Here is a 144,179-nt window from a genome sequence, read left to right on the forward strand (position 1 = left end):
GATCTGAGCTTCCTTAAGAAAAAGAGGCGGCTCTGCCCCTTTTTGTAGAAAGCGTCAGTGTTTAGGGACCAGTCCAACTTATTATCCAGGTATACATCTAGATACAGGTATTCACTGGCTGAAGAGGGGGCTTGAGCCATGAGAGGATGTTTCTTAATGAGAAACAAGATTTGAGGTCTTCAATTTAACTGCTTAATTTAGAGATTTAATAACAACTGGTCATTTTTTTGCCCTTTGGACAAGTAGAGTATAAAGAATGTTAAGACTACACAAGGGTTGGTGTTATTGGTGGAGGTTGTATGGCTTATTGAAACTAACGAATGCATGTTTTCATATCCTGATGTTCGTCATTGATGTACATAATTACATAGCCAGACTCTTCTCGCTGGTTGTGCTGCCCCCAAGTGGCCAAAAAATCGAATTAATTTATGCATATTCAGTAGTATGTATAAGATCTCAAGTTTCCACCTCTTGAGAAAGTGCCCACTTTGTTTCTGTCCGTACTTACTATGGATGAGTAAACAAGCAAACTCAAGCGGACAGACTCATAAGTCACCGACATATTACTGACAGCTCACTCCATCTGAAAATGAATGATGGAGGGCGTCTTTCCCAACATCTCTGAGAAAACTGTGCCTCTCAGGTGGTGCTCCCTCCAGCTGAAGAGGAGGCTGTGTCACTCTGTTAGCCGATTAGCAGCAACACTAAAAAGTACAAACCAATCTTGAGCCTTTGATGTCCTTTGCATAGCAACTCTCTCTCGCCGCAGACTGAGACCATATTTTCCCTCCCGCCCATTTCTCCCCCTCCCACTCTCACTTTGCTTTCCAACTTTCTTCTCTCCCCCGCTCTCTCATCTCCCTCTGCTGAGCCAGATCTCCTCCATATTCCTTTTGCTCAGGTCCGCGGGCTGAGACAGACTTATTTAACAAGTGCCTGGCAGGCTGGGCGGTGGATGTGGCAGCTGTGGAAAAGAGGTTGATGTGGCCCTCTCTACCACAGGAGAGTGAATCCCACGGAGGGAGCCTCCAGATGGGCTCGGTTTGAAGCAGTTCACCCCTGGTTTCCTCTAGATGAGCCCCATACGGAATAACAGTGCATATCTGAATACTAAATCCAGATTGTGAAAGTGAAATTAATTACCTGGATGCATTTAGGTCTTTATTTACATACCGCACCTGATTATTTTTTCTACACACTTTGCAGTATTAAAACACACATTTCTCATCTACATTAAAGTGGATGGCACGAGTATGTTTTTTTTTTTGTAATGCCCACAAGAAACTGACCTTTGTCACCGTGCATTCACAATGTGTGACAGATACTTTGATCTATTCCTGCTTCAATGCTCCTCTCTCCTCTGACTTGTACAGGCTGCTGGTATTCTCCCTGCGTGCTTCTGTGCTGACATTGCTTTCCTCTGCATCTCATTGATTCAGGAGCCCTGAGTGATAGATGGGTTTAATAAAGCAAGGTGCAGTTCCCCCCAAATAAATGAGCAAACGCGGGATTTATTACCAACATCTGCATTTTAAGGGGAGTAAACAGGGCCTAAGCTGGGAAACACAGTTTCACGATACTCCCACAACCCAAAAGTCTGGGCCAAAAAACATTTGGGCATGCACACATCTGTGCCCATAGACACACATAGATACACTAACATGCCTGTTACACACATCGATGCACACACTTCCAATCACAGCCTTTTCTCGTCCTCTGTCCTTCATTCTCTCTGTCACTTAATTCTGACATCTTTTGCTATTCATCTTTCTCCTTCAATAAAAGGAGACCTTGGCTTGCTGAAGATCTTTCTGACATCTTTCTTCTTCTCACTTACTTGTTCTTCAGTCTTTTTTTCCCTCTATTGTCTTTCTGTTATTCTGACAGACATTCACTCCGTTTGAAGCAGCAGAGCGGTTTCTCTTTGAACCAAAGTGCTCATCACCAGTTTGTCATCATATATAATGGTCTTTTTTGTCATAAACAGCAGCACATTTTATTTGCCCTCGCCTTTTTTTTTTTTCCTTTGCCATGGCAGTGCTACAGGCTGCTTAGTGGTGGTGATTTATCCATGCGCGGTGCCAGTGGAGCTAAATCTCTACTCCCCTTGGCACTGAAACAGTAGTGTGCATGGTTTAATTTCAGCTCTGAAAGACTGTCGTGCTGCAGTGATAACGCGGGCCTGTTTGCCAGTGATTGGACTAATTAATAGGCTCACAGATGATTCGCGGCTGTCTTACCCAGTCACTGTGGAAGGGGGCGAGAAAGGAAAGAGTAAAAAGGGAAGAGGGCAAAAATAAAGTAGCCTGACCCGTGAACTTCAGAGCCTCTTAAGAAACCTTAGGTTCACTCATTAACTTTCATGTGCACGAAAAAGAGATTAAGCTATAAAATGCCACAAAATTGCACCCAGAGATGACTGCAGTTTTTCCAACCATGTTTGTTTATTAATGACAGCATTTTGACCACTCAGTCGGTAATTACAAACACATTTAGCCGCTCTTCCGCTTTTTATTTTCCCCTGTGTTCACCCCGCTGCTGCTTGCAAATCTGATACCCTGGAAGGTTTAAACAGGACTTTGTCCCTCCCTCTCTCTTCCTTTCTGTCTCGTTGCAGATGACCCACTAAAGCTTTACACAACGAGTGTTACCCTGATAGCTATCCCTCTGTGTAATTACAGACTGAGCTGTGACTAAATGAAAGAAATGGTGTGTTTACCGCACATGCATTAGTCAACAATATGTTTCGCGAGGGAAGAGTGCTATTTGTGCACAGACTTGACTGCTGACAATGATAAATGAGTATATTGTTCGGCAGTTGGGCAATTTGTCCCTAAACCTTAAATCTGGAATTTAAGTGTCAGCCTAAATTGTCAGCACACACACACACACACACACACACACACACACACACACACACACACACTTTGCAACTCAATAGACTTGTGCCTGTTTGTCACACACATGCTCCTTGTCTGTTCTCATGTGTGAAGCTCTGTACATCAAGTGCATAATAAAAAAGGAATGTATTCACTTCAAAGAATTACCGTTTAAACAAAGCCAGCAGCGGGGTGACACTGTTTTAACAGAGGGCGCCATACAGCAGCGTGAGACCCTTCAATGTGTGGTGCAAAGTGCTTCACACTCATTTGATTAACCCAGTTTATCCAGTGCAAAGGCACAGCATGGGCGCATAGTGTGCAACAATGCGAGTACAGATGTCTTCGATTTAACCTCACTTGTGAGACACGTGTATCTCTGCAGCCGCTGGTGATGTGATAGTAGCAAGTTTGTGTAGGTGTTTGTAGATTATTCTGGTGTTTTTTTTTTAGCATAGCTGGACTCAACTGACACACTGCACTCATTTAAAAAAGAGCCTGGCCCATATCTTCACGTGTACAGCCACTGGGCTATTAATGAAGCTGATTGCATAAATCATCAGTCGCCCTGCTGCTTCATGTTTTACTGCTATCTGTATTACACAGAGATATCAATGTTTTAAATGAAATCCTCTTCATCCTGTCAGAAACAAAACCTTTCTCTATGTTAACAACCTCCATAAATGTCTGCCTCAAATTGAATCATTTAATTTTTTTGTGGGGGTGGGTGATTACATTTTTTTTAGGCCAAAAATTTTAATATGGATAAAACAATGGTCTGTACACTAAGGTTCAGTTCACAGCATTTAATAGTGCCTTTCAGACATGCACCACATTATGCAAATGTGATAGCAGTTTAACACGTCTGGCTCATGTCTGAGTAAAAAGCCCACACGACATTTTAAACATAAAAATCTAAACAGTTATTTTAGGAGGTTGAAACAAATAAGCAGGTTTATGAGACAATGAATCCCTGTGTCTCTTTGTAATTTATTTTTGTCTCTTTGTATTCATTTTCTGCTTCTTTGTGGTTGTTTTGCCACTTTGATAACCTTTTGAGTCTCTTTGAGGCTGTTGTGCATCTCTGTAATAATTTTGTGTCTGTTTGTTGCAGTTGTATGTTTCATAGCAGCTACTGTCTCTTATTATTGGCCCTGACCCTATGGGCCCCTAGGCTTGTCCCTGCTGGTTTACGAGACTATGAATCCCTGGGTTGTTGTTGTTTTGTGTCTCTTTGTGATTATTTTTTGGTCTTTCTCTAGTTATTTTTGTCTGGAGTTGTTTGATACTTTTTGTAGTCTTTTTGCATCCGTCTGTATTCATTTTGTGTCTGTTTGTAGTCATTTTGTAATTTATTTTCGTCTCTTTGTAGTCATATTGTGCTTCATTGTGTTTTTTTGTAATTTATTTTTGTCTCTTTGTAGTGATTTTGTGCTTCTTTGTGGGTTTTTTCTCCTCTTTTTATAATCTGTGTGTTTATTTTGAGTCTCTTTGTAGTATGTTTTTGTCTCTTTGTAGTCATTTTGTGCCTCTTTGGGGTTGTTTTGCGCCTTTTTATAATCTTTGGACTCTTGTGTCTCTTTGCAACTGTTTTGCATCTCTCTGTATTCACTTTGTGTCTCTTTATAGTTATTTTGTAATTTCTTTTTGTCTCATTTTGTGCTGCTTTGTGTTTTACCACTTTTTAAACCTTTTGAGTCTCTTTGAGGCTGTTGTGCATCTTTGTAATCATTTCATGTCTGTTTGTTGCAGTTGTATGTTTCATTGCAGCTATTGTCTCTTACTTGGGCCCTGACCCTAAGGGCCCCTAGGCTAGTCCCTGGGATGCCTGTTCGGTAATCTATCCATGCTTGTAAGCAACCGGCCACAAGTGTAAACTGAATGCAGTTCCATGAAGTTGTTCAAGCTGTTGACCATACTTGACTTGAATACTCCTGTCTCTGCAGCTTACACATCTTTTTTTGGTTTCATGCACAACACACATAGCCACTGAAGCTTTAAGCTACATGCGTTTCAATGCATCCAGTCATCTGCTTTAGCTCAGACGTCTTTGTATGTTGCTACGCTCACTAAAAACATTTTGGATGTCTTAAATTACAACAAATACAGAGACAATGTCACCCAACCACATTACAAACTCTGTTATGTCTGTCATGTTGCAGTAAACAAACACAGGCCTTACATATTGCACGAGTACTGCAGCTTTTTCCGTAACAATCCTGTAACAATGTCTGAATGAATCATGGGGAACTTTAACGTAAATGTCACCTATGCTTGAATGAGAATAAGCCTTTACTTTAACATAGAGATTATGCAGAAATGTCATGTATTCATGCCTGAAAAGGGCCAATGACAGAGCAGCTTTCAGTCACTGCACCTTCATCAAGACAAAAGGGAATCTCAGAGATTATAATGCAATCTAGGGTTGGGCGTTTGGAAGAAACCTGCCAACTCAATTATCTATAACATTAACGATCAATTAATCGCTGCATGCATACATGGGCAAAATAAAAGATATATATATAAACAGTACTATGCAAAAGCCTGTATTGATAACGGATGCTTTTATTTTGAAAGGACGAAGAGACTTGATGCTGTCAATCGTAAAACTAAATCAACTGAGATTATATTGTACCGATAACTTCAAGGAGTTTAGTGTTTTATGTTTTAGCCCCGAAGAGGTAGGTTAGTTTTCGCCGTAATTTTGCATATTTAAGTGTTTATTTGTGTTTTAATAAGTTTTGGATAAAATTAAACCTAGTAATTCATGCTGGCAAGGTTTGATACAGTAAGCCAGTTTTTGCTCAAATAAATACTCTTGTATTTCTGTGTGTTTTCTAATTGTTATTGCAACTTTCTGTTTGCCAACTATAGCTTTATCCAACTTAATTCTCAGCTCATTGGCTTATTCATGTACGGCAGTCTCAGCTGAACTGAGCGGCTGTTTCAATTCAGTGAGTATACTGCAGTTATAAATAAAATTTAAAAATACACAGATCGATTAAAAATTCCAAATTCTTAAAAAACATTAATTGATCATTGATTAATTATTCCCATCCCTAATGCAATCCATTCTCCAGACCCTGTGCTGTGCCATGCAAGTACACAAGGGAAGGGCAGTTCACAATTATAAGGTCCAAACACATAACAAACTGGATTTCTACAAATAGAAAACAATTTGCAGGAATATTAAGATTAGGGTGTTGTTGTTTTTTTTTACCTTGAGCTTTCAAAAGGTCTATTTCCTTGGATCACAAAGCACATGACAAGACCACCGCAGTACTTTGCCGTTCTGAGACTAAACCAGGACCAAAGCACCATGAGGATACGGGTGCAGATAGCCCCAACCTAACACCAAGTCCTCCCACTGGAATGAACAGTGTGCAATGCTGCCTTAACTACAAAACATCACTTCTCTACATGGACCTCTGGGGTCAAAATCATTGTGTATTCCTGAGCTGCTGGTTCAGGGTTGCTCGAGGGAGTCCCAGAGCATAGCAGCATGTTAGCAAGCAGTCGGGTGCGGCTGTAAATGATTCATATTGTACAGGCAGGCACGTTCATGCTAGTGCTGATTTTCAAGCAGCAGCTGAATGATGTCCTCTAACTCAAGGTCTGGGGTCCCTGAGCAGATATTATGCCTCGGGTTAGTCCTATTAATGAGGAAGAGGTGTTCCCCCCACCCCACCTCACCGACTCTCTATAACGTTGTTCACATATGTTTCAGGAGACTTTTGATGAAATGTGGCATTGGAGGGCCATTAGTCCAGGCATGCTCAAGTCACTGCAAAACTGATGGTAATCTGTTCTGGGACAATCTGTGCTGGAACCATTCTCCCAGTGGGAATGTGTCAATCTACCGGCAGTGAAATGAACACCTCTCATACTCTCTCTCCCTTCTCTGGGGGCTCATTCTCTCATCTGCCCCTAATCTCAATCTCTCTCTCTTTTTCCTTCTCTTTTTCCTCACCTCCCTTCCCCTCCTGGAGCTTGTATTTTACCTCAGTCAATCCCCAAGAAGATGAAGTGGCAGGATAAGGTCGCGGCATCTGTAAAGGCTCTCATTGGGGCTTAATGAATACCATTAATTCAATCGGGGGACTTGTTTGGATGGCCATGGCCTTTGTCCAGTCATGATTAAGCGATGCTATCAGTTATCAATCGTAATGAGCTTTTGTGGTCGTGGGAGACGGGCGCCGGCCGGTGAAATAATAACATCTCAGTCTGATGATAGCGGGTATAAGGCCAGACAACTATCTCATCCCAACCTAATGATATGATGTGTGGGAGGTAGTATTGGCATACAGTATCTCATAGCTTAGTACTGGTCCAAGGGCAGCACACTGATGCCTTTCAAATTGAGATAGTGATTATGATATTTCATTTGACAGTCTTTTGTGTTTAAAATCATGTGGGTTCATTTCCTTAAAGCGGCTATAATCAATATTTTTTTTTTGAACAATGGATGCAATTACTATGTGTCATGAAAAAGAGGACGCTCACAATGACAAACCCACAGAGATTTATCACCCAACACTGAACTTCCTCTCAGCTTTACTGAGCAAGAGCTCTACTCAGCTCATTGTGCTCCTTTTACATTGTTACAACACGTTTACATGAATGGTTAATTCAGTTTTAATGCTAAGCTAGGCTAACAGGCTGCTGGCGGTGGCTTCATATTTACCACACAGGCAGGACAGTGGTAGTTATCTTGTCATCTCTTGAGTTGAAGAAGCAGTAATATGAAATTGTTCAGAAAAGGGCAGGCAATTAAAAAAAACAACCTTGCAGGTGATTGGATGAGCCATATATCTATCATCTTCTATCATGGGCTGCAGAAGCCAGGTGGGAGGAGAGTAAAAACATTTTCTTTTAAAATCAAGATAAGCCTTCATTTCCGTTCTTTGCTTGCCAGTTCTGATACAACTGCTATTGCATCATCTACGCTAGAGCAGTACAAATAATCGAAACTTGATCAGAATCACAATATAGTGCAATATCCAAACTGCAGGAGGCCCAATAGTTGTGTGAAATTCTGTTCATTATTTGTTTTAAATTACCATTCTGAATTAAGTGCTGTGATCCTGCAGAGATGTTTCGACCTTATTTGGTACAAATCATTAAAAAACATCACACCACTATAAATTAAATATTTCTTTCAACTAAAATAAGAACGTTGATGCAAAATCGATCACTCTCTCCAATATTGTGAATCATATCGCAAGTGCAATATCAGCCAAAAATAATGGCAGTTGGATTTCCCCCCAAAATTTAACAGCTTTAATGTAGGCTTACCTCTTCAGGAGCCGCCATTGTTGTTTTCAATGAAAAGTCACCTCTCCATGTCGTCATACACACCTCCAGTATCAGTAGAAATTAAGTCCCTAATATACAGTTTTGACCTAGATATCTAAACATCTTTTTCTCTTAAATAACCAAATCCTGGGTTTCTACTAATAATGTCGGAAGCTGCTGGTTTCTTGTCATGTCAGCAATGATGTTCATGCCCACATGTCCTCATTGAGAATTCATCATCTGCATGCTCTTTGCCCTACGGATTTTAATAATTCATACAAAGCGCAGTCTCCATTCAGTTTTTATGAGCCCCCAGTGGCAGTTCAAGGCAGTTTCAGCCTGTTTATATCACAATCTCCCTTATGTGCCCCCATCCCAGCCTTTCTTAATTTTGCATTTGGTTGCAGCCTGTGAAGCTTATAACCTCTATGTTCTCTTCCAGTTTTAATAACAAGCCCCAAAACTATCACAGGAGCTGTGTAGCCTTTACAAAGAACTACTGTCTCTGTATACACTCTACACCACTATGATTCATGGCACAGGTTATTTAAGTGCACGTATGACTTTTAAGATAAACCCAAGGGCAAATTCTTGGAAGGCTTAGAAGCCTACCAACAAACAAAAACAAACAACCCATCATGCAGAGGCACCGACGGCTACGGGAAGAGCCTATTGTACAGGACGGCTGAGCAGAGCCGCGCCAGGCCTGGAGTGATGCACTATTCTCATCTCTCTCATAACGTTATTAAAAGTTTCAGCCTGGAGGCCATGAAGGTTTAGCAGAGGATTATTATTTCAAGCTCCCTGCAAAATAAATCAATCCTTTATCAAAGTCCGCAGTCCCCATGAACTGCGTAATCAAATTGAACAGTGTTCTAGGCTAGTATCCCGTTACTGTTCTATTAAATTGAGCTATTGCTGTGGGAGATAGCTCAAATATAGCCTTTCATATAAGACATGGGTGTTATGCGCAGACAATTGAAAAATCCCATAAATTTATCACTCTAAAACATTTTTCCTAAAGGATTCTTTCTTTGAAGTTTTTTTCTCTCTTTTTCTTCATTACCTTCTGAGTGAAGAAAATGTTTTGTGTTAAGGGAAGAGATTGTCAGTCCACAGTAAGGAAAGTTACCTATAGTGGTCGCCATGCAGATTTTTACCCCTAACTACCAGCTAAATCCACATTTCTCCAAAACACCTTTAAATTTGCACGATTTAACCAAGAATGCGTCCCTGACATTTAGAGAGAATACATCAGCCAGACCTATTCCCATTGTTATATCACATATTCCTGTAATGCAATTTCTGAACAACAGTATCTCTCTCCCGCTGCTCCAGCTCTCTCTTTTCTCGGGCTGGTGCGCCTGTCCGCGCCCCGTGATTGGACGAGGCCTTCTTGCAGGCTCGGCGCTTCTATTCAGCCGGTCCCTGTTGAATAGCGGCCGTCAAGCGGCAGAGCACATGAAGTGTTTTTGCTGTTACGGTCAATGAAGGAAATGACAGTGAATTTGAAAATATGCTGATGACTCCACTTGAAACAGCAATTCCTATGAATTTAGAAGAGGCAGTGTTTCCATCATACACACACACACACACACACACACACACACACACACACACACACACTGAGAGGCTCTTTCACAGGGTTTCCCATGATGTTGGCAGGGATTTTACCTCAGAGATGATGGGAAATTATATTGTCCAGGGCAACGAGTACAATGCGTGTCGGAGACCACACTACTTTTTTTGTTTGTTTCCTGTCGGTCCTTGGCAGAACATTGGGATACATAAACGTCTGGATGTAAACATCATATAGAACAACATAATGTTCCTGTGTCAGCAACATGAAATAAACAGACTGAACCAATTCTAAGGCTGAGAGAAAGTCAAGTCATGCACATCTTCTGGTGAACACTGTGAACTTGACCTTGTGGCTCTTTTCGGATATGAAACGGAAAAGCTGCTATTTAGGGTTAAGAGCCACTTAACACATTTCACTTGCAAAAAAATGTGAGAATAAAACAGCACCTCATTATTTTCTGCTCAAAACCAAAGGTATTTTAACATTTAGCAACAGTCCCACAGAGGCTAAAATACCTCATTAAAACACAACTAGTATCCCTGCGTAACCACATAAAGCAAAACAGACTTGTAAAATACATATATGTAGAGATTCTTTGTAATAGATCCCTTATTCATGTGTGCTTGCAGTGAGATTCATTAGCATCCGTGCTGTATGCAAAACACAGAGATGGCATTTGCACTCATCCAGTGTAACCCAGTGCGTGTCATTAAAAGGGAGCGTAGAAAAGCAATTTAAATTGAAGCTTTGATTGAACTTTTTGATGATTGCTCAAAGGTGCGTTGAGGTACATCCACACTACATACCTGGACGACAAGAAAGAACCGCTCTGCCTTTAGAGCTCTAATTAGGTTCTAGAGGAGCGGCGCTGACAGGAACATCACTTCCTGTTCAAAGACACGGACCATGTCGCTCATCTACTGTACACACATTTTTTTTGTCTGACAGTAATGAGCCGGGCACATCCTTTCTGTTTGCCTCATGCAGGTTTTGTTTATTACATCCTCACCTTGAGACGCTACATCTTATTTATTTGCTCAAGGGCTTGTCAAATTTAAAAAGCACTGCTATTATCTTGTAACTGCTGTCAATTATGAATAGAAACATCAAACAGCCAGAGTATTACCACATCCTTTCCTCTACCTGTCACACTCACACGCAGACACACTCTGCTTTTCTCTTCTGAAGCTTCAGTGAATGAATGAAATTACTTCTCTGTCTCTGCTCATCCTTGTTATTAAAGTAATGGCTCGGCCTGCACCTCGTTCGACTTTGTAGAAGGAGTTGTAGTGGAAGCCTGGAATTTTAAAACAATGATGGGACTTCATGCACTGTCAGGTACTGACAGAACCTTTTGCTTTTGATACACTGAGCTTCTAATGGACTGGCACAACTCTCATGGTAAGGAGAAGAGTTTATATTCAATAAGTGTAAGTGTGTGAAAATGTAATCACAACACTGTATCTATAAAGGAACCACATCGTGACCAGCTGCTTCACTGTGCTGTATGGGAACTCCAACAACTCCCTATAGTCCCCAGCACAGTCTATGATTGGGACCTCGCTCCTTCCATCCATGACTTCCACTGCACAAACAGGGCCTCCATGATCATTAAGACCCCTCCCATGGACTCCTCACTCTGCTGCTATCTGGAAAACGGCTTCGGAGCATCCAGGCAAGAGCCTTCAGACTCAGCAACAGCTTCTTCCCCCGAGCTGTCAGAATCCTCAACACCCTGCTGCCCTCAAGCTCAACATAATAAGCAAAAAAACACACACCCATGCACACACAACACCTTATTTCATACCCCATATATATACATATCCCCAGGGAACTGCTTTTACTATTCTTTATTGCACTTCACATTTATTTACACAATCTATTTATACTTACACAACTTGCATTCTAGTATTGCACTACATGTCTGCCATTGCACTTTATGTTTGTTCTTTGTCTTGTATCTTATACCTGATTTTGTATCTTGTCGTGTTGTTATATATAGAATATATTAATTCTTTAGTTTTTCACCGGGCCCAGAGAAACACAATTCCGTTTATGTACGTCTGTGTACTGTGCTGTACTTTCTCCTCCAGGAATGCTATTGCAATATTTAAAAAGGGCTCTCATTATCAAAAAAATCTCCAGAAATACACTGTAAATTATAAAAGTATAATTTAATTAATGTTATCTAGTTTAAACATAAAACAAAGCAACAGCAGTTGCATAAAGCGCATAGAGACCAAGGCACTGGCAAACCCATAGCTGTTCTAGTTTTGAATAATGTAGATAGTTAAACTACTTGCATGTAAACTACATGTATGTTCCCTCAGTCCTACATGTATGTTCCCTCAGTCCTACATTTATGTTCCCTCAGTCCTACATGTATGTTCCCTCAGTCCTACATTTATGTTCCCTCAGTCCTACATGTATATTCCCTCACTCCTACATTTATGTTCCCTGAGTCCTACATGTATGTTCCCTCAGTCCTACATGTATGTTCCCTCAGTCCTACATTTATGTTCCCTCAGTCCTACATGTATGTTCCCTCAGTCCTACATTTATGTTCCCTCAGCCCTACATTTATGTTCAATCAGTCCTACATGTATGTTCCCTCAGCCCTACATGCATGTTCCCTCAGTCCTACATTTATGTTCCCTCGGCCCTGTGTTCCCTTGGTCCCATGCTCCCTCAGTCCCATTTTCCCTCAGTCCTACATGTATGTTATCTCAGCCCTATGTTCCCTCAGTCCTACATTTATGTTCCCTCAGTCCTACATGTATGTTCCCTTAGTTCTACATTTATGTTCCCTCAGTCCTACATGTATGTTCCCTCAGTTCTACATTTATGTTCCCTCAGTCCTACATTTATGTTCCCTCAGCCCTACATGCATGTTCCCTCAGTTCTACATTTATGTTCCCTCAGTCCTACATTTATGTTCCCTCAGCCCTACATGCATGTTCCCTCAGTTCTACATTTATGTTCCCTCAGCCCTATGTTACCTTAGCCCTATGTTACCTTAGCCCTATGTTTCCTCAGTTCTACATTTATGTTCCCTCAGTCCTACATGTATGTTCCCTCAGTCCTACATTTATGTTCCCTCAGCCCTACATTTATGTTCAATCAGTCCTACATGTATGTTCCCTCAGCCCTACATGCATGTTCCCTCAGTCCTACATTTATGTTCCCTCGGCCCTGTGTTCCCTTGGTCCCATGCTCCCTCAGTCCCATTTTCCCTCAGTCCTACATGTATGTTATCTCAGCCCTATGTTCCCTCAGTCCTACATTTATGTTCCCTCAGTCCTACATGTATGTTCCCTTAGTTCTACATTTATGTTCCCTCAGTCCTACATGTATGTTCCCTCAGTTCTACATTTATGTTCACTCAGTCCTACATTTATGTTCCCTCAGCCCTACATGCATGTTCCCTCAGTTCTACATTTATGTTCCCTCAGCCCTATGTTACCTTAGCCCTATGTTACCTTAGCCCTATGTTTCCTCAGTTCTACATTTATGTTCCCTCAGTCCTACATGTATGTTCCCTCAGCCCTATGTTACCTTGGCCCTATCTTTCCTCAGTTCTATGTTCCCCCAACCCTATGTTTCCTCAATCAGATGTTCCCTCAACCCTATGTTCCCTCATATCCATGTTCCCTCAACACTACATTCCCTCATCCCTATTTTCCCTCAGTTCTATGTTTCCTCAGTCCTATGTTCCTTTTACACCTATGATTTTTTATAGTTTTTTTTATGTTCCCTCATTACCTCTTTTCCATCTCAACCTATGCCCTTTTTTCCCTCCAGCTCTGATGCGGAGTAGAGTTGGATGATAATCATTTGCTGAGGGCACATCGGGCTGACTCTGCCATGTATAGTAGCAGTTGCCACGTGTAACATCAATCGATTGGCTGAACTTGCCGTATTGCAGGCGGGAAAAACTCAATGCTGGAGTGAATTAATATGTTTTAAAATATTGTGAATTATTCACCCCAATTTGCTCCATGTAAAAGGGTGTTAACTGTCGAAATGAAACCAAATAAGTGTTTTTTTTCCAAATGTCAAACTATTCCTTCAAGGCTAAGATTATCTATGATTGTAAGTCATGTGCTGCAATAATCTGAGCTTCAAGATGCTTTTGGGAAACATGGCCCAGATCAGTCTGAGGCATTATTTCATGACTCACGAATGAGTCAACAAATTATGTAGTGACCTTTCTATGCGCTGATCTGTTTATTTAGAATGTGAGAACACATCATTCCCCACAGTAAAAATCCATTTCGTAGCACCCCGCTTCCACCCTTCACCCACCACCCTCCCAAGGACAAAAAGATTTAGAAAACAGTGCAGTTGAGTAACAACATACAACTGAACTTTCATCAAAAGCCAATCAGTGGTTTCTAGAGGGATGGACCACAGCTGACTCATATTCCCTTTTGTTATTGTGGAGAGCAATTATCACGGCATAGAAAATCTGTTATGATGTTTGGATTACACATTAGACTGTAAAAGCCAGAGCTGAAGACCAGTGACCAGCACAACCCAAACAAACAGTTACAAAAGCAATTTCCTTTTGTGAGAAATAAAACAACTCACAGCGCTGTGGCAGCTGATGACTGATGATCAGTTCACTTCTTAAATGTAGACTGAACTCTGCAATATATTTGGGTCAACATGAATTCCATTTCAAAGGAGATATTTTTTCAGTCAGCCGTATGCCAGATCTATTACTGCATAAAAGCCTGCTGCCCTGAGCTATAACGAAGATGTGCAATGTCCAGATGTGAAGTCACACTGAGCTACTTGTCACTTTTAATGGGGCGTGTTAATGAAGCTCTGCAGGACTCCAACTCCTGCTACTTTTTGTTCATTTCTTTCTTATCCAACACTGTGAGTCCCTTCGGTATGGTCCTCTGTCCACCACATGTTTAGTGAAAGTACCAAACAACATGCATGAACAATCAAAGCTGTCATAAATCAATGCACTCAATAGCTCACTTACACTTTGCTCATACTTCATTTCACTTCCTGAGCAGCTGAAATCATCAAAGCATTGATTCAACAAGATGCTGGCGATGCTCCGTAGGGATGTTAATCCATGCTGACTTGCGGCTGTTTTGCAGTACCTGCAGATTTTTCATCCATGTTGTGAACATCATAGTTTTTTATCTCATCCCAAAGGTGCTCCATTTGAAAAATATCTCCTCGCTAACACCTCTAAAGCTCACTATTTAAAGGCAGAATGAGAAGGATTTGTCTGTTGTAGTCTGTCAACACATCAAAATTGGTCTCTCCTCCTCCTCGAACTCTGGGACACCACACGTGCTCACCAGCACATGGAAGACAACCTCTTTCGTTGTGCTCACTTTTTGCTAGAGGTGTAACGATACATCGATATAGATCAAATATCGATATATTGGTGAGCGATCCAACTTTTACTTTTCCAAACATTTACGCTAATATACACTTATTTTTACAATCTCCCTGTTTTGTTTTTGAGAAGTGGAACCTATCTTGGGAATGGTCTATGTTTATAATTAAGTCATATACACAATCGAAACACGTTTCTTTGCACAATGAAAATCGTACTTTGCTTTCTGACAGAACGCCAGTGACAGAGAAGACCGAAGTAAGAAAAAAATTATTGAAAAAATAGGATAAAAAAATAAATTGTACAAATATACAAAGAAAAATTACACCTGTATGTAAATATACGGTTTTGCAAGAGAGAGGCATGTACAGGTATAAATAATCTTTAAAATGTAAGTTTGTGCAGTATGCTGTGCAATAGTGCAAGTCAAACATAAGGTAACAGTAAGTTGTTGACCAAGAGGTAGTGCAAATATACTCATGAGTGCATGAGTCATAATAACTGGGTGTTATGAATGCATAGCACAGGATCACAGGCTCTTTAAGTTAACCCATCGAAAAACATTTGCGCTTAAATGCAATGAGGCACTTTATAGTGAACAGAAGGTCAGTTTTTATTCTTTGTATTAAAAAAGAATGGATTGTTTTTCATTAAATATCTGGAAGAACTCAGAAATAAAATGGTTTTATTTTAGTTGTTTTTTGTTAGTTACAAGATAGAAATGTAACAGGTTGGTAAATGTGGATATGATATGGTCTCATATCGATAGCTGGCCCCTGACGTGAACCAAATCAAAGTCTTACCATGGCAGTCTTTGTGATATTTGCAAATTTCGTATCATTGTCCAATGAATCGATCCAACATCGTATTGTGATGAAACCTGTGATTTATACCCCTTCTTTTCACCTCACTATATTTGCATTATTTCGGGTCTGTGTTTGCCATTTTTATAGCTTCTTCTTGGACGTATTCTTAGGATCTGGCACCGGGTTATACTGCATATACTTCTAGTGGGTCATTAGTGTTGATTGGATTACTCTTGTATAAGCCTATTTTTTTCCAAGGAAAATCCTATTAATTCTGCCATTGAAATGCTATATATCATTTGTTTAACATCTCATACATTCATGAATACCTTTAAAGAACATAAACACTTCAGAATGCCCTCAGAACTGAATAATAGTATATTCTAACCCATATAGTGTTACTGTATGTACTGCTTCTTTTAATGTTTGAAGTTAAGGATTAGATGAAATGTAGATGACCACACAGCACAGCCACAAGGCCTTTAACCATCATGTTTCACTGTTTATGCCTCAGACTCAAAGAGCAAAGGCTTCCGACACTCAGCATTGTGCAGCAGTGTTAATATTGAGAGAAATCACTGCTGCAGAGGAAGACATACCAATTTCTCCACAGAGCCCCAACAATCAATAATGTAATGCAGCCGCAAGATATTTTGTGTTTTGAGCAAGAGGTTCAACATCTTCTATAATGCCTTCCTGAGCACAACTTTTTTTTTTGAGGGGGATGGAAATGAGAGAAATGTAGGAAATGATGACCCGGGGTATCAGTGAGGCAGGTGAAAGGGAACTGAAAACAACTCTTACAATATTTTACAGAGTCTCTCAAAGAGGATTTTTTCTTCATTTGTGAAATGCAACCTAACCCTGGCTGAGCTGTCTATCTGACTAGCGGAAATGTAAAGTAGTGCATCTACTCAGGTACTGTACACAACTTCTACTACAATGTATGCATTTATTTTTGCACATAAAACATACAAGAAGCTTCTAAAATATTATTTGTAATAAATGTTACTCGCTAGCACTACATACAAGTACAGATAAGATGACATATCAATTTACCAATTGGTGATGATTGACAGAAAATTTAGTGGCAACTATTTTGATGATAATTTAAGACATAATTTTATTTATCTCAGAAATAAGAAGCTGGGACCATGAAATATTTCATGGTCCAAGCTTCTCAAATATGATAATTTGCTGGAATTGTTTTAATTGATTTTGGGGGAAAACTGGACTGTTGTTTGAACAAAAGAAACATTGTAAAGGTGTCACTTTGGGTTCTGGGGAATTGTGATGAGCATTTCTCACTATTTTCAGAAAAATTACAAACTAAACAAGCAATCGATTAATGAGAAAATAATCAGCAGATTAATCCATGATGGAAATAATCATTATTTACAGTCCTCTATAAAAAAATAAATAAACCTCAACCAGCTACATCAGTAAAATGCTGAGTTATAATAATCTAATGATATCATATATAGGCTGTGCAGAAAACTTGAGGGGTAGGTCCTTAAAGTCTGATATACTGAGCCTAAAAACCTGAAGTATTCAGATCCTTTACTTCAGTAAAATTACTCATACCACACTGCGAAATGTGTAAAAGTCCTGCATTCAAAACTTACTGTCGTAAAAGTACAAAAGTATCAGCATCAAAATTTACTCAAAGTATCAAAAGTAACAGTACTAGCTATGCAGAATGGACCCACTCAGATTGTTTTATATATTCCAAATATATTTTTGGATTATTATTATTGATGCAGTCATGTAAGCAGTGTTTTAATTTTGTAAAGATAGGGTTCATTTTAGATACTAAATATACTGATATGAGGTTTAGTTAGATGTCTAATCACTTAAAATGTATCATGTTTTTATGTTAAATATCGACCTGAAAAGTAACTAAAGCTGTCAGCTAAATGTAGTGGAGTGAAAAGTACAATATTTACCTCTAACATGTAGCAGAGTAGAAATTTAAAGTTACATAAAATGAAAGTAAAGTACAAGTAGCTGAATATTGTACTTAAGTACAATACTTGCGTAAATGTCCTTAGTTACATTCCACCACTGGATCTAAGATATAGTTCAGTGGTACAGATCAGTACTGAACACTTAAATGATTGAATACAAAATGCAGATTTAAAACTTCGTTCCACATCAAAAAGTTCAATACATGTAGGAAACAAGTGGTTTAATTACAGATGATGACTCCTTATACAGCACAACTTCACTTATATCCATAATGACTAAAGCTTCTAGCAGACCGGCACAGGCTCGTTCAACTGACACAAATCAACAGGTGACAAACACGACATGCAAAAAGGAAGAAAGTGCAAATGACTTAGAGTTCTGTCCTGCTCACTGTAACATCAGCATCAACAGCTTTAGTGAACAGACGAACCAAGCGCAGCACATAATGTGACCTCAACCACTGCACAGCAAGCAGTTAATACTCACAGACAACCACAGGTGAGCGTCACTGTGAGTCCAGACTATTTATGGGAAGAGGCTGCAGTCAGGACCTATATTATGTGGCGCAATGCACGACTTGAATGTGACGCTGCACAGCGCTAGGGCTATAAATAAAACCTGATAATCAATCAAACTCATGAAACTCACTATAGATGTGATGTTTGTGTCCGGGGTTACGGTTGCACACATTCGTATAACTGAGGTTACGTCACGTGATGACCTTTCACCTGCCACAGGTCATGATGTGACATAAACAAGCTGAGAGCAGCCAGGTCATTTTTATTTATAGTGAAATTTTCAAAAATTGGTATATGTTGTTCTTGATAAGTCCAACTGGCAGGCCTTCACACAAAAATAAAAATAGTAATAAAAAAAATAAATGATGGGCACTTTGGATATCAAGCATCCTCAGCCGCTCCCTCTGCACGTGCTTGTTACAAGGGCCATTTTTCTGCATATTGTATTTTCTTGATCCCCCTTACATACTATTATTTAAGTAACATTTTCAGTGCATGGCATTTACTTACAGTTTGGTAGTTGTAGTTTAACTTACTCCACTACTGCGTCTGATGAAGACAGACCCAGGCCATCTAGAGGTTCACCTGTTCACAAGTGTTGAAGAGCACACAGGCTTACTGTTTTGTCAACATGTAGCAGCAGAAAGCAGGATTTGTTGGACAAGGTACTGCTTAATGTTCAGAGCTGCTACTTCCATACCATACATAAAGTCTGCCTAACAGCTTGAGCCACCATTGCCGTTCTAATCCGACGTCTTGTCTTTCGGTGTCAGAACTGCAGTTGACTGTGTTTGTTTTGTGTATTGCAGCATTCATTCTCTATTAACTCTAGGCCCTGAATCTGTGGTGCACCAAACTCCCACAAGGACATCTGTCTCTGCAGATGCTGGATCTGGTACATCTAACGCCAGTCATCACGCTGTGTTCAAAGGCGAATCATGAATCTTGCCCATTCAGGTTTTAGTCAAACAGTAACAGGATCTCCTTTTGCTATCTGCACGGTTTCTGAGTCACACCTGCATTAGTCACAGTCTGGAGAAGTGGGGTTTTACATAAATCGGAGACATGGCTACAAAACATGGCAAATGTACATTATTTTATGTAACACTTATAATGTTAAAGAATGGGTTATGTATATCATTATGTCTTATTCATTGCAGAATGCTAATTGTGTTTCTGTGCTAATATTTGTTTTTTTCATATCTTGCGTTTCAGTCATGCCCCAAAGGCTTCACACATGGATGGATTACTGCACAGGCCTCAGGGGATCCTTGGCCTCCACCTAAAGTGTCACCCAAAGAGACATGTGCCATAAAGAGACACAAAAAGGTCATATTGAAACATAAAAACACCGTAAATAAACATAAAAAACTTCAAATAGACAAAAAAGACCAAAACAACTACAAAGAGATACAGAACAGCTACCTAGAGACACACAGACACTCACAAGGACTATGAAAAGTGAGACACAAAATGTACACGAAGATCTACAAAATTACAACAGAGACAAAAGAAATACTAAGAAGAAATGTAAAATGATCACAAAGACACACACAACAACTATAGGCTACAAAGAGATGCATAATAGTTGCAAAAAGGGGCAAAAACAGCCACAAACCAAAAACAAAAAAAACTACTTAAAAAAGACCAAAACAATTCAATAGAGGCACAAAATGTACATAAAGATACCCCAAACCAAAGAGAAATGCATAACAACTACAAAGAGACACAAAACAACAGCAAAAAGAGGATACACAACTATAATGTCTGTGTTTTGCTCAGAAGTGATGGGGCCTTTTGTACTTTTGTGCCCAGGGGCCCGTTGTGTCATAATCCATCCATGGCTTCACTCCATATGTCACCTCTCTACATCTCTGTTGTCTTTGGAGCCATTAAAATGTGCTTTAAAGAGCAAAAGATTTTGGAAATGTTCAAAATGAGGGAAGAATATGACATCAGCTATAGTGTAAAAAAACGAAGAAGCCCTTATGTCAAAAGTCAGTCCATAAAACGCCCTCTTTATGATAATGCCTTTGAACTATCATTTTACACTCTATAGAGGAGAGTACATACTGAGGAAAATGATCAGTGTCAACTGAACTTGAATGTCAATTGCAGGTCTCTTCAGGTGCACTTGAAGATAGCTGAAGAGTTAAAGTGGAGAAAAGAGGAAAATGGAACAACTGAGTTAGAATCTGATTTATTCATTGTGTCCTTGGAGAGAGAGATAGGGTGAAAGACTGCAGTACACTGCAAAGTGAGGGAGCCACTGAACCAGAAAGCTTTTTTTTTCTCTTTTTTTTCTATGGCGGTAATCAAAGTATCCTCCCCATGACATGTCCTCCTTCAGCCTTTTCAGTTTTCTGTCTTTCTGCCTCTCTCTCGTGCACACTCTTTCTCTCTCTCATGCACACACACACACACACACACACACACACACACACACACACATAAGCACCCTCCCTAAATGACAGTGTCCATGTTAGATCAGTTTAGCTTTCACAGCCACAGGCCTGAAGAGGCAGCGAGCACTAGAAGCCAGACTATAGTCGCACAGTTGATGCAAGAAGTGTGCGGCGACACAGCGGGGGATTATTAGTTGTCCTCTGGTGGAAAGAAGAGCGCTCTCTTGCTCGTGTGATTAGATTAACACGTCCTTTCCCTGTGTCACTTTCTGAATGAAAGGCCTCATCCTAATTGCTTGTTGCCTCTTATTTTTCTCCTATTCTTGCAGGACAAGCACTGCCACTGTGTTACCCTCTTTGATAGGTGAGTAAACTAATTCCAGAGAATAGTCTCATGAGCATCATGTACTGCAGTGCAGTGCCATCCTCACGCACCACTCCCCCACGTTGTCTTGTTCCTGTTTGAAAGCAGTCCAGGCATAACAAAGGGGGAAAAAACACAAAAGGAGAGGCAGTGAAGCAAAGGAAGAACAAAAAAGCAATATCCTTTCATGCTTTGTCAGAAATGGGTTGTTTGGATCATACAGTAGCGGTTCATACAGCCTGAGTCTGTTCCACAGGACTGGTGCAGTGAATAAATCCTGAATCATAGTGTCTGCATCCAAAAATGAAAGGGAAAAAAAATACTGGTGTTTTGCCATGTTTGTTGGATTTGTTATTTGAGCTGTGGCAGGCTGGATCTCTGGAAGAAGGAATTCATTTTACCACACAATGCAGACCCAGAGACCAGTGAAATGACACAGACTGTCTGGGCAATCTACTGAGCACTGTGCTGATTTACTGTATATGTGAGAATTTACACAGTGCGAATAAGCAGGGTTTAAATGATTAACTTTCACCCTTTTGCTGTATTTACTTAAAGTAAATCCTGATGAGAATGTCCTCTAAAAATTACTGCACTCATATACACACATATTGCTTTCTCATACACTATATCAACATCTTAACTTTATAGATTCAACTTATAATGATTATAAATTTAAGTGTTGGATGAATGATCCAACTGCATGGATGCAAAGCCCAAACATCGATGCATATCATAGGCTCTTTAAGTTAATCCATAAAAACATTTGAATGCAATGAGGCACTGAAAAGTGAACAGAAGGTTTATTTTTATCCTTTGTTTTAAAAAGAATGGACTGTTTTTCATTTAAATATCTGGAACAGTTCAGATTGCTGGCCCATGAATCCAACCAAATCACAGTGGAAGACTTTAGAGATCAGCAAATATTGTATCTTTTTCCAATGAATCAATCTTACATTGCATTGTGATAAAACCCACAATCGACACCCCTAATACTCTATACAATCAGTGGTAAAAGGAAGTCATAATATGTTAAAGGAGTCAATGCAGTGTCATAAGTTATTGATGCATATTGATGGATTTTTTATAATTCATGCTTTATCACAAGTTCATTGTTGGTGATAAGTAAAATGTAATGCTTTTTCATGCACTTAAATAATGTATGTTGCATCATAAGTAATTTTGATTGAGGTGCCAAAATAAGTAACTCACTGTCTTCATACCATATTGAAAATGAGGCTTTCTAAAATGAAAAATGTATTTTTCTTACTATATACCCTGTATAGGTTTATCTGTTAAAGTCCCATTCTGAAAGCAGACACATTTTCCATGCAGTTATCTACATTGTTTATTATCATTCTGGCATTTATATACAGTAATTATCACTTATGATATAGAATAAAAAATGTAATTCATGGAAATGCATTATATTTTACTTACTGCCAACAATGAAATGTAATGATAAAGCATGAATGAATAAAAATGCTTCAATTTACACTTTAATTAAAACATACAGCAATAATGTATATTGGACTGTTAAAGCACACTGAGTGCACTGTTTATTGTTTAGTTGTGTATAGGCGAGTAATGGTAGTCATAATAAATTATAAACTATTATAAGCTGTAGTCAAGAGCATCTTTAAGACACCTTATTTCTATTATGTTTTATGACTGCTGGTATCGTATATCAGAAAGCAATATGTATGTTTAAAGGTTTAGTCATGAAGCATTATAAATGCATTATAATTCACTATGAATGCCCTCATGATGCACTATAGATGTGGTCTGGATAGAAAATGTAGTTTTTAAAGCTTACAACTTGTGCTGGAATTATAAGCGACACAGCATTCTGTGTGCAGTATGTTTTGTAAGCAGTTGGTGGTTATAATAATACATTATTGATTGTGTCACATCTTATAGAGAGAGAGGGAGAGAGAAAGATCACATGGCAGATGAAGCTGTCAATGGAGCCCTCAATCAGTAGATGCAAGGCAGGGGAGCGAGAGTGAAGCAGATGGTGCTCACTATTGATCCAAAACATGCACACACACTTCCACTGACTAACGGCTCAATATTGGACCCATTACAGGAGAAACTCTTCTCTTTGTGTGTGTGTCTGCAGGGGGCTACTGATACCGGAGTTAAAGTATGCAGTGTGTTTAACCTGAGCACAGATGCACCCCGTCAACCCCCACAGGCCACAAAATCATCCACAGTGTTTTTATTCAGCATAGACAGGTTCAAATGGTGTTGTGAAATGACATTAACACAGACACAAGACCCTTTCTGTACATTTTATTTACAAAATGTATTAAAATTCTCTGTACAGCGCCTCACTAATGAGGTTCAGCAAATTATGCATGCATCTCTTGCTCTTTTGTACCCACTACTATGCTTGGCGTTTTTTTGTTGCAGAAGGTGAGGCGTAAAAAGAAAAAAAAAAAAAAAAGGTGATTTACAAAAGAATAGCCAGGGCTGGATTTCTAACATTAACCTAAGGTCGGTTTGTGAGTAGCAGAGCTTGTCAAGCATCACTGAATTTACATGCAAATTTCTTAGAAAAAAACAAACTAAAAAGAAAAAAAGGGACCAATCTTTCATCATGTAATATAAATATCTCATTTATCTAAATGTACACGTCTTCCTCAACTTGTTTTTCTTCACATTGTCGGTTTCTTTTTTCATATATAAAACTATCTGGCCATAGTTTCAGGTGATAAGATAACGATCTTCCTAAATCCTATGGAATCACAGTCTTTTTGAAAGAAAGGAAATTATTACAGCAATATGGAAATGTGCTAAGCTGCAGGGCTCTCCCTGGTATAACCTTGTATAAATCTATTTTCCGTTGTATTCATATATTTTTCATTTACTAAGTGAAGTCACCAAACACTGTAATGCTTATTAAAGGAAATCAAATTAAAAGCAAACCACAGCTCATTGTAAAATGTGCAATTGTTAAAAGACATGGTAAGGTAATCCAAAATACTACAGTTTAAAAGCCATTACTGTTATCCTTTAATTGGATTGCAGTTAATCTACAATTGAATTACCCTTTTTGTTTGGTTTTACTTTCATGTACAGGAGACTTGAATGACTCTAGACTTCAGGGAAAGACTGTTCAGAGCGACGAACCTTGGCGAGTCAGTGCTCCTTTGATATTTTACAAACTGTAGTTCACAAACAGATTTTTTCTCTCTCTTTTTTTCTTTTTTTCTTTTACTCAAGCATGAATACTTTGCTTTACACACTCTTTTGTCATACAAAACACACTCTTGGCAGTATTGGAAGTGCGAATTATGACCTGGTTCTGTAGTGCGTAAAAGCCAAACCAGATCATCTTTTCCTCTTTGTGAGTCCCATCGAACGTTCAGAAGACAGTGGCAGCAGCACCAGAGTTTAGAGTACAAACAACACACTCGGAATTGTTTCGGGCTGAATGGCATTTCGCTCCAATAAGATCAGTCTGTCTTTTAAAACAAATACAAGGTCACTATAAGTGACTTACAGCAGTATAAAAGCTATTGTCTAATAACCAGTGTCTTACAGTGCACTGAATAGATCTAATAAAATTATTTGAACACATATAACCAGTGAAAATCTGGCAGCAGAACGATGAAGAGTAATCGGATCATATTGATTACAAGAAAACCAATTAGACACTTGTCATATAAGATTTGTTGTCTTTCTGGCACTTCAAAGTGTGCTTAGAGTTGCAAAGGATGGCTTTAGTTCTCTCATTCATTGTAACATGTCAAATGTATTTTATATATATCTATATATATATATCTATATATATCTATATATTTCAATCACTGCACCATTCTTCTGTTTTGTATGAGTTTCAAGCAAAAAGCAATATCATTGTGAATGAGTTGCATTGATTGGACTCGGAGTTCCATAAGGCACTGAGAGGAGGGAACCGCATCGGCTCTTCCCGTGACCAGTCCAGTCGTGTCGTCATTGCAGATTATCTTGCCGTGTCCGCCCGAGAGGATTTGGCTCTGAGCTCAATCCCCGTGATCCTGTCCTTTCATACAGTAGATGTTCAGTCACAGTTGTAAGGGACAATGGAAATGTTTCCTAAACCTGCAAGGACACACAGAGGAGAAGAAGACACAGGAAGAGTTGAGGTGTGGAGTGAATGGCGGGGGAAAAAACTGACATCCACATACATAGACCACCTTGTTTTCTTCTATTTCTTGTTCATTTTAATGCCTGGTACAACTGAAGGTGCAATTGGGTGGACAAATATAATGATAATAACCAAAATAGCTCATAAGAGTTTAATTTAAGAGTGGATTTCTAGCCACTTTCGGTGGTTTTCTTGGTAATGATTTTGGTTATCATCAAGAATTTTTTATTTTCCAAGACTGATTGACTCATGTTTACTGAAAACATGAAAATAATAATAATTAAAAAATCACTGTATGAATTTTTAAGGGATAGTTTGGAGTGAATCTAAGCTGCTGTAGACAGCGTCAGCAGCAAAATATTTCAGCCAACTTAAAAATCAATACCACTTTAAGCGTACGCTATATTTAGAACATTTTCAATGCTTTACCTTGCTGTCGGACGGTCCTTTCTGATGGCTAAAGATGGTGTTATTTATGCTCTCTTCAAAGTCACCAGACTCCATTAAAAAAACTGTAATTTTATCTTGCAGAACATGGGAGTTGCTGATCTACTGCTGCTTCACTTGTTTAGTTTGTTTGTGTTATTGTGTTGCTTTGGTGTTTTAAAGGGTAAGATTCAAAAAAGTCACACAGTAATACAAAAGTTTAAATTACTGTTGTTTGTCAAAGGAGTCTGGTGGCTTTGAGGAGAGCATGAATGGATATACTAGCTTCAGTTCCCTGTCGGAAAGGGCTGTCTGACAGCAATACAAAGAGGTGAAAATATAAAAAATTTGACATACATGAAAACTAATTTAGATTTTTTTAGGTGGACCTTTTTTTAGGTGGCTAAAATACATTACCCCCGACCACAGCACTATGTTGCTTTGCTTCCATCAAGCTTGTCCAAACTGCCAACCACCATCAACTGTACGTAATACACTGACTATTGATAAGTACCTCACATAACCCCACGCCAAAAAATTAAAATCAGAACTATCCCTTTAAAGATTAAAATGTATAAAACAAAAGCGAATGTGTTAATTCAATTTAATTTGATTATTTTTTAAAACCTTTGAAAACTTGGTTTCAAATATTTGTGATTTAACAAGCAACAGTTGAATGAAAGGTTCAAAGAGTTATGAAAAACTTTATCTGCTTCATCAGAACTGTGTGGCTGTGGTTTAATCAGATTTGATTGACAGCTTTGGCAACATAAGCAAACAGCCCACCAGCTGTCATCAGATTTTGTCTATTTGAAGTACGTGCTCTTTTTTCCAGCCGAGCCGGGCCACTTGAAACCAGTGAGAAGAGCACGGACGAAAGAACAGAAGTCTTTCATGTAAATTATTTTAAATTGTTTCAGGATCTTTAAATTATGCCGCTCTGCTGTACAGCTGTACTTCTGTAAACAGACATTACACTGTCTGTTTAACAAGAAGCAACATAACACATATGCAATCAATCCAATCAAATACCAAACTAACAATTTTAACAGTGTAATTATCAGAGTCCCCTGTGTTTAGTTCATTGCTGCAGAACTGTTGTGTTACGTTTCTACAGAGGAAATCCTTATAGAAGCTGTTTACAGTGTGCTCTGTGGACTATACAGAGTAACAGGGACACTGTTTCTGTTGTCCACCTTTTTAAAGCTGCTCTAATCATTATTTCTATATTAACAAAGGGAAAAACTAGACAATATGTAATATGAATGGGGTAATTTTAAACTCACTAAGAAATATCCAGCAACTCTTCAGTTCCCCTCATCACAATGGAGTGTTTTAGCCTCTTTTAGCATATTATTTTGGGTTTTCCGTCTTGCACCTTTTTTGTTTTGATTCACTTTCACCACCCTGCTCAACGTTTTTAGAGTATTCATGCTCACGTGAGGTACTAGAAACTCAATTTGTGCAAGTCCTATCCCCTGACCAACGGGCTATCTTGACTCTAACTACCAAAGGCTAATGCCTAACCTTAACTATCTACCTCACTTGTGTCTTACAAAGGAAAGCAGTGGGATTCATAATTGACACCGAAATGACATGAGGAACTAGCTGGTGAATATCGCTGCACATTTAGTAGAACTATGGCTGAAGAGCCTTAAGAACACCAGTCTACATAAAGATTACAAACAAAATTTCAACTAGTGTTATTATGTAAATCTTGTGTTTAAAGCTTATTGTGCTGCCCCCAAGTGGCCACAGAAAAATCAATCAATACTGCCTTTAATTTCAATTTTTAATTCTGTGAACACTACAAATTAAATGTCATTCAGCGCTATTGTTTTGAGACAGAGGGTGAAATATTAAAACTTGTGCTGCTTAAACCAAAAATATCTGCATAGAGGTAAGTGAGAACATATGTTTTTTAGTTTTTTTGTCATTTGGAAGAGCTGACCCTGTAACATGTTTAATTAACAAAGTTTTTATGCACACCATATCTATCATATCATATATCATATATCATATATATAGAACAAACTCCCAGAAAAATGCAGGTCTGCTGCAACTCTCAACTCTTTTAAATCAAGACTAAAGACTTGTCTGTTTGGCACTGCCTTTCGGTAATACTCCACTGTAACTTCTATTCCTTTGATATTTGACATAAAAAAAAAAAATGTTATCAACTCGCTTTCAATTTTAAAATTTAAAATTTGAATGTACTTTTATATTTTTTCCTAAATATTTAACTGTTCGTTTTCAGTCTTAAATTTTCATATTTGAAAGTCATTTTATATATGTCTCTTTCTAATACTTTTATTGTTTTGTGTAAAGCACTTTAAATTGCCCTGTTGTTGAAAGGTGTTTAACAAATAAACCTGCCTTGCCTTCTGATACTGCACACAACAAAAGATTGTGTTTCCCTTGACTTGCTAAGATCATGCGTATGTGTGTGTTGTGTCTTGTGTGTGTGTGTGTGTGTGTGTGTGTGTGTAACCTTCACATAGCCTGAGGCACAATCCATGCAGCTATACGTTACAAGGCATGAACAATATCTCAGAGTTTTGTATTTGAGTGGGCATGCGTGTTCTGTTGTGCCCAACATGACAACCATAAACAATTTCACAAGCAGCAGCCACACAGCAACACATACAAATAAATTATTCACTCTCACTGATATGACAGAAAGCTAAATGATTCATCTCCCACAGTGCCCGGGGACAGTGCGGACAGTAAGCCGGGGCGACGTACCTCTAGATCTTAACGCTCTCAGTTCCGTATACGTTGTAGCCTTCTCTGTATGTGGCAAAGTTCTGGGTGTTGGTCGGGGGAGCCGGCTTAAAATTCTGGGCATTCTTGGCCAATTTCAGCCGTTTGGTTTCTTGCCGTGATTTATAACAGAACTCTATCAGAGCCACCATCATGGCCAGCCCCAGCCCTCCGACCAGAATATAGAAGACACCAGCCACATTGCTTAGGCTGAGAGCACTTGTCTTGTCCTGGGGGAAAGTGAATAACATAGTTAAGAGTTTTGCAGTAGAGTGCAGGCAGCAGAACAAAATACAGCCTGTATCCTTCACACTGAGCCTCACATAGCCTGGACTTAAACTGCTCTAGCACATCATCATACTTTATCTTACTGGTGCTACATATGGCAGATTATGGACACTAATAGCTACAAGCAACCAAAAATTGAAGATGTAATGAGGTGCTAAGGCTACAATTTGAACTGATTTTCCTATGGATGTCATAAAGTTGTCAGGAACTTCAGACTGCCATAGTCAAACCATTCTCCACTGAGAGGAGAAAGAAGCCAATGCTGCATCTGCTGGTGAATGTAGAGCTTTCCCTTCCCTGCACTGCATACATATAAAAAATGGCTTCTGCTCTTGACCATGTAAGGAAGCTGGTCAGTATCGCATAGGTCGACAGCTCTGAAAATCCCTATCTTTTTTTAAAATCCTCTTGGCGACATGTACGTATAACTCTAATGGCAACATTGTCATACAGTACAGTCAAATTCATAATAGATGAATGATAGCTCCATTAAAGTTAAAAAAAAAAAAAACACTAAAGATCAAACCATTTTGCTGCTGCTTACCTACCAAACATATTCATTAAAAATTTGTTCATTAGAGTTTTACTATTTGCAGTTTAACCCTATGAGCGTGGAGATATCGTAAAGCTATCTAGCAACCCTAACCTATTATCTGAGGCTTTGACTGTATCTCAGAGGGTTAAATAGTGGGTTTATTACATTCCCCAACTTCTTGTAATGTGCAAACAGAGCCTCTAACCTCAACTCCGAGCAGCCACAAGATTCAGAGGACACCCTACGGCGCTCTCGCCGCTTAGAGAAGTTGAATTTGAGTAAGTCATCACAATAAGAGGCTCTGCTTGTGCATCACACCACAGGAGGTCGAAGAATCTAATAGACACATCTCGATGCAAACTAGTAACAACACAAATAAATCAAATTTTCATTAACAGTTTGGTAAATAGGAACAGCAGCATAATGGTCAAAGTATCATGAATGTCAAGAGTGAAAATGAGCAAAAATAGCATTTATCAACAACTGTTAACTGCTATGATTTCAATTGAAATGGTGTATCTGAAAGGCAATTTTCCCCATATTATTATCATTACAGTTTATAGAAAAAAAGAGTTTCTACATTTTATATTGCATCAAAAAAATTCTCATTTTTATGGCAATAAAAGAAAAAAAAGAATTTGGGGAAGCAGTGCCTTGTGTTAAAGCCACTTATAAACTGTGTTACAGTTTGCGGCGGAAAAACTGAAAAAAAGAAAAAAATCATGTGTAGCAAATAAACAAAATGTATACTATAGATGTCAGAGAAGTCTTGTCTTGCATATGAACAGTACGTCAAAATGCAATTTGGAATCAGTACAAAAGACCTGCAGCGACTGACCTTACTTCCAGAGTCCTTGGTTCCACATTCACCCTTATCGTACCACCATTTGTTTTTCAGCTTGTCTAAGATGCCTTGTTCACTGAGTTTCAATACTGCAAGGTTTACAGGAGTTCTTCACGTGGGAAATAACATAAATAACATTATATTATGTTATTTTATGTTATTCAACTTTAAACTACTACATACTTTACAAAGCGATAAAGCAGGGCTCCTGGCTATTTCAACATCACAAAGAGCAGGCATTCTACCTATTACCTTTATAACCCCTAGTCTAAAGCCAGGACCTACCCATATCGCTTTGAGTAATCGGCAGACGCTGTTAACAGGGCGACGAGCAGGTACCGAAAGTACAATCTGCAGGTCTATGAATATCAAAGAGCACCCGGGTGCATTGATTTGGGGGCAGGAAAATGGATCACAGAAGCTTTCTGAGCAGCGTTTAACAAGTTCAGTCACAACAGGAGCTTTGTCTTAACAAACAGAAAAATCTGAGTGATGGGTACTACCTTTCCCATTTCCACAACATCAGCTTAATCCTGCGACGGCTAATGCTACTGTCGCCAGCATGACAACAATCAATTCTGGAGGTATTACAAGCAATTTCATATCCAAGCAACTATGCCCAAAAGTGAAAGCTTAATTAATTCTTACGTGTTCTATCCCGACATATCGCTAAGAAAACCTTATCACCCAATTACGCCAGATTAGTGTCAGATGAGTGTGTCCCATCTAAACTGCGCAGAGCTGCAGGACTAAGCTCAAAAGTATCAGTGGTATAACTCCTCTCATATTTGCCTGTAGCTGCATAATCTAATGTGTAACACAGCTGTTTCTTGCTATTTGATATCTATACAATGTCAACCTACCGGATGTAATCATTCATTTTCATAATTTTCGATGGCACTGAATTACTTTAGGAAAAAAACACCCCAAAAAGATCACATTTTGTAGTAATAATATAACAGTGAATCATCTGTGGTTCAGGTTCATTTCTGTGTAAAAGTGAAGAGCAAAGAAAAATAGTGCATAGATAAATGAGTGACTACTCCCTGGCAACAATGTCCCCCAAGGGGACATTTGCAATGCATAATGCACTGAGAGAAGATTACACCACTGTATATCCCTCATAGCCAATCTGGAGAAACGGACTGTGAAGAACCAGACCATTGTCTTGGCTTGGAGAGACATTGATTAACAATGCAATTACCCCGTAACATGCTCTGTGTCTGAAACTCAATCTAGGCTGCACTGTGTTGTGCCTGAGGGCAAGTAAGAGCTGTGTTAACTGTGTGTGAGGGGGTGTGTGCATGCAGTTGTGTGCATCTCCTGATGTCTGTTGGAGCACGGAGGTGCGAGTGGGACAGGGCCAAGCGGATGCACTGTTTGGAGCAGAGTGCTCCAGGCCGCTTTATTCCACCTAATCAGGGGCCTTTCCACTGAGTCCTGGGGAGCCAAAACAAGCCAGGAAACAGACAGTACATACCTGTGCATGATAAAAGATCGATGGCAGCACAAGAGACCGATGCTTGCAAATGGCTACTGAGCATCAGCAGCACAGGGAGGCCTCCTGAGCTTATTGACTACAGAACATAGCAATGTTAGCAATGCAAACACTGAAAAAGCTGACATAAAAATATATATTTTTCAGAGATAAACCACAGGCATTTAACTAGACATTATTCGATCTATCCTCATGCAGCCTCTTGTGGTTTTAAACATGGCTGCAACTTAACTGTTCATTGTGGTCTTGACCAATCCATGACAAATGTCATTAAGTGTGTAATCACACAATCTGCAGTCCATGGGAGTTTGCAGCTTGTCTGTAATCTAACCAATTACCTGATCTATATCATCACATTTGTGCCGACAGCATCATTTGTCACTAAACTGACCTGCATTGTAAAGAATATAGTGCTACTGACTCATATGTAATCGAAACAAAATAGCACAATTCTTCATGGCACATAATCTAAGGAACATTATACTAGGTTGTCATGGCTGAGTGGGGTTTCACACTCTGCACCATTAGCTTCCACAATGGGAACAAAAAAATCATTCATCATTAACCACAGAAGAAGAGGGAGAGATCTGATGGTCATAAGGGTCACAGCTGGGTTATTAATGAGTTGGGGAAGGAACTGCATGTAGTGGAGGATCAAACCACAGGCGGTTTATCAGATGACTCATTAAAAAGAAATCATAGGTATTTTTTGTATAATTAGAATTCTCACGTTTGCCTGCAATGCTTAGTCCCCTCAAGACGCCGCTGTTCCCCTTGCTTTCCTGTCAGGCCTCAGCTGAGCAGCCATTTTTGACGTTTTAAGTAGAATTTATCACCTTGGCTTTAAAGCTCACGGGTTCTGGGCCAGTGTCATGGATGTGAAGCAGCTGTGCGGTGAAGTACTGCGAAGCCATGTATTTTAGAGGATTAGCAAAGTTCACCTTCGGGAGGGAAGGCTGGAGGTTATGGCCTTTTTCAATGTGGAATATTCTATCACGAGCAAAGTTAAAAGCTTCTTCTTGAATTACATGTGTGTGACTCATCAACTGTCAAAGCTACTTAGACAAAGTCCTAATATCTGCGACTAAGTGATCTGCCCTACACATGTGTAAGGGTGAATAAACAAAGCTCATCCTTTCACAACTGCAGGGTAGCCACATTCCCCTAATAGTCTCCCCTTTTCAGTTACTTCAAAGAAAACTTTCCTAATCTATGAATATTACGCTCAATAACAACACATATTTTTCTGTCGGATAAGCAAAGGCTCCTTAGTTGGATCTGAGCTGTTAAAGCGTCTGGTCAGACTAGCAGGTAATTTGGTAATCTGCCATGGGGCAGCAGTAGGTTGGCTTGGGTGGACAGTTGGTTTGGTTATGGTTGGGTTGTTGTAACAGCCTTGCCGATTACTCTGCACTATGGTACCCGATTGTGGTGACATCGAGGCTGACCTTGGAGTCACCTCCCCCGCTGCCGCACTCTCCCTTGTCGTACCACCATTTGTTTTTCAATTTGTCCAAGAGGCCTTGCTCATTCAGTTTTAATACTGCCAGGTTAACAGCATTTCTTGAAACGATAAAACATAACTTGTAAGAAAATGCACAGGTCCGTGAGAAATCTAATGCAAAGTAATAATTGTACTAAGCATCAAAATAATGGTAGTGAGACTACCACTGTCAAAGCAGGGGCTTAAGCACAGAATCTGTTAATCAGAATGGTCTAGGAAAGGACAAATTGTTTAAAAATTTAAGGAATATGGAGAGATAAGAAAGGCTCATATATAAGGATAAGACAGTGTTAAATCTTGGAAAAGGTGGCATGAAGGGTTACGTAGTTTAGAACTGAAGTGTGCGGGATGGGGACACTTGTCATTGAGAAGAAAAGTAACAACAACAAACATCATGCAATTAACATTCGTCACAAGTGACAGCGCAGCTTTTAAAGGCTAAATTGAAAAACCATTGAACTGTTAAATTAAAAGTGACAACACAACAGTCAGGTAGGACAGCACACGGGACAGAAGGAGAGATCGAAGGAGAGAGAAAAGCAACAGTAAGAGAGACATAAATATGAAGTGATCGTTAGCTTTAGCCTTATCATCTGGATTCGATTCTTCCACTAGAAATTAGCAACTCTTATATCACACATATAGAATATTAAAAAGACATTTCTTATCATTTAACCGCTGTATCCAAGTGCATTAAAAGGCATACTACCGTTACCTCTGTGTCCATAAAAAAACAAGAAGAGGAAGAGAAGAGAATGACAACAGGGGGACATCAGGGTAGGTGGAATACTATAACAACATGGAGGATATTGTTATATTATTCCACCCACCTTAATGCTGAGCCTTTGGGCGTCGCCACACCGTATCCTTTGGAGTCGAGGTTGCCGCCGACTTTCATGGTGTCACAGGGCTTCCGCTGCTCGATGTACTCGTTCATGGTGGACTCGAGGAGAAAGGCGAACTTGCCCTTTGACTTTCGTACCCGGGCTACGCCATCGGGTGTGGTCTTAACAAACACTGAGGGCTCAGCGGATTTCATGTATGACCACATCTTCTCATACACTGCTATTTTGGATCGCTGAAGGGAAGAAAAAGGAGAAGTAGTTTAGAAAAATACCAACAAATTATAGGCATTTCATGGATTTTGTAGGATTTTTGTGCTTAATGATCACTTCATTAAAACTTGCATCATGAAGTACTTATAGACATCGTAAAAAAACGCAGTGTGATATCTTTAAATACTTCCAGAAAATATAGCGGGAGGGTTTTTATAAGATCATGAGGTACAGAAATTTACAAAATCCATTTCTCTTCATCAGCATAGATGTATTCTTCAAATATTATATTGCAGCTTGAGGCTCACATTCACTGAGTGTGAATGAGGACCACATATCACCTGTACAGTACATAATGTCATGCAAATTGGGTTTTAGTAGAAATACTGGCATTTGTGGACTTGGTTATGCAAAAATATCTCCAATAATTAAACTTTTGTGTCAGTGAAGTGTGGATAATGATGATTTATATAGAAACTTGCAAAAGTTTTGAAGCAATCTTTTGGTGAATTTGAGCCTTGGTTTATAGTCTTAATTTAACTTGTACTTATTACAGTCATTCATTTCAACAACACTGTCCTTAATGTAACATCTCTACTCTGACTCAGAGGCTATGCGCATAAGAAGTAAGAGAAGTGAACAAGGAAGCGGGTTACACAGACACAAGGCAACCCATCACAAAGTGACACAGATGAGCCTTTCCCCAGTGCCTGGGGTCAGGCTTAGCGAGCCTGTAAAATCTGTGGGAGTTGAGCACTATCTATAATAAGCATCAATTAAATTATTCAATGCCGCTGGATTTATTTTGGCATAGGCATTTCACACTTTGAACAGATCCTGGTCCAAGCAGTGATGAGCCAGTTCCCGAGTGGCACTGTGAGTACCGCAGACTGGAATCCACATAAAAAAATATACTTTCTTTTAGTAGAGGCCAGAGAAGAGACGAAGAGGGCTGGATGATGTTCAAGAACTGGCTGAATCAAAAGATCTGCTGGCAACCAAAGGGTTTGTGTATGGAGTATGGACAAGCTGTTGATATAGCAGCATCTGTCGGAGATACTTCCCTAGGGTGTTTTTTTTTTACCTCACAAGGCCACAAGTCATCAGTTTAGCAAGAGTAAAATGAAATGACTAATCAATGAATCATTAGGTGATTGACAGAAAAATTAATCAGTCATTTATCAGCCAAGATGACTAAGAGTCTACAGCATGGATGCATAAAGGGAACTGGATACAGCTCTGAACTGGATACCTGTTCATTCCTATCAAAGTTGCATCCAATATCACCATGACACAGCTGTCTGTGAGGTGGTTGGTAATCAGCAGTCTTATGTCGGCCAGCTTGTTGAAAAGAGAGCCGGTGTTGGTAAGAAAGACGTCTGGTACAGCAGGTTTATGAGGATAACCCTAACCTGGATCCTAGCTCGTCTGCGTGCTTCTGCTTCTTTTCACATTGCTATCTGCCGCCACTAAGCAAGTCCTGGATGGAGCTATAGACTCAACGGGGACCTGTGTAAAGCTGCTTACTGTGGAGCTGCGTCTTTGTCCTCTCTGTGAGCAAACTTGACGCTACAGTGATTCACCATTGCCTCTCGAGGTAGAAGTGGTATAACAAGACAGGACATGCTGGGGCTAGCTGGTTAGCTTGCAAAATTTCAGTAGATATAGTTACAATGCAATACCTAGACATGTTTTACATAATGTCAAAACTGGTACTTATCATACTAATTGTGTTAGTGATGCCCAATGGCATCACATGATAGATCACATCACATGGAAATTGTAACTACACAATTTTGCCACTATGTTAACTTGGCACTTGGTGCTTGGTGGTAACTTGGTACTGTATTCAGTATTGTATTGACTGTCTTCAGATTATTATTATTATTATTATTCATGGTTTACAGCCACACTGACAGCTCTGTGAGGCTTGGAGCTAAATACTTACTGCACAACATGCTAAATGCTATCAGCACGCTAACATGCTCAACACTAATATGCTAATATTTAGCAGCTATCATGAACAATTTTCATCATCTTAGAATAGCATTAGGTTTGCAGATGTTTGTTCATAAATCGAAGCACTTGACAAGGAATAAAAAATCTGACCTGACAAAAGCCCTTTTAAGTAATGACACAGGCATTTATAGCTTTGCTACAAATGCCATTTGATATTTCCAGCTTTTAAAATGTTTTCGTTGAATAATAAACTGTTTCATGGACAAATCAAGCCGTTTTAAAATGTCCATTTGGTCTCTGGCAGATTGTAATGTTATTTTTCACTGAAACTTTATAGACTAAATGTGCATAATAGTGCCAATAGTTGTAACAAGTAACAGGGCATGCGGTCAACCAGATTGCTCGTAAAAAAGTGACAATAATTGATTGTGAAGCTCTATTTTTTGAAAGTTGAAGATAAAGCACAGTTAGATAACTGCACATGGATACTGTCCAAACCTACTGATCAGACCCATCACTGTCCTCAACTGGTAAAAGCCCCCTTAAGAGCATATCCATCTCTAATGCATTTCTATTAATAAACAAAAGCATTAACCTTGACCTTACAAAAGTGCTTTAGTGGCTTTATGTAATCATATACAATTTGTTTGGAGGCATCAGTCATAGAGCATCAGGCCAAGGGTGAGGATGAGATGAGACAGCAACACAACACAAATTAAAAAGTCCGCATGATGAATGTCCTCTGCTCAGATGGAAAAACCCTTGAAGTTGGGGTGATTGCCATTCTATTTTAATGTAACTGACGGTGGGGGCAGTCAGATTTAAATGTGATGTTTTTGTTGACAATCTTGTTAAATGTGTTCAATGTGCATGTGTGAGACATTACGGAAAGGACACTAGTTTAGAGGACAATTTCCCCAAAGACCCGAGGCTCATCTGCTCAGCAGTGGGAAAGCTCCAGACGCCTCCTCAAATGAAGAGAAAAGAATAGATCTGGGCATTGATTACTGACGACAGAGTGTGCTGCCTCAGTGCTTTATGAAGTCGATTCATCAATATCAGAGCGGGGATGCAGTGTGACCAAAACCTAAATAGGCCGATTCTACTGCAACTAAAGTCGGCAGTGAGATGCTTAAAGCAGATTCTGATAGAGAGAGAAAACAAGATACGGTGAGAAAGCCCACCAGGGACGGAGAGATATTTGATTATTGACTGCTGGAACACACACACACATACAGTTCACACATGAACATGCATTAAAAGTCTACTCTCATCTCCTTTTAAATGTAATCATTCACACTCTGGTCTACGGTGGTCATTTAAAATTCAATTAGGAAATAATGACGGCAAAAATCCATTATCAATGAACAGACAATTTGTTGAGCAATTATAGACTGCCATAAATACAGTTTTATACATGTGGCTCTCCTTCACACCATATAATGACCCTGTTAGAGCATACTGCTGTATTCTAAATGAGCTTCCACACAATTAACAAGGAGTGGTTACATTCGATAGCTGTTGTATAAAGCAAAAAGGAACACGGGTCTACGTTAGATAACTCGCAAACTGCACAAGCCTCCTACTTTAAATGTCTTTAACTGATACTAAAGCAATCATAATGTTGCTCTGTACATAATGAAGTACCTAAATAGTCGATCTCAGCCAACCCTCCTACCTAGGCGACACAGTTACATCATCTGTGTAGGTGTTCCTCTTGCAAATCTGTCTGAAGCAGTGAGTTTCCTGCTGGCTTTTAATAGTCATAAAGACAAACTGTGTTTTTTTCCAGCCTGGTGACCTAAGATGAGGTATAAAGAGAACTTCCCTTCAGCGAGACAAGGTTAGAGGGGAGCCAGAAGTAAACTGGTGGGTGGTTTATTCTTTAGGGAAGTCTTTTGAATCACCATGTCCTAATCACATGCAGATATAAATAAAACACACAGGCAATGTAACGCATGTGTTCAAATGAGGGTTTCCTTAGAGCAGTGGTCGACAGCTTGTTATTTCATTTTCCAATGGGTGGCCAACATAGTTTTAAAGGGACGGTGTAGAGAATACATTTTTTGATTAACAGCAAAAAAAGGGGTTTGGTGATTCACAGTGATCTTGACCTTTGACCTCCAAAATCGAATCCCTTAATTCATGAGTCCAAGTTGACGTTTGTACCAAATTTGAAGAAATGTCCTCCAGGTGTTACTAAGATATCTCGCTCACCAGAATGAGACGGACTGGCTGACAACTCGAAAAAAATAATGTCTCCAGCCAGTGGCGAACTGAGGCTGTCTGAAAAAATAAAAAGGGCACCAGCTGCATGTGGTGGGTGACCATGTAGGGCGCTCTCTGGGAAAATGCATCAAATTTTCTCTGCTGGAAGAGCACCCTAAAAAACACTTGTTTTCTTCACTCAAAAGGCACACTAGAGGGTCACTTCATCATGTTTTAATCTACCATAGGGGCATCCAAGAGGGCACTTTTGCTGCACTTTTTTCCTACATGGGGCCACCAAAGATGACAGTTGTCCCCCTGCTTCCGGCAGTGCCTTTAGTCACAGCTGTTGCCGACGCAGAGGCATAAAAATCATGTCCACGTTTTGATATTCAACCCATATATTTTTATTGGAAGACCAGATTTGGTCCACAAGCCGCAATTTATCTACCACTGCCTCAGAGATACACATTTTACACTACACTAAAGCAGACTACCCTGTGGCTATCTCTTTGCAGTTTAGAGATGAAATGCCTATTGGCCAGAAAAATTTAAGCCTTAAAAGCTTTGAGTGATAGAAGACAAAAGGAAAACTGGCATTAAGAGAGGCAGGCAAAATAGATTTGCTTTTTTTCTTTAGAAAGATCATTAGTAAATATAGAGATTGGACATTTTGTTGTTGCAGAAAATCCCTAAAATGTCATTAAAATGTCTGAGAAGGGACAAGTGATTAAAGTCCAATGTCAAAGCAATTGCCCTCTCCATTCTAAATAACCACTTAATCTGTATTGATTCTCAGTTATGCAGCATTTCCAGACCTCCGTCCACTGCCCTCCGAACTGCAGCCTGTTTTTTATTCTTCCTTTGGCATCGCAGGCTGCTTTCATTATAGCCGCGCCCACATACGCTCCACTGCTCGTGTATCTAAATGCCATCTCCAAACACCCACCACTACATTTCCTTCTACTTTACTTCCATTTTGTTTGTGGACATCACCACTCCCCCCCAATATCCTGTACGCCAGGACTACCTGTATCTCAAGTATGCAGAAATGAAAGTTGAGGCTCTGGGGGTGTACTTTGTCATTGAAGTGCCACACGCTACGCCCTGAATACCAATTGCTTGTCTTTGATGCTTGTTGCTGGACTCCAATAGCTCCTCTCGCGCCTGCTGTTACTGCTCATCTAAAGTTCGACAAGGCCCTCTGAGGACAGCACATTCCCTCAGAGGTTACGCCTATCTCACACTAGTCTATCATCACTTTTGTCAGCTTTCTCTTTTATGCAAACAGCCTCTAATCTTTATAGGAGCCTCCCCTTCACTGGGCACGGTATTGAAACACAAAGTGACAAGAGCTTGGGGAATAGTGCTACAATGTGCTACATATGATTGCAGGGCAACCATAGCATTTCTTGTGTAAATCTCCTTGCCAGCTTCTCTTGGTGCGCCCCTGCCCTAATGCAGGTCTGCTCTGCATTAAAAAAAAAAAGCTATTTATTAAACATTGTGTTGGACCATGCAGAATCTATAGTGTCTATGCCACAATAGCTAAGGCGTGAAATTGATTTTCATGCTTAGTAAAATGCATTGGTGACTGCACTCAAGCTGTTGCTTCCATCTCCACCACACCTGCAGATCAGTAAGATGCATGATGTTTGCTGTTGAGGCTTTGGGTGACGTATAATCTTTTGAGGGGAACAGACAACAATGCTGCGGTCTCATTTCTCTGCACAATTATCATTCTTTCATTGTTACGCTGTTAAATGAGGTGCATGATGGGACAGCAGTGTGGTTGTCTTTGATGGTCTCACCCCGGTCTTTACACGTAATTAAACAGCCACATCAGCCCATTTTATCATCTCAGCCATTATTACCATCCACCAGCTTCTCCTTCAATGTACAATTCAAAATGTAACCGAGCCAAGCCTTTTGATGGAATAAAACCTCATCAAGAGGATAAACATGGCCTTGCTGGTACAACTCATCATTTTCTAATCATCCAAAACACAAATATTCAACTGACTGCATGAAAAGATCCATGACAGGAATTAAAATGATGAAACAAATCACAGTGGTGCAGTGGCGCATGACAGCTGCTATGTTGTGGAAGAGCAGCACAAAGCTTGAAGCTATCCCGCATTGTCTCAAGGTAAAGCAACAGACAGGCTGCAGACAGGGGAGAAGAGGGTGCCCAAACAAGCAGGGCAGTCTGGGGAAGAGGAGCCAAGTGCGGGTAGAGCCACGCTGCCAAGCGCCTGGAGCCAAACGGGCTTCCACTGGGCACGTCAACCGACTCCCAGGCCAGCTGTCCTAGTTGGTTGCAAGCAGCAGAATCGAGGGCTTTCTAGGGGCTCTACTGTAACACCTTTCTCTTTGAAAATTCCACTGCAGCTTCTCCTCTTTCCCACCAACACATGAAAACACACGGTAATTTGAATATCGTGATTCAGATAATGAGTCCAAACTGTCAACTTTTCAGGAGCTAAAAGATCAGAAGAGCTTTAAAAACCACAGGAGAAGCTGAGTTAATTTAACTGATTTCAAACAGGAACCATCAAAATAAGAGAAGGTTTTATAGCTCATTATTACAAGCCGTGTTACTGCATCTTATTTTTTTGCTTTCTGCTTGGAAAGGCAGCATTTTCGTGTTTGTTCTACTTGTCAGGCAGTTTTACAAAATAAACCAGGTGAAATCATTAAAAATTAAAGGCCGGGGGAGTTCAGAGATGATGACATATGTCTTGTTTGAAACATTGGACTTGATTTAAAATTTCCAGCTGGCTGATGCCGTATGGGTCTAATTAAGCCTGAATGTATTTCCTGAAAAACAGACCTGAAATAGAACTTTAACTCCTATTAATCAGTGTGTTTTTTTCCTTGTCAGCCCTCTACAGCTTTAATTAAAAGTCCCTTGGAGTAGCGGTTCACACATGTCATTTCCTATTTGAAGACGTGTGGATGTAACTAGAACACTCATTATACAGAATACAGGAAAACGGCAACTCTCCGACCACCTCTCTGGTTGTTCTACCAGCGGGCCTGTGGTGGCTCTATTGTCACTGGAAATGTAATCTGTAATAGGCATCCATCACGTCTATGACACATAGACATATGCCGTACATACACCTGAGCAGCATCTCTGATCAAAGGAGCAGTGATGACAGGCTTTGTGAGGTACTGTATGGAAAATAGAGTGTTGCTGTCATGAATGCCATGTGCCATGTTTCCCACGATATATTATTGTCACAGCATACAGCCGCTCCTAACAAACAAACCTCAAATATCAAACTCTGCAGATGCTATCTTGTCCTTCTTTGTCTGCAAAAAAAACATGGATTTGATTTTGCATTTCTGAGCAATTCAACCCAGGGGTAATACAAATGAATTGCTCTTTCTGCCAACAGGCTGCAGCTGTGAAACATATGAATTGTTTCTCTCCTGCTGATGAGTAATGAGGGAGCGTAGGATAAAAGACTGTCATATTGCCTTTTCGTCATCACAGGCAGAGTGCCGTTTTATTAATTCTTTTTCAACTTATTGCTCTGTAAGTGCAAAATATTGGCCCGCTGATGCAGCCACGCCACAAGCTATGACATCTACAGATTTCACAGCACAACGTTGATCTCCTTAAACATATGCAGCGCCGTTTAACTCCTGCATAGCGAGCATGTGGTTGCCTTTCAGAGACTAATATACTTTCGCTTCAGATTTGACTTAATTTATGACTTAATTGCCAGGCCAGTCCCTCATGCCGACGGACATATTGCTTATTCCATCTGAACCGTCTTTCAGACTGCTCTGTTTGACCTACAGGGCTCTTCTTCATCAGGTCCAATTTGCCTGCCATGGCCAGCCAGCTAATTATATTTCATGAGCTGACCCTTCTGAGTTTGAGCCTGATGTGGGTGCTTTGATTAGCCTCCTGTTTTTATCACCTCTGAGTCTTCCACGTTGTTATCACACTTTCTGCTGACAGCCCCAGTGCCTCAAGGTTGCACACTGCAGTTCTGCCGCATAAATTTCACGTTCATGTCATAAGAGTTCAAGAACTGCTTCTCTGTCAACATGCCTCATTTGGAGCAATCTTGTGTGGGTCAAAAGTGCCGTACTAAAGGTACAAAATGGGAAAGCTGCGAGGAGGAGTTTATCAAGGACATTACGCAAAGTTGTATTTGTGATGCAATAAGACTGCAAAATGTTTGCATATTTTCCAACTTGAACAGAAAGCAAAGAAGCCGCTGGTACTACTCACCCTAAAAAACTCCTTTGTGGAGCCTGAGTCCAGAGTGCCATATGCTATTTCTGTCTGCTTGGCTAAATCTTCGGCACTTTCTATAGGAGAGACCATCCTCTCCACTGTCAGGAAGGCAGCCAGATTGGCTGTGTAGGAAGAGATGATGATGAGGGTGAAGAACCACCACACACCACCGACGATACGGCCCGACAGAGACCTGCGAGAAGGAGGTTGATGGCAGGGAAACAGAATGTAATTACACAGTGACATGTGGTGCCCATCAGCTTGCTTAGATGCTAACAGTTGTGTTTAATGTACCTAATTGCAGCAGTAATCAGAATTTTCTTGTAAATCAACCTGGTGCTGCGTCAGCGCACTAAAACAGTACATTTCCCAGGAAAATTGCACACGCTGTTTAAAGTGTACTCCAATCCAAGTCTTTAATTGGCTGTGAAACTATCAGGGTTAAAGTTCATTTCATAGCCTCAAGAAAGTATTGATGAAACCATTTTAGGGATGATAATTTCAGCGTGCAAACTGACAAACTCAATTATACACATAATAGCTGCAGTAAATGTGAAATGAGTTTAGCTTCAAATAATGAACACCTAAAGGAAGAGGACAGGAAATGCAGATGCTTGAGCGCCTCTGTGTATCTATTAAGAACGCATCTCTGCTTGCAGTTAAAATATAATTTTTTCCTACTGTTCTCTGCTGTCCACTCCCTGCGTCTGAAGATGACTCACCTGGGGGAGATGTCACAGCCCTGCTGCATGAAGGCGCCCAGTGAGAACCAGAGGGAATTGAAGATGCCAAAGTCATTGGGAGGATCGGGGGGCGTGGTGGGGTCTTTGGTCTCGTCCTGTTCCTCGAGGTTCCACTCGTAAGGACTGAACCGACTGACCAGGAACAGGACCACGCTCACCCCAATATAGGCAAACACTATACACATCCAGATCTCATAGGCCAGAGGGTCCAGGAAGGAGAAAACGCCAGGCTTGGACTTTTGCGGCTTCTTTATCATAATGGAGATGCCCAAGCTCATAAAGGGCTTGGAAAAGTCTATCACCTCCTCTCGAACCAGAGTAATGGTGAGAGGTGCAACAGCTATATCTGCTCTCTGGAAACAGGGACATGCACAGCAAGCATTAGTCAAGACCTGCATTAAGACATGGTTCATTTTAAATGTATGTACTGTGAATGACTGGAGCTGCAGAAGAAGAAGAAAACAATGTAGTTATCACACACTTTACACATGATTAGAAGAAATAAGCCATCGGCTGTGACACTTGAAGGCAGGCTGGAAAAAAACGACACACATACAGGAAAAGCAGAGAAGCATTTGCACAGGATTATGACCTGGGATGTTAGCTAATACATCTATGATTCAAACTGTAGAATTAATCAAATTTTTACTGATATTTTGCCACATTGTGAGGCAAGAAGGAGAAAAAGCTCACAAGTGCCCTGTGAGACTTTCTGAGAGACAGCTTGGAAAAAATCCACTGAGACAGATGGGTGTTTGAGTCATGTTTGACCAAATGCTTCCTCAATCAGAACTCAAGTAGAAACTGTGGGGAAACTTTTCAATTGTGCAATAAAACAAGCAATTCATACTACATTTTGCTATGAAACTAGTTGATTCATTGACTAAATTGTTTGCATTAAATTGCATCAAATACATGAGAATTGAACAAGTGTAGTGGCTGTAATTTAAAGGAATTACAAGGAGTTTTAACTGGTTATGAAAGTCTCAATTCAAAACGAATGACTCTATACAACTGACAAAAGAAAACAAGACCATCAACAAGAAGATTGACTATTTCTTTATATTATACTCCCCGCAGAATCAGTTGAAATGATTTACGGCACATGGACCAGGAGTTAAAGACCAGTTAAAATGAAGCAGAAGGAGATTTTTCTTCATAGATTTTTGTTTTTGACTTTATATTTTGTGGTTATGGATGATACTGGTGCAGGATCAGCAAAGAAAAAGAATTGACTGAAAGAAAAACATATATAGGGACAGTGACAGAGCACGGGACAAACCACAAGTCAATCTGATTGGTCATTCAGCAGATGGAGAGCATTATGTGATTTGAAAGGATTCAGAACTGATCCTGAATTTATATTTGTGGCTTGGACAAAGTTTACTTTGTTTCATCGTCATAATAGAGTCAATAATCTTACACAGCCATCAATAACGTCACTATGCTTCCTCCAAAAGACACATGGTATTAAAAATAAGTTGTCTTTCTTTCAGTTGTTTCCCAAAACAAATGCATGTGCTAGCCAGATCAAGATCTTTACTACAAGAGGCGACGGTGCTCATGGAAACACTACCACTTTTGTCCACAGGGGCCGCAAAAACCAACAACAAAAAAAATTAAGTTCCTTGTAGTTACTTTAAACAATTGAATGTACTTTAAAGAGGTTGCTGTATCCAAAAAAAATGCAAGCCCTGGCTCTATAAACTTCATCTCATGCCATTCAGCAGACTGGATTTCCCAAACACGGCTTATTCTGGCATTAGCTTTATTTTTTTAATTTTCCAAGCTGTTTCTCTTTATCTCCTTCCTTTGCTCTGCTGCTTCAATCACATTATGCTATCAAAACACATCCATGGAGGTGGTGCTGCCTTTTTAGAAATCACAATGGGTTTCTTTGTAAAAGCAGAAGAAAATAATTAATCACATTAGACAGTGTTACTGCAGCTAGTGTGTATGTGATTAATTAAATAACTGCTCCTCTTCAAAGGAGGACAATTCTTTGTGTTGAGCTGTATTGTCTTTTTATGTGGAAATTGAGAAAACATTGGATTGAAGCAGCATGAGAAGAAAATGTTTCTTACAAGGTCAAACTAGGAGCAACACAAATAGACCCAATAAACATGGCTGTTTTCTTTACCCTGTCAACACAACGCTGTGAAGGGGCTATAACCATTTAATCCCCGTGCAGGCGTAAGCAGCACTCAATCAATGTTGAGGGAAACAAAGCAATAAAGAGCCGCCTCAGGCCTAACCTTTAAAAGACAACTAAAATCAAATTAATTTACTGGTCAAAAGGTCAAAATGTACAAAACTATTAGTCCCGGCCCACCTGCTTTAAAATTACAGGCCTGGAAAGACTTGACAGCGACGTGAGTGAGATATTTTTTTCACCCTCCATCTGCAGGGAGTGGACTTTTCCCATTTGAAAGATAATTTGGTGGCGATAGCACATCAAACCAAGCAATCTCTCAAGCTGATAGTTGGGAAATTGAACAGATGAGGAAGCCTAACCCTCATGCATTTTGTATTTGGCCCCTGTTCAACTACTGTGGCCTCGGAGAAAGGCGAGAAAAGCGAGGAGGGGGGGGGGGTAATTTTGGAATGCCTGAGGTGTTGCGAGAGCCCGAGCGCTCTTTCAGATGTAAAACACGCCGTGACCCTTCCCTAATGTGAGAGGTTCAACCTTTATGGAGCACAACACATATGGATCTTGTTGTTTCGAACCGCAAACCACCATTTAGCTGTTGATTCTGCAGCAGATTTTCTCAGCTGTGAATTTACAATGTGGCATATTCATCATACACATCAAACATTGAACATAATTACACAATCACTTCAAAGGCATACAATCTTTCATTCATCAAAGTGATTACAGTGTGTTTGCCATATGGACTCATTGTTTTCATGTACCTACCTCTGTTTGCGACTGTAAGAGAGAGAGAGCTTTCTAGGCTAAGCAAGGAGGATTAATTGCAATGAACAGCACTGAGAAATGATTTCATTTTCTCCGTCTCAAGATGATCACCAACCCCCCCAATGCTTGAGGCTGCATTTGACAAATTCACTCACAGCTGAGCGTCCTGAGACAGCATTAGACTTTGAACTGGGCAAGAGCTGATGAGTTCACAATGGGTTGGTGATAACCTTAAGACAGAAAAATGAGATCTCCTCTCATGTTGAAGTTCCTTGCAAACTGTCATGTAATCAGCGAAATCGAGGCTCCCAGTACTCACCCCATAGACCAGTTCACCCACCATCCCGTTCCACGTCTTGGTCTCGGGGTCTCGGGCTCCGTACTTCCCATCCATTACTATAGACAGTTTGTACTTAATTCCAACATGTTTGGCAATCTCAGATGCTAAATCGACGCAGTAGCCTTCATATCTGTCATTCCCATCCAGATGCATATAATTTTTCTTGTACATCACATAAGGAGCTTCCTGTTGATTCAAACACACGCTGGTTTATTCACTCCCATGCCCTGGCACACATTCAGTTATACAGAAATATGCATACATGCACTCATATCTACCCATGCACACACACACACGCTCTCACATACACTCAGACACCCACTGAAAGAGATTAAAAATATTATAAGCTGCTATAACCACATCCATGCAGTCATGCATATACAGATGATGCCCCGCGAATGCACAACTATACTCTGATAACAGCAGCGCGATCATGTGGTCACACTGCTTTCATCAAGCCGTGGCAGCCAGCAGACACCAAGCCCAATGCACCCAACCCATTTTTGGAGGCCCAAGGGTGCAACTATGCGGCATAATAAAGGAGAGTTAAGGGAAGGGAGTCTTTCATTTATTGCAGGAGAAGACAGGAGGCCAGAATGATCTTTAATAGGGCTGGGAGTCATTGGTAGGCAAGGTGTGGGTCAGCTCAGAGGTGGGTGGGGATGGGAATGGGGATGGGTTTCATAAGTAAATGCCAGTGACAGGAGAGGGATCAGAGAGTGCCCATAGTATCTCAACATATTCAAGCACATTGCACCAATGCGCAGTTAAAGGCTGTTTCATTCCAAAAATAAAATAAAATAAAATAAAAAGAGCCATTATTTGCTATCCAGAAAAAATGCAAAAAAATAATACAAAAATTACTCCATAAATAAAATAATTACATCAGGAGAGCAGGAGCGTGCTAGTTTTCCTCTCCTTTTCAAAACGCTTGTGCAGCTCATCTTTTCTCTTACTGAGCACATCATCATTATCAAACAATAGGACTGCTCAGGAGAGCAGGCATTGTCATTACAGCCACACACAATTAGAGTGCAAGTAGGAGAGCAATGGTTTGTTTGTTCTGTGCTGAACGTATCCCCTCACCTTGGATCCATTGAGTGTTCCCCTCCAGTTAACACATGTTTACCTCCTGACTGTATTTCTCATCTAGAGGGATGTTAAATGTTTCCTCCTGCTGTGTAGTGATGCCCGCTTACACCTTGGAATACAGATCAAATCTAACTGCATAAATACCAGGATCCTTTTTGCTTTTCCAAAAAAAAAATATTTCTTGATTATTTGAAAATGTTTGTTTGCAGCCCATAAGGTACTGGATCCAGTAATTATAATGCCAATATACAATCAGTAAATTTGCAATGGAAGCTCTTGAAAGAATTAGTTGAGTAAATACAGTTGAAAATAAATAAAGATGCTTGTTTATTATAATTTGGTCCCTCCTAAATCACCGGCTGGAAGTTATACTTCAACACAGAACACATGTAGGAGCAATACAAAATAGATTGGAGAGGCGATAACAAGAAAATAAATACCACACCTGCTTATCCCTCCTCCAATACTGTTTATTTTGCTTTGCCCAGCTTGAGAAACCATTGCAGTATCATCCTCTAGTCATTCTTCGGCCAGTCTATCCCAAGTGTCATTGAACATTTACTTGATGAGGACAGACAGGTCTACTTACGTATGCGTTTGTATGCTTATTGTAATTGATGGAGTCAACCATTTATCATTTATACCATTATTGTGATGTCACTGCTACGACAGGCCACTGAAGTATGGAAAATCAAAATGCTTTGACACCCACACGGATACAGTTGAAACACTCCCCCGTGTCGGACCGACTGTTTCAACATGTAGTGAGTGGATGGAAAGCAACACAAAAAAGATGTGGTTCTACCCGCCCAGGACAGAATGTATCACTCATTGGAATCAACACCATGACCTTGAGTGGCAGAATACGTGAAACATTTAAAACTGCATGGAAAGTGTACCATAATAGTAGTGACCACAATCGTTCGATTTTCCACTGAGGAGTCGTTGGAGACCTGCGGGTCCATTATATTTACAAATCGCGCGTACTCGTTCCAGTACCCAATCTGCAAAGAGAAAGCAGAGGTTAGAGACGCTTTTCCAACACATTGACAATATGTAAGTGATATTTACATATAAATATACTTAGAATACAAAAAAATAAAAGCAGTTATTCTGCAGGCCCATATTGGAATAACATATATGTTAGTGAATTGCAATCATCAATGGGTATATAATTTTCAGCTGATAGAGGTGGGGCATATTCACTATATACAGGGTTCAGCAGGGTGCAGCAAATCCTTGAAAACAATGGAATATTAATTTGTTGTATTCAAGGTTTTAAAAGTGTTTGGATTTTGAATAAAGTGCTTCAAAATGCTTGAAATTGGTTAAATTGGATGCCAATCCTACTGACAAAGAGGTGACACATCTTGAAACATGAAACTTTGATGCGTTTTCCTTAAATTTGTTCCCCATAATGTTTTGGTTGTTTATAGCACAATGATTTAATGTGCTGGAGAAGTAAAATAATCAGTATACTGTATATGCTACCTGTGCTGTATATAAATATGTGATTTACCACAGCTGGCAGGTGCAGGACAAGCTTGAAAATGCACCTTGAAATGATTGAAAAGTGCTTGAATTTGACTTTGGAAAAATGTAGGAACCCTGAAAATAGTATACCGTTATAGCTTGTAGTTTAAAGCTTGAGGGGGGTCACCTTTATCCAAAATAACACATTATAAGTGATTTGTTGATCATATCTTATGTTGTTAATCTGAATATGCAAAGCTATTAGTAACTTAAGGTATGAAATAAACAAAGTGGAGTTAAAATTACAATATTTCCTTGAAGTCTAAAGTAGCAGAATATAGAAATACTCTACATAAATACAGTAGTTGAGTAAATGTACATAGTTACATTCCACCTCTAGTAAGTGAGCCTATAGCATAGACATTTCTATGTATTACTGGGCTTTGCCATGAGGCAGAGCTCATTAAAACAGTACTGCATTTCCCAGAGGCCTGCTGCCTCTGCCCTAAAGTTCGACCGAAATAGCGGTGAATGAGCAGAATGCTAAAATGGCCCAGTAATCAAAGCATGGTATAAACAGCGCCGATATTTTTTACACTGAACATGCAGTTGGCATCATGATCAAAGATATTATGAAGATATACTGTTGGTTTTTATGATCTACACCCGTTTAAACAGCCAAATGTGCATGAACTGAACTGTATGAGCATACGGTAGACAACTTCAATCCCCCCCACCTTCAGCTTCCCAGGTTTTATGGTAAATAATTGATATTCAGGCCTGTGAACTGCATACACGTTTAATAATTTAGCATAATTTTCCAGAGCCTCCACAGTTTCTTCTGCACAGTCCTGCCATTGGAGTTTCTCTGTATTCTGCTGTACAGATGCTTAAGTCAAACCAATGTCAAGTGTTTGTTTGCCCATCTGAAATAATGGCTGCTCTGGCTCATGATGAAACGTGTTGCATATGTTGCTGCCAATATTCTAACTGTTGCTGGCTAGGTTCTCCCCCCGACACATCTGGTCCGCGGTTTTTTTTTTTTTTTCCTCAGATCTTGAAATGTTTTTCGACCCAGACAGGTGTAAAGCAGTGCAGAGTTTTTAAACACCAAGTGGAGGCGCTAGAAAGCAGCAAACTTCTCAGACTTCTAACTGTGGTTACGGTCATGGATGTAGTTAGTGCATTTTCTCCAGACTGGAGAAAGCTTTAAATGTTTATTCCTCGCTTTTGTCCGACAGTGAGATTTGAGAAGTGCTGCTTGGGGGACGGGACCGTGGGGGAGCTGTTTCGTGGAGTGCTGCTCCAGAGGCTAAGTCCTGATCTCACCCTGAGCAGCTGGGATGGATATCAGCCCATACATCACTGGTGACAGTCACAGCTAAGAACCTTCATCCTCTAACTGTCAGTGGGGTGACTGGGGCTCCAGGTCCTGACAAACTGCTGCCCTGCTTGTCTCATCTTGCCTCACTCCCTCACTCTCTCCACCCTGACCTCCTTTCTCCCACTCTCTCTCCATCCTCTCTGTTTGGCTCTGCGGTGGATGGCTGTGAGGGCTGTGTGATGCTAACTGAAGTGTGGGCTTTAGAGGCCTGGGAGGCAGGCGGCATAATCACACGTCATATCAGACTGAGCCCACACTTATCCGGCTAACGAGAAATTCACAGCTGTCGCTTGGAACTCAGTGAGGTTAGGAAATAAAACCAGAGGTCATCATATGGTACCGGTTATAATGTGAATGTACCGCTGGGAATTACCATTTTGAAGAGGAGCCAGAGGAATTCTTGGATCCCCTTTATAGTAATTGGTTATCTGAATGGTAATTACTGTCAGGAGAGGACCAAATATCATATCTGTTCTATCACACGGCACAGAAATGGTCTTATATCATTCTTTTGATAGGGCAGTTTTAGCTATCAGATCGCGGGCTGTGTGTGATTTGTGTGGCTTGTGGTGCTTGGGATAGCTCATCAGTGCTGCTACCTAACAGAGGTAGAGAAAGGCAATTAGTATTACTCTGCACTGTCCTGTCAACCCTGCCGGTCCCACATGACTGCAAAAGCCCTCAGTACTTTAATAAATGGAGGTAGAGGCTTGTTTGAATTTTTTCTCCTACTTTCACACAATCACGCTCTGACAGTTCTCTCAAAACAACCCTGTCCCCTAAAAATGATGTTCTCATACAATTGAAACTGCATTTTCTATTACATTTCGAGTAGGGCTGCACATATTATGGAAATTTTATGGAAATCGCCATATGTACTAGTGCAATATCCAAACCGCAGGAAGGTACAATATTTGTTAAAGGCAAAATGTGTGTCACAATACCATTCTGAATTAAGTTTGAATTGTGGTGCTGCAGAGTGTCCCAGCCTATAATTCTTAACTTTAAAAAAATATTTGGTTGGTAGAGATCCTTGCAAATTTTTTTAAAAATCACACTGTTTTTCGATGATAATTAAAATAATCATTTAAAAATAATCATACCCTCTAATGTGTGAGTCATATCACAATTGCAAGAGATTGGTAAACATTATGATGTTTTCTTGTGGGCATAGCTTAGGACGGAGCACATGAACACATTTCAAATAAAGAAAATATAATGTACTTATGCCTAGTTGGCCTATCGTTGTTTCATATTTTCCCTTTCTTACTAAATTAATGCTATTTATTTGCCTATATCAGTGTCAACAGACTCCTAAAAACATGGGAAATCCAGAGCGATAACTAACGAGAAAAGAGGCAGTTCACTGACGAGTAATGGTTAAAAACTGTGATTGCAAAAAAAAAAAACGGCATTTTAAATATGCTAAATACCAAAACGCACTTTTTTCCCTACTCACATTTTCTGAATTCATTAGGTAATTATTCTGCGGTGCTGGGCTGGAAGCTTTGGTGGGCTGTATGTGGCCCGCGGGCCGCTAGTTGATGATTGCTGACATAAGCAGCGCTGGCTTGCAAGTTTGTTTATGTGCTCCTATGAACATATACAATCACTTGCTTTCCAGGACCACGAGTGTTGTAAATGTGAATATTAACCGAAGGGACTAGACTAGCTGACTAGCAATACGCGCTCTCGCTCCATGGATGTCAACCTGACATGATAAATGTCCCTTTGATGGAATAGGCAGAAATCTACACCTAACTGAAAACAACAGAAAAAACAAGAGTACAGTTCTGCCTCAACAATGGCCTATTTTGTCTCTGGTCATACAACTAACTGTTATCAAACAAAGTTTTTAATGCCCTCAGGGAGTTATGAGAGAAATCACCTACTGATATTCCTCCTATTTCAACTATTTCTGATTAACATTAAGTATGCATGACAAACCTTGACATATATAACCTTGACATATATGTGTTTGTTTGAGTCAACCTCCTCCATGTGCAAGATTTGCAGACTTATAAGAAACATTTTTGTGATACATCAAGAACAAATGTAAATTCAGGAGAAAATATATTCCCTTGAAACGTAATATAAAAATGCAGTTTCATGCATGGGAACCTAACCAGCCTGCTCATAACAGTAAAGGTCATGCTTAAACATGTGGCCAACATTCACAGAGTTTACTTCTTGTGCACAGGCAATCAATAATCCACTTCAAATTACATGTTGGCCAAATTCCACCATTTTGACAAGCAATGAAGCAAACCTTGATGTGTGCCAGCTGCTGGCTGTGTTTTGCGAAAGGACTTTTGATCAGGTCTGGTGTGACAGCTGATAGATGAGAGTAGATAGAGGTCACCGGTCAGACTTACCTTCCTCGGCCCACCTGTTTTCATCTCATAAACATCAATGGTGTAGTTGGTCCTGCGGCCGTAGTTGTCAAACTGGATGTTGCCAGTCATACCATGCACTTGGACCTGTCGCGAGGGACAGACAGACAGACAGACAGACAGACAGACAGACAGACAGACAGACAGACACAGGGGAATGTGTAATAGCCATCACTTTGCATATATAGCTGGAATTAAGGTGCTCGTGTCCATGGAGTGCGCGCAGTCTGTTAATCAAATGATGAACTGGATACGCTTTAATAAAAGATGTAGTTTTATGGTAATGAGGGGCTGGATTTGAGTGAGCTCTGTGCAGAGATATCTGGGGGCAGAGGGAGGAGAACAGCTCTGCGCTCTCGTCCCTTCTCTCTGTCACTTTCCATCTTTATCACACTCTCACTCCATATCTCTGCTTCACTTCTTCCAGCCTTTTCTTTAGTTATCAGCTTGCCACTCTCTCTCTCTCTCTCTCTCTCTCTGTTTCTCTCTTCTCCCCCCTACCGTTTTGAGAGCTCTCTCGATGTCGATGCCTTGGCTCCAAGGTACAGCAGGATTGGCTAGGCAGTCTCCAGCGCTGCCCCGGCGAGAGACATCCACACGCTGGCGCCGCAGATACCTGAAGGCCTCTGCGATCACCAGAATGGCATCATGGGTCAGAGCTGAAGTGTACTGTACAAAATCAAAAAGAAAGCAGTGCACACTGAGAGACAGGATCGCATGGTGAGAGGCAGTAGATGAGATAAGATGACCGTTTTTGTAGTGAAACCTTCACAGGTTTACTGTGCAAAAGCTGTGTAATATGTTTTGTAATAAAAAAAAAAAAACCTTACACCACTATGAGTAGAACTTAAATATGAATATAGTAGAAACTGAACGATATGAGTTTTTGGAGACCGATACAGATTTTAGAATAGAAAAATGTAATATTGTTTTTTTGGTGAAAAAAAGTAGAGAGCACCATTTTTCATATTAGAATAAAATAATAATAAATAGAGGTAAATAAATAGGTAAAAACCTTAGGTAAATACACATGAGCACTGTATCTTTAGTATCAGCAATTGCTGACCATATAAATAAAAAAAATAAAAAAATAGTAAATAAATAGCTAAAAAATCATCAGTAATATATGTTTAATACAAGGCAATTGCTAACTACATAAATAAGAATAAATTAAAATTGAATTAAAAGTTAAATTAACATTAGTACTGTATGTTTAGTACCAGTTAATTGGTAACAATATGAATTAAGAATGAATGAAAATAAAATAAAAAGTTAAATAACAATTAGTGTGTTTAGTTAGTGTCAATTGCCTACCATATAAATAAAAATAGGATAAAAATAAAATAAATAGTTAAAACCATTTCTAAGTTACCCAATGATATTTTTCTAAACCATATGTTCTGTACAAAAAGGTTTGTATATGCGCATATCAAACAGCACATACTCTGATACCAATAGATACCCACATGTCTGTAATAGGACATTATCGGCTGATAAAATTGTTTGACTGATAAATTGGTATACAAGCTTTTCAAATGAATCTGTTTGCATAAGTCTGCAGTAAAATGAATCCAAGTGAAAATTGGGGCAGTTCATGTGTTCCTTTCAGCTCATGCATGTCAGTGCCCCCCAGTCAGGTCAGCGTGGGTGGTGCGGGTGCAAGCTCTGATGTCTTGCTTGTGATAAAAATAGCTTGATTACACAGATTTGATTAAAACAGCCAAGACTTGTCTAACAGTCAGGACTTCTTTCGAAACTTTTAGTGCAGAGTCTGTAAGTAAATAGAGCATTAATGCATGATTTTATCTCCCACGCACTTCCCTTCCAACTTCTCATGACCTTTTCACCAGTGGGGGTTGAGCCACTTGTTTGTTGACCACTGCACCATGACAAAATCTAATTAAATGCCATTCAAAATCCATTTCTTCCTTGATCATTGTTTAATTAGATGTAAATAGAAGCTGCGATATAACCTTGCCTTGCACCGCCTATCGATATATTGATTGCTGGGAGGGATGCAAAGCAAAGAGGAGGTTTCGAGGGGTGGGAGGAACACAGAATGACAAAGGCAAACAGAGGATGAGAGGAGGAGAAGAACCGATAGAGAGCACTTCAGAAGGGATGAGCGTTGTATTCTGCATGCTCAGTGAAAGGCCTTGCAAGAAAAGTACCTTCAGAGGAGTGTTTCGGGCTTCTGGGAATTCTCTTTCATCTAGCCGCTCCCAGCGCTGCATAAACTGCTGCACAATCGGGTTCTCAGGGTTGACTATCTGAAACCCTGAAATGTTAGCTCCACCGGCGAAGACTTTGTCCAAGCTCACATTAGTAAATCCCTAAGATGAGACAAAAGAGAAACAGGAGGAGGAGATGACTCGTCACATGTTTTTTCCCTCAGGTTCTTTTTCTTTTAATAAAACCTGCGCTGAAGCACCACAGAATATTAGCAGCTATTCTGGCAGCATGCAAGGTGAATTTTATTACAAACTCTCTGCTGTATGAGAAAGCAACATGTGTTATCCATTACGCCGAGGAAAATGTTTCACTTCACACATTGTGTGTAGTATAACCTGAATTCATTTACAGATAAACAACCTGCCAGTAGATGCTTAAGAGTTTGTGCTGGTTCATAGAGAAGACAGAGTATTTCATTTGAACCAGGTGGCCCACTTTCATTCAGATTGCTTTACCATGTGAAAAAAAGACAAAAAAACATTTTCTAATGCATTTCAAAAGCCTCTCTTTCCTTATTTCACCCCGGAGCTATGACATGAAGTTACTTCTTTTTATGGTCAAATTGCTGTTTTTTAAGTGCGGCATTGTGTCATGGCGTGCAAGGACATGTGTTCGACTGCTGCATAATCACATCTTCTAGAGTCAGAGGAAACGGCAGCAGGGGATCAGCAAGTGAGAGCGGGGCCGGCCTCCACTTTAAAACTCTCATGCTAATATCAAGGCTAAATGAACATTTTCCTCCCCAGAGTGGGAGACAAGGATGGCTGCCCTCCAAATATGGTTAAAAAGGTTAAATGCTGTTTATTTATTGCTTAGGACATTAAACTATACTTAAATATGAATATATTCATTAAGATAAATATGCAGTGTGTCACAGCAGCCAGATAGTGATTGATTAGACATGAATAACATAACAAGCCTAATGTATACAGGAAAAGCAAAATATATACACATTTTTTCCCCCTGATTTCATACAAAAGCCTATAATCCACTTATTGTGCATGCACATTTGTGCTCATGGCTGAGACTGAGTCCCATCACATGCAGCAAAAAGCAGGTTCCGCTCCCTCCCAGGGGAGCGGCTCAGTTATTACTCACAAGATTGGCCAGAATGTAGTGGTAACCACGGCTGTTCTTCCCCAGGGTCACAACCTATGGGAGAAAAACATCGATACAGTAAACCACCCATGAGATGAGAGCTAAGAGCCACGGCTTGTATAAGTGGCTACAACAATCTGTGTAAATGCCGCGTCGTCCGGGACGCCACTGAAGTTGAAACAAAAGCGAAGTGGACTGCAGAATAACAAGAGAGAGAGAGCGGTGAGAGGAAGCATTCATTAAGGAGGTGCCGATAATGAGAGAGAAACAGGAACAATGTGGAACACCCTTAAATATTCCGCTCACTTTGAAGTCATTGACGGTGCAGAGATTGAAGTCCTCTGCAAGTGTTGGACAGAAGGTAGAAATAGGAAAAAAAATTTCAAAGGCATTTACAGTGAGACAGTAAGATGTAGATCTCGCTCTGCTTTGAAAATATCACACCTTCGGAGCATAACAGCATGTTTCAACCCACGCAGCCTGTCTGAAAATAGTAAGTGGTGTTCTAAGCCATTCCATCAGTGTAGAACCAACCATATGCTGCCTTTTATTCTGCATTTTCTTCTTCCTTTTGTTCTTGGCCTACAGATAAATCAAATAGTGGGACTCTAAATTATCCTGGCTTTTTTTGCACATTACATGCTGGACAGGGTTTTCAACTGGGCTTTCGTGAGGTCTGTTATTTATGACTTTGCAGTCTGCTGTGGATGGACTTCTGAGCGACTGCCATGCAGAAACCTGTCAACCATGTCTCGGTTTTCATCTGCGTTCTACAAACACAGCTACACAAGTTTACAGCAAAATCAGCATGTTTGCACATGTTCTGGCTCTGGCTCTGTCACAAAAACAAACTGTCAGTTTATCATCTGTTTGTGTGTGTGCGTGTTAGGTCGGGGACGTTGGATATTTGTTACTGTGGATGTTTTATGACATTCCCGCTGAGTAGGAGAGAGTGAAGAAAAGCAAACGTGTATCTTCACATCCGAGCCTGCAAAAAAAAAAATCTTTGAAGGACGTTTTCAGTTTCACCAGTTTCAACTACAATTACAGTTTTTTATTCAGCTTCAGTGAACTTAAACTGACCTGGGTGCACTACAGTAGCACCGAACAATCACCCTTGCTTGGACTGAGCACCCTCCCGAAAAGAAAAAACTCTCTTCTGTGGAATTCTGAAGGTTGTCCACGAAAAAAGGAAAGGTGTTTTTCCGAAAAGAATGGCACGCAAGGGAGCACAAGCACACAAAGCATTTCACTCACGCTATCAAGCTGCTTGGGTGGGTCAGCGTTCTATGACAGCTTCCCCATCATTAGGGCTTTAAACCTTCAACGCTGCAGGATGTCAGACAGAGGGGGAACAAACCAAGAAAGTAAAATAGAATCAAGGAGGAAATGAGCTGATTATAATGCAGGAATAGCAGGAGTTGGCTTTTAGAATCCATCAATCTGCGTCTAATGAGAAAATGACAGACAGCTCCATGAAAAGAAATCTCTGCAACATTTCCACTGCAGTGATATGAGAGCTAGATTGATCCCACTATTATTGTTCACAAGTCTAACTTTCAGACTTTTAGCCCTGCTGCATTTTCTTGGACAAACCTCCACAGTTCCACACTCCTTCGCCATGTGCTAACCTTGACTGGGGCCGTAAGCCTCCTCACACCTGCCCCGGAGCTGGGCAGGGAAAGGCCTCGCCCCCCGCCTGCTGCCCGCAGCTCACAGCCAGCCTGGCAGCAGCTACAAGCAGCAACCTTGGGATGAAGCACAGCGAGACACTGATGACACAGAGATATACAGAACCTCAGGCCAGATCACGCCATCCTCTCCCCTCAGTCCTTTTAATTAGGCAGACGGCAAGACCTGACTCCAGTTGAGACGGAAAGATTTCTTTGTTTCTTGTTGTGATGTACCGCTGATTTGCCCTGTCCCTAAATCCCCCCCGATACTCCAGATGGTGATAACTATCTTTTAATGGTGTTTCGAAGATGTGATTCTCTTGTATTTCCTTTTTAAATGCAATATTATTTGAGCAATAACAACCTTTTATCAGAAACAATATTTACTCAGATAAGATAAAAGAAAATAAACTTTAGCTTGCTTGTGTAGATGAATAAGCAGTTCAAAGTGCTGTTAAGTCACAGAGATTTGAAGGCAGAGTTTTGGGAAATGCACTTGTATCGGGACTGAGACGAGAACACTGAGGCTAATTTAATCTTATCTTTGCACACATGCGCAGAACAAATCTGACATAGAGTCCACACCGTAGACTGTATAAATAATGGACATAGTCCCAGTGACATCACCCATTGGTTTGTGGACTCCGTTTGAGGCATCAAGATTCTTTATCTTCTATTTTCTTCTAAATGGGGCCACATTATTTACACCAATATCATATTTTCTTGAAGAAGGTTTTTTTTTTACTAGCGATTGAGACCATAATGTTTCTGAGGTAAAAATCAAGTGACTTTTCTCATTTTGTATTGAAATGAATGGACCAAAATGGAAAAGAGTGAAACAGGGGGTCACAGGGTTTAGTTTACATGGTAACCCTAGAACTCTTGCAATACACACTTCCAGCCGGCCTATCCTGACCCAAAACATTTGAGGTCAATACCTCACCTCATCTTGTGAGAGTTTAAAATCTTGGGTTACCATCTACACACAAGTGGGAAACAGACTGTTCTGTCCATAGTTGAAAAATACAACTAAAGCTCGATATATACATGTGATGCATGTTTGTAATCTGCACACAAACAGAAAAAAAACATATATATTCTCATGTTTCCCTTCAGTGAAAGGAAAAGATGGCTGTGGTTCAAAAAGGTTAAATGTTATGTGTTATTGTAGGTCATTCATTTATAGACAATAAACATAAACCTTGCCTGTTTTTTTTCTGTTGCAGTGTATGTGAATGACAACTGCTGACAGGGAGTTAACATGGACATTAGCTGTTGTAGTTCCATTGAAATGCATAAATATATTTACTTAAGCAAATATGCAATGTCGTTTGACTGCCACATTTTAATTGAGAAAACATGAGAAAAAAAAATAACGCAAAAGTGTAGATGAAATCTGGACTTAATTAGCTCAATTCAGCATTAAGGCTGAAAGCTGCAGATGCTGGAAAACAGCTGAACAAGATAAAAAAAAGTTTAAAAGAAATCCTACTACTTGGACGGAGCTACTGTAAGCTAGCTGTTCCCCCCGAGTCCTGTCATTATGCTAAGCTAGGCTAATCATGCAACATGATAAAATGTTAAAATATGAATGCCTATGGTTTTGCTTGAGCTTAAAATGGTTATTACCAGAAGCACAGACTCCCTTGACTTTCATAAACTACTCCCCTGCTTGAATTTTCATCACCCTCTATTTTGAGCCCACCATTCGCCTTGAATTGATTTCTGTTGCCGTTAATCGCCTCTAGAGCACATACATACAAACACAAGCCTACTAACCAATTATTCTGTTTCCCAGTGACACTGACGAGAAGAAATGTGTTTAGTGTGCTACCCCTTCAATAATGCCATTCCTCTTTTTCATACAGTGCACCCTCTTGCACATCGATCCACTAACTGGCTCCATCACCTTTTGTTCTGCTGCTGAAGGAGAGGCTGCATTTTGCAGACTGGAGTTTTCTTTAAAGCCTGATGGGGACAGACAAACAGGATGACCTTGACTTCACCCTCATCCAGACTCGCCATGCCTCCGCCCCGCCAGACAGAGAGCTTTAATGTAAAACTACAGCTACACGTTCTCAGGGAACGCCAGACCGTTTTCCTCCAAGTTTGACCTTTCCACTGTGGAGTTTGCCACAACACTGGAAGAAGCAGACTGAAAATGATAGGTTCCCCAGAGTTTGTAAATATCACGAGGCATATAAAAGACGAGCAAATAATGATGCAATTATTTTTAGCCTCTTCCTGAAATATGAAAACTCAAAGATCAAACTCCAAATGAAAATGGTCCAATATACCACTGGCAATTTTGGAGGTGATGTGTTAAAAAGCTTATTTTTCACTCCCCAAACATAAAATCTGTAGTGATAGAAAACAGTCCCCATATTAGAGACACTATTTCAAAGTGTTATTTCAGTCTAAATTGGCATGGTGTAATGATAAAGATTATAAGAATTAAAGGAATGATTGTCTATGAGGGGGTCATTGGACCAAGAGAAGAGGGTCACTGCTCCATCCATGGGGGACAATTTAAACAATACACAGGGCGAGTATTACAAATTAATAGACATGATTTATTACATATATAACTATGTCTAACCACAGACTATATAAAAGAAGTGGCACTGTGTTGTTACCCATTGACTGTTTTGAAGCCTGGAGTTTGGCATTTATGGCCGTCGCCATCTTGTTTTTTTGGAGCCAGAAGTGACCATAATTCGACGAGAGGGTGGAGCTGATTGACAACCACAAACACAAGGTAGCCACGCCCCCCAAAACGTACCCTGCTTTGTGTGTCTATCCATCTATCTTCAAGTATAACTATAAATAAAATAAATGTTAATACATTAAAAGCTTGCTAACAGCATTGATCCCACCCTTGATTTCCTGTGGGACATCTGGATGCGGATTCATGGTTCCAATGAGGGGACACGTTTCTGGCTCAGACTTTAAATAACACTGTGAAGCATTGTTAATAACAAGCTGCACGAGCCATTCCATATAATTTAATGGCTGCAGAGATACCAAAATGTTCCACTTCACACAGGATGGATCAGAAGGGTGAATTTGAGCTATATGCTTTGATACAAAAGGACTTTTCTCTTCTTCCGTCTCCAGTTCTGCTTCAAGGCTTTTGGTAGAAGTGCTCTTGGTGAGCACTCTCTAATTAACGGCCAGCAGTGGCTGAGCTGAGATGCTTTTCTTGGCAGTCGCGATATATATGCCCCTGAAGATAGCAGGGGCATATAGTGTTGGCTTTCCCCCAAATGCTGAACATCTTAGAAACACCTGACTCACATTCAGATGATTATGCCTATCATTGCTACCAGATACCAGAACAATGTGAGACTTGATACGTTGGGAGGAAGGAATCCCTGACACGGCAGCTGGGACGCCCTCATGTTTGTGTGGCAAACCTTGGCTGGGAAACAGCAAGATGTCCTACTTTGTTTTCACTGAAACTGATCAGGGTAATTTTGCTTGATTGATAAGGTAAAAAAGTATCTGGTTTACAGACAGTATTATTAAAAGACTGTTCTTGATAAATGTATAACTACACGTGCAAATTGTCAGAGTGGCAGCATACCGGTCTCTCATTCAATTGTGGAGTCAGCAGGTCACATTCTGTTTAATGATAACGCTTTAATCCCATTTAATTCTATAATCGCAGTTTGTAAATGGCACCTCAACAGCCAAGGTTGGTGCCGGGGATTTAAAAGTACTACGTATCCCCAGCTTTACGTCGCGCTGGATGGGTTTGGCTATATTTCTGTCAGCCCCTTCTCTCTGTAGCCTGGGGACATAAGCTGGAGCACCTTCCATATCAGCAGAGACATTAGCTCACTTTCTAGCCTCTCTCCTCCTCTATCTTTTACAACAAATTGAGAGACATGCCAGGAAGCGTTACCAGAAAACGAAGTCAAAGTAATCAAGGAGGTTTGAATGCCTGGGAGGGTTTTAGGTGGCAAATTTTGTGTTGCAACTCAAATCGAAGAGTGCCAGAGTACATTTATTGAGATTTTATTTCAGTTTGTAATACCTCGAGTTACATCTGTGTCTGCCAGTTTGTTACATGAGCACACATGTCATTGTCTGTTTTACAAAACGTTGATATTGTGTCATCCTTGATACTGATTTAGTATCTTCTTTTTATTGGTGACATTTTTCTATAATCTACTGTCAATCTATCGTCCATTCTCTACCTCTCCCACGGTCAGATTTCTTCCCTTTTCTGAAATTTGATATAACACAAAGATTTCACATTCTATACGACATCCAACTGTGGATTTTCTCACAGTTCTTTCTTCAAGAGCAGAAACAGGGATATGGAGGATCTCCAATCCTCCGTGGGGAGGCAATATGGCCACCCTTCATGCCTCTACAGGCGGCAGAATGTTGTCCTAACAAATCCCCAGATGTACCTCTCATTTTTTTTTCTCTTTTTGTGAATCCTTTTCACTTCTTATTGTTTTTTCTTTTCCCTGCATGAAAATGCAGCTTTGCGCCTGGCAGAGCGCTCGCTGCCTGCCTGTCTTTGAACAGCTTGCGTGCCCTGGGCTTGTCCCAGACGCCGTTCTTTTTTTCCTTTTTTTTCCGCCTGCCTCTCTTTACACTAGTGATGAGCAGGTTGTTGCCTCTGAGCAGACTCCAGCACAGAAATCCCAGGAGGGAAAGGGGCCAGAGAGGATCGTAAAGGCAGATATGATGCTATATGTGCAATCTCATAGATGGATCCGATTAGGCATTATACAGTATATATACAGTCAAACACAAACGCAGGCACTCAGGACCAGCATGTACATACTCACTCTGAAAAATCATCATTAGGACAAGTGGTTCTAATGCAAACATGATTATCTTAAACTCAATCATAGTCCTTGTTTATACTGCCCCTCTTTAATGCCACAAACATTTCTCTCTCTCAGCATATAATATCATAAACCTAGATGGTTCAATGAAACACATTCGTTGGATATGATTCAGCGAGCAGAGCTGGCAGAGGCTCTCCCGGTTTTGTCGTAAGGGAAGGATTGCCATTGGGTTAATTTATCTGCAGTGCAGTGTATTGATGGAAAAGTCCTATGGGCGATAAATCCTGAGTGGTTGTTACAGCATAAAATGATAATAGCCCGGGTGTAGCGTTCCCCTCAGCATCCCAAAACAAATTTGTTGGGAGACTCACTCTTCTCTTATACGAGCAAACAATTCTCCGCCTGATGCAGCAGTATGCAAATACTTTCCTTACCATGTTTCTACATCATGTTAAGTCATAAATGAAGCTAATAAAAGTGACATTCAGCTGAGTGTGCTTACGACTGTAGAGCAGGTTCATTCAGTATTTTGGTGTGTGTGTGTGTGTGTGTGTCTGTGATGAGCCCTTGTCCATTTAAATGAATTGCCGTTATGCACATTGGTTGAAATACAAGCTGAATCAATTCATTGATTCGTCAAAATTGATTGTTGAAAGTGCAACAATTTTAACAAGAGAAAAATGTGTCTTTTAATGAAACAAGTATGCCAAATAATAACTTCTTGGTTGAAATATTTAAATATTTCTTGATACGATTTCTTGAACTTGTTTCCAAAAAAGTTGGAACATTATGTAAAAAGAGAATTTATCAGATTTAGAATTCAGAATGTATCGGTTCAAAGATTAAATATAATTTAAATGTCTGAGATGTTTAATTAAATATCAATCAAAAACTTTTAGTATTTTTTTGCACTTTACATTTCCAACAGTGTAATAACTTTTTGGGAATCGGGGTTGTAAGATTAAATTCATAACGACTAACAACAATAAAAGTGATTCATTATTAATAGCTATACAACAAATCAACACTCAAAACTCAGCTTCAACATGACTGTGTGTGCTTGTTTTAATCACCTTAGATTCACAGATTGGGAAATAGGAAACAAATGTACACTGAAAAAAACACAGTATAGTATCCAGTAAAATACCGGCAGCTGTGGTTGCCAGAACTTCATCGTGAAAAGTACAGTGAGAATATATCAGACATTACGGTACACTTTTACTGTATTGTGAAAGGTTTTTTATTGTATTGTGATCTGTAGACATCAGCAAAATATGTAATTTAGACAGAATAATCCAATGCTTGTGATATTTCTTCATTAATTTGACCAAAATGTTTGTTTTTTAGCTAAAACTGTGTGTTTTACTGTTTCATGATTTATGGTAATTCAATGTGTCTACTACAGTGATATACATTTTTAGATTTGATAGTCTATTTCTGTTGCAACATTTCTAAAGTATAGCCCATGTAACATAATAGGCACTTTGGAATTGGTTCTTTTTCATAAATATATAATTGCTTTTAAAAATTATATTATTTTAAAAAGTACTAAATTTCGAGCAGTATTAGAATTTATATATAAGATATAACTATATGTTGTTTCTAAAGCAGCAACAGTAACATTTATAACAGCAAAGTATGACACTATATAAAGTAAATAATATAATGCAGGAAATATATATATATATATTCGCTTCTATGCTTGTTGAACAGGTGTATAGATAAATTACTGGCTTTTTACTCACAAAGGTTTTATTGTCTTACAGAAAGAGAGTGTAGATTGAGGCGCTCATCCCCAGCAAAGATAAAGGAGATGCAGCTGCATGATCGACGTTAACGTAAGAGCTTATCAATACTACGTTCTTTAATAATTCAGGCCCCGGGGTTTTAATACCTGGTTTCGAGACCCATCCCTACTACCACTGGATGTCCCTTTAAATATTTAGGAGAAACTCCAACAGAGGAGTGAACTACTGCAGTACAGCAACAAAGGCCCAGCGGGACCGAAGCATTAGCACCCACTGGATCAAAAGTGGAGCTAATGAAGAGCAGCACGGAGAGTTTTCTTTGTGTGCAACAATTGTGGCAAATTGTGGAAGCTCCACACTTGCCTATTCAAGACAGTTCTACACTCCATGAACTTCATTGCCTGGTATAAAGACATTCATTCTGTGGTGGGATTACTCCGGCTGAAATCATAAAACTAAGCCACTGAGCTGATTCCCATTTCCCCCAGCAATCAGCTGGCTGAATCTGTCCTTCCTCATGATCCTCTCTCAACAGCAGTGACCTTGATGGATTGGAGCGACACCTCGACATTGCGACACACAGACACTGGCCTCGGCACACAGGTTCTGTTCAAACTCACACTCCTGTCCAGAGATGAAACGCTATCCGTCAATCATTGGTTAATAGAACTGTAGCAGCAGGTAGAAGCAGCGGGTTCCCACAGAGCTGCCAGTGGGGGCCATTTTTGGTGTGATTGCCCTCATGGGAGCCAGTCCATCCCATGTTTCAATGTATAATGGTATGGCCCAATGGGGGGCGGCTGCAGAGTGAAGTCCAGCAGCTTCTCTGAATGCCTGTGACTCATCCATATTGGCAGAGCCAGCCAGATTATTTCAATTAGCTCCAACAACAAAAAAAATCCCACGCTGAGGTTGTCACTGAAACAAGGGGCAAAATTGAGCATGCTGCTGCTTTCAAGGTGAGCTGTTGTAAAGGTTTTATTTTCCCCTTCTGCACTCACAAAGTTTAGACAGAAATTGTATGATGCTGACAGATAGAGGCAGAGGAAGGAAAAGAGCTCCCTCTAGAAGGAAAAAAATCATTAATGGGATAAAAGACAGAAACAGGAGAGCATCAAACAAATTATTGCCTTGCATCCTTATTATTGTTTGCAAGGGGGGAAAGCAATTAAAGACGCAACCATTAATATGCCTCACATGTGATTTGTATTAAATATTCTAAGCTTCTCTTAAAAGCTGATGCACATTCTTAACAGAAAAAGGAAATAGATTTCAATATACTCCCTGAATAGTAAAGAAAGGAAATTTGCAGCATAAGAATTAAATTAGACACAGCAAATTAATACTAAAAGCCATTCTGCTTTAAACTATGACTCTGGGATCAAATTAGATTCATAAAAAACAAGTGAAACTAACACTCGTTGAGGGGATATTGTGAGGCAGAGAGAAGCCAATATCTAAATGAATGTTAACGAGCAGAATCCAATTGGAGGGCTGATTGCCTTATAAGCAGGCAGCAGCCAGCAGAGGAGTGTAGGGTGGAGCGGGGCAGCCGAACAGAGGAGATGCATGGCATAATAGCCACTCATCTATTCATGGTAATTGTGTTTCCCCTACTACAAGGACTGGTGGACCTTTCATTTCCTCCTCAGGCAATGGACGTGATAGAGGAGAGGAGGGGTTTGGGGTTGTTAGAAGAGGATTAAAAAGGATGCATCATGCAGCGGTCTCTCCAAATGGCTGCTCACGTTCGGACCTCTCGACCCCAGGCTCTCGGGCAGCTTCAGCACACGCTGATTTTTAAACAAGCCAGACTCTAACTCAGCAGCCAAAAAAACAACCAAACTGAGCTCCTCAAACAGGTAGGATTACTGCTGTGCCTCACATTCAACTTAACACACAGTTAAGCCTTAATGAGGTTACACAGACTCAACCGAATTAAATATCAGCTACTTGTTAAAACTCACATGCAAAACAAGCAGGACAAAAATGTGTTAGATAATGAAAAAAAGACTGAATGATTCCCCAAATTAAAGGCCCAAAAATGACTGTGTTTTGTCTCCACCAACTCTGGAGGCAATAATGTGGCTCTTAGGTTGCTAAATGTTTTTTGCTAGGTTCACCAGCTAGTCGCTGGAGTCAGATTTTTCTGTGCCCAAAAATGACGCTAATGAGAGCTGTGAGAGTGAACCAAAACAGTGAAGCTACTGCCTCTGGAAACCACAGAGCTGAAGACTGCAGATTGTTACGATGACGGACTGCTTTCATAATACACACAGTCATTTGATTCACCTTTTACAGGAAAATATTGATTAGAGCCATTTAAAAAGGGAACTAGAACAGCCCTCGGAGAGTGTAAACCTCCGCTCAGGCCAATGATGCATTCATGTGCTCTTCAGATAGTCCCATTTCCTGAGTTGGGAAGTCGTTCTTCTGACTTTGCTGTGTTCATATTTGTGGAATTAACATAGACACCAAAAATACACAGTTGCCCATAAAGTTGAAATATTTAGTTTTCAGTCATAATCCTCTGTTAATTGTGGTTTTCATTTTCATTGTGATGTGTTTGGAAGAGCTTGATTAATAAAGTTTTGTACACTTTATCTACACTAATATCTGTCAATAATAAATCACATTGTCCATATCATTTCATAAGGAAGAGGTAAAAAATATATTTAATTCCAACTTCATGGGCAACTGTGTAATATGTGTTGCTCAAACATTTAAGCAATGCATTCCTTTATTTTCTTGCCCTCAGGATCACATTCTTTCAAACAATTCAGAGGCCATGTGAATGCAGCACAAATGCCCTATTCTAAATTTTAAAAATAATGTATATACAGTCATGAAAAAAATATTAGACCACCCCTGTTTTCTTCCATTTCTTGTTCAGCTGATATCTAGCCATTGTCAATGGTTTTCTTGAGAATAACCAAAATCATTATCAAGAAAAAAACATGGAAAATGTCTAGATTAAAATAGATTAAATTAAACTCCTATGAGCTATTTTTATTGTTATCATTACATTTGTCCAAACAAATGTACCTTTAGTTGTACCAGGCATTAAAATGAACAAGAAATTGAAAAAAAACAAGGGTGGTCTAATCATTTTTTCCATGACCGTATATCTCCCCTATTATACGGATTGCTCCAAAATGTGATGTGTTCTTCCTTGGCCCATGCTACACCCTTTTCATAAAATTTCATTAAAATTGGGCCAGTAGTTTTTCTGTAATCCTGCTGTGATTCCTACATTTCCCATAATGCAACTCAAATTGCATCTTTTGTTAAACCCTCCTTCCATGGTGAGCAACGATGTCTTTCTTACTCCTTGCAGCCAGTTTTTGTTATAAATGTGTAGTCTCCCGGTCCAAATCAAGATTCCCACTACTACGAAATGGCATTGTAAACTTGGTGGAGTGGCCCTTTAATATTTTCTCATATTTGCTTTTTCTACATAATACCTGCTTGGTAATAATGTGACTAAAGCAGGGAGCAACAAAAGGACGAGATGGACAGTGTAGGTGTTTAGTTATATAACTCACAGCCGTAAGTGTAAGGCTCACCTGTTCTAATATGGTGTTGATCCTGTCCACCTCGCAGTCAATCACAAAGCGCTTCTCCTGCCTCCTGTCCATCTCCTCAATGATCCGCTTGAACTCTGCCGCATCTGTTGTGCCGCTAACAGAGCGAGCGGTCACCTGCCAGTTGTTAGCTACTGCTGCCTCCATGATGGCCTGCAGTATAGAGAAACCTAGAGAGAGAGAGAGAGAGAGAGAGAGAGAGAGAGACCCAGAGGATTAGACACAAAAGAGACTGGCACACAGTAAAAGAGAAGCTGCTAATTTATTCTGGAGCGGTTTTTGCTTGAATCCAAAGGTTAAAGGCCATCTCATTACAATCTAAAGTAGCATTCCAAAGTCTGCAGGCCCTTTAAAATATTGTCTAGAGTCTAGACTTTCTGTGCAAGTGTGGAAGCGGTTGAGAATTTACATTTGCATATTGAGAAGGCAATATCATAATGAAGTGGACAGGAATCGTATCTCCATATTATTAAAAGATCAGCGGGTGATGTTATTGCGCTTGGCATCAATTAAATTACGGCACTTAGCTCAGCCACATGTTAACTTTGACAGCGTGGTGAAACACACCGCGGCCCGTGTCTCCTTGGAGGATTGTGCCAACTCATTTAAAGATAAAGACAATGAAAGATTCATCCAGGCCAGTGGTAGAAAAGAGATCATTATGCTACCAGAAGAATGGAGAATGAGCCCTTCTAATGATTAATTCACACGTGAAATATTTTCATTTAACAGAGCGCTCAGTAACACTATGGTTGAATCACATACCACAAAATGAATAATGTAGACCTATTTCTGGTGGAATAGATTGCACGTAGCACAAGCTCAAATAAAAATGGCTTAACTCTTCTCCAATGTACAACGGGTGAGAATGAACATGAAGGTTATTAATGAAAATCAAGCACACTGCTGGTATTTCATTAAGCCAGGGACAATGCAATTGCAAACTGTATGTCCAATAAGCTTCTTCTCCATCTCTCCATTCATTTCTCATCAGCCGTGTGTGGTTAACTGATACAGAAAAGGCGGGGGGAAAAAACTTGCAGCAACAGCAGATTCTGGCACACATTCAGACACATAGAGATCTTATATGAAGGTTTATATTAATATCATATGTGGGTATTATTTATGCAAATTGTCTGACACACTCTGAACAGCAGTGTGCAAAGTAAACATTTGTCATATATTTTTCTTACTGTGAGCCTTTTCTCCGTACAACCTTATCTCCATGAACCGGCTGCAGACAGCCAACAAAGCCAGCATGGAGACCAAAGACACAACAACAGCTACAAGAAAACCACTTTGTGACTCTCTTCATTTCTCTGCTTTTGCATTTCCCTTCTTTTCCATTCCATCTGAATGGTCAAGCAGGCTGTTTTTTTCTTGCTCTGAGACTGCTGCGCCGCGTGTGCCTGCACTCCCGGTGTGCGGCCGCCTCTGCAGCACACGGCCACATCTCCTACCAAATGATCTTTTGGCGAGCGGCGCATCGAGCGGCAGAGGCCGGCGCACAGCGTGTCATCTGTCCAGAGGAGCTATGGCTTGCTGCCTGGAGACACCAGCCTGCCAGACCTCAAGGTTATCTGGCAACCCCGGTTATCAGGTCACATCTCCAAGGAGTTGAGCCCATAGTTCACAAATGTAACTTGTCGCACAACACTGAGTTCAGAAGATATGCTGAGGGCATGTCGAGGCACACATATAGTCCCTCTGTGGCTGCTGGTTAAAAGTAGCAACACTTGTACATCTGACGTGAAACACCACAGGACAATAAGGAGATGAAGGCAGTGCTGTCTGAGGGCATGAAATCTTCAAATGTACTTTTAATTTTACTTGGACAAAAGCCACAAAGGAAGAAATCTAAAAGTGAAGAGAAAACATCTGAAGATTTTCTGAAGTATCATCACTTTTACATGAGCAGTGTCTCATGTAGCATAGCTTCTCACTTCTCCTCCACCTAAAGCAAAAGTTACAGAATGAAGGTTTGAATAACATGGATGCATTATTCATTTTCCTCAGGCATATGCTCAGAACCTCAGCAACCACAAGCCAGCTGGATAGCATGGCAGTCTTCCCAGCAATAAAAGCTTCTCACATTAAGAGATGTCATGCAGATTAACTGGGTCAAAATGGTCTCTGTAGGTTTGGAAGCTGCCGAGAATACGGCTGGTAAAGGTAAAAATGCCATTTAACACGCGGCAATAACGTCAGGTGTAGAACATGCTATGTGAATGTGTAAAAATGACAGGTTTGTTTCAGGGCTGCGAGTATCAGTGAGCGTTTGAATCCTGTGCTGCTTTAAAGACACAATAACATGTCTCAGAAGATTTTAAATGGCAGAAGAAAACAGAAAGGCTCACAGGGGGTGCTCTGGGGATTTAGGCTTCATATGTGTGAGTGTCTGTGTTAAAATCTGTGCATTTCCAATTTTCATTTCCGAGGTCTAAGGCGCAAGAAAAACATGACTTATGCTAACTCCTATGTGAACGAAGGAAACAATGTCCTGTCAATCAGATTAGAATCACAGAGGGCTTTTATTTTGAAATTGCTGATTTGTGCGCCGCTCATCTCCTCCTGCCTCCAGCAAACCCTGAACTGTGTTGGAACAATTGGATTCATTTAAGATTCACAGAAGATTCCATGCCTGCCTAGTTTTACATTTGTATGGAAATTAAGAGATGGAATCTAGTGGTGGTAAATAGTCTGTCCCAGAATGGATTACTTTTGCTCCTGTTTTTTTTCCTACAGTCAGCAGAAAAGTTTATGTTTAGTGATTTAGACTTCAAAATCGAAAATGAACAAAATCCTTTGAGCACAACTTAATCTGACAGCAGCAACAAGACTGACAGCTCCTTTTTCATCTGCACCAGGAGACAAGAAAAAAAATGTTATTGAATGCTTCCCTGCATGAATCCACATCTGCTGGTCACCTTTCTTGAACCAAAGTCCATTCCAGCTTCAACCAATCAATGCACTCAACATTCTAAACAGCATTGGAGCTTTAGCTGTTGATATTTATTTCTAACATGGAGGAAAGCTATAAATCCCTTGCACCTCTTCGCCTTCAGGAGCCTCACAGCTGTGTTGCATCTAAAAATGTAATACAGTCAACTACATAAATTATGGAAGACAACAACAAGATTTCCTTATCACCAGCTATAAATCCCTGCTGTACACATGCCGCAGTAGCATGCGGCTTCTGCTGATCATGCTCCTCAGAGCTAATCATGCCATTGAGACAGGGAGACTTTAACATGCTGTAATGCTCGCTGCCGCCAGTCACATTATATGCTGTGAACACAGAACACACAGACATCGCAGCATAGTAAAATGTGTATTAATTTATATATGTTAACTCCAGATTCACAGGACTGATATTCACGGTATATGTGTGTGTTCAAATTCATATATTTTTCTTGAGTCACAGTATCTGGTTACTACTCCTCTGACATATTGTGACATGTATAATTTATATACTGCACAATTTTTTTTTTCTATTTCAGCTTTTACTGTATTATATTCATACAATGCTATTATTCATAGCACAGCTGCATGTTCCAACCTGCAATTAACTACACATATTGTTTGCGTTTGTAATATATAAAACCTTAGGTTAGGTAATAGGTGATCTTTGTTGTAGTACATGGTTAGACTGATGGGCTGATAATTGTGTGTAAATTATAAGTGACTGTGCTGGGTTTATAATTACATAATTGCAGTTGCAATGGGTGTTTCCCCCACATCAGCCACAGGGGACGTTGTAGTAAGGGTGTTGCAGTTAACCTTGATATTAAAAAAAAAAGAATACATATGATAATAATAATCCATCACCCCTCCCCCTTTTTTTTACACTTTTCTATGCCTTTCTTCACCTCCATAAACATGTATTTTGAGTAATGTTGAGCAATTTTAACCAAACACTTTAACCAAAATTACAGTTCAAGCTTAATTGAATGAATTTGACTGATTTGACTGATTTCTTTTTCAGATTTCCTATAGATATTGCAATGATAATGTTATAGTGGAGCCCAATAATCATATAGTGACCATCTGATATCATTAAAGCCCTAAAAACAGTGGGTTGAGCCTTTTTGAGTCACTAATTATATTTACAATTACCTTATTACCTGATCAACTGATTCTTGTTCCAGTCTTTATTGTTTATTGCAAAAGTATTTTTCCAGAGAAAGCCAAGTAATGTTACCCTCCTGAGGTAAGAGAAGACAACATCCACCGACCTCAAAAACTGTAAACAATGCATGAGAGCAGTGTTGGTGGTGTATATATTGTGCACAAAAATAAAGACTTTCCAAACACAGTGCATCAGTGTTTCCATTGGCGGACACTAATGGGGTGCAGGTCAAAGTCAATCAAAGGCCTCTGGTGAATTTGAGTCTGCCAAATTAAAGAATGCACCAAGATTAATAATGCATGCTTGAGTTTGTCAAGGTTGGGATCTGATGGGGTTGCATGTAGGCGAAAGTGCATGAAGGTCATTTGGAGACGTCTGTGTGAGAGTTTCTTTTACACTTAAACATCCATATAATGTGTTTTTTGTTTCCTTTGGAGGCTTGTGACCCATAACACCTTACTCTACTCTTTACATGTTTGCAAATGCATAATTCCAGGCTCATTCTTATGATTTTCAATGAAGTGAATACGACTTAATATTTGCAAAAGGAAGTGAAGGAAGTGAGAGTGCCAGTGGTTGTTGGGTAACCACAAGGGCAGGGTGTTTGTCCGTGTCTAAATGTATTTTTTTTTCTGTTAATATATGGAGTTTTCAAGCTAGAACGGGGGTTTAAAGTTTCTCTTTAATCACAAACACACTCTTGAACCCACTCTGTAGTTTGTGGAGTAGTGTATAAACAGCTGCTATGGGTAAAAACTCAATTATTTCTGCATTTTCTTTTAAATCTGTATCAGAACATTGCAGAGTCTGCAAGCAAATCCCGACGGAGCCTAATGACGCCCCGTGTGCTTACAAATCAGAGCTGTTGCGAATGAGATGTTGTGGCAGCGTAGCATACATCGGCTGAGTGAGAGCTGCAGTCCTCTTCTTCGTCTGTGAACCGGATCTTAACAGGATGAGTTTTGAAGCGTCACCCGTGGCGGCTCAGCGGTAATTGAATTGAGTTGCATCTAATCTCATTGCCCAGCTCCTTTGGTTCCCTGCCTCTCATTAGGGTACGGTGCAGAGTGTCACAGGCCTCCATCTCTCTCTCTCTTTCTCTCTCATATCTCACAGCTGATCCGGGCTAACTAGGCAAATCAGAGAAACCATATTGCAAATTTCTCTAAGCATCCAGCTCAGCATTAGCCACAACTGAGTGTCAGCTTCACAGCCACAGCTCTACCCCTTGCTACATTACACTGCACCATTCCCCTGTATCATCATTGGTATTACACTAATCCACATCAGTCTAAAGTCTAATCTACAAATCTAATCAAATAATGAAAGTAAATAAGTCATCAACAACTACACTACAGCACACAATAATTACTTACTCTACCAGAAAACAACCAAAATGAAGAGCACAAAAAAAAAGAAAACTCATTTCTGAAGGATCAAAGTCTAAAGCACACACATGAAAAAGAGGCGGGGGTCTTTGAGCCAACCGTAAATGTGGCTGCTCTCCCCTCTAACTTGCCAATCCTCTGGTAAATGAGGATCTCTGGCTGGGTGAAACGCCCTGCTGAGCACTGTCCAGGGTCTCAGAGGGCATCAGAGCTACTGAGTTGAAACCCCAAAGATAATGGCTTTGACTCATAATTGCGGGGTTTGGCTTGACGCCGAGTTTAGGACTGAACACCTGCAGAGAACAACGGGAAGTGAACTTTACAGATACCACAGTGATTCCTCGTTGCCATATGAAATATGAAATTGCGATATAAAATATTTATTTTAAGGGTCAGTTCACCAAAGTAGAAAAAAATTTACTGTAATATATTAAGCCATGCAGATAGTTGTGGTTTTTTAGTTTTCTGGCGATTTCTTAATATCGGTCACTCATATATATTTTTCACACAACATATTCCATTAACCTGCACTGGGATTAAACAGAATATGTCAAAATGTGGGCAAAAATATACTTTATTCATGCCTAGAGGCCACTAGGAACGTGTAAAAAATGTATAATATAATAATATATGGTTTCCTTTTTTTGTTGTTGCTATAGTTGTTATCCAACCATGTAAAAATGAAGGTCAGGTATGTTTTCAAAGATTACATTCCTGAAGATTGTTTTAAGTGATCATATATATAAATTCTGTTGTATTCAAATTAAAAGATATATATATATATATATATATCAGACAAATTCAACTTGCATTTTTCCTTCTTTATGATTTTCTGTAATTCTCACTGTGTTATTCTGCATACACATGTTGTGTTGAGTTGTTTCCACTTCTAGCCATGATTGTGCTGCCCATGAAGTTGTAATAAAATATTTTTTTTGCCGTCTTTCATGGAATGATTGTGACGATGTGATTTATTCTTCACAGATAAAGTGTATATCTTCTCAAGACTTTATTAATCTATCTCTTCCAAGCATATCACAATAAAAACTAAACAGCAATTAACAGAGGAGTGTGTCTGAAAACCACATAAGAAGTCAACGGGTAAGCTTTTCTTGTGTATGCCTGGACTGAAAAGGTGCCATTTTTGGGTCTGGTTGGCACTTTTTATATTAAATGATATTCATGCTATTGACAGGCCTAGGAGACAGTAAATAAATGTAATGAAGTAGCTGATTTGTGGATTACTTTGAAATGGAGCAAAAATGACTATAATTTTTTGTATCCTGAACAATTTAATGGTGGTGTAGATAAAGAAACAATTCGATTCTGGGATTGTTTACGTTCACTCTGGGATGGTTAACACTGTCTTTGGGATGGTGTCAGGATGGTGCTGAAGCAGTCAGTCTGGATCCCTGACTGGGAACGATCACAAGGATTTTGGATTTGACTGGATGAAACGTGTGTCAACACTGTAAATCCCCGCAAACTCAGTGGCCTTGGAACTTGAAATATGACAAGTAGAGAGGTCATAAAACAACAGCTGACAGCTTCCTTCACCCCCTCCCTGTGCTGTGAACACACTAAAAATGTCTACTAAAAATTCCCCAGCTGTCAAACTCTCACTCTTCATTAACTACATTTCTATGTATCTTCTAATTTATAAATATTCCCAGAGCTGCTTCGTCTCCATTGTCTTTTGAGGAAGCCAGAATAAACAGTTACAGTATTTAGGGCCTGGTGAGTGTTTGCCTCTGGGCTAAGTATACTCACAGGGCTCTGAGGATCCCTCCAGTGTTTGTGCAGTGGAGATCAAAATCTTGGGCTGGGAGAGGAAAACGGCTTTATATTTCCTCTCATTAGTCATCTGGCACAGGCCTGCAATTTATATGAAATAGGCTATGTTTGCTGAGATTATATGACCCATGCTCTTGACTTTTCCAGCACACTATATAAAGAAGTAACAAACAGACAATCAGCGTCTGGTGGTTGATGAAGAATGAGATGATGAATCTCTAAGCAGCTGTAAAGAGATGGTAATTGAGGTGCCTTTGAGGAAAGAGTTTAACTACTGACAATTAAAGAGGAAGAAAATATAGACTGAAAAACAGGTCCATTCGAGGAGGGAAAAAAACGTTATAGCTGATGTGAAATCAGCCATAGCCACTGTACGAGCTCCTCCACCTCTGTGCCCACGGGAGAAGGAAGCTTTTACCTCCGATGGTAGAAACATAGTGAGCTCCGTGACGCGAATGCCAAAGTAGGCCCAAAGACTGTAGCCAAGGCTTTGATGTGGTGTTTACAGTAGGCCTATAACTAAAAAACAGTCTCACTGCCAAGTGTTGTCCTAATCAAAAAGACAGCGCATGTCAAATCAAACAGAAGCAGCATGCTGTCTGTATCTTTAGAAGTGCATACATGCAGGAGGGAGGAGAGTAGCGCTTTTCCACTGTGAAAATCCACCCACAGACTTCTCAGAGCTTCTCCATCGCTCCCTGTCTGTCTTTGTTCCCTCTCTCACTCTCACTGCATACTGTGACATATCAGTATATATGGGCAGCTAACATACATATACAGTTGTGCATGTGTAAGGATTGATCAAGTGCTGCACAAAAGTCTCCGGGCAGCTTTGGACGATTGTCTAGAACTGAAAGGGAAAATGTCATAATCAGAGACTTACCTTTAATGGGAAAAAGAGCTAAAATATGACTTTACTCTTGTGTTGACTCTTGAAAATGACATATTTTTCATTTGTTGTTTTTGCAACCAAATTGGCCCTGTGACATAGCATAACATCAAAGCAATCAACCTGCCTCTACCAGGACTGCATGAAGCAAAGGCCAGGACATTTTGTTATAATGAAAAAAAAGAAGAAGCTCCCAGCAGTAATTTCATGGCTGCTGAAGCTAGCAGTGGGTAGGTGGTAAAATGGCTTTATTCCAGGTTCAGTTAAAAGAGGACACTGAGAGAGCATAGAGGTTTATTGTGTGCTTATTGTGACAGACGATGGCTCTCGTATCACTTCTTTTTAAGGCACAGGTGCTTGACTTGTAGTTTTTCAAGGGGCTACTGAATTACAGTGGTTGCTACTGCAGGTTGGACTATCTGTATATTGGGATGTCACTTTGGCAGTGATACCAGTTTGTGTGTGCAAACTAAAAAGAGACAGAGAGCATGCCAGTGATGCATAGCTTCATCCATATTTCTTTAATATTATTTTTCTTGTGCATTTTATGGCTTCTCTGATGTGCCCTTTCTTGTCAGCGTGTCCAAGCTGATTTATTCTCCTGATGCATGCATAATTTAGTTGCTATGAAGCCGGCGTGAAGGAGAGGGCCACTAAAGCACAAGAGGCATATGTGTGTGTGTATAAAGTCTCAGCTGGGTGCAGCTGATGTGCCATTATAGTGGCTGTGATGAGACCACAAAGCCAAGGAAACAAGCTGCGGTCTATGATATAGACATGGTTGCAGTAGGGAGCTGGCATTCACACTTATTATCTCACGTTGTGAGTGGCGAGTATAAATCAACAATTGTGGGTGACAATATTGCACTTGACTAGACATTATTTGTGTGAAATGTGTCAGAATGGCATAAAAATTACTTGTGTAACAAATTGAAAGGCAAAAAGCAGCTGATGGTTTGGAGAGACACAGAAAATATTGCTTTCCAGACATTTGCACACTAATGGCAAAGTACATGATAACATCACCGCACCTCCTTCACTGGTTATAGAAGAAGGAGAGGAATATCCATTTCATGCCTGTCTTCATGTGTTTAATCACTAGAGTTTGGACTCTGCTTTTGGTCGTGTATCCCTTGCTTGATTTGTTGTGTTGTTTACAACAGTAAGAGCAATGCCAAACAGCTACAATCAAACCAAAGGACAAACTTGATTTAGTTTGCCATCAAAGGCATCCAGGAGAGCAGCGGGAGGCATTAATTATTTGACTCTTTTAGGGAACAAAGGCAACTGTCTCTGGATAGCCAATTAGAGGGATTGCTGGAAGAATAGGGAGCAAGGTTCGCTTTAGTTACACTGTATTCTGACTCTGCCTGATTGCCCCCCGAGCCCCCCCTCCCTCATATCTGTCCTTCTATTCTGCTATCTACAGTAGCTTGGCAGGAACTAGAAGAAATGAGGCTAACTATGTGTGGTCATCCAATCCTCCCATCCACAAGCCTCTCTGCCCTGTTGGCTCATCACTGCACCATCAGTGCCAGGCTGGAGTTATCTTGTCTGTCAGTTAAACAGCTAATCAACAGGGTCTGTGGTGAGTTATTAGGGTGATTTTTCCTCTTTAAAATTTCAGCATGTTTACAAATAATTATACCATGATCATTTCCAGTGGTGGAAAAAGTATTCCCATCCCTTACTTAAGTAAAAGTACTAATACCACACTGTGAAATTACTCCACTACAAATCCAGTCCAGCATTCAAAACTTACTGATGTACTTAAAGTATCATTATGCAGAACTGACCCATTTAGATTCAAGTACATATTCTAAATATATTATTAGAATATTTGGACGGATGCATTTATGTAAGTAGCACAAAAAATGTCTAATTGATCATGTTACTCATGTTGAATGTAGTGGAGTAGAAGTATAAAGTTACATTATATGGAAATACTCAAGCAAAGTACAAGTACCTCAAAATTGTACTTAAGTACAGTACTTGAGTAAATGTACTTGGTTACATTCCACCACTGATCATTTCCCAACTAATCAGCCATAAAAGAGGAAGTCACATGTTCAGAATTCTCATTTGTTTGCATACAATTTAACAAATTTGCCTAAAACTCATGGTTCAAGGACATGTCCAAACAATACCATGATCCACATCCTTCATTTCTCGATACATGCAGTATATATAACAGAGACTTTAATCTGGTCTGCACTGTTTATTAAACAGAAACACTTGTCTGAAACTGCCAACACTGTTTAGAATATAAATGATAACTGTGTCTGGACACAGACAAGACGCGTGTCATCAGGGCTGGTTTTAAAACAGTTTAACCAAATTGAAATAACAAGCAGAGGAGGCCAATTTGTACCTTCAAAGACTCATAAACTGAAAGACTGAATATTAAGATGTGTTATTTCTAACACCTGAAGAATAAGAAGAGACATTTAACAAACTCCACTGAGTGGGTTAGGGCTATATTGTGATCATGTGATATATATTGTGTTAGGAGGCTGAAAAGCTGAAATCCTACTGTTCAATAAATAGGTAACACTGTGTGGCTTTAATGCTACACAAGCCACATTACACAAGCAGCATGTCAGCAGTGTGAGCATGTCCTCTGTCAGTGTCACACTGGTTCCACTCAGTCATTTCTGTCACATGCAGTCAAGATCTTCTGACCTTCATTTTTTTTCCTTTTTGCTTGGAATTAAATAGAAATTACTACAAAGACTGCACATAATTTTATTTAAATGGCTAAAATGTGTTGTTTTTAAGTATAATATGAATTGAATAATGTAAAGGAAAAATGCCAAAGGTTGCAGTGTGATATGAAACCTGCTAAAAAAAAAAATTTGTCGTTTATTCAGATTTTTTTAATAACTATAATGGAGTCATAGTTGCTCAAAGTGAGGCCTGTGGCCTGATAGTGGCCCTCAGAGAAATTTAGTGCAGCACCCTAATGCATACATTATGTCTTAATCCTACATGGTGCAATTCATTACCTTCACTTTCAATAGCTTATATTTAACACATTACCTGGCTACTGTGTCTCCCCTAACAAGCGTCTGTCAGGTCAGGAATGACTGATTGTTGAAAGCTACTGGTTGCATGGCAACATTATCATCAGTTAGTGATTTTAGTGGACAACTCACAACTGCATTATTTTTGTGCAGTCCTTACTCATTTTTGTTTTGATCAATGATTTTAAGTTTGTAGGGGCAGATTCCAGTGTTTGGGTGGTGGATGGATAGAACAAATGGCAGACTTTCACCACAGAGAGCGGAGTTCGCATCCCGTGTGAAAACAAAAGTAAACCATTTTTGACTTAAGTTACGTGAATCACATTTTTGAACGTAATTTACGTTTTTTTCAAAGCTTGCAGAAGTCACTTCTGGCATTTACGTACATTTATTTACTGTTTGAACTGTCTTTTATAACGCCTTACCAGAAGTTTTTTGCCCTAAACCTAAGGTCAGTGGATTTACATCATAAATCCACAGAAACTACAGCCTTTCACAACCGCGGACCGTACATGTGTGCTATTTTTAGAACGGGCCGTTGTACCGCGAGCCTCGATACGTTACTACGTAATTTGTGGTACTGACACACGACCTCTTCTGCCATTTTATGTTGGAGAACTAGTTGTTTGGAACACATGGATTGAATCATTTTAATCTGTGTTTATCACAAACAAATGATTTAAATGAATTTATTTGTGTTTAACAACCATAGAAGCGTATTATTGCTTTCACTGTGAGAAACCTAAATTGGCTTGTTTGATGTAGGTTTAGGTTCAGACTGTTGTCTGGGAGACAGCTGAGTGATAAGGAGAAAGTAACAGTAGTAGTAGTAGTAGTGTCAAAGTAGTTGACAGTGAATATAATTCTCTTGAGGTCAGATTTTGTGTATTTCAACTTTTTGCAATGTACAATAACACTGTATCTGAATATTTGAATTCAATATTGACATTTTTAAGACATTTCACAATAAATGTGACCTACAAGTGCCTCGGATAAACACTGTTTAAATGCCTGCATACACTTCAGAGACCATACCATAGGTCAGAATTTGCACATATTTGCATGTTTTATAATAAGCTGTCCCCTTTGCGGTTACAAATACTGCAGAAAGCTCTAATGATCAATAGTGTACGTATGCCTTATTGTTCATATAAGTTTGCTGAATTGACTCTGCAGCAGTTGGGGTCATTGGAAATATTGACAGAGTGAATGAAAGAAGTGCCCTGGAGATATTTTTGGACTGGAATACAGCTACCACCTGGCAGACTTTTGTTCAAAGAACATTTGACTTCCTGGGTCTATAATGAGGCTATGACATCGAACACTATTTCAACTGTCAGCAGTTAAATGATAAAAGTAAAATAGCTCTGCGCTTTCAGTGCAGCAGCTACGTGTTGGATTGCCTTTCTCCTAACTGTATCACATTCAGAATATTGATTTTTGAGGAAATGATGGAAAGGGACGACATGAGGCCCGGCACCGGTATTTATATGTCATTAACGCCTTGGTGTGGCACGGGATATTGTGAGACGGGGCTAAAATCTTGTGTCTCACAACATCATCATGGATATAAAGCAGCAGCAGCTTCAGGTTTTACCGCAAAATATCACTGGCATTGCTCTCAGCAGATTGGTATTCACTAAATGTCAATGGAAAATGTAAGTGCTTTCCCACAGTCAAAGGACCCCATCAGTCATATTTACATCTTCATTCACATTCTTTTATATTTTTTGTCTTACTGCTCAGTTCAAGGTGAACTGGATTCTTACAAAACAAAATAATGCAAAGAGGCAGAGAAGAAATGTAGGAACTGATGGGGCAGAGTGAAACAACAGCAATGAATGGAGTACACATACGCAATTGACCCTTTGATTAACTCCTCCCCCACACAGAGATGCTCCAATCATGATTTAGCAACGGTAACCAGGCACAGCAGGCTTGACAAGCTTTAGATTTAGAGCGATACTCTGCAGTGTTTGGATGGTGGTTCTGTCCTTTAAAAGCCTTTCCAAACCAAAGACACAAGAGCAAATATTTGTTTCTAGGCATGCCATGGTGGGGAAATATTGCCACCGGTTAATAAACCTGTGACAACAGCAGTGTAACCCATTCCGCCAGATATTTTACAAGAAAAGATATTCGTTGACGCCTGGCATCTGTAGAGGGCTTACTTTGATCCTTAATGGAAGATTGTAAGATCTCAGGTTGTGCTTTAATGCTTTAAAACCAAATCCTCCACACCGCCTTGTTAGTCAGCTCTCCTCACTCTCATCATGTTATAAATGCAATCTGACTCCTGCAACTCTTTGCTGCAGAGACTTCCAGTAAATGTGATCTGTTGTCTCACTAAAGGCCTTTACACACTAGGGGCACGATAAATACACAAAAAGAAATTGCAAAATACTCAATGGTGAATATATTGCATCAAACTATTTATATTGACGGTGATGCTAAATTGCAACACTTGTTTTACTGGACACGTGTTGAATAAAAGCTTCTAATATTCTTGCATGGACAGTGGACAAACTTCCTGGATACAATTGACCCACAGCAGAATCTGGTAGTCTGGTAAGTTGTTCTAAAGCCCTAACCTACGGAGTTTCCTTTTTGAGTGAATTTAAGTTAACTCTATCAAACATTTACGCAGAGTATACTTCCAGGGCTTTTATTGTGAAAGGTTAGAATGGAAGGAATGGATCTGATATGCGCTAGGTAAAAGAATTGAAATTAATAATCATCACAAGTAGGTTGTTGCATTAATTTGCAGTGCGAAAGCTTAGAAAAAATTACCTTGTTCCAAAAAATAATTCTGTCACTAATAAGACCAACTTGTGAAGCTAGCATTAGCATAATCAGCTAGTTAGTTAAATCTGATACATCTAGCCACAGATAGTTGGCATTTTAGCTGGCAAACAACATGGTTGAAATTAGATACATTCTTTTTCCTGTCTCTGTTTGAATTCCTAAATAGCATTGTTAAAAACGAGTATGTTAAAGTTTTCTTGACCACTGTGCAGCATGTAGGAGCGGGGAGGGAGTGAGTGCTGAAAGCACTACAGTCACAGCTAGCTCAAAGGTAGACAGTCACAAATAAGAGACTTAGGAAAAAGCTAAAAGCATATATGGACGCGGTATAGAGTGTGAGAAAGAGAGAGAGAGTGACTCATAAATCAAGTAGAGGTGAGATTGCTGAATCAGGGTTGATTGTGCCTGGGAGAGACAATAAAGCCTGTAATCATCTGTCTCTGCTGCACAGACCTGGCAATTATCTGCCCATACCTGACCGCCAGAAAAGAAAGGGCAAGGTCCATCTACCTTCACCCTATACAGCTTGAGATTTTTTAAGGGGAAATTCGTCTGCTGATGCAAACTGAAAGGACAGAAAAAGCAATATACTCTCTTGGAGAACTAAGAATTGGGAAAACAGGGGATTTGGTTGAAGGAGTGTTGCAGGGATTGTCTGTTTTTTTTTCTTCTCTCCTATGAGCCATATGTGATGTTTGGGAGTGATTCAAAAGAACGAGTGGTGATATCTGTTTGTACCTTTCATCTCTCCCTACCCACACATGTATTAACACACACACACACACATGTACGGCACCCTGTCTATATATTACATCAGATAAAAGAAGAGTAGCCAATCATTAAGCTGCTGCAACACTGCCTACAGGAGCTCCATTTGCTTCCAGTGCAGTTCCTTCATCATAACGTCTGCTTTCATACAGCTGTCTCATACTGGCATTTAGGGTACAAATTTACCTTCATTTCCCTCCAATACATCTGAGCCTAGAGCATATGGACCATCACTCTCTGACTGAAAGCACTACACTAAAGGCCTAAAAGCATTTTTTGCCAGCCCAATATAAGTGCCAAATGAATAGTGTGGCTGTAATTAATCTTTTCTATTGACTGAATAAAACCTCAGCCAGTGAGTGCGCTGTGTTTTCCCTCCCCTAATAGGAGAGTTTGGAGAATAATTGCAAAGTTGCTTCCAGTATTGTGCATGATCAATGCTTTTATCAAACACAAATTAAAAGGCAAAAAAGGCACTCAAGAAAATAATACATCGCAACATGTGCTCCCTGAGAAGAGGGTCATTCGTCATGTGGGCTTATTTGTTCATAAAAATTAGGAATATGTCACAATCAGCTGCTTACGGGGTTGTTTTGTTTACATGCGTTTGCTTATTTTACTTGTGCTAAGACTATTTGCATTTAAGGTCAGAGGTCACTTAGCAGTCAAGCCTCAAACAATGCTTACACAAGCAGAGCAATAACACGATGGATTGCAGGACAATGATCTTTTATTGACTCACAAGCTGGTGACGAAGCAGCGTCTCCAAGAGAGAAGAAAGAATTAAAGAGATCAGTGATACCCAGCCGTGTACCTGTACCCTAGGGCATGCTTCTGTAGCTGTGGGAGGTGTTTATAGAGAGAAAACTAATTTGAAAAAAAAGAAGAAATAATGAGTTGATTAAAAATAGAATAGGGATATAGTAATATAAAAATCTAAAAAAAATTATGAACAGTTAAACTGATTAACTGACATTAACTGATATGCAGTTGACATTGTTAAAAAGAATGCAGAGATGATTAAAGTACTTTGCTATTAGTATTACAACAACGTCCAGTATTACAAAAACAGTTTGCTTGAAGTAATTGATAAATAGCTGAAATTATCTACTAAAAGTAATTGATATATAGTTAAAATAATAAGCTAAAAGTCATGGATAAACAGTTAATTTTATTAGCTCAAGGCAATAAATATATACTTAAAATAATTAGCTAAAAGTAATGGCTAAACAGTTAAAATTATTCACTCAAGGCAATGGATACATAGTTGAAAAAAAATAGCTAGAAGTCATAAACATTAAGTTTTCTAAATTATGATAATGGTTATATATAGTTAAAATAATTTGCCAAAATGAACAGATAAACACTGAAAAGAATTGACTAAAATGGGTATATAGCTGAAATGACTTCTTAGGTAACAAATAAATAGCTTAATTTGTTAGGTTGAAGTAATAGAAAACAGTACATGAAGCCACATGATGGTTGGGGTCAATAAAGGGGTATTTGAACTAATCTGACAGGGTCATCGGGGTACGTCAGATAAAAGGATGAGAACCTCTGAAATAAATAAACAACTCAAAATAATACACACGAAAGCAGTTGTCTGTCATTTTTCCCTTTTCCTCGGAGCCAGAGGGTAAAAAACATACACCCTTGAAGGCTATTTTCCCTTGTCACTCCTCCTGGTTTAGCCAGCAGTCAGTGTCCATATTGCCTGGGGAGCTGCACTACCTGATAAGCGAAGGTAGAGGCTCTCTGACACATCTGTCTGCTTGATGAGCCAAGTGTCAAAGCCCCCCAAAGTGCTGGATGAAGTGCATCAATAAACGACTTTAATCCCCTCCTGGGGCCAATGTCCTCCCACTAATAAGGGATCGTCTTACACCACTGGCAGCGGGGAGAGAGGTAAAAGTGGCTTGGCATGGGCCTCGGCACGGGGATGTACAGTACGCAGGGAATTGTCTGTACACAGGTAACAGGCTGTAAATCACACGCGCCTGCTGTTGCCTTAATTGCTGGATTGAATAGGTGTTTTGTTTGCTCCTCCTTCACGCTCTTCTTCCTTCTTTTGCCCTCTGCTCTCCTCTCTTTTAAAGTATTTGTCTATTTGTCATCACTCCTTCCCCTGCACCTCTTCTGTTTTCAGCCTCTTTTCCCCACCTCCGCTATGTGTCCAACTCTGCCCCAGACTGTCTCACTTGCCAGACAGAAGAGGAGAAGCAGAGGGACCGGTAGCTGGGCAGTATTGGTTCTGCTGAAGGACGTGTGGGTTGCTAGCATCCGCAGGGGAACATCCAATGAGTGTTCTCGTCACAGTGACCCTAATTAACCACATATTATCTGCAGGCTGTGTGGAGGATTAAGGCCCTCAGCTCTGGACCCTACAGGCCCGGAGACCCAAAGACAGAGGACTCTGCGCTAAAGCACACTTCATACTCTGCCTCAGAGCTACGCAGGGAGGGATGGGGGCTGGAGAGAAAGAGCAGATAGCAGGCTGCAGAGAAGACCTGTAGCTTGAAGCGTATTTGGACCTTTCTATAATGAGCAGATAAACACAGCAACTGCTATGTACAGTGTGTGAGGAATATGTTTCCACCCTCTTTGGCACCCTCACAAAGAGTGAGACATTATTGTCTCTTTGTCTGTCATAACCTGAACATATCCAGCCCCCCCTCCCTGCCCAGGTGCTGTTTGAACAAATTGAAGTTTCTGTAGGAGGAGGGGATCATTATTCTATTGAGAGATAATAAGCTCATTTTCTCGTTTGACATTAAAACACCCAGAAATGAACACTTCGCCATGTTTGACAGGTCGTCATACACATGGCGCGCTGCTGCATTGAACCAGTGTCTATTGTCAACAAGGCAATGCAATCTGGGAACTACACAAAAACCCTCATTGACGCACAACACAATAAGCAGCCCCCACAGGCAGGCAGCCACTCTGATTTCTGTAGAAAACATTTTAGTAGCAGCTGTGACATACCTCATTTCAGATGAAAGACGAGCCAATATCAACAACATGATTAAACAGAAGATTAACTGACGGCAACCAAAAAAAAACAACAATCTGAAGGTTATAGCTCATAATATAGGCCGTTTCTTAAAGTGAAATGTATTATTACAAGTGTTACGAGCTGCTGGTGAATATGTTTCACATTTACATAACACCAAACTACTGTATAAAATAGTGCAGTGTTAACAGTTCAAGCATTTACAGGGCTTTCATAAAGTATTACAGGGTAAATCTATCCTCTGCTAACCCTGGTGTGCTGCTGCTATTCTGAGCCACTGTAACATTTCCTGTGGTTCCACACTGTAATTCAAGCTCTAAGCCCTGACTCAAGGCCCACGCTGTCACCTACCTCGGTCGGTGTCGTAGAGGTAGACAAACTTCTGCCACTTGTAGTGAGAGAGCAGGCTGAGGACAGCACCCCGGAGGGCGGGGCGCATCTGGATGACAAACTGCACCTCATTATCGGTGGGGTAACTGGGTGTGACGAAGGAGGTGTGCAGGGCGCCGCAGAACGAGGTCAAGGTGTTCATGGACTTCTTGTCGTAGAATCCGAAGATGGCGTACACTCCGCGGGAGAACTGGGAGCAGACTGCAGGGACGGCAGAGGGCAAGAGGACACCAGTGTTAGGACATTATTCAGCAAAATATGTGGATGCACATTCACAAATGTGTGCCTCATCATTTCAGGCAGTAATACATCGATTGGGTTGTTTGACCCTCCACTAATTGCCGATTAAGGTTTTATGTCGCTCTGAATCACCCCCAAGGCAACTGACAAAGCCTTTATAATACTGCATATCCTGTAAAATATGAATAATTATTCAAATACTGCATTTCATAACAGTATACAAATATACAATTTTTTTTCTTTTTTTTTCTTTCAGATTCATCTGACAGTTATTTTCTTGATTAATACATTACATTGATTTTGTTTATTAAATGTAAAAAAACGTGAAATATGACCATAAGAGTTACCAAAGGGGCAAGTGGCCCATTGATAGACTCATCATTGCTATTCTATTATTTGTTGATAGTTTATAATTCATTTGAAAAAATCAATTGTGTCAATTGTTATTGTCATTTCGGGTACTAATCAGCCTGTCCATAAGTATAATAATTTTACCATGATGTTAAGAGTTGTTTGGCTGCAATCGTGTGGTATTGAAAAAATCTGAAAAATGACTCCCAAGTGGATAAATCCACTTGAACAGCCCCTCAAGTCAGAACAACAACTGGAAAAGTCTGCAAAAAAATGTTGTACACAGCTTGCCACATCATATTACACAGAAACTCAGAAGACAAAAGTAAATATTTTGTTGATGTCGAAATGTTGTATTAATTCACATATTGCATATACATTTTTTGCTCATGTCTTTAGCTTGTAATCATTATTTGCTGTCCACTACAGTGACCTGGATTAGTAAGAAAATGTAATAACATTAACATCAATCCCAGAAAAGGTCAGCCAAAGCAAAATGATGGTAGTTTTAGGGAATGTACTGGTGTAGTAACAAGTCTTGGGCAGGGAGAGTCTAATGAATGACACTATGAAGTTGCATTATGAGAAGTGTAGGAGCCAGTATTGTTAGAGTTTAGACCCACAATAGGAACTAAAAACCAGGACATCTCAGCCTCAGCTGCTTGGATTTTAGCCATAATTCTTCAAATCTGTCAATTTTGAGCAGCTCTACTTTAATTTGAGAACAATTAAATTAAAGAGTGGCTGTTTAATTAGGAAATGATTGCCAGTGTAATCAATGATGAATAGAGATTTCTGTGGCAGCCCTAAATGACACTGAGTGATCACAATATATCACCCACCAGATACCAACACTCATTATCTGTGAGAGATATACATGTTAATACACCATGCACAAACAGACAGCATGCATTGTATCAGAAAGTGAACAGATCCGGTAATAGTGGACTGCATTGTGACAGGATGTCAGAAAAAATCCTGCAGCTGTAAATGCAGGCAGTACAGTACAGTACAGTGTGTTTGTTTTGGTAGGAATGTGTCAGCCAAAGTATAGAAACGTCACAGCGTTCACTGAAGCTCTGCAGCTCCCACCAGGAGCTCCCACCAGTTAACGCTGCGTTCCCTCAGCCTCAGTGAACGACTCACTGCAGCATCTGCAGCAGCTGTGAGCGCCACTGCTGCCTGAAAAGAGCTGAAAAACACAGCACTTACTACCTCGAGTGAAAAGTGAATGCGGTTTCACTCTCAATGACCCAAGACGTTTGAGTTTGTTGATGCCACCCAGTAACAGCTACATACTTGGTGTATTTCCATAGCTACAAGGTGTAGACTGACCCCACTTTGAGAGGGAAAAAAACAACCCTTTTTTCAACCAGGTGCACAAAAACTAGACTCTATTCAGTGAAATGACTATCTGAGGCGACAAAAGGTAAAAGAAAATAAACAGTTACACCATCATTTGAATGTTTTTCACTTGAACAAATCTATAACAACCACTTCGGGGGAATGAACATCTCAGTAATACAAGCAGTTTTTTTTCCAATCAGATGACATTTCTTGAGAGGGAAAAAACGTTTCCATTTGTTTGTGTATTCATCGTGCGCTCTAGCGGGACAGCGTAAATTGTCAGGCAGGAACGACTTCCATTCAGTCAGAAGCCATTAATGTGTAAACTAACATTCAGAGCTACAGGTGTGTTTTGCTTTCCCACCCTATCATGAATGGCTGCTCACTTATTCTGATTGACTCTCAAGTGTTCCCGCTGGGTAATCAAGCATTCTTAACATCCGTAAACACTTTGAATATTCCAGTACAATGGTTGGATGACAGGAGGGAAGGCACTTTCCAATCTTATGTAATAGCTATGTTAAATATTAGTTTCCGATGGGTGATGGCTATTTATTCAATTTGTTTCAGACTTGTTTAAATACTCCTACAAATAATGAGTTTTGGGGCATTTTCTGATAACTATTGATGTTGAACTGGAAACAATTCATCACTAATATGTCAGTTTGTGCCTTCCTCCTTATCGAGCACAAGATGAAATCCAATAGTAGAAAAAGTATTCAGATCCCTGACTTAAGTAAAAGTACTAATACCACACTATGAAATATTTCAATACAAGTAAAAGTCCTGCATTCAAAGTAAATTGATCAAAATGTACTTAAAAAATAAAAAAAAGTACTCATGCTGTCAAAAATAAAAAAAAGTACTCATGCAGAATTAACCCATTCAGATTGTTTTATATATTCTAAATATATTATTGAATTGAATTGATGTATTTATGTAAGCATCATTTTAATTTCCTCAAGATAGGGCTCATTTTAACTACTTAATATACTGTTTTGAGGTTTAATGTAAAAAAAAAACAAACCCTTCTTTACCCATCTTATCAATTTATAAGTAACCAAAGGTGTCAGTAAAATGTAGTGGACTAACAAGTACAATATTAACCTCAAAATAAGTATAAAGTTACATATATTGGAAATACTCAAGTAAAGTACAAGTACCTCAAATTTGACTTAAGTACAGTACTTGAGAAAATGTGTTTAGTTACATTCCACAACTGATGAAATCACACGTGTACACACACACTACATAACCATGTTATTTTTAGGGTTGTTTTTTTTCGCCCCTGAGAATTTGTCTGTCTTTGTGAAGAACGTTGCTACAGCATGTGCAAACCTTTCAGACACTCAAGAGGACAACATGACAGTGCTCACGTATACGGCTCTTAAGCACAATTGCTGTGGTGAATGAGAGATCTAGTCACTGGTGGGATTTGCCTCATCCTTTTTAATTCTATTCCCTCCCTATCTGTCCTGGTACAGACACCTCTCCCAAGGTATAAGCATCCATTCTCAGCAACACACACAAGGCAAGCCCACACACAAACACACACACACATACACACCCGCATGGATGCAGACGTACAAACATGCACGCACTCGCGCACACACACATATACAACGCTGCTTCTAGATAAGTGAATCAACAGATGGACAGCAGTATTGTGGGTAAGTGCTGCAGGGTGAGTGGTGCAATCTCCCACACTGAATGGGAGCCAGTCGGAGCTGCAGCCGTCGTTGAAGGCCCAGTTTTCTTCTGCACTCCCTCTTAATTTGGGCCAGTACTGACACAGAACCTATCCTAGGGGACCAGATCTGGCAGCCTCTTTTTTTCTGCTCAGCTGTCCTTTGCTTATTAGGTTGAGCTTCATACAAGCCCAGGCTTCAAGAACAGATATGTCCACAAACCCTCATCTCGCTCCCTATATGCTCCCTCATGCCCCTGTTAGATATACAGTGTCTTAACGCTGCACCTTTTTCAGGGTCGCCACCTTATTGTAGTGGAAAGGATCACGTGTTGCAGGGATCCCATGAGCTGTTCCGTGAAGTCTGATCTCAGCCGCTCAGGTGGTGAGGTTTACAAGAATGTTCTCGACTAAGAATGACCTGTTCTGGTTTTTGGGGGCCAGTGTCACTGCAGCAGATCTGCCAGCATCCTGCAACTCTGCCCCTCAGACACAAGGCAGCTTGCCACAACAACTCTGGCTGTCGCAACCGGCAAAAAATGACGTATGAATATTCCAACAACAACAACAAAGGTTCAAACTGCTGAAATACTGACTTTTGCACATTATGTCCATAAGAGGCAACCAATACAAAGAGCTACATTATCTACTTGTAGATTTTTTTATCTCTTAAACATAACCACGTTTAAACTAAATCATGTTTAAATACAAACAAGTTATAGTTTTAATTATGTGCAGATTCCCAACTTGAAAGAGATTATTGCATCCACTTGAAGATACTTAACTGGATTCTATGCAATGATCAAAAAAAACTTTTTTATCCATTTATTTTGGCAGGTTCAGTGGTTCATCCTTTTTTGCTTTTACAGTTCCACTACTTCCATTTCCTTCCATTAGTTTTAGTCACTGGGTCATAATCAGCAGATGAAAAACCCACAAAAGAAAAATGTTATTTTAAATAAATATAAATAGGCACAATATACACATCTGCAGGTAGATGAAGCTGTAGACACAAATGAATATCAGATGTAAATAGATAAGCATCAGTGCCTTATTTTAAAATATTACAAAATTAACAAATGAAATCATGTCCTATTGTGTTAAACTTAATTTAACCTTTCACACAAGCCCTTTACTTTGGAAAAATCTAATCTAAAACAAATACTTGAAATGGATTAGGAACAGCCCTCAACCTCAATGTTTACATGTCTGGTAAACCTTTGATAGGTACGAAGCTAAAGCATTGGAATCTAATGTAAGTAAACCCAGAGTGAATGCTTTTTGTTTTATCTTTGGCTAGTATAAATTCTAAATTTCAAAGACAATATGAAAAGTGTCCTGAATCTTTTAATCACAACTTGAACATATATTTACTATATCTACATTTGTACAACTTTATTGCTAAAACAAGACATAGATAGCACAGTGTGGTTTACAGATTCTGAAAGCTGAGAAGCTCATATTGTTAAATCAGTATAACTCAACATTCAACACCAACACAACGTCCTTGTCCAATACAAAATTCTTGGCCATGTCATTTTGGCTCACCACAGTATAATCAACTCACATGCTAATCCATGTGTTGTGCTAAACTCAGCACCTGTTGCTAACAGCAGACAGCTAAAGATTCTGGGTGGAATTTACGATTGTGAATTGTGTCCACAGGAGAATATTCAATAGTTTGCATGTTCTCCCCGTGGGTTACAGAGTTCTCTGGCTTCCTCCCACAGTACAAAAACATGCACTTAGGTTTAATTGGTGTCTATGTGTTATACTGTGATAGTCTGGCGACCTGTCCAGGGGGTACCCCGCCTCTCACCCAATGTCAGCTTGGATCGGCTCAAGCCCCCCGTGACCTGAGTGCAGATAAGCGGTTATGGATAATGAATGAATAAATAATTGAAATATATATTTGACTGCTGACAGTCCTCTGCACACTCCTTTCTTCTCAATCAAACTATTCTCCACGTGCACCTCCACCTTCTCCAGAGGCTGCCTACACGACCAGCATTCACAGCCTCACGGACACATTGTAACAAACAAACCTGAACATGGTTACAATGAAAGCAGCTTCATCTATTTTCAATAGTGTCCCATAAGTGGCGTGCAGAAACCACCTGCTTTCTCACTCTAACTCACTATTGGCACATTTCCATGGTCAGAGGCTAACAAGCCGCACCACATGTCGAGGCTTACTGGGTTCAGAAGGTGTTAATACACTGCAGTGTGTAGGTTATAGAAAATCTGAACTCTAGGAACCTTCAGGAGGAGCCAGCAGCACTGTTGATCATGATTGATTAAGCAAATGTGTCTCCACTTCAGTTAAAATGGCCCTCTTTTGGCAGGCTGCACCCATCATTTTTACAAACTGCTGTGAGAAAATAGTGGAAAACAATTTGCTGGTGTTGGCTCTTATCACCTGTGAGGAATGAAGCGAGTGGTTTTTTGAAACCCCATTTTTTAAATCACATATTTTTGCATCACACTGTAACTTTCGGATTAATCTACATTTTGGTTGCAAGCCGCATCAATTTTCTACCTCGCTAATTTGCGTTTCATGTAAATTTCTTAGCCATTTAAATTTTAATAAACTCTAAGTCTTTCAGTCAAGGGTGAATAAGAAGACAGCTGAACAAATGAGCAGACCATATAGACGCTGGGAAGTTTAATAATAAGGGAAAAAAGCAAACAAAAAAAGCAATCAGTAGAAACATATTGACCAAGAGGAATTTAATGTTTCTTTGCAGTGAAAAGGAAAGTCAATTGATTTCAGTTTAATGAGTCAAATTAAAGAAAAATGCTTATAGTTTAAACACAAAAGACTGGTTGTATCTTCATTTCTGAACCTTTACATATTGAGTTTCCTATTTGCAATTCTTAAGAGCAAAACTTAAAGTGTTTCTGAGGGTTCCACAGTCTGTATGGAAAGTTCTGGATTACCCTCTTGCAGCCCAAAAGAGCCATAAGATGTAAATGTATGTATTCCTACACTTCAGTCACTCTCCCAGAAATGTCTGTCCATGCAGTACTGATCCACCCCTTCCTTCAACGCCTCGCTGTCTCTCTCCACTTCTCTATCCTCACCACTCTATTTGACCTCTCCTTTTGTAGCCTGCCTTTTGCCTCAGCCATCTGGTCATCCCCCAAAGCATACATCCTCTTCAAGCGTGGCAGTATCTCTCTCTCCACCTGAGTGCCTCGCTCTTTCCCCTCTCACATTGTTTCCCCCATAATATCGCCCCGCTCCATCAGTGGAGCAGAGATTGGTGTTGGACTTTGGTAAAAAAAAAAAAGAAAAAAGAAAAAGTACAGTCAGGAGAGAGAGCTGCTGTGGAGAAATGCCTCGGCCTCGTCGCTCTATAGGTAATTAAATAAAATTGAAATAAATGTCGTCCTGCAGGTGGAAAAAATAAGACGGCCGGACTCAGAAGAAATTACACATCAGTTAATACAATTCAATGATGTTGTGAGTGTCACCTTGAATTTCAATAATTCTAATTTACTCACAAGCCCTCCGACAACCATGTGCATGTACACGGAGCCATTAGAGGAGCTTGTATGAGGACTGAGTGGTAAACAACACAAAGATAATTCTCTCTCATCTGCTCCGTCTCTTTTCCTTCTCCTCCAATCTCATTTTCCCTTTTTTTTCTCTTCTTCCTCTGCAGCTAACTGTGCCTCCACCTCCTCCTCCTCCTCCTCCTCCTCCCCCTTCCTGCTGCAGGGAACCATGCATCCCATCTCCAGTTCACTGGTCAAACACACACAGTGTGCCGCCCTCATTCCCTTCTATAATCAGGACACTCGGCAGTGCTACGGGGATGTTACATTTCTGATGCATCACTTGAGATGGCTGGCCTGGAATGCTAGTTCAGAGGAATATGTGGTATCCTGCAGGCACGCTGAGCTAATTCATAAAAAAAAACATTTTCATGCACTCAGAGTATCTGGACTCCCGTGCTCTTTCTCGGCCCATGAGCCAGAGCTTTGCACAGCCTTGGGAAGGGGGCTGGGAACAGTAAATGTCAACGATGATTGCATCTCTTTAGCTGTTTTCCTCGTCTTTTTCGCTAAACCCACATTCTCTCTTACGCTCCGCCGTTCCTCCTCTCAGCCTCATGGCCTCCATTTCCTGCCTGTGTCTCAGGCTCTTTCTCCCCCTGGTCCTCCTAGCTCCAGTTACTGGTCTCCCCCTCCCTCAGTCACTCCCTTCCTCCCTCTTCCCAGCGTTCACCAGCCTACATCAGGACCAGCCTGTCCTGCTCTGAAGAAGGGATTCTGTCACTGGGAGATAGCTCGTAAGTGCCCCGGGGGATTGCATCAGCTCTTGTCATATAGAGATGTGAAGTGCTTCAAACTGTTAACTCAAATGGCAGACCTAGATTCAAGTACGACTCAACTGCAATGGTACCGTGCAACGTTAAAAGGAAGCTGTTACTTGTCCTGCTCCATCAACATCCAGCATCTATTTACACTTTAAATTACCTGCTGAGTTAACTGACACTGACACACACACACCCACTGTGGAACCAGAGCAAACAAAACACTCATTTACTACATATAGTAAATACACGCATCATCAGAATCTGTTTACATGCAAAGTGGAACTGTATACTAACAAAGTATCAAATGCTTTTCAGATGTAATTCACAATGATGGAACATTTCAATACACCTACATTTACCTAAAGTTGTCATTTTATGATATATATTAATATTGGGAAAATATTCTACATTAATATTGTAATATTAGAGATGATATATAAAATATAGAGAGATGACGGGATGTAAAAGCGAGAAAGAGTGAGAGAGAGAGAGAGAGAGAGAGAGAGAGAGAGAGAGAGAGAGAGAGAGAGAGATGGGCTATAAAGACGTCTCTCTGGACCGGGAAGGTTGTGGTTCCTCTTCAGCATCCTAACCTCTAAACTACAGGGGAACCCCTCATTACTGTAATTTACAACTAATCACGTTGCCCTAACTGTCACAGGCTATGACATCAAATATTTCCCTCAATAACACTTAAACAAAATCAGCAAGAAGTCAACTTCAAGAGGTTTTTTTTTACCACTAGTAGCTACGGATGTGCTTGACTAGTGGATAAAAGGTTGCTACGATTTCTAGTTGGCACCAGAAATACTAATTTTTTAGACGATTGTTAGTTTACTAATGTACTTATTTATATAACATATTGCTATAATATATCAGCCTCCTCCTCCAGCAGTAGGATCTGAACTCACCAGCCTCTCCTGACTTACTTCCATCCTGCCACGCTCTCTTGCTCCACCTGCTGACACATATGCTAAAGGCTAAAGCTATAGCGACCTAGCATGCTATGAATCAACGATATGGGCTAACACCAGCTAGCTCAATTAATAAAATTAGCATGCTATAGTTATGATATAAGCATGACAAGCATCATCACATATTACATCACACATTGGGTTTGTGAGTTGCATTTCTATAGGCCCAACTGCTGATGCGGACACTGGGTACATACTGATTTCCCTAGCATTTAGAATACCACTCGGTTATTGAAAGATGTCATTCACAATTTCAAACAGCTCTTATAATATACACATCATTTTCTGGAGACAATGTTTAACCTTGTAGATTGAATTTTGCTCAATGTTGACTGTTCCCTTGAGTCTTTTTTTACTTTTAGATGAGTCAGCTCGTCTATAACTTCCATTTAAATATTGGGAAATTAGTCATTAGGAACTACTGGTAGTTCTACGAAGCAGTTTTCTGTGGACACACTTGCACACACATTCACACTGATTACCTGTGGCAGTAGTGGGCCAAGAAACACAACAATGCAGCAAAATGCAGGAAAGAAGAAGACAGCTGGCAAATACATGCTAGACCTCTCAGATACACAGAATCAGTTGTGGAATAAGTATTTAGATATTTCATTTATATTACTTAATTAAAATCACCTGTACTACAATGCAGAATGACCCCATTACAACTAAATGTCCTGCTTTCAGAAATGACTTAAGTAAAAGTACAAAAGTATCAGCTTTAAAATATATTTAAATTATCAGAAGTGAAAGTAAACTTTATGCAGAATGGACCCACTCAGATTGTTATAAATAAATTATTAGATTATTATTATTATTATTATTATAGATATTGATTATGTTAGCAGCATTTGACTATTGTCAAGGTACGGCATAATGTTACTACTTAATATAATTTTATGTGGTTTTATTTACAAACATGCATACAAATTTTAAATTGTTAGTATGTTATTCATGTCATATTTTGACCCGAAAAGTAACTAAAGCTGTCAGCTAAATGTAGGCTAATGGAGTAAAAAGTACAATATTTACCTCGAAAATGTACTGGAGTCTAAGTATAAAGTACATATATTGAAATACTCAAGTAAAGTACACATACGTCAAAATTTCAGTTAAGTACAGTACTTGAGTAAATGTACTTAGTTACATTCCACCACTGCACAGAATGAGTTTTGGAGTGTTACACTGGATGTAAACTAAATATTACCTGTTTACAAGAAAGTTTCATAGGGAACCTTTAAGTCGCGTAAATCTGCATCATTCTGTTTACCATCTAAAATTCGGCTCTGTTTTAGTGACCACAGAATTTCTCTTCCGCCCTGTGCTCAGATTGGGATTCCCCTCTGCTCACAACCTCATCTGCTGTTTGGGTTTGAAAAGCACAAAGTACAAACAGCCCACTGGTGTGTTCAGACGTGCATCTGTGTATGTGCCTCTCCATGCATGCACTTGTGTGTTTGTCGGAGTGTGTGATGGATGATAGGGGGTAAGGAGTCTGGCCTGGGGATGCTCTGTCACTTGGGCTGTTAGCCCAGAGCTCACCCACCGAGAGATAAGCATCTCCACATATTGAGGACAGCCTTCTAAATTCTTCTGCTCTTGTGCTCAATTTTTCCATATTTGAAGCTATCATTTTAAACTTTTGGTAACGCCATGACAGCCATGACAGACCATGTATAGATTTAACTATCTAGAAGTGTATACAACTGCAGTGTGACATTTCTTCCTCTCTGCTAGATACATTAGTAAAAAGTGACAAAAAAAGGTTACTGGCCAGTTACTTTAATAGCTCGAATTAGTGTGTCTCTATGAGAGAGAATGGCTGCGTTCCCTGTAATGCTGGCTCACATAAACGAGAAGCAAATAAATGTTCTGTTACTTCACTGCCTGGATACATGGCCAACAGGTCAACTATTAGAAGAAACATGCTGTTATTCCAACATGGCAATAGCACGTGTGAATTTCTGAAATTTTCTTATTCTTAAAGTGTAACAAATTTGAGCCAAACGTAGCTGTAAAAACACAAGCCTATTTTTCTAAAAATATATGGAAATGTTTTTCATGCTGAAATACGTATAAGTGACACCCCCGCTGTTCATATTTTTAGTATAACACATGAAGCCCCGGATAGAGCAGAAAACTTTAGAATGACAGGAGTTATATATTTGAATTAGGGATTTAATGAGACTAATGAGACTTTACGAGCCAGTTAATCCACAATACAAATATGTGATGACTTAAATTGCTGATATGCTGATATTCCTTTAAAAACATGTCAATTCCAAGCTAGAAAAATAGTCCAACGCCTAGTTTCTTTAATTGAAGATATTTTCTTAAAAAATATTAATTTATTCTTTTTTTTTTTGTTAAGTAAGAAAAAAGTTTTTTTTCCAGAATCACTTAAAAAAAACACAATTTTTTGAGTAACAATAATAAGCAATGTTTTCCATGGATTATACCCCACTTCAGAAATACAATAAAAAAAGATTATTTAATTAGATAAAGAAAAAATTATTTATTTGTGAAACAAAGAATTGTGGAACCATTTAGATATATTTTGTACTCATAATTTGTCCTCAATCTCATTTTGTTTAACAAAAAAAGTGTGAGAAATGTGCATTGAGTATAGTGAGCTTGGTCAAATCATGAGTTGAGTGTATCACTTCATCCCTTAGGCAAATGGAAATGTTGCTGCATGGGTTGAGAACTCACAGGCATGGCGCAGTGAGTTTTAATTAAACCCGACTTAGAATATTTACTTTGGTTTGTATGAAACTGATCACAGTATATTCTCATAGAAAACATGTCCACACAACAGTATAGTCATCAGGTAAGTAGTCCGATATCCTCTGAGAAGGAATTAATGGCAATTTGTATGAAAGTATAAATTAAAATTTCCGTTTAGGGTTTTTTCTCTCTCTGAGCTGGATGCAGAGTGGTGTATCCAACCGAGAAGGACATTATGGAAATCTGTGTGAAAGCATAAAATTCAAACTCTGGTTAGCATGATTTACATTCTCTTTGAAGCTTCAAGAATTTGGCCTGAAAGCCATCCATAGGGAAAAAAAACACTCATTCCATAGCATGCTGCGCCTGGAAGGCTCATATACAACCTCTCAGTCTGTGGTAATGAGGTGTGAGTGGACCTCTGCTCTGTTAGCAGGAGAGTCTGAAGAATATGGAACTGTGTGATACGTGGTTTGATTCTGTGTGTCAAATCTTTGCCACAGCCAGCCGAGAGCGGATTATTTATGCAAACAAGAGTTGTCTGCTTTTTTAAATTGGACCGATATTCCAATTAAACAGAATGTTTTTAATAATTTTGAGATGTGACTTAATTGGATGACTAAAACAGAAATACTGATAAAAAAAAGGACCATAGAGAAATGACTCTTTAAACTGCAACTATCTAGGACTGTGTTTAATGCTTTAATATTACAATACAAAATGTTTGTGATAAACAAAACTGTTCATACTTACATACTTTTCTTTTCAACAGAGAACAAAAAAAAACTTGAATAAGGATTTTCTTTTGTTTTAACTTTTCTTTCTTTAAGGAGAGACACAATGTGAATAGTCTCAAAAATAAGCTTATACATGACACCATTACTTACATTTAGAAAATATTTTTTTGTATTACAAGTTTTCTGGTATATTATGATTAAATATGCAAATATTTGCTAATTTGCATTTATGTTCTAAGCTCTTGTTTCACTTTGGACATATATTTGAGTTTTTACAAAAGGATCTCTTTTTATCACCCCATAAATCATTTAGAAACTGTCCAATGTCATATTAATAGGAATGATGATATACAAACAAACCCCTCTGTAATATATATATATATAGTAAAACTACAAATATTTTGCAAGATAGGTTGAATAGGTTATAATTAACATAAAGGACGTCCCCAGTTGATTGCTTACATTGAGACTGTTGTTTTCTTAGTTTTTAAGCTTAAATATGCAATTGATTATCTAATGCTAACTCTTGGTGGATTAAGAAGAAATCTTGAGACACAAATAGAAAGTGTAGCAAAATAAACACTAGCAACTAGTCTGACACAAGACGTGTTATGGAAGCTAAATAGTCTAAAATCTTAAAATTAGCCAGTGCATTAAAAAACATGTTTTTGCCCGAGTGTCTTGTTAAAGGAACACCTTTTCATTCTATATGCATAGTTAGAAATTCACAGAGTTAGACCTGGTCTGCATACAAAACCTGTGTTTTTTATCATTAACAATGCCTGACACACTGAAGGTCTGACTGCACATTACTATGTATATAGTGTCCTAGAGATGAGATGCGGATCCAGAGACCAGAGTCACTGAGGTCAGATGTGGCCCACAAGCACGCACTTCCCCATCACCGGAGTTCATCAACTATTCTCTTTCCTCTCTTGTTTTTCTCTGCAGCCCTTCAACCAGCAGCTCCTTCTCCTCTCCACCTGCCATCCCGATGATATAGTCCTGTACTTGTGAGAGTGGCTGTTGAGCAATCCCCAAGGGAGTCAATGACTCTCAACTCCATCTTCTTCTGACAGATATTTTCACCTTCAAGGTCTTAGCATCATGCTTTTGTTTGAACACAGGGCAACACACAGGGCTGAAAGCACTGTGCGGGTCAAATAGAACTATATGCTGCTGTGTAGGTCCGCTCAACACTGCTCAAATGTTCGATGTGTTGGCCATTTCAGATAACAGTGTTATCTTGGATGGTTTGCTGAATCACTCAGTTTGATAGGAGTTAACAGATACATGCAGAAATCTCACTCTGTCCTCGTACGCATGTCATTTCCTTGACACATGCAATTAAGGACTATCTATGCGAGCAGATAAGAGACCAAAACCCTTGGCCCTCGCTTCACCTCGAGAGCCGTGCTCCAAGATCCCCGGCCCATCACGTTGAGCAAATAACAATCCCTTCTCTGACAGGCTCTTGCAGTCCACCATTTGCTGCAATGCAGAGGCGAGGGGAGTGCTACAGGACTTGTCTTATCCTTTCAAAGATGATACCTCCCCTCACCTTCAGGAAGATGTCACGACAGAATGCGGCGAGGACGCCGGCCACACGCTGACCCTTTCAGTGCATCTGTGTGGATTTTTAAGGAGGATTCAGCCGAGTATGAAACATGTAAGGCTTATGATATTCTGTAATTGGATTTCCAAGAAAGCTGGTGACAAAGTCCCTCACACACCACTAATCCTCCCAATCAGCACTGCGGGCCTAAAGCGTGCTCTTCTTCGCAGATGAATATGGAAGAAGGGATGGGAAGAGAACGGAGCATGAAGCGAGGAAGAACGTGGGGATCGCAGATGAAGAGGGGTGTGGATTGCGCCACGACTATACGAGGACGGAGAGCCAGTGAAGGCGTGCCAATGTGTCCTTACACGCAGGGTCTAATCAGCATCTCCGTGCTGCAAGTGAAGCGAGCTAGAGGAGGCAGGGCGCCCGAGACGGCTGAGAAAAGGGAGGGAGACAAGAGAGAGAGAGAGAGAGAGTTCAACATGTCGGACCACAGCAGCAAACATTCAAACTGTTGCTGTCAGAAGTGGTCAGGGGCTCTGCCTTCACAACAAACAAGGAAGATTAGCTTTGCTGAATCACAGGAAACAGTTCACTTTAGGGCTCCATGACAGATGCCTTTAAGAAAATAGGACACAAGGAGAAAACTCTCAGCCATATCAAAGAGATTAAAGCAATAGTTTAAGAAGATGCCTCTAAATGATTGGACTTGACTGCAGCAGGGCTTGGCTTGCCTGGGTAAAGATTTGTGGTGATATTTCAGGTATAGAGCGCCGTACCTGACTGACTTGTTTTGAATCCAATTGTACACAGCAGGGGAAATACCTGGCAGCTGAAAGCCTCCCTGGTTCCTGTTCTTATTTGGATGATTGAGAAAAAACAAGCAGAGTAAACTTTGCGGATATCTGGCAGACGCATATATTTTTCCATCACTGTCAAAATGCTGGATTGTTTTTCCTGCCCTACATCAATTCTATCTGTTTTTCAGTCTTGCTCGCTAAACTAGTTTCTGTTTGTCATTTTCTCTTTTCCTAATCTGCAAGACAGGGCAGCAAGAAGTCTCGAAATGTCTATATTCCAGTTCGGGTGCGAACCGTCTGAGTTTAATGCTTCGTGACTGGTTGTTTCTGTCCTTTAGGGAGATTTCTGATCTGTGGGTCTCGTGTACGGTTTACATGCACATGCAAAGCCAAGAATGTGCCGCACAGGGCCACCAAGAGCGGATGACTATCTGCCACTCTCACGAGGTCCACTTCCTGCGCATGTAAACTAAGCCTTTGCCCCCGGTGTCGCTAATCAAATTACATGTCACATTTCATATCCGATGCCGATGAAACAAACCGAGCCGAGCCATTGAGGGATTTGCATTGTGGGGCTTGATTATAGGGCTGAATTTTAAAGCAGTACCTCTACAGGACTAGTCTCTCTCAGCTCTTTGCATTTTTCCCCAAGAATAATAGAATAAGTCAATGAGGACAGGAGATGGGACCAGTTGTTTAACCTTGAAGACATCACTTAAAGAATTCCCTCTCCTTCTCAGCCTCAATCCAGGCCTGGTTAAGTATGTAGAGTCCAGCACCACTTTTCATCTTATTAGTGCCCTTGCTGAGATGGCGCTCTGTCCCTGAATGATAATGCTGGAGGTAGTATAGAGAGAGAGAAAGAGATGGAAAACAGAGAGCTATGACAGTGAGTGAGCTGTAATCCTATATATACCAGGGCCCTGACATATAAACCCTTGAATGTGCCTTACTCACCTCTCTTTTATAAAGCTAATTTCCCAACAAAAACCAATAAAGATTCTCAGCAAGGGGCTTCACTTTAGAGCCATTTCATATAGTCACTTGGAGAGAGGAGAGCACCAATTTTTCTCGCATTAGATTAAAAGATGGATTGCCTGTGGACCTTTCATTGCCTGGATATGTGCTCGGCAAGCACGCCAATATGACAAGATTCGGTCTAATTTGGTACCTGTCTGCTGTCTTGTCCCAGGTGTACCACTATCACCATAAAGACAAGCTGACATGGATGAGATCAGCATGACAGACTGACTAAAATCAAAATGCTGCAAAGTAAATTATCTTCCAAACTGGACTGATAAAGTTGCCATGAATAATAATTCATCATTTCAAGGGTTGCAGTAAAATCTCACTTTAAACCATCTTATGTTAATATTCTTCCAGTCAAAGAAATAGTCACTATAAAAATTATGGTTTACCACATCTTTTTTTAATACTCATAGCTCTGGGCCACTGGTTCTATGGGTTATATAATAACACTGAACTTACTATAGTAATTGCTAAAATCTAAGAACACAGTGTTCCAGTAAAAATATGTCCAATGGGGCAGAAACACAGCATTCAGATGATCATATAGAGTGTAAAGGATTTAGTAGTTTGCAAGATTAGCTACACATTTATATGGAGGTAAAAAAAAACCTCTGTGGGATCCCTTAATGCCACTAGTAATCCCTTAATACAAAGTATGGTGGATTTATTTACAGAACGCACTTTTACTGTTGAACTTTATTCTCTCTCCCAAGTTAAATTGACATTAACCTACAGTCATGGAAAAAATGATTAGACCACCATATTTCTTCAATTTCTTATTCATTTTAATGCCTGGTACAACTAAAGGTACATTTGTTTGGACAATTATAATGATAACAACAAAAATAGCTGATAAGAGTTTAATTTAAGAGCTGATATCTAGACATTTTCCATGGTTTTCTTGATAATAACCAAAATCATTATCAAGAAAACCATCGAAAATGTCTCAATATCAGCTCTTAAATTAAACTCCTTTGAGTTATTTTTGTTGTTATCATTATATTTGTCCAAACAAATGTACCTTAAGTTGTACCAGGCATTAAAATGAACAAGAAATTTAAGAAAACATTTTTCTCCATCACTGTATATGACCAACTCACTGCTGTGTTTATTGACCCAGTGAGACTGTAATAATGTCCTTAAAGGCTGCTGAATTTGGTTTTGTTGCCCACCATCCAGCTCTGGTTCAGACACCTGCAACACACCCTACCGGTACAAATAAAAGTGACGGGCTTCAGTCAGACATCTCAATGGATATCTCAATACCTTACAGTAGCATTGCTCGGCACTTCTAGTAAAATTATACCTGCATTTTGTGCTAATCCCATTCTTTGCTGGATTGTAAAAATAACGTCGCTTCTTCACAACTCCTACAACAGGAAACTCCTCTTCATTACACCTAAATATTTTATTCTGTTACAGGGCTGTCGTCTGGCTAAAAAGCTTTACTCTGAGACAAACGGCTAAAATCGGGAGTGAAACGTTCACTGACTTTTCACAAACTTTGGCCACTTGAGGACAATTTCCGAACTTAAGCTTCTTTATGCATAAAAGACCCAAAGTCTATCCCCTTACAGCTCAAGGATGAGCCTTGGTACAGTAGCAGCAGCAGCAGCAGCAGCAGCAGAGGCACTACAATGGGCAGGAGGAAATACAATTCACAAAGTGTGGAGAAGAAAGCAAGAGAACTGGTGAGACTTCTCTGTGCCCTTGGCACACTTGAGAAAGATATGTTATTCAGTGGCAAAAGACAAGTTTTCTGCTTTCACTTATTAATTATTTTGAAAGGTTGTCTTTTTTAACTTTAATTTCATCTCAACACCATGCTACTTTCAGCCACTGCCCACTTCACAGCCATTGTGGACCTGCTCTTCATTGTGTGCAGCTCCTCTACAGAGGCGTGTATAAAAGCTCACAAATCCTCACACAGCATATTCTGGACATTCAGCTTGCCTCAGCTCACTAAAGAAGACAGGTAGGTGGAGAGATGGGGGAAGAGCTACTGTGCTATGTGCTTAGAATCCAGTTCACACCCCACATACACAAACACAGTGGTTGGTCACTTCATCTCTCCATCTTGTGCCTCTCTCCTCCACTACTCCCTCTCTCATAAACATAGCTAAGCCACTAAACTCTCCCAAGTCCTTTTTCATCATATTCTAGCACTGTCAGGGCTGCAAAGGGCACCGGCATCTGAGAGAAGCTTTCCATTGAGGCCTTTGGAATGGATTCACTCCAAACGGCCTTTTCATTCTGCAGCTGCGATGGATTAGCTCTGTCACGGGTCCAGATGAGGTTTGCCTTCCTGATCTGCACGCCACGTCGGAGAAAATAAACCCATGCCGCCGAGATAAAGAAGGGAGGAAAAAATAAAATTAAGGGACAGGGATCGCGCCGGCGGCTACCCAATGGTCGATGATAGAACACTTCAATATTTCATCACACGGTCATGCATGGACACACAAACACGGACAGCGGCCTGGGAGAAACCGCCCACAGGTTTTATGTAGCCATGTGTGAAATGGCGAGAGCCACACAACAGCACTCTCCGAATTAACCATTGGAGGGAGAAACAGAGGAGGGTCATGGTTGAGCGAGCACATCATGTTCACTTAATTCTCACTCGTGGGGATAGTGAGCACTAAAGACAGGAGAACCCGTGGTAAGATGCGTGTAAAGTAAGATCACACCACTGCGTCACAATTAAAGCTTTTCCTCGTTCGCACCTATCTTCTTAATCTAAGTTGGAGAACATGACTGAGAGCAATAGTGCGGCAGCAGATCAGCGAAGCACCTCAGAGCTTTGTAGTCGAAGACAGCCAAATAATTCCACACACGTTACTCACGGACATTTGATTCTCATTACGGCATTCATGCAGATCCGATTAAACTCATGCATTCCAATATGAACCAGTGAACAATCAGAAATACATTGGCGCTTGTTATAGCAACAACACAGATAAAGTGATTTGAGTGGCTCGGGTTTGCTCCTCGGGCCTGCCACGAGATATTTCTGCTCCGGTGTCATTAGCAGTTTATTCTGACACATCAACAGATCCCGCTCTGACATGGCGTGGGTCTTCAATCTGCATCTGCAATCACTGTTGCAGTAATTGTCTGCAACCCCCTCCTGTTTCCAGATGTGTTGGTCTGCATTATGTCTCTCATTGCATAAGAAGTGTTTAATATTAACCACAGAGGCTATTCATGGCACGGCATGTCTTATTTGCATCTCTGTATCACTGCAAGAAATATGCTAATATCTTCCCTTTCTTCCTGCTCTCCTTTAGCTTGTATGCTAGAGTGCCCATACACTAGTTTCACAAGGTTATGATGCTCCAGTGGCCGGGCGACTGTGAACTGTCACAAGCAATCAGTTATGATGGAGCCCTTGTTTCTGCACAGACATGCAGCTTTGGCAGGGCTCTGCTAGCGACTGCCTCTTTTGAAACAGGCCAGAAACGTGCGGATCAATCTGCTCAGTCGGCAGACGGAGAGCTGGAAGCTGGAAGCCCCGTCGCACTGTGATCCAATATTTACTAGTTGGGAGAGTGCGTCGTGACACTCCCTGTTGATGTTTTATATTCATCACAACACCACCCTGATGTCCTGACATTTTTTGACTGTCTTTAGCGCAGAAATCACACGCCGCCACACACACACACAGAGGGGAGCCCAAACAATAAACAGCTGATAACACAGTCCGAGAGGACCGACAAGATTAGACGGCACATAGGTGCCAATTAAATCTTTTCTCTGGGCTCTTCAGAAATAATAGAAGGCTCAAAAGTGTTTTCTTTCATACGCCGTCTGACCTTGGATAGGACAATGCAGTCAGCAGCTCTCATTGAGGAGGACTTCAGAGTTCCTTCTTTTTTCTTTTGGACCCAGTGAAGCCAGGCCAATGCAGCAACTTCCAATGAGGCACGATGCGGATGTGCTATTCCAGCTCAAGTAGGGGATTACTGATTCAGTGATTACGGGTATTGTAGAGGAGTCTAGTGAATGGCCAATAGCTAGCTGAGTGTGACTGCAACGGCTGCAGGAACATAGCTGTAATGGGCTTTGTGGGAGAGATTAAATATATAAAGGGAGAAATATAGAAATGAGAAAGACAGGGGGGGGGTAAAAAATGCTGACTGCAATCGAGAGATCTTTACAGGAGACAAGTTTTGAAAGTGCCCTTCTTTTCTTCTTCTTTACCTACTCTATCCATGTCTTTTCACATCTGGTGCACAAGGGTAAATGACATTTTCAAATGAAAAATAATCTCTGTCACAAACGACGTATTCCACTCTCCTTGAGAGGTTTTTGCTCATTGAGAAAACAAAATGGAAAGCAGCCATCACACGGAGCCGAGCTGCTGGCAGACGTATCCCTGATGCACCTGAGATGAATAGTTCACAATGGCAGCTTGCCCCCTGTTCCTTTTACTTTAAATGCACCACATGTGCAGCCTTTTTCTTATCATAAACAGTTTTTCTCTCACACAGAGCACAGCAGCGAATGTGTCTAATGCACCACTAAGATTTTGTGTGTCTCCTCCTGTGCGGTCCCTCATAGTGTTTATCGTTTGCTTCTTTTTTTTATGGTCAGCCAGCTCCTCTTGTTCATCACAATGCTGCACTGATATCATCTTCAATAAGAGAACACAGACTTCGCCTGTCATTGTTGACTTATAGTTCAGAACCACCCTATTATTTGAACAGTGGCGAACAGATGTGTGGAGCATAGATGGGCTGTCATGTTGCATCATGTCTGCTGACGAAAAAAAGGGGGTTTGATCTACGCGTTGCATTCATGGCTTTGCCATAAAGCTCACATATGGGTCAGCGATGCACAAATTATTCTTAAACCTATTCTTGGTCTGGTGGTTAATGGTAACATCAGGGGTTTTATTGCTCAGCTGTGGCGTAAATTGTTTTTATAGTTCACTGTCAACAAAATCTATTCGAATGGTAAAGTTTCATGAGCAATCATGAAACATCACTGATACATGTAAAGCATTTCTGCCAGTCCCAGAACTACTGCAATATGCATTATATAAAAATATAATTTAATACAGGACTATTTACATAAATTCTGTGCAGTCTGATTGAACTGGGTGCAGGCTGTAGGGTGATCTTAAGGGTGTATGACATACTATTTATAATCATTCACCTTAATCTCTCTTCTCACTTATAATTTATCACATGTGCCCTGAAATTGAGCAGATAGATAAAGGAAATCAATAAAAAAATCCAAAGGACCCCAACATCCTCACTGTCATTCTGAACACACCATGAAAGATTGATAAGTATCAGGGCTAGAGAAATCTTTAAAAGGACCAATCTAGATCTGTGATGTGCTTCACTGATCTTCCAAATCAAAAAATCTGTCCTAACACTGTATTCTTTTTTTTAGATATATATTTCATATCTGCTGACATGGCCAAATGCCCAGTGTTTGTAGAAGATATATGGAGATTTGAAGCCACCAACAGAAGCGAGGGAGGAAAGCTGTTGTTTTATCAAACAACATCTGCCAGCGTCATTGATTCCAAGACAAATAACACTCCGACAGCAACACTTCTCCTCAGGTTGGGTTTAAGAGGATCTTTTGATATTCTGATTAAAAATTCATTGTGTTGAATCTGCCTCGGAGTGTGTTCTAGTGTTTTCTAGTCTGAATCTCATTACAGCTTCAGCTGTGTGCCTGACTTTAGAATAAATAAAGAAATAAACATAAAATACAGCGGAGGGCATCTCATGGCCAAAAAATAGGTCAAAATAATGTTCCATTTGGAGGTTTGGCTGTTGGAGGTTTTTCCCAGCCTTTTATGTGTTTGCTGTATGAAGCTTTAACCTCATGTTACCACAACAAACAACACCAGTGATTGTAGTCATGGCAGCAAGACTTGAAGAAAATGTAGGGTTATTTGTTAGCATTTCCTCAGTACTAAGACAGTGTTTTGCAGAAATGTAGTAGCAATTACTGTAGCACTTGTAGGAACAAGTAATATTAGCTTTATGGAAATTTTGACTATCAAAGTGTTCCTAAAAAAAATAATGATAATAACTCTGCCAGACATTTTTAAGCCTGTGTCAGATCATAGCATGTGACTGCATCTGACAGAAACTCCACCCTTTCTCTGCCTCATCCTTTTTTATCTGAGCGTCGCTGTCAGTCACTTCCTTCTGCTGACGTCCCGCTTCCCTCTTGGAGGCCTCGCAGTTCCCAGAGCATGTAACCTCATCCTGCGCCGTTACTGTACCACTCATCTGACTGAGGCCCCAGATGCAGCCACCTCGACAGGCCTCAGAGACCGCCTGGCCTGCTGGCCTCGAAATCACATCATTACGTTATGCTCTACGAGGGCTCGAGTTTCTCTCTTGGCTTTTGCACAGTCATGGTGCTTAGCGAATGCGCTTGTTTACTCTCCTCATTTCACAAAAATCCTAGCCTGCATATAATTCAAAAATGGCATCTTTCTAAAATTGTTGTTTGTGCAAAGAGACACAGGGGGAGGCGGTATCCGTGACCTTTACTTTAGATGAATGATGAAGTGTGTCATGGGAGCTTTAGTACAAAAAGCACTGAGATTTACTCAGTAAGAAATGTGGAGAGAGAGACGGGATGTGTGTGTGTGTGTGTGTGTGTGTGTGTGTGTGTGTGTGTGTGTGTATGTGAGCGCCTAAAGTGGCTCTGTGCATATGTGCACACACACGCATGCATATGCACATGCCTGTGCGTCCATAAACAAACCTCCATCTGTGCCTTCAACACAGCTGGACTGTGATGGCATGTCCCAGCACAACCCCCATAGCCTGCAGAAGTCTCTCTCACTCACTCACTCACTCACTCACTCACTCGCTCGCTCACTCACTCACGCACAGTCACACACATACTCTCGATATAAGCAACATCTAAAACATCCTTTCATGGAATTCTTGCTTTCTCTTACTGCAGTCTTTGTCTCTATCCTCCCACCGCTCACTTTCCCCACTCTTCCCCCTGCCACGTTTCCCTGGTCACACCTTTCAAGCTGAGTTACAGCCTGCAAGGACAAGATGTGTGGCACCACTACAATCACCTGAGGAGCTTCTCTCGACCATAGCCTGTATCTGTCAGGCCCATGCACCGCAAAAACATGCCTGCCTGTCGCTTTGTTTACCATCCATTCACACACCACCACCACCAACAACAGCAACAACAGCCCCAAAAGCTATACAGAACAATACATGGGAAGATTTGGTAAGGGCCCTTTCGTCTGTGCTTCACAACATATGCCATTTGCCACATGTGCTCAGTCATAGTGTGGCCCGCCGGTGTAAAGAGACTGTTGGTGTTTCTGGGCAACATGTGCGGAGCTTGCACTCTCTGGGTGGGCGTAAAGGTCAGTGGAGAAGATGTTTCTAAGAATGTGTTGTGTCTAGACAAATATGGAGCTGGTGCACTGTGTTATTGAGTGTTATTGTTTTATGATAACACTAATCAATGATGTTGATATTCCAAATATGAGCATCGGCTGGAGTTTTTTTCCTAACAGTTTAATGAAATGGCATGTGTGGTAATTTTCTCCACACTCTTTGTGATCCTGATACTGGACTGTCCTGCTCACACAGTATGAATATAGATCCTTCTGCATCATGGGGAGTTTAGTCAGGATGCAGCACACATAATTAATTTTCTCCACACTGCTTCACACTGACAATAAGGCCACATGAATGCTAGCATCACATAACTCAACTGTTAAACTCAATTGTTAAAGTTTCACTTTTTTGGAAATACGCTTGTTTGCTTTCTTGTCAGGTTCTAGTAGAGAAGATTGCCAGGAATCCAATTTCAGGGGGGTTAATATGGAGCTACATCCAGCAAGATAGCCTAGCTTAGCATAAAGACTGGAAACAGGGGAAACCACTAGCCTGCCTCTTTTCAAAGGGAAACAAAATACACTCATCACATACACAGCGCAATAATTAGGAAGCTAAAATTATGTGTTTAAAATAAAGAAGAAGCATTATAACAACAAATTGCTGCTTTACAGGGAGTTATGTACCAGACTAGAGTTGGCCAACATCCCCAAATCGACATATGATGATGTCTATAGTGAGATCATCTGCGGGAGTCATTAAGACTGATCAAATCAAACAGGTACAAAACCCACTACGTATATCAACCATTATGAATAAAAGGTTGTTTGTCATCTGTTAATTGTGACTTTCATTCGCCAGAAATTAGTGCACTCCATTGACTCCATAGACTCCTCAAATGCATTCATAAAGTTTGAATTAGATCGAACAAATTCTCTTTTGGCTTTTTTATTTGTTCAAACTTGGTTTTCGAAAAACTGACAGCTCTAACGACAACAAAATCTGTCCAACCTTGATAATCAGAATTGTGACTTTTAAAGCATACATTGAATGTAACCGGAGCTGGTTGATCACTGTCAGCCATCAACGATGGACGATGCATCAGCCCAACCCTATTCCAGACTATTTCTTAGCTGGAACCAGTAACTTCCTAGAGTCCTGACTGGTTAAAATAATCTGTATGACTTGTAAAATTACATGTAATTTTGTGTTTTCACACAACCAAATTTTTTCTATCGATTAAAGAAATTAGATTAAAAAAAATGTCTTTACAGGTGCTATAGTCCAGTTTCATTTTTTACTGAACAAGCATGAGAGTGGTATCAATCTTGTCATCTAAGTCTTGGCAAGAAAGCGAATAAGCGTATCACCCAAAAATATCACACTGTTACTTTAACCGCATCTCACTATTTACAATAAAAAGCCTTGCACCTCACAGTCACTCTGCTTCTCTGTTGTCCCTCTTCTTTGTTGCCTTGGAAAATGACAAACACACATCACAATAACTCTATCTTGTTTTTTCCTCATGCTCAAAGCAAAGCAGTTTTGCCTATAGTAGCTAACAGCGGCTGAACTGTGCAGCCACAGACGCATCTGCTACTGCCAGGGTGTAGGGACCTGAAGGATTCGATAAAAGAGGGGTAGGCACATGTAAAAAGGCTGGCAGTGGGGACACAGACCATTAGCTTAATGACAGAATGAGGAATGAGGGATAGGGAGATGAGATTCAAAAGCCAAGCATTGCAAAATTTGCCTTTAACAGGAATCAAGGCGAGTAATCTAATAAATAGCGTGGCGAGGAGAGGCGGAGGGGGGGCTTGATGTTTTCTTTGCCTCAGGTAAAGGAGGAAAGAGAAGAAGAAGAAGAAGGGTAAACAGGAGAGAAAAGGATGGCGGTGTCATTAAGTTGGCTAGCCGTGACCATCAGGAACATTAATGCTGTCTACTCTGCTTTCTTCAAACTGGTAGCCTTTGCTTTGAACTACTCCCGTCTTCTCTGTGAGCACACCTGACTCCTAGTTTCCACAGCTATTATGGACCCTGCGCTGGTAATTACACATTTCACAATTTCTGATGTCACTTCAAAGCAACAACAGTCTTGCCACCAAAGCACAGACCATGCCTCTGCAGTACAAAGCCAAGCCTTAAGGATTACTGGAGCCACACATTGTTTTGCTACCAGCCACTAATTCAATTAATAGCATAAGGTTTTAAAGTGGCTTGAAAGAAAATTGTCCTGACACAAGCCTCTGCCTTCATCACACCTAAAGGATTTCCATATTTTCTTTCTAAAAAGCAGAAAGAAACTCCGGCAAGTTTAATTTGCATTACTGTATGCATGTCCTCTTGTTCCTCTGCCTCTATTATATTAGTTTGTAAAGTATGTACAGCAAATGAGGGGGAGTGATCTACATGATGAGTCAGAGTAGAGGGCTTTGGCAGCATCCGTCCCAGAGTAAAGAGAGAACGCACACTAAAGCACAACATCAGCTTCAAGGAAAGTCCGAACAAGACAAAACAAATGCTGTCATTTCAACCACTCTGCAGGGCCTTAGGCAGCCAGAACTCATCTTGATCAAAGCAATGAAGCTTGCCTCGAAATAGATTTACTCCCCAAACCCACATAAATGACACTTTTGAATCTTGGTTCAGATTGCCCGATCGTAAAATAGATGTGTGCTACTGCTGACAAAGGTCTGAGTCACCCACACTGGGCTATTGATGACAAAGGAAATTTGAATGTCCACTAAATAATTGTGACAGCTTGCAGAACAAACAACAGCGTTGACAAATCTGAAACTCAGAACGCAGGAGGTCCTCGCTCACCAGAGGCAAAGCCTCAAAGGCCTGGAAGTCAGCAGATAAGTGATATCTAATAACCGTCATTTCAATTTTGTTCACTACATTGGTAGAGACAATCTGAGGTGCTTATGGACTGTTGTGAGCTCAGCATGAGCTGTCTGCGGTTTGCCAGCTCAGCTTGACAAGAGTCTCAGGGCACTACCTTGAAAAAAGTCTCAGATCGTGCATTACACAAATCACATTGGAAAGAAAACTGCATCTCCAACGGCTTCAAGACCTGTCTTTGCTCAGAGTTTGTTGATTATTTTACAATTAAGTAGAGGTCTTTTATTGTGTTAAGTATGAAACCTCTTCCTGTATAATGTAGTGTTAAGCACTAAAAAGGGAAATCAAGCAGCGCAGATTATTAATATGCACATCAAAGCAGAAGAGATGCTCTCAGCAAACATTAGAATGACATTTGACGCTCTCTATTTTTGCATCACTGAGCGATATATTTCTTTTAAGCATTGGTTTTATTTGCATCATTTATTTGCTCATAGTTTTTTCTTGTATGTGAAGTTCAAGGCAGTCCTGAGACAGTGCTCTTGATGGAGATGCTAAGACGTGGCAGCAAGAAACAAGAAACGGGGCCACGGCTCCCACAGGAACCCCTTCCTCTCACTAAAGCTCTGTCTGCCCCTGAATTTAATTAGATTCTGATATCAAGCCTTTTTCTCCTATGCTTCCCTTCCTCTTCAACATGCGTGAAATTGCACAGCACTATCTATTATTTATTCACTCTCATTTGCTTATTGTTTCTTATGGATGCCTTCGTTAGGGCACTTACAGCTCTGCTGCCTGTGATATGACGCTCTGCTTTATCTCCCTCGCTGCTCAGACCCACCTCCCCTGCAGGTCTGAGCCCAACTCATTTGCTGGCGTTGGTTGGGGAGCTATGGATTTTTTCCCCCCCTTTCACCCAATGACAGCACGGTGAGGTGCTATGAGGGCTGGGTGCTAATGAGCTGACTCTGCAATGCTGGGGGAGATGCTCTGTAACACAGGGGGGAGTCAGAGGACGGCGCAGGAGGAGATGCTCTGGCACATGGAGACTCAGAGGGGCCATTATGACTGTGCCACACAGGGGTTAGAGGGACTCAACGGCACCAGTCAGACACATCCCTGTGCCTCCAAAGTCGGCCATTCAGCCCAAACTGAACTCCTCATTTTAAATGACATCACAAAATGGCACTCTCGGCTCTATTTCTTCACCCTTTCGTCCACTTGGTTTCTGCTGATTTCAAGCAACTGCAGCCAATCGGGGTGTGGAAAAAAGAGCATATTTGTTGGCTCTGCCACTGCACCAGTTGCACCATGGGACGGACCATAACCACATAATAGCACCCAATGGAGCGGAGAAGAAAAGAGTATACGTACAATGGATGCTGTAGCAATTTATATCCTTTCTTCTTGAATACAGAATCATTTATGTGATGAAACACAAATATTTTTATAAAGCACTTGTCAGGTTATAAAACCCACATTCAATTTAGTTCCATAACACATGAACTCCGCCAGCGCTGAGTCCTTGACACAGGGTTTGTGTAATTGGCTGCATTCTGAAGGCCAGCATGTATACAGCACATTGTCAAAGGAACTTCTTTTACAGTGTGGAACTCATATTTTTGCAGTATATATCACCTCTGTAAAAGTCAAGATAGACACTAATGCTGTGAATGTGGCTTCCAAACACAGCTGCTGCCTGTCAAATGTTACGATCAGTAAGAATAAATAGACATTTCCTGAAAAATCTGTGCATTTTGTGGTGAAGAAGAATAAAAGCATGTAGGGTAAATATGAGCAGAACACTGCGTACATGAGAAAACTGTGTATTTGTGAATTCCCATAGAGACTAAATGACCCAGAGTGAAGTGCGATGAACTTGACTGCTTCCCCCTGGATTGAGATGTAGCCTCTATAAGCTCCATGATGAGTTTGACATAAATAATTCTGCCCGCTCTGCTGTGGACAGATGTGGGAGAGAATCTGGACATCACTTGAAATAGAAGCACACTTACACGCATGGGTGACTGAAAAGCTGTTGGACGACTCGAGGTTGTCGACATTATAGTTGAGGTGGAAAGGCTTTTCAGTGGTGTTTTGGTTGGTGTTGTAGAGTTGGACAGCGAACCTGAACGCGCTGTGCTCCTGCACCGTGGAACGCATGAACAGTCCCCCTTAAAGAGATGAAAACCAAAGATCAGACAATCGCATCTGTGCTTTTGAGTGTACTGTCAGTGTTGGAGCTTATTTAACTCAGTAGGAAAGAACTCTACACGTCCCACTGTAATAGAAAGAAGGCTGATATGTATTTGAAAGAATAACTACCATGCATTTTTGACCAGTGCGTCTGTCTGTAACTCTTCAGATCGAGCGGGGGAACTGACCGTCTTCCTCCTTATTATACACTTGTGTTTTTAGCCGGTGTTTACAATGACACAGTCAACACTACATGAAGCTTTAATCTACAGTTTTACAGAATCAGCCGCGTTCGCAGCATACGTAAAATCAAGTTATCGTTGCGCAGAGCTCCGCGCTCCGTGCACATCTCCCCGGTATGAAAATTGCAATCTATGTCCATGCAAACCAGCCTTTTTCAACACAGCAAAGACACTTACCGATATTGATCTGATTGGGAAATCCTGCCAGTGATCTGTCAAAGAGCCACAGTAGAAACAAAACCACGCGTTGTGCCATTTTCTCCGACCTATCTGTTCAACTCCTTAAAAGGGTCTGTCTGAGCAAATTCATATGTTCTGGATGGAAGCCGGGCGCGATGGAAATCCAGTGGATAGATGATGGTCGCTCACAGTGCACCAATTAGGTTCATTGAGGTGCAGCCCAGCTGCAGAGCATTTTTTGCAACTAAGAGGGGGGGAAGAGAGAGAGAGAGGACAGAGAGAGAGAGAGAGAGAGAGAGAGAGGGGGGAGGGGTGGGATGGTGGAGGGGGAAGAAGGAGCTGATCTGAACTCCGATTGGACCCGTCGCGGCGGGCCAATGTTGGTCAAACTTGATCTGACGTTAAATTAAAAAGCCTCAGCCCGCAAGATTACGACGGCTTGGCATAACCGCCGCACTTGTCAATATTAGCCTTCTGCCGGCCGAATCAATAGAAACACTGCAATCTCAGGTGACCAGTGATTCCGTATAGCCTGGCCACTTCCAGCTGCTGCATATATATCTGAAAAAGCAGCGGAGAGGCGAAGAAGGAGAGCTGCGGGTATTTCTCACTGTGGCAAACTTTGTGTCCATGTTGGATTTTAGGACCTATTAATTCGGCAATCTATCCGTCTTCATGTCCGATGTACCGTTTTTAAAGTTGGAGGCACAGCAATATAAGCCCGGACACACACACACTCCACTACACACAGTCACACTCATGCACACACACGTGTGGATGAGGGCAGAGGGAAGTGGGGACACAGCCAACAGAACTGTCTATGGTCCTGAACGTGATCAAAGTGACAGAAAAATGTTTCTGGCTCATTGCATTTTGTATTTACATAACCAAGAACGAATTTGGCCTTCTTTGGGAAGTTTGACCACAATAAACTAACCGACATCTCTCAGACTTATTTTATTTACTTTAAGTTTGACTCTGTCCCTACTGAAACATCTATCATTCCTGTGATTCTGCCTAAGAGAGAACAATTAAGGGATTACTGGCCCATTTATCACCCTCAGCAAAGCGCTTTGAAAATTGAGTTTTTAATTGCATTGCAAATGGCTAAGGCTTCAGCTATTGATACTGCAATGCACTGAGGTCCCCTTAACATAGGGCAGACTGTGTGCTCTGTTTTAATGTTTTTTAGCATTAAAAGATGTGTGCAATGACACTGTGTAACCTCATCCTAAAGAAAAATGAATGACTGGTAACTGTGAAAGTCAGTGGTGAGGGCTCTGATGCAGCCGGTCAAACTGCAAAGACAAACACAGGGATGTATATTCAGAATGTATTTTATCATACCATTCTGACATTTCACTGGTATTTTGTTTTTAAAAAATTTAAAGGTGAGCTGGGGTGAAATCATTGTGGCGTATAATGCTGTATCAATGCAAATAGTATATTTTGTATTCCAGCTCTGTCACTGCAGTGCAGGAAGTACCAGACCTACATACCACCAGTGCCTGGAGTTCTGTGTTAGCATGTGTAGCATTAGAAGCACGGTGGAATAGAGAGCAAACAAAGTGACATATTTTTTGTAGGCCAGTTGCCCTATGGGATTTTTGCCTTTGGATCATTGCAGAAAATAAGCTCTGTGGCAACATGTTTCTGAGGCTAACACGTTTTGTTCAACAGGATAATCTTCACAAATTAACACCGCTTTTATGATGTTTGAAGGGTTAATGCAGCCAACAGAAGTAAAAAGTTAACATTATGCTATTGTGAATTATACCAAGGTCTCATGACTTCTACGTCACTACTGTTAGCTTCAGACGGTCTCTGACTGACAAGCTAACAAGCGGTTTTGACAAGCTAGCAAAACTGTAGGCTAATAAATTGTAACATAATTGTAACATAATTTACAATCTACAAGAGTTCGCAAGAGCACTGAAAAAGGTGCTGTAAGACAGACTAGTGAAAGAGTTGTCGTCCGTGTCCAGTGTGATGGTGTTTAATGTCCCTGACAACCACTGTAGCCTCATTTAGCCACTAGTTAGCAACCGCCTTTTTAAGGACACGTAAAAACTCCAAAATTCACAAGTGTGAGTATTTACTAATGTATTTTATGTCGTAGAACAAAATGCAAACATCACTTAAGCTTTTGTTAACCACAGACCTTATTTCAGGCATCTAATCAAAAACCCATTCAAAATCCTCATTGAGTTTGAGAGGATAGAACCCATGGCACTAAAATGCTAACTTACTTCGGGGTTTAAGGACTCATTCCTGTGGCGCCCTAAATGCAAGGTCGCTAGCTAACTAGCCTGCTGCTAAATGAGTTAAACAACCATCAATACACAGTGAAGTAAAGCACATTGCTGCATCCCTGGATGAGTGACAACTTTGTTTGGCTCATTTTCTGTAACATTAACCAGTGTAGCATAAAAGCATGGTGAAATTATCAAGCTAGCTAACTTTTCCGATAGTTAGCTAGGTTTTAGGCTTAACTGGTGACAGAAAATGAGCCATGGGACAGTGGACATGTGGCTAGAGGCACCGCTGGATCTTTCAATCTTTACTCCTTGCCACTACAAGACTACTTTGCTGTGAACAGCAGCTGCAAAGACAGACTGGTTGCTAGCTAATTAATTAATTAGTTAATTAGCCACTAAACAATATCAACGCAGTTATCAATTCTGTTGAAGTGGGACCAATTTCATCTAAAGTAAGTTGGAAAGACGATCACTGTCCCACCAGTAGAGGCTGACGTGTGGTGGCAGCTGCTGTGCACTCCAATACAAGTCTGTATTTTTGACAATACTGAAATTAATTCGTCTGGAGATCTAAATATCCATAATAACGGTAATACTACCTGTGTTGTGTCTAATAGAAGAAAAAATGACATAATGTTTAAGATATGAGACATAAGGATGATGGGCTGGATCATAACACAAGGGTATGGGATCATGTGTTTGAATGTGTAGTGTTAATCATTCATGTCGATCAAGTAATGATATGGCATGACCTACCATATCATTGGGGGAGGGCAGGAGGGTTCCTATCCAAACAGGGTCAGAGTTGATGTTAATTCCCACCACTCACCGGCTCTCTGGGGATGAATCTGAGATGACATCACATTGATTCTCTGGTCTCACAGCCTCTGTGTCAGAGTCATAGGACGTCAGTCACCTGACCTCAAAGGGTGAAGTCATAATGACCAGTGTCAAACGTTGACCCACTGTCATTTCCACAAACATCACACCCGCGTCCCAAACATTGATGGTTGTTTTAGTGGATAATAAGAGGCCACCTGTGATCCCAGTTCGCTAAAACATTGTAGAGAACAATTAATAGACACAGTATCAAAGGAGTCATTTAATTGTTCATTTAAGGTGCATGCTGGTAGTCAGTGTGAGCTGAGCTAATCATGCATCATTTCAAACAAAACCTTTTAAAAAAATGATTTGCTACAAGGGGAGTCCAAGCATTTGTGAGGCCTTGATATAATTGATATTAATGTGAGGATTGTGCTGCATTATTTGCAATTAGGACGTTTTGGCTATGCTGCGTTATCCTCTAAGCTCAACCGCTGCAGGAATTCAATTTTGTCACGAGTGAAGAAATTCACAGATATGATCTATATGAAAACAAATAATTATATGATATGCCTATCTGGATTTGAAAACACTCACAGGAGTGTTACTCGAGCAAGCGAAGTGAAAAAGACTGAAAAATAGATGAAAAGATGTTGCCTTTTATCTCATGATGATGATGATTCACAGGCTATAGCTCTGAGCACTGCAAGCCTCACCAGCAAGAATTATTCATTTGCTCCCTGCCTTCTCTTCCTCACACAACAGGATGAAATCGTCATCTTTGCCTCTTCGAGGATGCGGGAGCAAATAAGTTAGAAACTTTAACAATCATTACAAAAATGACAGTCTCCGTCTCTATGGGAGTCTCAGGGCCACCGGGTGTGATTATTTTTAGGTTTGATTTGCTCATGATTACTGGATAATTATGCTGTCATCTTGACATAGCAAGCTCGCGTTTTCTTGAGATCAGAAAAATAAAGACTGTCTGCTTGTGGTCATATGAAAAAAACATGTGTAATCATCATCTATTCTCAGCAGGTGGAAGGAAGTTTTTGCCACAAAAAAAGTGACCGTGACTCCCAACCATTGAGGCTTTTCACGTATACTGGATGTTTAAAGCCAATATAGATATCGATATTTAAGATTTAAGGCCACAGTATTTGCTCAGTGGGACAATCAGTCCCTTCAAGTAATGGTGTAGTGTTTTTCCCTGTCTCTCTCAGCATTAGGCAGGTTTCAACAAGATCTCCAACCTAAATGACAAAATAAATTTCTGGAGGAGGACAGTCTAAAACGTAAATGTGAGTCGTATTTTGCTGCATGTACAAACACCTTATATTGATGCTTTTAAGGGGAGACCAGTCTGTGGGTTCCCATTTAACTGTCAAGTGAATTTTAAGCCAACTTTTGAATGTAGTACAAAATAAAAGTGAATTAAGGGGTCTTTCCATCTAATCATTTGGAGTGAAAAGACAACTACAGCGTAGTTTCATCAGAAGTTGGTGCTATAAGTGACACACAGTTGTAATCTGCAATAGAACAAGTAGAGGTTGCAACCCGGAACCAAAACTAGTGGCCTTGGCTATCCATTAAAAATGGAAAGGACTCAAAACTAATCACGAAAAGTGTTTTTGCCCAAATTCCCTTGTCGTATCAGTGAAACAATACAGTGTTGTGAGTCCAAGAGAAACCAAAAGCCCATGCTTTTGCTAAAATGTTAGATTAGTGGGCACCCGGTTGGTACAGAATGAAAACATACACCCACCACTGCAGCGTGTAGCTTTAATCCGTAGCTCCAGTGTTTCTAGCTCAATAAATCCCAACTGGCAGCATTCCTTGCAAGTCACACTGGTGACTCCTACTGGTCGGTCGGGACGTCTGTATTAAAATCTGCAGGAGATGCTTTGAACCTCTGCGTGTTCTGCGTCCTACTGGTGAAGCTCTGCGGCGTCGGGTGAAAAGAAACAGCTGGTGGCTCCGTGTGTATAGGAGGAAGCACATGGCCGTCTACAGCCTCCCTAGAAGAGCAGTGGGTGTTAACGCAGCAGGTTCTGCAGTACATGGGGACTTGGCCTTTACAAACGGGGGAAAATGCCTAAAAATAACCAAGAAATAAACAAACATCAGTAGGTAACATGAATAAAGAAGACTGCAGATGCACCCGACACAATCACAATAAAGTGGCCATAGATTAGAAATAGAGACCAGATCTGAATTTTAACATTCTCTATTGAAACAGTAGATTATATAGTCTTTGAAAACATGAACATAATTGATTCATTTGCTCCATGCTGCCCATGTCATGCTGTTACGAGATAAGAACACTGGCTCATATGCTACCCTCCTCATGTGTGATCAGAGGTTTGGCATCGAGTGACTTGCAGATATAGAACCAGGTGTTTGGATAAATTCTTAAATCAGCTGCAGATTACCTCAGAGCTTTACTCTAATGGGTTTCAGTGCATCAAGGCCATACGTTTTAAATCTATGATGATGACTTCAATTTAGCAAGAATCATTTCCTGCAAAAAAAAGCAATGTGTGCATATCAGAGAAAATTGCTTTTCATGTCATAGATTTAAATGCTTAGCATCTTGAAAATTCAATATTTTTCTGTATGATCACGACTGGTCACATTATATTTCAGTTCCTTTGCTCACATCTGACTGAACTTTCAAATCTTTCTTTTTTCAAGCATTTAGTGCACTGCCTCACATCAATCCTATCCCGCTGAGAAACCAAATTCAGTAATCATAGAAATGGGTTCCTCTGGTGAAAGACACATAATAAGAGGGGGTGAATTAGTATTGTAGGAAGGATGCAGTTAAACAAGCATTATGCAGCTCAAACTCAATGATATTTGGAGAGCTATTCCAAGAGCCCATCAGTCTTGGCCAGATGTTGGAGGCTGATAAGAGACTCTGCTCTCAAGGAGCTCTTCTTTATTCTGTCAGTGCCTCTTCCCATGAAAGAGACTCCGGGAAGGCAATGGCCTAAGGAGATAGAGAAGCACTTGCCATTGTGGTAGAGTGTCACACAGATGTAAAGAAACAACAAATCTAGTTGAATAAAACATTCTGTGCAAACACTGTACAGTATGGAAATCACATTTGGTTAACAAAGTGTAAAAAAAGAAAAAAAAATCTCCAGTGGGATATAACTCGGGGTATGTCAAGTGGCAGAACACTGTGATGGAAAAGACGAGGAATCGCTGTGAACTCCCCGTGAGGAAAATGGAAACGCATCATGTGGCATAAGATAAATGACGTGACATGGTGCAAGGGATGAGGAAAAAGTGCCTACCCCAATTTCACTATTTGAATGCCACTGCGTGCTGCGTCACAAACCCATCACGCGCTTTGGCTCCCCAGCAAACACTCTTTGGCCTGAGTGTGACAGAGGCGGTGTTATCAGCTGCACAGGCTGACACACTTCACTCTCTTGCCTCTGGCTTTGCACAGTCAGAACCATGCGACCGCAGCAGTCAGCGCAGCATGGCAGGAAGACATCTTCACCACATGAGGTTTGAGCTACATGGAACAGGCCGTCTGCACGCAGAAGGGTACCCCACACCGACGCAGACAACTACATAGTGGAGACTGGACAAACATGGTCATGCCATGTGCAAAGGCTAAATCACAGGGCATTTCTGCTTCATCATGCTATCAGTGTTGCACTCAAGTGGGCAGTCAGAAGATTACAAATGGTCTAGTGCTTAAATTATTCGTTTATTGCACAATCAGTGGGTCAACAGAAAATCTGAGACACTAATGTGATGATTGATTAAACACTGAAGTAATTTAATAAGCAAAAATTCAAAATAAAATGAAAATAAAGACAGTTTTTAATTTGTCAAAATGCTATAAGTTCTAGTTTTAACTTGCTAATTTTGGCTGTAGAGGGCTGATTTTAGCTTCTAAAAATGCAAAACAAAACTATGGTTTTAGCCTCTAAAATTACTCGGTTAAGCTTCTCCTGTTGAAGTTTTCTTTAAATGATGAAGTTAATATCTTTGGGGGTTTGACCACTCTCCATCCAGCCATTTTCTTCAGCTTTATCCAGCCTAGGCAAAGTATTCCAGGCAACCTTTCCACCAGCAATTTTTTCCAGCTCGTCCTGGCAAACCCGAATGCGTTCCAAGGCCTGACATAATATATAATCCCTCTAGCATGTTCTGATTTGACCTCTGGGCCTTTTACCAGTTGGTCAGCCTGGAACACCTCTAAATGGAGGCACCCAGGAGGCAACCTGATCAGATGCTCGAACAAGCTCAACCGGCCCATTTTGACGTGAAGGAGCAGTGGCACAACTCCAAGTTGCCTCCAGACGCCCCCTGAGATCCTAAGCCTATCTCTAAAGCTGAGCCCACTCAAAACACATTTCTGCTGCTTGTATCCGAGATCTCTTTCTTTAGTCGTTACCCAAAGCGCTTGGCCATAGAGGGTTGGAACGTTGGACTGGTAAATTGAGAGCTTTTCCTTCCGGCTCAGTTCCATCTTCATCACAACAGTCCTGTATCGGTCTACATCACCCCTGATGCCACACCAAACCGCCTGTCCATCTCACGCCCCATTTTATCCTCATTCGTAAACAAGATCCCAAGAGACTTGAACTCCTTTGCTTGGGCCAGCAACTTACTCCCAACCCAGAGGGAACAATCCACCATCCAGCAGAGGACCGTGGCCTCAGACTTAAAGGTGTTGACCCTCATCTCGACCACTTCACACTTGGCTGCAAACCGTTCCAGTGAGTGCTGAAGGTCACGGTTTGATAAAGCCAACAGAACCACATCATATTCAAAGAGCAGAGATGCAATTGTAAGGGCCCCCAAGCTGGACGCTCTACTACCCCCAGCTGCATCTTGAGATCATGTCCATAAAATCACTAGCAGAATCAGTAACAATTAAGGGAAAACCCTGGTCCAAGGCAACACCCAGCAAAAATGTGCTTGAATTTGTACATACAGTTTTCACTTTGGTTATACAAGGACCGGATGACTTGTAGCAATGACCCTGGTCCCTCATATTCCCACGGTACCTGCACTAGAAGTCCTTCCTCAAAGTCCATAACAAATATTTAGACTGAATAGGCGGACTCCCACGACTCCTCCAGGAGTCCTGCCTGGTTTGTTTCAATTATAATTTGGCAAAAATCAATGTGTCTGAGAGCATTTATGAATGGGCATTTTTTGATTGTTCATAGATGATCACTGATGACATGTGATCACTGAACCAGGCAACATATTTGATGAATAGGATAAACACAGAATCTCAGATCCAGTGTGTGGTCATTAAAGACCTGTCTGGCAATATAATTGTTGAACCATATTCTCAAGGTACAAACAGAGCTTCCTATACTATCTATGGCTAAAGGAACATGTTAACACCCACATGCCCACTACTAACTGAATTTCAGATCCCTTCTTTATATCCCAGGCTGTTTTTTCAGCTGAATCTGCACAGTACAGAGTGCACAGCATAAGAAAAAAAACAACAACAAACAGATCATGGCTCTGACTGAGGTTAGGTTTCAGCGACCCAGTCATTTTAGACCAGGGGTTTAATAGCAGAGGCAAGTTGTGGTGGAAAGAATAAAGAAATGAAATGCAGCCAAGAAAATGCTAAAGACAATCCCTCAGCAGCAGCAGCAGCAGTAGCAGCAGTGATAACAACAACAGCAGCCTGTTATTTTCCCTTCCCCCATGGCCTGTGTTGCCATATCCCAGTAATAGGAGATGGGTGTTGCTCACTGCCTGCGTGCCTAATTGAGAGGAAAACAAACTGGTTGCTACAGATAATGGGAAAGGTGAGGCAAAATACCATTAATAGTCAGTGATCCTTTTAAATAATTAACAGTGTCCACTGTGTCACGTTAACAGCACTGTTCCTGTGATTGATGTTCCAGCTATTATGGGTGTTAAGATAAACCTGCTAATGCAAAGAGAAATCAATCTTACATATTATAATGTATGATAGATGTTCTCTGTGAGTAAATACTACAGTTTAGGGTGATTTAACAACACAGCTACATAAGGTTTTTATGTAGGCTTAACAGCAAACATGACGAGCAGCACTAAATGTACATGTTCATAAAGTGTGCAAATTATGATAACCACAGGCATATTAGTGATGCTATGAAAATATTTATCTTTATATAACAGACATACAGGTTTGGGCACATTTAGAGCATGTTATTAGTAGTCCCTTATGCTTTGATTTCAACATACAGGGATGCATGAAAGCTGCATTCAAGGTCAAGCATTTCATAGGAGCAACACAGGAGCCAGTGATTAATGATAAACATTGTGTATATAGTCTGTGCTGTACTTCTTAATAATGCACTCCACATCTCTTCTGTGGTTAGAATGAAACATTCAGTAGCTATAGGAGTATGAATATTGCATGCTATTAATGGATCAAAGAATCAAGAGGTCAGCCGGCGATGTATGCTTTTTATTATGTCTGTGCTGGTATGTCTGTGTGTCTGTCTGCATGTGTGTTCCAGTGCTGTTTGTCAGGAGGGAGGCTCCTTCTGTTTGTTCGTCCCTCACAGACTGTAATGCTTCACTTATCCCATTGTTAGCCCGTTCTACTGTACCTGCAATTAAATTTCCAAAGTCAGAGGAGCTTAACTAATTACTCCCAGCAAAATGCCCCTTCTTTCCAATGCAAATAACACCGCAATGTGCTCTAATAGTGCAGGAAGCCATAACTTGGGCTTGGTGAATCTCTGACTGTCAATCAATACGAAATTGGATTTGCAACATAATGTTATGTCAGCTATTTCTGCGCATTCATTTGACAGATAAAACTGTAATCTAGCTAATGCAACGCTCTCAACAGAATAGTTTAGCAGTGCAAGTTGAAATGAAGCCACTTTTTCCTTTTCTTGCCTGACTGAACAGAAACCCCAACAAGTCTCAACTGCAACATTTCTCATGTATGATACTGACGAGTGCTTGACAAGGCCAGGACTATGGCAGCTCGTCTGCACGCCAATGAGAATGAAGCATTTTTCAAATACAAATCACCCTGGAAACATCACCTTGGAATATGAAGTTTAATGGAAATTTTCTCCCTTTTGATGCCTATTTGCATATCCTCATGTAGTGTGCTGTCAGTGGCAGCAGCGGGTGGCGGTGGAGCGCAGAGACGATTCACTGTTTGCTCAGTTCCGTAGACAACCACTGTTATAATTATATTAGGACATCTGCAAGGCCACCGCCGGCCTATAAACATCACCTGCAGACCTTCAAAACCATCTCTGCACGCTTGTGTGACTCTGTAAAATACTCTTGCAAAAGTTGGAGTCATCTCATCGAGCTTTCCATCAGCAGTGACCCATAGGCAGTATAATAGTGTGGAAGATAAAAGAAAATAGGCAACCAAAACAGCAACAAAAGCCATAAAACATCCACTATGGGCATTATTCTCTCCATCAGTGTTACCCTGAGCACATGTTATATAGTACAAGTCACTTACTCTTTGCATTAACATTTTATGTAAAGATAGATCAGCCGTGGGTGATACAGGTGAGTGGAAGAGCTGATGATAATGGTCCTATTGACAAAACATGAAACAAACTGGCCGCAAAGTGCTTAAAGGAGCAAATAAAAGTCAGAAGCAACATATTGCAGCAGGTTAAAGCAGTGTAGTGTGAATGGCATAAGGGTTGCCTCACCGCATACGTTGTTTGAATTATATATTAAGTCGGGCTGCAGATGCACAGGAGTGCATTATTTACTGATGCCAGCAGAAGAGACGCAGATGCGCCACTGTATGCCTCAAACATACAGTATACACCTGACAGCTTGAGGGGTTATTCTATGAGCACTTTAGTCACTTCAAGTGTTTATAAGGATTAAGGATACTGTTTGCAGTTGAACTGATAACCACAGAGCTGTGGCCTGTGATGCATGCTGGGGTTTGTGGTTTTTATTGAGATGAAATACTAAACTGTTAAATTAAAAATAGCTGAAATAAAACTTAAAATAATCATCCTAAAACGGATTTGTGCTAAAAGATTTTTTTTTTGACAGCATTTCCGTTTTATTTTTAACATTCTGTGTCTGGGACATTTTTTATGACATCCTGTAGTTTATCACATTTCTCACGTCTCTTTTCCCGAACACCGTATTCCTCTCAGAGTCATTAAATTTTTACATATTTTTCTCTTTTTCTTCTAGAGGTAAAGTGCACTAGATGTGTCATCCGTGTGATCCAATTCATTCTGACAGAAGCCTTTATTGCTCGGCCACGTTTGCTCCGCATGTACGTATGTCCTTGCAAAATAACCCTTATTCATTTCCATTTATTTTGACCAGCGGTGGGGCTGAGGCAACACTCGCAATAAAAAAGCTCATTTATCTGACATGAAAGCTGATGATTACTAAAGACAGCTAGAGTGGTGACAACAAAGGCAGAGGAAATCCAGAGAAGATAGAGTTGGATTGATCTGGCTCAGAGCAAACAAATGGCCCTGTCACAGAGGAGAATAGTTATACTTTATCCTCTATTGCCCATCTAGTAAGCCCAGAATTTGTTTAATGTTATGTAGAAATAAAGCACCCTATTGAGCATAAACCTATTATGACAAATTCCCTAAGTTCTTAAACGGTCTGGACAGGTGGGAGCTGTGCAAGCCCACAGACAGGTCAGTCCACCTCAGTGTGGGTGTTCTGCTTTATAAGGTCTTTCCAAGAACATCATCTGAACTATCACAAATTGCTTTGAGCTGTAAGATTCATCACTGTCAGACCTTCTTTTTTGCCACACTTCTATAGGTCACAATGAGCCCCCTAAAACATGAATTTTCTGAGAATATGGTACACTTATTTTAAAACCTTTTCACCTGACATTTTCAAAGGTTAAGCTCCCTGAAAAGGTCAAGCTAATTAAATAATTTCTTCTCAAAGAGAAAAAATATCAGTTAATTACTGTGAAGACATGTCTCACAAATATAAGATCATCATTTAGAGGCAGTTTAGAGGAGGCAAAGATAGCTTATCAGATTAAAGATAAAGCAGTAGAGGAAAGGAATGCTATAGATAATAAACAGTGTTTTTTTACAGTTTAACTATGAATACTAGAAATTTAATTTGATGAAACGGTCTTTTATATCATTTTAACAACTATAATTTGAAGATCCATAACTTACTGAAAAAACAGCCATGTCCAAAAGCTTTACCATCATAACTGGGCATGCCAGGCTCATCAAGCTTTGGATTACAACACATGTTGTAGCTGTGTGGGCAGAGCTGTAGTTAGACTGATACTCTGTGTATCCAACGTTTGGATGGTGCTTTTTTCTTTTTACTGTCCCCAACATCAAACGTGCAAGAGCAAAAATAAGCCAAATGTTTTTCTGCTCTTACTCCTTCCCTGAAAGAGTCACGGCGAGCTCCAAAGCAAACTGTGGTATAAACTGGGCCGCTGATGGAGCACCATTAAACTATAACATTTGGTTATGCAGAGACAGAGACAGAGCATCTGTCATTCATTAATTTCCTAAGAAACTGAGGGCTCTATATCTTCGAACAACAGTAATTTAAGTTTAGAGTGTAACATAGAACGTAAGAACAAACCTGAAAGCTGTAAATGTTAGCATGTCAAGCTAACTAGCTTAACCCTCCTGTTATGTTGCGTGTCAAATTGACCCATTTCAAAGCACAAAAATAATTTTAAAAGTATTTTTTTGGGTTGAAACTTCTTCTGCTTGGCTTAATAAGTGTTACATATACAATTAAAATGGTTTATTTCACGTATTTGCAAAAATTTTAAATTGTAAAATTATATATTTTTTTAAATCAATGTCATGTAAAACCATTGAATTTTACATGTAGGTATTTACAATATACATAAAAAAGTTTTAACGTGCATTTTTTTATTAAAAAAACAAGTTAATTATCCTCATTGAACCATGATCTGTGAGAGGTAAAGAACACCATTGCACTAAATGTTGATTGAAATGGTCAGTAATGTAGTTATTAATGAAATATAAATAATGGTTATTGGAATTTTTTGGTTTCTGACACTTTTGGATAATTAAACATGCTCCAACTGACCCACAAACATTATTGCTGTTCCTGAGAAACAAACATAACAGGAGGGTTAATAACGACCAAGAAAACCCAGCATTACTTCCAAGGCCAAGTCCATTGCATACTTTATTAGTTTTTGGGGTTACAGGCTATGTTAAAATGTCATGCTCACAATAGTTCATACACTATTTCACCACTGTGAGGAGGCCATTCCTGGATGCTGCTACATCATAGTGTAGGCTAACGTTAGCAGCTGTGTATTTGGGGAATTTTGCACACAAAAAATCAACTGCAGTAGAATTATAAAGAATTTATAGTGGTACATCTGTCATCGAACAGTATGTATAAGGGTTATACCAAATATCATTTACTGAACAACTGACTACTAATTGAAACTTCAAATGTCTGCGGCCAATTTATATGATGCCATCACCCTAAAAAAAAAAAAGAACAAAATCCTTTGCTTTATTGCTGCAGACCATCTCGTCAATACAGGTGGGTGCATTCCTTTGTGTGCAGCAAACAGTTTTTTGGACTGTGGTAAAAATGTTGTTTTTGAAAGGCTAAATGCCAAATATGGATTGAAGCAAAATATTTTGTTCGATAAAAACATGATGCTATTTTGAGAGTGATTAGATCTATTTCTTTTTTCAATAAACTTTGACTTTAGGTCTTACAATGCTCTGGAGTAATTGGAAATGTTTGTATCACAGAAGTTGGAAACAATACCACGCAACCACCACAGGCAAATACAAATCTTTATCTTCACTGTGCAACTGTGCAGAGATACTGGGTTTAAACAGAATGGATAGACAGAGCAAATTATTTTAAAAAGCTGTGCATTTGAATGTTTATTTAGAACTGAAATGTCAAGCTTCAAAACTATTCGATACAGCCTGAGTATAGCTGCTGTCTTACAGCTTGCAACAATAACTTGACCTTGACTTAACTTGGATGGTCTGTTTAAATACCAGTAGCACAACATCTCTGGCTTCCAGATACTGCATATGACTCGTACAGCTCCAGAGGATCTAACTGAAGCGGTAAGATCTTATATAATAATCACATCACTGATAAAACGCCCCCACAATGCAGTGAAGTGACAGGTTCAAGAGGTGCGTACAGCTGATTGCTCAGATATTAGTCATTAGTTCCTGACAAACTGAAAAAAAATCTCATCACATGTAGCAATGTGCCCTTGTGTCCTCTACACAGACACAAACAAACCCCACTAATCATAGCCTACGAGCTCCAGGTCACACTGGAACTTCCCCCTCCAACTCACACACATGCGGAATTATTACAGCAAATTGGTCTATATTAATGTTGTTTCTGTCTTGGTCAATCAGCAGGAGCGCAAGACTTGTGCCTATGCAGCTTCTGCTTAATTTAACTCAAATTTGTGATTTGCAGAGCTGGGGCCAGTGTTGCTGTCTGGACATGAGCAACACTGGCCAGCTGCAGATATAGTGATTTACAAGGATCCGCATGTACGGACATCATCTTGATATTTTCACCAAGACATTATGTCCGGGCCTTTGCATAAAAGAATGCATTAGTGTGATTAGGATCAGTGCAGGAGTGATAATGCCGGGTGCAGCCTATGTGATTTCAGATTTGACACAGCGGGTTACGATATAAGACTGTATCCTATCAGACAGGATGGAATGGACAGACGAGAGCGGTGGACTAATGCAGAGTGACACTCGCTCTCTCAGCGACTCCCCTAATGGCCCTCAGATAGACGTGCAAAGCTGGGTGGCGTGAAGGACACAGGGTTACAGGTTTATTCAACCACTTCTCTATCTAGTCACACGTATTCCACTATTGCAGTGTTCACATTTAGATAGTTATACAAGATCATTTTAAATAAACCCATTCTTCATGTAGCTGAGGGCGAAGTTTGTACTTTTATCTTTCCTTGTTTGGTGTGTGAGAATTTGGACCGTTAGGGTTTTGAATGAGAAAGAAAAAAAACCTCAGTGTGATATTTTGAGCATTTCAGAGAGAGAGAGAAAAAACCCCACAACAAAACAAAACAAAACACTGAACAACAGTACATAACTGTAATAAAAGTGCAAGTAGGTGTTTAGCCAAGTGACAGTATTCATTTGTCACCTTGCAGACTGCTGGTGGTTGAGTATGTGGAGCACAGGAGTAGAGGTTGTGTGTGGTTGCCGATGGCAGGGATGGACAAAAACACTGCTCTGCAGGAGAACTCAGTGATTGGAAATAAAGAATCGGATGCTTTTAGCAGTGGCCCTGACCTGCAGCCGTCCATAGTAAACGTGGGATTAGTTTATGATTTTACAATTCATTAAATTCTGTCACTGAATGATTGTATCACATATTAACATAATATGACTGCATGCACTGTAAGCAGTATGCCTCTCGTGGACTTGTTTATGTTTATCTAGCTTTATTAGTTATCATGCTGCATCTACGTCAAGGGGCAAACAGGCAGCGTCACTGAGAGACTTCATCTGCCTCTCTGTACATTATTAAGACATTATATAATCTGCCCATGCAGTGGCCCTGAGCACCATCGAGGCTGCTGTTGCAACTTCAGAGTGGGCACCTGCCTGCAGAAAATGTCCTGAAACTGAAAGCAGACAGTTTCTGCTCAGCTTAGCCTTCTGATGTTGTCGGGAGACACTGGGAAGGCTGCAGGCTGACTGAACGCTAGCTGTACTCTGTGAAGACATTCATGTTTACGTGTTGTAGTAAGTTTTCTGAAGAAATAAACAAGGATTTGCACCAGCTGTGTACTTCTTCCTACTTAGCCTTTCAATATTTATCTTACTTTATACAATACGTTTTCTACTTTATCAGGAAATGGGTTTTCTGTGTATTCCCACTATGCAGTGAAACACTTCGGCACATCACTCCTGCCATAAAGGAGTACAGACTCAGCTGAGATATGATGACAGCACATCTCTTTTAAAAAAAGTCCTTTTCAGACAGTTAAATATAACAAGCAATATGGTTACAAAAAACTACACTTGATCAGTACATTTACACTTGGATGTCTTTCTTTGTAATGATGCAAATAACTTCGCTTAGCACTTCAATTAACAATAACATTTAGCTGCTTCAGATCCAGGGTCTTTGCGCTGTGCATGCATTCCTACTGTCACACTGTTATGGTTTTCTGAGAAAACCTTTTTCTTACCTGTGTCGACCAAAATGAATTGCAGTCACTCATGTCAACCAAGGCTGTGCACTTTGTATTAATTCTATGATCCAGCTTTGTGAGCAAGGACTGTAAAATGTGTGGATTCTTTCACCTCGTCCTGACTTAGCTTTTCTTTTTCCTTTGCTATAAATACACAGCTTGCCACGGGAAATATGTCTATCTGGATGAAATCTGAAACAGGTAGAGCAGAATATGCCGTACTGCCTCTCAGTCACAGAGTTGGACCACAGCATGAATACAGTATTTACAGTATGGAACTATATCACGTTGCACGGGAAAGCCTGAAATGGATTTTAAATAAAGGTGTGCATACTATAGGCACAGGAGAAGTATCAGTCAAAGGGATTTAAATGGATTGGACGGATGGAAGGACAGATGCATACAGTATAGGGCTGGGCGGTGTATTGGTATTATGAATTATACCGATATATTTTAGAAAGAAATATGAAGTTGAGATCATACCTCCACACCGATAATAATAATAATGATAATAATAATAATAATAATAATAATAATAATAATATCTGATGTTGCCTTAATTTATGGTCGATATTTGTCGCCCTGCCCCTTGCGTGTGTACGTAGACTTCTGCCACACACAATGACGCAACACAACAAACTTTAAAAAAAACAAAACAGCAGACCCTGTGCCGGTTGATAAAGAGCAAGAGCTAGTTCCTAAGAAAATAAACATAACAGTTCTGTAATTTCAAGGTATTTCGGATTTCGGATTGCAGATGAAGAGCAACAAGACGTTGTTTGCAAAACATGCAGCAAGCAAATTGCTTCAAAAAGGTGGAAGGTGTTGAATTTCATAGTCCTTAAATAAAAAAGGTTGATCATGATTCGTAGTAAAATTGAATTAAAATTTAACACTTTGCACGTTTTGTTTAAACTACCAATATATATTGTATATCACCATTAGTCCTAAAAATACCGGGATATGAGTTTTGGTTCATATCGCCCAGCCCTATCACAGTATGTATTAGACAATTGAATGTGTCACATTTTGTACAAGCTATAGCTATAGTAAAAAGTTTACTTCCCCAGCGGAAAGAGTAGAAGAATAAAGTAGCAGAAAATGGAAATAGTCAAGTAAAGGACCTCAAAAATCTACTTGAGTACAGTACTGAGTGTTTTATTGGCCCATTTACACAAAAAGCTACTTGAAAGCTGTCAGTGGCTGAGGGGCTGTATGAAACAGTGAGTTTCTATCAGGTCTGTAGCCTCTATAGGCCCAACAAATCCTACCAACACAGTACATTCACTAATGTGTTTCTATTTGCTGTTGAAATGTTGCTGTCGTTTACTGGGTCTACAAAGCTAATAAGTAATATAAATTGTATAAATAGTCGGCCCTGCCTCCAGTTGTTCCTACAGAATGTTTTGTCTAAAAAATGAACCTGCATTATAATAAAGGCTTTACTCTCATGTGGTAACTTGTCAGGCAGCTACAATAATTGCTAATGGGATTTTCACTGAGCACTAAAGGCAGAGTCAGAACACCAATGTACTATAAAATGATTTATTTCTACATGGGCCCCAATTGCAACACCTTTGTTATTCCAGAAAATTAACTTAGCACAAACTGTACGATACAAGCCACCCACAGCTGTGCCCTGAAATAGTATACACCTCTAAACGACCAGATTTAAGGCTATTAAATGAATAGGTACAGTTACTGTTTCTGTTTAACACGGGGATAAAGACAAATTCTTGTGTTTTTAATTGAACTACTGAGTCATGTTTAAAATAAACACAGTGGAGTTTGTCCATATTTTAAAAAAGAGACAAATGTTGTCATCTGAATATAGATACTATAATATGCACACAGTGGGATGGCATGAAACAAAGCACATTATGTTTGCATAATGGCAGGCAAAATCTGTCACAATATAGGCACGATGTTTAAAACGTAAAACATTAATTTCTCTCACACAAGATTGCATACAAGAATAATGCATGCAAGTATGGCAGTATAAAGCACACAGGGCTTAATATGTTATTTAATACATTGTTGAAATAGTGTTACATGGTTTCCATTGATAAATCAATGAAGCCATGGTGAAGATAAGATAAGATAGATCTTTATTAATCCCAAAGGAAATTCTGGTTCCAGATGCTCCAAAGCCTAACCTAAATCAATCAGAATATATGATAATATAGGAAAAACAATTAACAAAATAGGTAGCAATAACAATTAATTATATAAATATAATGACATAAAAATTAAAAAAAAGTGTCTGAGGAGTAAAATGAGTAAAGTGCAGATGACATGGCAGGATGTAATATACATATATATTGGTCATGATAATGAACTTAATATAGTCTGTTGTGTTGAAAATTGTACTGCACATGATGATAATATTAGTCTGTCTGATATGTTAGCTTTCCTCTCTGCATAAAGGGGAGGAGTTATACAGTTTCAAGATTTGGTAACAATTGTGGTTTGGGTTTAAATAAAGACACTGGGTTCCCCCAAAAAACACCCCACAGGTCGTTTGTACAGGCAGCAAAAAACTACCCATATTCACGTGATAGACTGTCCTCCCCTGTCCTTATTAGCGTCCGTAATAATCATGAATGTTGGCAACGTGGAGTATAAAACACAGAATTTACACCAAGGGTGGCGGATAGGTCAAACAGACATCAGACTTTCACCCAGGAGATGGGGTTCATGTCCCATGTGAAAATAAAAGTGAATTATGTGATTTAAACATCACTGAACTTCCGTGGCTCACGTTTTGCACATCACGTTTTGAACAAACTATGTCACTACCTGTAGCCACGTCGTCCTCATAACTACTTTGATTCCAGCATTTACGTACCTTTTTTTTTTACTGTTTAAACTGTCTTTTATAACGCCTTACCAGGACGTTTTTTGCCCTAAACCTAGGTCAGTGGTTTTGTAGCCTAAATTCAATGAAACTGTAGTCTTTTCTTTTTTACAACCATGAACCGTACGTTAATGTAAAAACAGGTGTGTACATTTTTTGAATGCTCCACTGTGTACGAAGAACATGGAAATGCTCATATTGGTGGTATTCAACCTATTTTGTCGTTTAGTTTGGAGATCTTGCTGGGAAGCTTTACCTGCATGGTAGAAAATAATAAACACATGGTTAGGGTTATGGAACAAATGGGGTAATGCTTAAAAAACAAACATGTCGATTGGAAGTTGGAAATCGAGATGTTTCGTTAAAGTTGAAATTTAGTCATCTGACATCACAAGCTAACATGAAGATGGGGGACCTGGAACGGAAGCAAGGCTATCGGTGCTTACAACAGCAACAGAGCTAACAGTGGTAATGAGGGGTTAACTCACAATCACCAGGGCGATGTAGCGGAAAATGTCATATCCTGCCTGAGCAGGGAGGCAAACCCGGAAGTGCTTTAAGCCTAGTTGCAGAAGCATTTTGGTCCTATCTATCTCAATAGAAAATTAGTCAACTTCTCACTTGATTTATTAGAAAATCATATCTTTGTCAGAAAATAACATCATGACAACACTATGGTCTCAATCACTAGTAAAATACATTCTTCAAAACAATATGATGTTAATTGTGTAAATACAGGCCCAATTTCGAAGAAAATAGATGATAAAGAATCGGCTAACAAGGCGAGCCGTCATCAGGATAGAAGAAAAGCAATCCATAGCACTTCCTACATCTAAACAATTGTGAACTTATTTGTCGTTGTCCATTTGTTGTTGTTTATTTTAACATTTTGTTCATTTAAAAATGTCTTGTTCAGCATTTGGTTGTACCAATAGACACTCCAAGGAGTTGCAGTTCATTTTTTCAGGTAAGTAACGTTTTGTTTTGTTTTTTGCTAGCCAAAATTAACATCCCAGTTAATGTACACCTGAATTAGCAGCGACTTTGAGGCCAAGTGCAATCAGGTTGCCACAGCCAGTGGGACATGGACATGAAGGGAGGGAGATATAGGGAGACTAAGGAAACAAATATTCAAGAAAATCTTTACATTGCAAATATTTGTTTACTGCCATATTCTAATTCTGAATGTTGTGTACAAAACTTTTAAATAACCACAAATTAGAAATCATGTACAGCATACAAATCTGTTTTGTATAAGCCAATATTGGCTGTTTTTATGTATTTATTTAGACCATTAAACAAACAATTACAACCCTAATTAAAGTTGTAAGCTCACACAGCCTCATCATTTATTTGGCCAACAGGTGAAAATGTATCTTCTGGTCACATAATCCAATCAGCCCTGGACAAGCATGCTCGTGTAATATACAGACTAATCTTAGTTTGTGCTCTTTCCATAAAAAAGATCCATGTCTATGAATTTTACATGAACCTTTGGATGACAATTGGCAGTGTGCACACTCACCATCAGGCCTGCATTCCCCCTGAGGTTTCACACTGTTTAAACTGTGTCCAGTTGGGCCTTGGCGTCTTAAAGATATCACAGTTCATTGACATGACCGTGTCTGAAGCGAACAGCATTCATTCCCTGGGCACTGATCCCTCTTCCCGCAACACTCCTCAGTGTGTTATGCTCTGTTTGGGTTTGTCACCCAAAGCTGCTGTGAACAAGGTGAATGAGTAAAGACAAGGCAATAGCAGAGAGCCATTCCAGCCTGGAATACAGATTACACTGGGCTTTGAGTCAAGGAAATGTTGAAATCACATTTAATTTTTTGCAATAAAGAGAGCCTCATCACTATTCTTACTACTCTCCTATTATAATATGTCCTGTTACATAAACATAGTGTGACTGAAGGAGAAAGGGCCAGTTTGTTTACAGCAGGGCTTTTGTTTTTTTCCATGATTTCTGATGTTTGAAGGACCCAAGGGCAAACTTTTACATTATCATTAGCTGAGAAATGTGTGTTAAAATTGTCTTCCCTTTCTGGCAGCTTTGTCCTTCTATGTCTGGATTTTTGCCATTTTTTTTGTTCTGTTTTTTCTATGACGACTCCTTCGTTCCTGATTAGGCAGAAGTAGTAATTTGGCATAGTGAGCAAACCGGTGCCGGTTATTGTTGAACTTCACTATTGTGTCTGTTTATCTTGCAGAAACAAATGTTTCTGCAAAGGTTTCTGTAAAAGTTTCTGGTCATGTTGTAGAAAGCAATGCGGTCTTAAAATACTGGTGTTGCACTATTCTGCAGAATTAGAGACCTTGCAGACTTAAGCCTGCATGCAGAGAGATAAGATTGAATGATCAGAGTCTCCTCGTGGTGTATAAAAGTGGTCCAAACAAACAACAAAAGAAGCATTTTATTGTTTGTTGTTGCTGTGTTTTGTTTGTTTCTGTAGTTTTTTACTTTATAACATGTGCACATTTATGCTGCAATCTCAAAGTGCATAGAACTGAACAGTTTCTATATAATTTGCATGCTGCTAGCCAGTGTTAAAACTCCCCTCAGCATTTATATATATAGTAAGCTTAAAGATAGATTTCCCAAACAAAGTAAAAAGTTTCCTGGAGTTTATGGACCTTGGGAGAATTATAACACTGCAACGGCAGTCTTGATTAAAGTAGAGAGACATTGTGTCTTGCAACAACTCAGCATATGCTGGTTACAAGCTGGACATATGGGAGCTTACGGGTGCGTTGTGGATATTGTTTTACATTAGTGGATTTAATGCTGTTATATATAGGACTTAATTAAATATGCTCGCATGGTTAAAGAAATATCCAGCTGTGACAGCTTTATTGCCATTCAGTGGAAAACATATTTAATGGCACCAAATCCCAAAAAAACTTTACTTGAACATCAATTTAAAAATAGAAAAGTAAAAGAAAAGCACAATTTTTATTTATTTATTTTTTTTAATTTATTGTCTGTTATATTCTGCATGCATGCGTAATTCCTACTTTCTTTTGTCACCAATGCCAAAAGAATACTTAGAATACTTTTTTAAAAAAATATTTTAAATATACATAAATATTTTAGTGCATGCATACAAAGATTTACCGAAGTAAAGGCCTTAAGAAAAAAGTGGATGTACTTTACTTGTTTTTTTCCCCCACCTTATACTACTTCGTACTTCTGATGCATTCATATTTTTACTCTATTATCTTTACGAGAATGCTAAAGCTACTAGAGGTGGGGTAAATATCTATACAGCATAGTATCGCAATATTTTACGTGGCAATATTACACCGATTAATGGCCGCCAAGTATTAATATTTAGCATTCCGGGGGAGGAGGACCAGCAGTATTTTCACAGTTTTTTGGTCAGTCTGTGGGTTTGATTCTCATTGTGGAGAAATAAAAAGACTGAAATTAGATTAATAGACTGAGAATTTTCTCTTACTTGACAAAACAATTCTTGATTGAAATTAACTTTGTGGACATAAAATGCAGTTAAACAGTTAAATTGCAATTGTATCCCAATACTCACCATATCGCATAATGCTTAAAATCGCAATAATATTGTATCGTGACTAAAGTATCGGGATTAAATCGTATCGTGGGGCATCTGCTGATTCCCACCTGTAATAATTACTGTTTACAGCTATAGCGTAAACTACCAAACAACATTTAAAGTAGTCAAAAGAAGCTTTGTCTTAACCTGCTACATTAAAATGCTGCTTACAAGCGAAATCACCACTAAAAATAATCCAACATTAAAATAAATGCTGCATAATGGTTGCTTGTTCCCTTGATACTTTAAGTACATTTTTGCTTTTTTGTGTGTTTTTGTGTCCATACATTATATTTCCTCCGCGAGTGTACGGAACATAAAAATCATTGTGCAGTTGTGTGAGTGAAACTCCAGTTGATAAATAGTTTGAAAAAAACAATTAGAGTACAGAGCATGATTTATAGTATTCATTATGCTTAAGTAATTGTATGGCTGAATCAATGAACAGAGAATAAGAAAACTGGTATTTATATTATCCTTTAAAATCTATTCAATGTATAATAATGGAAAATGTGTTTTTCTAAAGACTAAAGAGTTTCTTCACAGAGTGTTTTTGTTTTTCTTCCTCCTACATTACACATTCACTCTGCGTTTGAATGTGGCAGAAATTCTCTTCTGTAAGCAAAGGATTTTGACAGGCGCCATCCACTGAATGTGTTTTGCATCTGGTAAAATGTGGCAAGAAAAAAGCTTTATGGTATATGTGTTTTTGACAACAATGACACAAGCTTTGGAAATGCCCTTTTAACATTAATAACAAAACTGAGCTTTGAATCTGTTGGAATATACAAACAACCCTAGCCATTAAAATGAAAAAATGCATTTAGGAAAATACCAGAAGGCATTTTGATCAGTGATGGAAGAAGCAGCGTAAAATGATGGTGCTTGCTTTGACAAAGCTGTCTTGAACACTTCTGTTTACAGCAGAAGTAACAGCAGATTAGGGTGTTTCTATGTCAAACGCAGCCATTAAACAGACAGTCACTTTTTTTTTTTTTTATCCCTGTCCACAGCTTTTAAACCACTTACCGTACTGTAAGAATTTAGACTTCTCTGTTAAAAGGATTGTCTCTCTAATTCCTGTTTGAAATGGAAAATAGCAACTCTATCAACATAGGAACCAAAATGTGTGGAGCAAATTTACATTTCATGGATGTGAAACATGAAAAATACCAATCACAGTGCTCAGCAGCACACTGTACCTTCCTGCTGGTTATTGCAAGTGTTAAATAAGAATTGTCTGATATGTTGTGTCCTTTAGGCATTTAATATTTTAGTTTTCAAGCGACTAAGAGGCTCAAAGTAGACAGCAGATATGTTGAACGGTGATTAAGACAAAGAGAGGCCATCTCTCATTCTGCCACTACGTGTTGTAGCACAAGTGTGACTAACAGCAGGGCTGAATGTCTTTTGTCAGTAAATGAGAGTTTAATATGTTGCACCATGGAGATGGGACGTAGAGTGTGTGGCCCCTGCTGTTTCCTTCATCAATGGCCTGCCTTGTCACAGACCACACCACATGAGCCCACTCTCATCTTCAGCGGCAGGAGTCTGAAAGAACAGAAACCTGAATCGCTTTCTGATGTTCATTCATCAAGTCTGCTGCACTCAAACTTACCTTAAGGTATAAATCTCAATTAATATTCCCGCAGACGGGAAAGGTCATTTGTCTTTTTTCCATTAAAAGAAAACGACCGTCCTCAAAAAAAAATTAACAACGTGCAATTATTTCCAGCTGTGTTGTGTTTTGTTTTCACAATATTTTGTGGAGAACCAAATTCACTGTGGTCACTTTTATGTTCAGGATGTGAGGCAACAGGGTTAGAACCATACTGTCCTCCTGTTTTGTATGTAAGACTTCAAGCCTGTGGGGTAGCCTGTAAGTCACAGAGACCTAAACTCATTATACTGTAAATGGAAAAGTATGAGACTCATTTGCCATATGTCATCATTGTAGACCAAAATTTTGGCAATGTGAAAGCCATAACTACATCATTTCATGCAAAATGGGGTACACTTTTCCCTAGATGGTTTTCTATAATGATGCCAATTTGACTGACCCATTCTGCTTTTAAAAAAAAAAATCAATAATCAATGGGCATGAGCACAATTAAACAGCTTTTTTAAACAGATGGGGCAAATTTTGTCTCATTCCCCTGTTTTAGAATAAACCTGTGATGCCTTTGTCTTTTTACCTACTTGCACCAGACTTTGATTAAGACTTTGATTAACATCTATGGTATGGTGATAACTGGAAAATGGCTGTGGCCTTTCACATAAATGGCCACACTTCTTGACCTTTTATTCAACTGTCAAAACATTTATTATCAATGGAATTATTACCTCCTTTCGGTTGTAAGCCTCCATCAATCTATCAAGTTTATGTCCATGTCTGAACAGATTGCAAAGAAGCTACAAATTATTATTTTTTTTAAAAACAGAGATCTTCTACCAGCAGTAAAGACTACCTAGTGTATACAATCACCACTGTTTCAAGGTGGTTACCTACATACGTAGGTATGTATCGCAGCTCACGTTTCACAGCACATAAGTACGTATCACGGCTTGCGGTACAATGGTGTGTAAAAGGCTGCAGTTTCTGTGGATTTATGTTGTAAAACTACTGAGCTTAGGTTTAGGACAAAAAACTTACTTGTACTTGTAAGGTGTTTAAACAGTAAAGAAATGTACATAAATGCTGGAAGTGAAGTAGTTACAAGGGTCACGTGACTGCCGCAAGTTACATAAAATCATAAGTTACGTTCAAAAACGTGATTCATGTAACTTAAGTTAAAAATGGTGTGTTTTTGTTTACAAAAGGGATGCAAACCCCGCTCTCCTGGGTGAAAGTCCACCATTTGTTCGACCCATCCATCACCTTTTAAACTTCGCTTGGCTGTCAATCACTACTACGCATTACAGCGGATGGTGAAATACAGAGACATAGCTTGTTTTATTTTTATTTTTCTCCTTAGAAAAATGTTTTTGCAGAAGATTAGGAAGTCACAATGAAGTTGACCTTTGACCTTTGGAATATAAAATGCAATCACTTTATCATTTTATCCAATTAGACCTTTGTGTGATAATTCTTGAGTCATGATACAAGGTTACAGTGATTTTGGCCTTTGACCACCAAAGTCTGATCAATTCACTCTTGAGTCCAAGTGGGCACTTGCCAGATTTGAAGACATTTTCCCTCCAGTGCGTTTGTGACATTTTGGCTCGATGGATGGACAGATAGACAACCTGAACACATAACGCCTCCGGCCACGGCTGTCAGCTGCACGGAGGCCTCAAAAGTTCTGGCACCAGACCTGAGCCTGACGTGTCCTGACACAGTTTTAGGTCTGGGATGTGGTCAGGGTAGTTTTGCTGCACATGGCTCCAGCTTGGGTCAGGTTCAGGGTTAGTTATTTTAAATTTAAAAATGATGCACTCTCTCTTTCTGGCTGTGGCAATGGTCTGCATCAGCATGTGTCATATCTGCAAGTGGGACATGGCATGCCCAGTAGGAAATGAGCACTGGTCATATTCATTTAGTCACCAGCATCGTGAGAGTAGGGAAAAAGTGTGGCACATTCTAGCTCTATGTATTTCAGCCCTTTAAGACCAACAATCAAAGAATCAAAGCAGTACTGTTTCTACCTAAGCAAACTGACAAAAAGCGAGGAAATAATTTTCAAATTTATGGTGGAAATTCTGAGAATAAATCACAAAAAACTATTTTGATCCCCCATATTTAATCGTAGAGGTGGGGTCCACCAGAGGCAACATGATACAATTTTATCCCGATACTTGAGTGACAATATGATATTATTGCGATTTTAAGCATTTTGCGATATTGTGAGTACTGCGATACAATATATTGCAATTTAACAGTTTAACTGCATTTTGTGTCCATCCATCCATCCATCCATCCATCCATCCATCCATCCTCGTCCGCTTATCTAGGACCGGGTCGCGGGGGCAGCCGGCTAAGCAGGGCTTTCCAGGCGGCCCTCTCCCCAGCCACAACTTCCAACTCCTCCTGGGGGACCCCTAGCCTGGGTATACCCAGACTGCCTTGCGCGCTCGAATTTAATTTCGAACTGCGGCGGGGTCTGGAAACTAGGAAGCATTCTTAGCCCTGTTTTAGGGATCCAATCACAGAGCGGGGAGGGACGGCGAGACGATGACGCGTTCTACTCGGCATTTGGAAGCTTTCCGGATCCAACATGGCTGCTGCAGACGCAAAACTCTCTTTAGCTGTAGATGGTGTTTTAAATAGTTTAGAGCGAAAGTTGAAAGGCGAAAGGTCTCTCAGCGGCTCCGCTGTCCCCCGGCTGGTAGCGAGATCACCGGTAGTGGGGCTATTAGCGCCGCACCGGCGGTCTCGGTGGCTCGTTGCGCCGAGCCGCCGAGACCGTCACCGCCGGTGATCTCGCTCCGAGCCGGGGGACAGCGGGGCCGCCGAGAGACCCGCAGCAGCTTGTTTGTTACCCATAAAATCAGTGGATGTGTGTGGCAGAATGACATGAGGGGGAATAAAGCGTGAAAATAAATAATCTTGCAGAAAGCGAGAACTGGAGAAGCAAAGCAGCAAACAACACTCTCTCACAGACACACACACAACAACCATCCATTTCTGTTGCTCTACTACGTCATCTGGTATAACTGATCTGATTGGCTAAGAGCTACCTACAGACGCTTTTGATAGACATTCTAAGCGGCCAATAAACGGCTCAGGAGGATCGTAAACCACACCTCCTCTACGGAAAAATGAACGGCAGGTGTCCAGACCTAATCTCAAATGAGATTTGGTCTGGTGTTAGCCAGGCTAGGGGACCCCAAGGCATTCCCAGGCCAGGTGAGAGATATAATCCCTCCACCGTGTAAATAAATTCAATCAAGAATTGTTTTGTCAAATAATAGAAAATTTATTTTAATAGAAGTCTTTTTATTTCTCTACAATGAGAGTCAAACCCACAGACTGACCAACAAAGTTGAATTTTTTCTGTAATGAAACATAAAGATAGCCATATCAATACTTGACGGCCATGAATAGATCACCACGCAAAATAATGCAATACTATGCTGTATCGATTTTTTCCCCACCTCTATTTATAAGTAAAGTGAAGAGTTGCGTTCACCGTTTTGGTCACCCCCGACAGCTTTAAGTTTATTTGAACTTCGCCGTCATTGTCTAACAAATACTTGTTGTAGGGCACAAGGTGTGATAATGTGGATTTCATTTGTTTAAGACAACAGTTCTGACAGGGGACCGAGATGAGAAAAGAACCTAAAGTGAGAAGCAGTGTCATTATCACTCGAGTGAGTTTTACATAGCTTTAAAGCCTCTTACAAACGGAGCCATCAGATAAAGTGGAGGACATATCAAATGGGGCTGACATGATTTCTTTGAACTAAATGATGAAAGGTCTTAGAAGAGTCATATTTTCTTTGATGGATTATATAATGATAATTATAGATGTCAGAGTTGATCGTGAACATGCATAGTTTATAATCGCAGCTTAAACACTTGGTGCATAACAATGGCCGTGAATACCAGAGGGTGTATATGGTACTTTGTATCTTGTGTCAGAACACAAGTCTTTGATCCTCGGTAAAGCTATGCACGATATTGCATATGAGTATCAGTAGTAGGAGCAAAACTCAATAAAGTAAAATACTCTTGGTCATTTTATTAGATAGGATTCTGGATTTAAAGAAAAAACTGGTGAAACCTTACACTTCACATGACATTTAAAACTTATGATTGTTTGTGAAGTTTGACGTAAAGTAAGATTAACCTGCAAGCACAACATATGGTGATATACTTTATGATGTTTTGAAAAAAAACACCTGTTGTGACAGGTGCGTCGGAGGAAGGTGCAATCTTAAAAACAATGAGAACTCCCACACACTGTCTCGCTTCTTACTGCTGACATATTTATTTGATTGAACATTTTGGTCCGTCTGACCCTGCCAGGCATATTTTTAAAACAAGTACTTAGCCTCAGGTATAGCAACCCAATTAGACAGTATGCATGTGCTTTCCTTCTACAAGAAGACCCTGTATTTCTGTTAGTATCACCATGTATTCAACGGACAAATGTAACTGCCTTTATGTTGGACCCAAAGTGCCATGTAAGATTAGTGAAGCGAAGCCCACCTAAAATAAGGACAAGCTTTACCATGCCCGGAGAGTGACATCACTTTTGGATTTGAACCAAGTTCGAGCTGGTCCAACTTTTGCAATGTATTCTTGCCATTTCCTTAGGGATGTGGAACACAAAAGGCCCCCGTGAAGAAAATTAACATTTTTCACAGTTCATTGAGCTCATTTAAATGAATCAAGAGATGCAACTGACTCATTTTCATATAGTATGGCAAAGCTGATGCCAAGCACAGCTCAGTATTAGGCCATACTGTATTTACATTGTTATGAAAATGTGGTTGCAAAGGGAATTGGGGAGGGCTTAGGTGTTAAAAGTCTGGCCTCAAATTAAGCTCTGGTCTGCTGCCTCTAAACCACAGGCTG

General features: G+C 40.0%; 1 protein-coding gene across 5 annotated transcripts; it reads right to left on the reverse strand.

Moving 5' to 3' along the window:
• Positions 1–23,388: 23,388 nt before the first annotated feature.
• gria3b (glutamate receptor, ionotropic, AMPA 3b) lies at positions 23,389–115,209 on the reverse strand. 5 transcript variants are annotated; one of them, XM_059345815.1, is made up of 16 exons: positions 114,935–115,209; positions 114,335–114,493; positions 86,304–86,543; positions 68,126–68,313; positions 56,328–56,381; positions 55,169–55,330; positions 53,499–53,666; positions 52,980–53,084; positions 48,647–48,751; positions 46,635–46,841; positions 43,378–43,751; positions 42,650–42,848; positions 34,006–34,253; positions 30,168–30,282; positions 28,489–28,736; positions 23,389–25,271 (listed from the first exon to the last, which is right to left on the reverse strand). In XM_059345815.1, exons 1-15 carry the CDS (start codon positions 115,011–115,013, stop codon positions 28,491–28,493), a joined length of 2,649 nt encoding a protein of 882 aa, XP_059201798.1. In that variant the 5' UTR covers positions 115,014–115,209; the 3' UTR covers positions 23,389–25,271; positions 28,489–28,490. The 5 variants fall into 5 exon arrangements, 4 of the variants coding, with proteins under 4 accessions (XP_059201798.1, XP_059201797.1, XP_059201796.1 ...); XM_059345814.1 differs by lacking the exon at positions 30,168–30,282 and adding an exon at positions 33,120–33,234; XR_009395309.1 differs by lacking the exon at positions 23,389–25,271 and adding an exon at positions 33,120–33,234 and having other exon boundaries at positions 28,604–28,736.
• Between the last annotated feature and the right edge of the window lie 28,970 nt (positions 115,210–144,179).

Source organism: Centropristis striata, chromosome 12, assembly GCF_030273125.1.
Source record: "Centropristis striata isolate RG_2023a ecotype Rhode Island chromosome 12, C.striata_1.0, whole genome shotgun sequence".
Classification (NCBI taxonomy): domain Eukaryota; kingdom Metazoa; phylum Chordata; class Actinopteri; order Perciformes; family Serranidae; genus Centropristis; species Centropristis striata.

What these genes read in the sequence shown, in the direction of transcription:
- gria3b (XM_059345813.1), bottom strand. Translation starts at nt 115,013, where the DNA reads ATGGCACAACGCGTGGTTTTGTTTCTACTGTGGCTCTTTGACAGATCA. An exon ending in TCCCAATCAGATCAATATCG is followed by an intron (nt 114,494 to 114,934) that starts GTAAGTGTCTTT and finishes CATCTCTTTAAG; the next exon opens with GGGGACTGTTCATGCGTTCC. An exon ending in CCCGAAACACTCCTCTGAAG is followed by an intron (nt 53,667 to 55,168) that starts GTACTTTTCTTG and finishes GATTTTGTACAG; the next exon opens with TACACTTCAGCTCTGACCCA.